At 42.6% G+C, this 115,653-nt stretch overlaps 1 protein-coding gene across 13 annotated transcripts; it reads left to right on the top strand.

Annotated features, from left to right (window-relative positions):
* The first annotated feature begins 22,749 nt into the window (after positions 1-22,749).
* Positions 22,750-98,272, top strand: FBXL4 (F-box and leucine rich repeat protein 4). 13 transcript variants are annotated; one of them, XM_053287657.1, is made up of 9 exons: positions 22,750-22,767; positions 44,441-44,634; positions 46,785-47,385; positions 53,733-54,078; positions 56,896-57,140; positions 59,754-59,967; positions 69,378-69,449; positions 75,206-75,518; positions 92,329-98,272. In XM_053287657.1, exons 3-9 carry the CDS (start codon positions 46,823-46,825, stop codon positions 92,490-92,492), a joined length of 1,917 nt encoding a protein of 638 aa, XP_053143632.1. In that variant the 5' UTR covers positions 22,750-22,767; positions 44,441-44,634; positions 46,785-46,822; the 3' UTR covers positions 92,493-98,272. The 13 variants fall into 13 exon arrangements, with proteins under 13 accessions (XP_053143632.1, XP_053143634.1, XP_053143626.1 ...); XM_053287659.1 differs by lacking the exon at positions 22,750-22,767 and adding an exon at positions 22,778-22,976 and having other exon boundaries at positions 44,481-44,634; XM_053287651.1 differs by lacking the exon at positions 22,750-22,767 and adding an exon at positions 22,778-22,976.
* The last annotated feature ends 17,381 nt before the right edge of the window (positions 98,273-115,653 follow it).

Raw genomic sequence — 115,653 nt, 5'->3', positions numbered from 1 at the left:
TCACCTCGCCAATGGCTGCCACTCTTGCTAGTGCCTTGGTGTGTTAACACACAGCATAATTGTACTGCTCAAGAGCTCCTGTGTTGTTCCAGCCAGCACATATGGGGTAGGTCCCCTCCTGGCTTCTTCCACAGCTTCCTACTGGCTATTCTAGTCCACATGGGCAATACTAATTATTTCTACAAGCAAAGGATGGGTATGGGGATTTCACCTTGGGGCATAACTAGCCAGCTCTACCCTGCTCTCCATGAATAGAATTATGCTTCAGTGGTATAAGTCACAGTTTGTACCATTGAGCTTAAGCCAATCCACTGGAATGATCTGCTCAGGACTTGACAGCTTATTCCTTGCCATGTCAGACTTGCCCATTTCAAAAGCTAAGAAATTTGAACCCTTCTGGATGATAGGAACAGTATCAGACAAGGGTCTCTCCTCTTCTTGCCTGCTTCACAGAGGAAGAACAAGCTGAAGAATGGGATCACTATGAAGCCAGAGAGGGTACATGCATCACACACAAATATTCAGCCAATCCATACATAGTTCTGCAGTCAGACATCAACAAAAAATTTTTTTATTCTAGCCATTCTTCAAAGCTGAAATGCCAAACAATTAAATGATGTGCTGTCCTTTATTTAGCTTTGCCTTCATTACATGGCAAAGAAGTGATGTGAAGAAATGTGCCACTCACAAGATCAACACTAAGTTCTCAGCACAACAAACAGGGGCACGGCTGTGCACCAGCTTTCCTGACTACAAGCAGCAAGTGCAATCTCATAATTGCACTTTATGAGCAGTCTCATAAATTCCATCAATTCAGAGCAACTTCTAGATATTTAGCATGAAAACTGGCATCTTGTTAAATGTGTTCACTTTTCCACAGTGTTCTTCAATTTGTCTGGACATATATCCTTGAATTTGTCTCATCCCAGGCACACTCTTGTGACTTCTCCTTCATGATATGGACCAGGGGAGGAGCTTCAATAGGGCAGACGAACCCATGGCACCCTGCCTCCCAGAGCTGCCTTAATCTGACAGGAGATGCCTTGCTCTTCTCCCTCCCTCACCTCATCTTCCCCACAGGCCACCTCTCCTCACCCATTAGCCAGCTCTCTATTGACCTGGCTGGAGTGCAGCTAGAACATGGGGGCTGAAGCCCGGGGGCCTCTGCCATCACGTTGGGGGTCATTAGAAGAGCAGAGGAAGGGAAGGGAAGGCAGGGGACACAAAGCAGCCAGCAAAGGGGTGGCAGAGGAAGCAAAATGGCACACGAACGGGTGGCAGGGTGCTCCAGAGTTGGCACACAGGCCGCCTTCAACCTCACTACGCCATTGATGTGGACTCTTTCCCCTTTCACTCCACCTTTTAAAGCCTTGTAGGAGTCCCACTTTCTGAATCCACATTCAGTGCTATCCTCTTCACTCCACTCAACCTAAGGTTACTTAAAGAGCTGCCTTCAATTCTGGGAGGAGGAAACGGAGAACTATGAAAAACATGAATAGTAACAGGACAACAAATCAAAACACAAAGGAAAAACAACAGAGGAAATTCTCTGAGTGTGTGATATGAAGGGAAAAACATATTTGGCATTGACCAGTAGTTTTAAATATTCAGATGCCAGATGTTCATTTTACTCTAGTTGCCAGAACACCCCCTCAGCTGAAATTTTAGCCTCCATCTTGACCTAGCAAATTGCTGTATGTACCACAGCTTGTGCTTTGAAGGTTGGCTCGATTTCAGGCAAGCAAGATGATAACATAGACAGAGGCTTGTGCTTTTAGCCTGGGGGAGGGTTATTGTTGCTGCTGCAGTTACTACTACTACTACTACTTTATTAATCCTAATCCTACTCCTAAAAATAAATATATTGCTTTTCAGTACAATGGATATATCTTCCAGTGCTCTTGCACTTTGATGAGGCTTAATTGCCAGCCAGGCAGGAAGGGTCTTGGGACAACAGAAAGTTTCAGTGGACTGACAAACCTCATGCAATCAATTACTTCAAACCTGCTCCCACAGACAAAAAACCATACTTGATAATTGTGGTCTTTTGATAAAACTATGAGACTGTTCATACAAGCAGCCCAACCTGGGCTTGCATAGCCCAACCCAGGCAGGGCTGCTCGTGTGAAGGGCTGATCAGAGCTGATCCCAGCAATGCCCCACTGGGTAGCTCAAGGTTCCCCCAGGCTATTACCTAGGGAGAAGGGCATGAGCACACCGTTCTACCTAGGATCCTGGTGGTGTGCCTGCTTGGGCTGCCTCCGTGTAGTGCACTGAAGGATATATAGAGGCTAGACTGCGGTCCCCAGACCTCCAGAATGCTGTGCTTCCAGGAGCAGTGTGGCTTATGTGCATGCACAAGCCACACAGCCCACTGAAGAGTGAAGATTGTCTGGTGAGGGGGAGAAAGGTAAGATTTATCCTGCTTCTCTCTGCCCCCCATGCCCTCTCTGCCCCACTCACTGGTCATGAGAACAACCATTATGTCTTTCATTAAAACTTACTTTTTTTCTTTGGAAAAGCTCTGGCCTCCTCTCTGTTTGATTCTCTGGGATACTCTACAGTGATGTTTCAGTATGTAAATCACATCTTTAGATATTTGCACTTGCTGGTAGGGTGCTAGTCAACCTCCCAGCAAGTCAGAGTTGTCTGCAAAAGGGAAGGGGTTTCCTCAGCATCTGAGTAATTTTCCACTCTAAGAATAATTTTCCCAGAGTAGATTTTAGGTACACATGTGGTATAAAATAAAATGAAATAGTAATAAATAAATAAGTAAGTAAGTAAGTCGTGGAAATAATAAAGCAGCAAATAACAGCAGTGTCAAAGAAGATTAGCAGATATGAAGCTAGAATTACACAACGCAGGCAGAATCTCCAATTCCAGTCGAATCAGAGACACTTCTACCAAAGCACAGAAGGAGAAACTGCAAGAAACATAGAAATACCAAAAAAAGAAGAAACAGTGCAATTCTGGGGGAAACTATGAGACAATCCAAGAGATTATAATAAAAAAGCAGGCTGGGTGAAAGAGGTCAAAAAATGTAACCAACAAATGCAAGAATTAATAATAGCACCAGAATTAATAAGTGAAAGAGCAAAGAAAATTAAAAATTGGATTACACCATGTGACGTTGAACTGCATGGCTTTTGGCTTAAACACCTAACAAGCCTTCATAAACAACTATCAAAACAGTTCAATCACATGTTGCAAGGAGGTGATATTGAACGATGGCTAACAACTGGGAAAACTCATCTCATCATGAAAGACCCAGCAAAAGGTGCAGTTGCAAGTAATTATAGACCGTTAACCTGCCTGCCAACCATGTTCAAATTATTAACTGGAATAATAGCAGATGAAGTAATGCAACACTTATTAACTAATAAACAGCTTCCAGTTGAACAGAAAGGAAATTGCCCAAACACCAGAGGCACAAAAGACCAGCTGCTGATTGACAAAATGATTTTAGAAAATTGCAAGAGAAGAAAAACAAATCTAAGTGTTGCATGGATTGACTACAAGAAGGCCTTCGACTCGTTGCCTCACACATGGATACTAAAATGTTTAGAAACAACTGGTGTCAGCAAAAACATTCAGATATTTATTAAAAAAGCAATGAGCATGTGAAGTACACAGTTAACAATCAATGGCGAGACACTTGGACAGGTTAGCATTAGAAGAGGTATTTTCCAAGGGGACTCACTATCCCCTCTGTTGGTTGTAATCGCCATGACTCCACTTTCACAAATCCTAAGCAAAACAGGCCTCGGATACCAAACATCTAAAACATCAAGTAAAATAGACCATCTGCTATACATAGACGATCTGAAGTTGTATGGAAAGTCCCAGTCAGAAATCGAATCACTGCTAAACACTGTCCGTATATTCAGTAGCGATATAGCAATGGAGTTTGGACTAGACAAGTGTGCTGCATTAATAATGAACAGAGGAAAAATAAGAAAAACAGAAGGAATAGAACTGCCCAATGGAAGCAACAGCAAGAACCTGGAAGAAAAAAACACATTACAAATACTTGGGCATTCTCCAGGCTGATAACATTGCACACACTGAAGTTAAAAGAAAAATTGGAAGTGGAGAGTTAGAAAAATCAGGAGAGTTAGAAAAATCCTCAAGTCCAAACTCAATGGCGGGAACACCATACAAGCCATAAACACCTGGGCTATACCTATTATCAGATACAGTGCAGGAATAATAGACTGGATCCAGGCAGAGCTAGAGACGCTAGATCCTAAGACCACCAAAATAATGACCATCAATCATGCTCTGCACCCCCGCAGTGATGTAGATAGGCTATACCTCCCTCACAGCTCAGGTGGAAGAGGAATGCTGCAAGTCCATCAAACAGTAGAGGAGGACAAAAGAGGCCTTGAAGAATATATAAAAGACAGTGAAGAAGATGCACTTCAAATGGTCAATAATGAGAAATTATTCAACACCAATGAAACAAAGCAGGCCTACAAGAAAGAACAAGTCAAGAACCAAGCAGAAAAATGGAAAAAATAAGCCACTGCATGGTTAATATTTGCACAATATAAGTGGAAAATCAGACATCACCAAGACCTGCAATGGCTTAAGTATGGCAACTTGAAGAAAGAAACAGAGGGTCTAATATTGGCTGCACAAGAATAGGCACTAAGAACAAATGCAAATAACAGCAAAAGTTGAAAAATCAATAACAAACAGCAAGTGCCGCCTTTGTAAAGAAGCAGATGAAACCGTGAACCACCTAATCAGCTGTTGTTAAAAGATCGCACAGACTGACTACAAACAAAGGCATGACAAGGTAGCAGGGATGATACACTGGAACATCTGCAAAAAATACAAGCTAGCTGTAGCCAAAAATTGGTGGGACCATAAAATTGTAGAAAACGAAGTTGTAGAAAATGAAAGTTGTAGAAAGTTGTAGAAAAGTTGTAGAAAATGAAGATGCAAAAATATTATGGGACTTCCAACTACAAACAGACAAACATCTGCCACACAATACACCAAATATAACTGTAGTCAAGAAGAAAGAAAAGCAAGTTAAAATAATCAACACAGCAGTACCAGGGTATAGCAGAATAGAAGAAAAAGAAATAGAAAAAATCACAAAATACAAAGATCTACAAACTGAAATTGAAAGGCTGTGGCAGAAGAAGACCAAAATAATCCCACTAGTAATTGGCGCCCTAGGTGCAATTCCAAAACAATTTGAAGAGCACCTCAACACCATAGGGGCCACAGAAATCACTATCAGCCAATTACAAAAAGCAGCTTTACTGGGAACAGCCTATATTCTGCGACAATATCTATAACAACAGCAACAACACTGACAATAAAATTCAGCCATCGCAGGTCTTTGGGAAGGACTCGATGTCTGGATAAAACAAACCAGTCAATAACACCTGTCTGACTGTGTAAATAATAATAGAAATAGAGCCAAGCTAGTGTGGTAACACCCTCCAGGCTGCATATTCTCCTTCTTTCCATTCGGTTTCTGCTCCCTGTGCCAAGAAAGGCCATTCTTACATTAGGTATATGAAATCAATGGCTGTCTTCTCCTCTTGGACTAATCTGTATGTTACAGGTCATTTGGCTGCACTGAAAGAGAGAGCTGAAGTTCTCCAGAACACTGCAATTACTTGATCAGATGTTGTTTTGAAAATGGTCATGCACACATGCATAAAGGAGGAGAACTTTTTGTTAAGCATCCTTTGGTAGGCCAACAAATATTCTTGTTATTGAAAAAAAACCTTAGATAAACCTGACTTCCTATTATTCAAAAGTGAATAAGAAAATATAAGAAAAGATGCTCACCTTTGTTTCTTACAAATAATCTGTGTATTGTACACAATGGAATTCATTGTTTTGTTGTTTTAATTATATCTTGATTTGTATGCTTCCTAAAATGGCCATCTAATTTACCCATATAGTTCAGTTGGTTGGGTACCAAGTCAGCTTGATTACACACATTCTTGTGTTCCTTTTCTAAAGGAATGGAAAGAAGATGAGCAGTGTTTAATAGCCACCCCCGCTTTCCATCCACCACTGCTTTCTGTAGATCCCAATGTTTCTGTTTTAGGTTGCCAAATTAACATAAGTGGGAGAGGTAGACAAATAAATGGTCATTGCAAGCTGAGAAAGAACACATCTCACTATCTCCACAGAGGATTTTTGGCATGAAAGATTTTGAAGAAAAAAAGATATGCCAGGTGCTAATGAGCCTCAGATGAGCACCTGCTCTCCTCAATATGCCAGTGACATTGCTGGCCTCTACCTTCTCAAGTGCAAACAAAGTTAAATAAGTTGATTAATATGGTTCAGGAAGGTTCAGGTTTAATTTTCAGAAATGTGAACTAATCAACAAATTCTCAAGCACTTAGTGTGTCCAGTCAATAACAATGCCACCTTCAAGACTATGTGCCCGGAATAAGTGATAATCAGCAAGTCTCAAACAAAATGGCCACAGTTATCAGAGAAACAATAATATAGTCAAATAATTCTGAAGAACAGCAATCTACAGAGTCAAGTCTGTTGTAATCAAGACATTTCATAATCTGCATTCCATTACCTATGTGAATATGGAGATTTTGTGATTCTGGGTTCTTTCCTTGTACAGTATCATATGCTCCAAAAATTATCATTAGACAAATTTTCCATCTGGTGATTCGTTGCTTTCAAAAGCAGCCCATAAAAGCAAAGTAAAGTGTGCTGTTGAGTCAGTGTCATAGATTTAACTAAAACACTGGACCATTATTTTGGGAAACAAATGAATCCCTCCCCCCTGCAAAACTTGATGTGTATGGTCTTAGAATAGACATTGGGGCTATTCTCATGATCGCAGAAAATCGGACTAGCCTCTGCTAGCCCAATTTTCTGCTATCGTGAGAACCACCGGGCTCAGCTGTGAGCCTGGTGGTTCTAGAACGGGTAACCTGCTCAAGAACCCCTGCCCTAAAACCAGGTTTGCGGAGCGAGCACTCCGCAAACCTGGTTTTGAAGATTGTAAGTAGATGCAGCACGGCTTCGTGCCTGCCTATTCACGAGTAGACTCACGGAGGGGAGGCGATAAGCTGACTCCCGGCTCCAGGGGTCTCGCCAGCATGCCCTGCGCGCACACGCAGGGCATGCTGGAGCTTGCAGGGGCCAATTGGCCCCCGCTCCCCCCAGCCCCCGCCGGCTCTGTCACAGAGCCAGAAATCTCCAGCCATGATCGTGTGCAGGGAGGGTGGGCTTAGCCCGCTCTCCCTGCTCAGTGCCCCAAACCAGGTCTCACTGATTGTGAGATCCGGCTCATTGCCTTGACTGTTAAGTTGAAGGCAACTTCATTAACCAGAGCTGTAGTGGTCTTTCACATTGGACATATTTTGCAGAAGTTATATTGAACACACACATAACTATTATGTCCCTTAAATTAACTGATGCATGATGTAATTCTAATTTCTCCAGATACGTTGCTCAGGAAAAGATGTATGAAATAGGCAGGCAGGGTATTATTTTGCACTAGTCAAAATACTAAAATGCATGATGGAGCTCCAAAGGCTAGTGAGCCATCCTCTTTGGCCCTGTGCCTTTTCTTGAGGAATCTTCCACATCAGGCAGCCACACTTTGCTGCATCAGCCAGGAGGCAGTAAAGGCAACTATTGCTGATTGTGAAAACCCACAGGAAGCCCACCTATCCACCCTGTTCAAACCTACAAATTCCAACTTCTGTGCCTTGATCTTAGCCAAGGTTGGAGGGAAAGAGATGCCTTGGAGGGAAAGAGATGACCTCAGGGTTTGGTCATGTGGCTTGCTCCACTGTTTTAAATGCCTCATGGCTGCTGGCAGCTATCTTTATCATAGAGTCCTGAGGCTAGAGGGGCCAGGCAGAGGACTAAGAGTTGTGAGTGCAATGCATGCTGGGATATCCTCAGACGACTCAGCTTTGTTTCCCTCCCTGAAGCGCCAGGATTCTTGGTCATCTGCAAGGTGAGTTAGCAGAAACACCCAGAGCCTCTGCCCATGTGTTTCAAACCAGGTGTGGGCTCTTTCCTTCCCAAACCTCCCTCAGATGGCCGTGTGTATGGTCTCATTGTCAAGCAAATTTTAAATGTTGGCTTAAAATGTTAGGCAAATGTCAGGCTGAAGTTGGTTACTGACATTCTCCACCTGATATTTCTGGGTTTGCATGACATGGGACCTGTGAAAGGAACAGGAGCATGTGCCAGAGGGAACTGGAGGGTCTTTTATACTTACTTGTCACCTTTACATGTGAACTTGCTCTAACTGTCCTGAGCAGCAGAATGGTGCCCACAAAGCAGTGTTGACTAGAGAGCACCCCTAACCACTTGATGCTACAGCAAAACTACTGCCTCAAACAGGTGTGGACAGCTACCTAATGCTAAAATCTGGCTCCAACCAGCAAAATGTCCATCACTATGACAGTCAAGACTATGTGTAGATGGAAAGTCTTTATTTTGCCCAGCCTAGGACAATGCAACAAGTGCTGAATGGCCCAGTGAACATAGTGTTTTACATTCTTAACACCTTTATGTTCATAAAATTCCAGGTGGTTTAGCCCATGGGACATTAGCCTGGTTCAAGTATAAGACTAAACTGCAGTATGATCTTGGTTTCATATCCTGATTTGTTATAACTCAAATTAGTTAGCAAATGGCATGTCCCCAAGTTTGTATATTATGTTGCACTGCAATTTCTTCTAGTGGATAGCACAAGAGCCTGTGGCTCCTTTAGGCTTGTTCATATACTGCCAAACCATAGTTTGGTATTATGTCTAAACTAGGCTGGTAACTTGCCCAAGGCTTAAAACACAGATTCATGGCTAAGCAAGGATTTGGACTTAGGCCCAAACCCAAAATTTGAGAAACTGTATCATATTAACATATGCTATGCTGGCTTTACACATACCATTTCTAAAATAACCAAATAAAAAGTCTGTGAGTCCAAGTATGTGAACTTTGATTGGCTTATGGGCTAAATAGCCTGCAACTGATAGGAAAACTGAACAGAAGAAAATACTCTTCAAGTACATTTCTAGCACCGAAAAATTATCTCTCAAAGATATTAACTCCAGATTTTTTATTATTCCAAACTGTTCCAGGAATGGCATCCACATTTACATAGCCATTTATTTCTATGGTAGCAAGAATTCACACTAATTGTACATTAATTCCTAGGATGAATAATTGAGGTATCAGATGCAGCACCTCAAAAAAAAAATCCTCAAATCTTGTTTAGTACTCAATGTAACAAGTTCTAAGTCATGAGTTAATCAAGAAAACTATACATAGGTCTTCATTAGCATACCAGGAATCAATCCACAAATGATAAAATCACTGAACATGAAGACTTAATGGTGCATAATTCAATCATGCTTAACTCATTCTGAACACATCAGTATCTTCAGGTTTTATAGAAATGGTAATTTTGTAGATAGGATATAACAATCATCTACCACAGGGAAAACATTCCATATACTTATATTTTAGGGAGGTTTGTTTTATTTTTCTTCACATTTATAGGGTATGTGTGCATGTGGAGAATGAGGACAGAGACATGGAACCAAGCATCCATTTGTGGTATTCCAGTGGCCATTGCTCAACCTTTTACAAAGAGAAAACAAAAGTAACAACCACTTAATTGGAAGTTTCTTTTTTGAGGGCTATTGCTATCAGAAAGACAAAATTAGGGAGCCAAACTGAACCAGAAAGAGAGAGAACGAAAATGGGCAGAACTTTATTGTTCTTCTCCCCCGCAAATAGAACAGAACCTAAACAAGGTTCTCTGTTGAAGTTCAAATCATGCTGAGTAACTTATGACTGCTATTTGCTTATTATAGCCTGGAGAAGTCCTCCTCCTCCTCCTCTTTCACATTTGTTTTTCTGGCTCTCCACCTTTCCCTTTATCTTTCTTTTCTTTCCAAGCGCTTCTTCCTTCCCAGGATTCCATTTTGCTGTTGGTGACTGGTTTGGGTGACAGTCCTTGTGGAAGAAAACATAAGAACAGCCCTGCTGGATCAGGCACAAGCCTTTTCTAGACCAGCATCCTGTTTCACCCAGTGACCCAACTGAGAAGCTCACAGCCAAGAGGTGAGGGCATGCCCTCTCTCCTGCTGTTGCTCCCCTGCAACTGGTACATGAGAAGCAAAGCAGAGCCAGACTCTTATTAACTTGGATGGCTTTAAAAGGGGCTTAGACAAAGTCATGGAGGACAGGTCTGTCAACGGTTACTAGTCTGGTGTCTATAGGCCACTTCCAGACTCAGAGGCAAGATGCTGCTAAATACCAGTTGCAAGGGAACAACAGCAGCAGAGGGCGAGCCCTCACCCTCTGCTGGTGGCTTCTCTGAGGCATCTGGTGGGCTACTGTGTGAAACAGGATGCTGGACTAGATAGGACTTGGGCCTGATCCAGCAGGGCTGTTCTAATGTTAGGTGTGATGGGGGACCACATTCCCTCAAGGGCAGTTATTCCAGAGTAAATGCATAGAGAATAATCTTTCCCATAGTGACACAAATCTGTGGGGTTCCATTTTTCAGGGTGACTGTACCCCTTTAACCAATTTGGTGTACAGAAATGGTGGCTGAATTGTAAAGCCCAGTCTCTGCCCAAAGCACATCCAATGGCAATAATCCAAGCCAGGGTGAGGGCAGGGTAGTGCTTCCATCTGCTTCCCTTCCACCTGCTCCAACTGCCAACTTGGCAGGGATGGGGAGAGTTCTTCCACCCAACCACCATCCTGAACCAGTCTGCTTACCCCAGCCCCATTATTTTGCAGGCTGCTGTTAATCTCAGCAGTGTGGAGGGGCTTTCTCCATCTGCTGGCAGCTGCTGTCTGGAAGATGCTGAGAGACAAGCCTGGCTCCTGAAGAAAGCAGGACTTTGCTTTGGGGTGGGGTCAATCTGTGCACTATGCCACCCTTAGCTGCCCTTTGTCCTCAGTAACCAGTGAGATGTTGCAGCAGCAGCCAGCTCCCCCTGCCCTAATTAGGTCTCACCTCAAAGATCACAAGAGGCAGGTGGGTGCTGCCAGATGTCCCAGTGTGAACTGTAAAAATGGAAGCATATAGTTACGTGAAACAGGAAAATTGGCCTGTGAGTCTTCAGAGAAGGGGGCAGAGCAACAGGGCAAAACCTGGAGAGTTCTTCCATTGAAAACAATAACACTTAATTTAAGATAATTAAAGCTAATTAAAGTCTGAGGTGCTCATTCTGTGTACAACCATGGAGTGCACACTAGTTCTGAATTTTGTAAACCCTTGAATGCCTCAGTAGGTGAGGGGAAAGTAGAGCTTCTGAAGTGTGAGGGACCAATGCACACTTCAAAATTATGTCTAGGATCATTGGATCTATCCACATCAAAATTACTGAATTACTAATTGCTATTATAAAAATAACAAATCACTGAGGGCTGCTTCAATTATTTTATACATGTGGATCTTAAGACATGAAGACTGTCTTGCATCTGAATGGTTAGATGCATATGGATATCATGCCATTTACTCTGTAGGGAAAAATGACATACACCCAGGCTTCAGAAGTGACACTCATACTTAGGACCTGTGTGAACGTCACTTCTGAATGGTCAGATACAGTGAGGGAAATAAGTATTTGATCCCCTGCTGATTTTGTCCGTTTGCCCTCTGACACAGAAATGACCAGGCTATAATTGCAATGGTAGGTTTATTGTAGCTGTGAGAGACAGAATAACAACAAACAAACCCTCAAAAGCCCAGTGCCCAAAGGTCAGCGATGGATTTGCATTGTAGTGAGGCAAATAAGTATTCGATCCCCTATCAACCAGCAAGATTTCAGGCTCCCAGGTGTCTTTTCACTATATGCAGGTAACGAGCTGAGATGAGGAACACCCTCTGTAAGGGAGTGCTCCTAATCCCAGCTTGTTACAGTACCTGTATAAAAGACACCTGTCCATAGAAGCAAGCAATCAATCACTCAGCTTCCAAACTCACCACCATGCCCAAGACCAAAGATCTGTCGAAGGATGTCAGGGACAAGGTTGTAGACCTGCACAAGGCTGGACTGGGCTACAAGACTATCGCCAAGCAGCTTGGTGAGAAGGTGACTACAGTTGGCACGATAACTCGCAAATGTAAGAAACACAAAACAACTGTCAATCTCCCTTGGTCTGGGGCTCCATGCAAGATCTCACCTCGTGGAATTGCAATGATCATGAGAACGGTGACAAAGCAGCCCAGAACTACACAGGAGGAACTTGTCAATGATCTCAGGGCAGCTGGAACCATAGTCACCAAGAAAACAATTGGTAACACACTATGCCGTGAAGGACTGAAATCTTGCAGTGCCTGCAAGGTCCCCCTGCTCAAGGCAGCACATGTACAGGCCCGTCTGCTGTTTGCCAATGCACATCTGAATGATCCAGAGGAGAACTGGGCGAAAGTGTTGTGGTCAGATGAGACCAAAATTGAGCTCTTTGGCATCAACTCAACTCGCCGTGTGTGGAGGAGGAGGAATGCTGCCTATGAGCCCAAGAACACCATCCCCACCGTCAAACATGGAGGTGGACACATTATGCTTTGGGGGTGTTTTTCTGCTAAGGGGACAGGACACCTTCACCGCATCAAAGGGACGATGGACGGGACCATGTACCGTCAGATCTTGGGTGAGCACCTCCTTCCCTCAGCCAGGGCATTGAGAATGGGTCGTGGATGGGTATTCCAGCATGACAATGACCCAAAACACACAGCTAAGGCAACAAAGGAGTGGCTCAAGAAGAAGCACATGAAGGTCCTGGAGTGGCCCAGCCAGTCTCCAGACCTTAATCCCATAGAAAATCTGTGGAGGGAGCTGAAGGTTCGGGTTGCCAAACATCAGCCTGGAAACCTTTCTGACTTGGAGAGGATCTGCAAAGAGGAGTGGGACAACATCCCTCCTGGGTTGTGTGCAAACCTGGTGGCCAACTACAAGAAACGTCTGACCTCTGTGATTGCCAACAAGGGTTTTGCCACCAAGTACTAAGGCATCTTTTGTGAAGGGATTGAATACTTATTTCCCTCACTACAATGCAAATCCATCGCTGACTTTTGGGCACTGGGCTTTTGAGGGTTTGTTTGTTGTTATTCTGTCTCTCACAGCTACAATAAACCTACCATTCCAATTATAGCCTGGTCATTTCTGTGTCAGAGGGCAAACGGACAAAATCAGCAGGGGATCAAATACTTATTTCCCTCACTGTATATGTCAATAGCTATTCTGCCTCAGAAACAACTGAAAAGGGCCTGAGATTCACTAATAAACAAGGAAAAGGTTCATTACTGCTAAATATTATTTTTCTATGTTTATATACTTTATAAGCAGCTAATATCAGGGAAGCCCCTCCCTCACCTTTCCAGGGGTGCTTTAAAAATTGAGCGCCCCGAGAGGAATGCAAAAAAAAGAGGCACCTAGACCAGGAAGCTCTTGCCTTCAGCTCATGAAAAGACCATTAATGGCCTGAGATGAAACTACTTCTTGTAAATTTTATATAACTTCTTTATTTTTAATATTGTAAATGGCTTTGGGTGCCTTGGTCAAGCCAGAAATGTGGTATAAAATGCAACAAGCAAGCCCCACAGCTTTAGAAATCTTTCATTCTAAACAGGGATCTGTGAAAGCAGGAATGAATCATTCCAGGCCCTGATGATCTGAAAATCCAGTATAAAAATTGCTGACACTTTCCAATATTACGTTTGGTAATTTGGTAACACTAACAACATTGCTCTTTTGAAAAAGCACTGGTGGAATCATTTATGTACTGACCTCCTCATAGGAGACATTAATTATAATTATTATTTATTCAGCAACAAGTTGACAAAGTGGTTTACACAGAAAAAGAAATATAAATACCCATTGCTATTAGATTACCCACCATTTTAAAATAAAACCATTGCTTCAGTTTTGATTGTTCATTCTGGCTCATAAGCTTCAGTGGGACTATAGTGCTAAAATGCTTTCTGCACTCACGACATAAAATGTGACTATAAAATTCTATTTATATTCTGCTCTAGTCTTTATCACAGACTAAAATCAGCAACTTGTTCCACTGGCTCTTAATGTTTTCACTAAAAAGTTGAAGATTTTATGTGAATTCTGAAGCATCCTTTTTGTATACTAGAAGAACTAGATGTGGCAACAAATTCTGTTTTTGAAACTCTGGTCAAGCAGAGTTTGATGTGCATTTTTGGCAGAACTGTTAGAAAGCCAAAGAAGCTTCAGACTTGTTTTAGAAGTGCTTCCACGGCCTGGGCTCTTTACAGAAGACTCTGGGTGCTAACACATATAGATGATCTATTTGCAAATATCCTTGCAGCAGTCTGACTCTGATTAATTGTGCATGGGGTGGAGGAAGCATTCAGGGCTTTTACAATGGCTGCAGTATTGGGCCTGCCACCCTTGCTTCTCATTGCTATCTAAAAAGACACACACACACCCCACTATTTTCAGCGTACTTTCTAGTAGGCTTATGAGATCACCTGGCTGTGTGTGTGTGTGTGTGTGTGTGTGTGTGTGTGTGTGTGTCCCATCAACAATGCCTGGACCAATATGAACCAATTCGGGTACAGCTGTAGGGACACCTAGGGTTTGTGATGGTGTCATCCACCCTGATTCAAGATAGTGGGCACATAACCATTTGAGGCACATGTGGGCTAACTTGTGTGCCATCTGAACGATTTTAACCAAATTTCATACAGTTGTAGTGAGTACAGAGATACCTTAACGGCATGGTTTCTGATGATGTCATCCACCCCGATTCAGGATGCTGGATGACTGGCATAACCGATTTGAACCACATTTGCTACAGCTGTAAGGACACCCCAATGGTGTAGTTTGTAATGATGTCATCCACACCAGTTCAAGAGGTGGATGCATGGACGTTTGAGGTGCAAGTGGGCTAATTTGTGGACTGTCTAACTGATTTGAACCAAATCTGGTACAGTTCTAATGAGTGGCACATAGGGACACCTCAGTGGTGTAGTTTGCAATGATGTCATCCACCCTGATTCAAGATGGCAGAACCATAAACATTTGAAGTGCAAGAGGGCTAACTTGTGGAATGCCTAACTGATTTGAACCAAACCAACTTAATGACATGGTTTGTGATGATGTAATGCACCCCAATTCAAGATGGTGGACATGTGAACATTTGAGGCAGAATTAAGCTAACTTGTGACCCGCCTGAAATGATTTGAACCAAATTTGCTACAGGTGTAGGGACACATAGGACATCTTAAAGGCATGCTGTAGTTTGTAATGATATCATCCATCCTGATTCAAGATGGTTGATACATGAACATTTGAGGTACAAGTGGGAACCAGTTGGACCAAATTTGGTACAGTTGTAGGGACAAGGAGGAACACCTCAAATGCATAGTTTGTGATGTCATCTACCACAAATCAAGATGGCAGACGCATGAACCTTTGAGGTGCAAGTGGGCTAACTTGTGAACTGCCTAACTGATTTGAACCAAATTTAGTCCAGTTGTAGAGATAGTGAAATGAAAGTACGCAGATTAGTTCTTACTAGAACAAATTCTTTGTTAGGTATATGCTTCACTGCTACAGAATTCCATTGCTGGAACATTTGTTCCGGCATGGTTTTTTTAAAAGCTGGACAATAGTAGTGTGCATGGTTTTGGTTTGGGCACTATTTAAAAGCCCTCTGGACCAGTCCGTAATTCCCCCGGTCCGGAGGTTCGGATGGGCGGGGGACTGTTACTTTAAGCAGGGGGGTGGTAGTACTCCCCCCCCCTGCTGCTCTTCCCCCTCCGACGCTGGTCCTTTTAAAAATCTTCTTGGGGCGGCAGAGTTCCTCCCTGCCGCCCCTGTCCCCGTCGTTGTTCCTTAAGCCTTGAACAGAGAAGAGCTAGCGGCGCGCATGTTCTCTTCACGGCATGCGCGCTTGTTTTTGTCGCTGGCACGCGCGTGCCACATACGTCACGTGACGTGAAGAGCGCATGCGCGCCGCTAGCTCTTCTCTGTTCAAGGCTTAAGGAACAACGACGGGGGCAGGGGCGGCAGTTAGGAACTCTGCCGCCCCAAGAAGATTTTTTAAAGGACCAGCGCCGGAGGGGGAAGAGCGGCGCGGGGGGGGGTAAGTACTACCACCACCACCCGCTTAAAGTAACAGTCCCCCCCATGCTGGATTGGGGGAATTCCGGACCGTGCACACCCCTACTGGACAAGGCATCACTGCCCTCCCATTTGTGAACTTTTTGCAAGTCTCTGGAGGTTGTACAATTCTGCTTTCCATTTCTAGAGTGCACATACAGGCAGTTTAATAATACAATGGGGTGTGGCACCAACTCTATTCTCCATTACTTGTGGATAACATATCATTAGGATTGCCAAGTTTTGTTTTTTTAACTGACTGTTTCTGTGTCTTAATCACATGTTTCTTAGCCATACATACAGAGCTGGGTGGCAAGAGTGCCTGGCTGAGGAAGGATCCCTCAATGCACCACGCTCCTGGTGCTGTGCACTGAGTTATGCTGGAGGACTTCCTCCTCCAGCTCCCTACTCTGCTGCTCACTGCGGCATGGCTCGTGTGCTGCACAAGTGGAAGACCTTGTAAAAGCGAATTGTTCGTGTGTTGGGGAGCCTGCCGCCCTGTGAGCCCTACACAACACCAGCAGTTTGAGTTGTGTGCACAAACTTTAAGGAGTCACAATTGTGTGAGAGAGAGCAACTTGTGCCAATAGATGTTACTGCAGTTAAGGCACTGTGGCTGGCAGTGGATTCTGGGTCAGTGATTCTTTTTGGGCCATTTTTGGACTGTTTGAAATGTGTGTTCTGTGTTGAGAGGGACAGATTCCTTTTTACTGTGTGCTTCTGCAAAGATTTTCAAGGCAGGGTTGCAAAATGCATTGCAAATTCCAATGCAAAACTTGTGTGCAGTGCACTCTGTGAGTTCAGCTTGTTCCAGCCATAGTGAACAATGAGGAAACTCGAAACACCCTATTGTTCCCCATGGGTAGCTCTTAGGGACACCAAAGTGGGTTGTGTGGTAAGGCATGCTGCGTGCTACCTACCACCCAACCCTCAAAAGAAATAGCAAGTGGGCAATTTAATTTTTTTTAACCTTTCTCTAAAACCCCAATAGGATCCTATGGGGAAAGGTGGTTGTTGTTTTCAATTGCCCACTTGCCCATTTCTTTTGTGGGTTAGCACCCATAATGCCCTACCATACAACCCACGTTGGTGTCCCTAGGAGCTACCCATGGGGAACAATGGGGTGTTTCAAGTTTCTCCATTGTTCCCTATGGCCGAAACACCTGAAATGTTTTGAGTTTGAACGTTTCAGTTGTTTTGCATTTTATTTTAAGCTTGAAACAGAATGCAAAATCTGTTTCATGCAAATCCCTAGTGTGTGTGTGTGTGGGCGGGGGGAGGTGATTTTTAAAATATTTGTATCCTGCTTTTCTAAATTAACATTTATTTATGTTGCTTCCTAAATGATTTCATTCCATCATTAGCAACGGTACCTCTGTTATAGGGATGTGCCTGAACCGGCTCGGGTAGCCACGGGCAGAGTGAGCCTCGATTTCTTTAAAAAGCAGGTAAGCAGGTCCTTACTGCTCCTCCGCCACCTCATCACTTTTCTGGGCATGGCACTCACTTTCCAAACAGGTGTGCATGGCTGCAGCGCTGCTCCCAACTGACTGTGCGTGTCGCCGGCATGCACATGACTGCTGTGCACAGGCTGCTGGGAGCAGTGCTGCAGCCACATGCTACCTTTTGGAAAGCGAGTACCGTGCCTGGAAATGGAGTGGGGCAGTGGAGGAGCAGGTAAGGACCTGCTTACCTGGTTTTACCCCCACCCCATGAAACTGGTTCAAATGAGGTGACCGAGCCAGTTTGGCACTTCTCTAAGGAGGCCCCATGGGCGGAACTACGATCGGGCAGGGGGAGACAGTTGTCTGGGGGCCTCACTGCCTCGAGGACCCCCCCAGAGACATGCCACATGACTCCCCATTGCCCACCCACCCAGCCCCAAGGCCCCTCACTCAACCAGTCCCCCTTGCCCTGTTCGCCCTCTCTCCTGCTTGCCCTCCTGGCCAGCAATCTAAGCAGCCTGCGAGCTGCTAGAGCAACTTCTCTCCCTGCCTCTCAGCTGGTGGATGGGTGGGGCTTCCAGAGAGGCCTCCATGCAGGCCTTCTTGAAGCCTGAACCCGAGTGCCATCAGGCAGGCAGCAAGGAAGGAAAGGAGAGAGGCAGGCAGGCAGAGTGGCCAGCACTGGCTGCCCTTACCCACAACAGTTCTCTGCAGACCCTCTGCCCAGGCCAGCCAGCCCAGCCTTTGACAGGAATGGAGGTAGAATGTGAATTCCTTTTTGTGGTTACCCCCACCCCCACCCAACATATATAGGGATCTGCTTGCTTGCTGTACGGCTTTGATATGGGGGTGGGGGAGAGAGACTGAGAAGTCTCTGAATATTTAATTGGAAACAGATTGGAAAATTTGCTGGCTTTTAAAAAGAACTATCTAAAAAGTCCTATAAGTGGCTTGTTTCATGGCAGAAAATTATAAAAACTTCTGGAACAAACAATATATTATATTATATTATATTATATTATATTATATTAATTCATTCATAAATGCACTTATGTTCAAGTTGTTTTGCAACCCAGAAGGTCTGAGTGAGAACTGTGAAGCATGTGTTGTGCTTTTATTTTATTTTATTTTTCTTTAGAAATGCTAAGCTGTTTGGACATGTCCAAAAACCTCACTCACACTATTTACACTGTATGTCATCAGTCAGTATGATTCTGTAATGATATGAAATGTTAAGGAGGCCCTGCACATGCTGATTTGCGCCCCCAGCTCCACACCCCACTATGGATGACCCTGCTTCTGAGCACCTGCAGAGAGTAGTTTTTATTTCAGAACAGTGAGAACTTCCATATTGGGGTGCAGGGAGAATGAATTTTAGGACAGAGGGCGTAACTTCAGGAGCTCCTTGAGCCCTGGCATGTCTCATCTATCTTAACGTTTCACCAAGAAGAGGCTTAACATTTTACCAAGAAGAGATTCCTCATCCACCCCCCTCCCGCTTTTTCTCCTGAGGAATTGTGCTAATTCTTGCTCTTTTCTCTATTTCTCCCCACCTATCTTCCTTGCTTCAGTGGGACTTACTGGTCTCCTATAGGGAGCAAAATATGCTGGGAACACAAATTAGTTTAGTTTGGTTTACATCCCTGAGCATGTGCAATCCTATATGCACTTACCAGGGAAAGATCTCAGACAGTTGAATGCAATGGAGTTTATTTTTAAGTAGACATGCTTTCCTTGCTAGTAAGTCCTTTATTATTAATTGTTGTTGTTGTTGTTGTTTACACAGTCAAGTCAGGTGTTATTGACTGGTTTGTTTTATCCAGACATTGAGTCCATCCCAAGGACCTGGGATGGCTGAATTTTATTATCAGTGTTGTTGCTGTTATTATTATAGATATCATCGCAGAATATAGGCTGTTCCCAGTAAAGCTGTTTTTTGTAATTGGCTGATGGTGATTTCTGTGGCCCTTGTGGTGTTGAGGTGCTCTTCAAGGTGTTTTGGAATTGCCCCTAGGGCGCCAATTACTAGTGGGATTATTTTGGTCTTCTTCTGCCACAGCCTTTCAATTTCAATTTGTAGATCTTTGTATTTTGTGATTTTTTCTATTTCTTTTTCTTCTATTCTTCTATCGCCTGGTATTGCTATGTCAATTTTTTAAACTTGCTTTTCTTTCTTCTTGACTACAGTTATATTTGGTGTATTGTGTGGCAGATGTTTGTCTGTTTGTAGTTGGAAGTCCCATAATATTTTTGCATCTTCATTTTCTACAACTTTTTCAATTTTATGGTCCCACCAATTTTTGGCTACAGGTAGCTTGTATTATTTATTTATTTATTATTATTATTATTATTATTATTATTATTATTTACATTTTATATCCTGCTCTTCCTCCAAGGAGCTCAGAGTGGTGTACTACATACTTAAGTTTCTCATCACAGCAACCCTGTGAAGTAGGTTAGGCTGAGAGAGAAGTGAGTGGCCCAGAGTCACCCAGGAAGTATATTATGGTTGAATGGGGATTTGAACTTGGGTCTCCCTGGTCCTAGTCCAGCACTCTAACCACTATACCACACTGGCTCTACAAGTTTCAATGAATGTAGTTCCAGCTAAATGTGGTTAGATTTGCTGCCTGAAGCTGCAACTCTCCACACACACCTGGGACTTTTACACACAGCACGCTTTACTGCAAGTTTACTGGGAGGCTTTACTGCGAAATTGAAGTTGTCCCAATGAACCAACTCAAAATAGTATTGTTGTTTTTTACTCTGGATATATATCAGGCTACACTCTAATGAGCAGTGAAAAACCTGAATTGCGTGTGAACTGCTCCCCAATAACTCACAGGGACTTCAGGGTAAATCTGGCCAACATGTGAATGCAGCACCTCCATTCCAGAGGAGCTGTGTGTTAAAGGGCTTTTAAAGCCCCGTGTGAAAAGCCTCCTGGAATCAAACTTCACTTAATTTGTTCAGAATTCTGAGAAAACAGACATAGGCTCACACTGCATGGTTGAAAGTCTCCTTTGCTAATCTGCAGTGAGGGGCCCATTTTACTAATTAGTGTTTCTAGTGTGTTCTAGGCATTAAAAGTAGCACAAATATATAGTATTCAATGTATATCACTATATATTGTGAAGTGTGCATGTGTGTATTCAGTGAAATGTATTTCCAGGCAGCGTACTTATTTTGAAATATCAGACTTAAACCCTTGGGGGCCTGGAGTGTGCGGAGGCCCTGGACTTTGTGGGCAGGGCATTTTAAAATCTCATCTTTGTGCCCAATCCAACCTTGCTACCACTGGTGGAGCAGGATCGCCGGTGGCCTGTGTGCGGCCGCTGCCGCGGCCTCGCTGCCCCCGCCCCTGGGTCTGACCTCAGATGCTGGGGCTAGCCACGCCCCCGCGTCTGATGTCAGACGCGTGGCAGTGGTCTGGCTGAATGGAGCCTTGAGACTCCGTTTGGCCCAGAAAAGAGTAGTTGCCCTTTAACTGCCGAAGGGGCCGCGCCGCCCCTTTGGCAGTTAAATGAAGGATGGCGCTGCTTTCGCAGCGCAGCCCAGGAGCAGCTCTTCCCTGCAGGGAAGAGCTGCTCCTGGGCTGTGCTGCAAAAGCAGCGCCAGCCTTTAACTCCTGAAGGGGCCGCGCGGCCCCTTCAGGAGCTACTGTTCGCAGCGCGCAACCAGGAGTGGCTCTTCCCTGCCTTCCTCCTTGGAGGAAGAGCAGGATATAAAATGTAAATAATAATAATAATAAATAAAAAATACAAGCTACCTGTAGCCAAAAATTGGTGGGCCGCTCTTGGCTGGTGCTGTGAACACAGCACCAGCCTTTGTTTAGCTCCCGAAGGGGCCATGCGGCCCCTGCTCGGGAGCTAAACTACCGCCCCCGCGTCTGACGTCAGACGCAGGAGGCATGTTGGGGCCACTCTTGCGGCCCCTGATTGGTCAGTGGCCCGGGTTCTTTGAACCTGTTGGCCCAGTGGTGGCTCTGTCCCTGCTTGCTACGCCCCTGGGAGGGCCCAAACTGGTTTGGACACAACCTAACATCAATCTTGCAGCAACTGAGCTGTTGAGAAGGGACCTGAACACAGGAAGTGTTGCCAGGATTTTACTGGCTCAGTTCCTGCATTATGGACATAAAGCTTTTCCTATTTTCTTACCCACTTAGTTTCTGCACTTCAAACTGTTAAAAGCACGAAGACAGTGAAAATTAATGGTTGACACAGCCAGATTAAGTTAATCATGAGTAAAGGTAAAGTTGTGCCACCGAGTCGGTGGCAATCAGAGCCATGTGGTTTTCTTTGGCAGAATACAGGAGGGGTTTACCATTGCCATTGCCCATGCAGTATGAGATGATGCCTTTCAACATCTTCCTATATTGATGTTCCCAGCCCGATATAGATGGGAAACATACCAGTGGGGATTATGAACCGGCAGCCTCTTGCTCCCTAGGCAAGTTACTTCCCCACTGTGCCATTATGCTGGCCTTGGGCCGAAATAAACCATGCATACATATACACTGTGCCATGAAATTCATGATCAAATTAGTCATGGCTAACTTGTCTCAGTTCTAGTAGGACTAGTCATTAATAATTTAGGCTGAATGTCAGCTGGTAAATCTAAAATACAAATATCCAAAGTTTTACTCCACCTATCTTATGAAAGTAGGGAGGGATGTGTGCATGCCTTGTCCTGATCTAAACATCCTGTGCAGCACAAACATGTTTACTTAGAATCAAGTCCTAGAGTATAGTTTTTCCCAGTGCCAAGTAAAAAGAGTTTTAATCACTCAAGACTTTAATAGCCTTTAATTGGAAATATTACTTTTTCAGTTGGCTGAGCTATGTATTAATGTTTTAATGATTTTTTTAACATGATATTAATTTTGGCCTTAAGCAACACTTGTGTATTTTAAATGCAAAGGGCGAATGCAAATATAAAAATAATAAACAGGCATGGCTGTGAGCTGTTGCTACTTTCATTAACACACACACACAAAGCAGACTGGTGAAAGAGCGAGGTGGGGAAGGAAGGAAAGACTTGCAAATTTGTTAACAGAGAAGACATACCGTGCTTTGGTTCAATTATAGAGCAATTACAGAGAAAATCACTAATCCTCTTGTACTCTCCGTTTTCCTGTCTCTACACACATTCGTCCCACCTCCAAGCCCCGCCTCCTTCCTGCGGCGTCCTCACGCACGGTGGGCAGCGTCTTCTTGCAGTTGGGAGTTTTCTGCCTTTCGTGAGGGGAGGGGAGCGGGTTAACCCGTTCGGCGCCTCCTCCGCCCTTCCCTCCCCCAGCTTAGTCTCTGCCGTTGCTCGCGCGTGAGCGAGGCTGTCTGGAACGGGAGCGTGTGTGGCTGGCTGTCAGCGTGAGGCCTCCGCTTGCTCCGCCCGCCCGCCCGGCTCTGTGGGTACAGTGACACCTCTCGTCTTCAGTGGCGGGGATTGGGGGAAGAAGGGCGGGAGGCGAGGAAAGGGGGAAAGAAAAAAAGGAGGGGGGGGGGGAGACAGACAAACAAACAACCCCTCAAACAAACCAGAATAACAAGCTAGTCGCGCGGGGAGTTGACGATCTCCACTCGCGGCCGTTGGCTGCTTGCAGGGAGGAGGTGCGCGCGTGCGTCAGTTGCTTGTCTGCCCCTGTTCTGTAAACAGCCTTGCCCAGGCAGAGCCCGCTCCCCGCCTGCCAGCTGGTGACGTGGTGGTGGTGGGCTCCCTGTTTACGGACAGGGCAAAGCCCCTGCGCCCTGCTCTCGGGCTATGAGGTGGGCCGCCACTGGCCCCTCTGGCACGCCTAAGCCTGACAATCATGTATTGCGTCCGCTCCCACCAGCCCTAAACACAAGAGCGGCAGGATACCGCCCCTGAGGGCAGCGCCGTCACCAGGCTATCGCGGGAGGAGGCCAGGCCACGGCAACACGCCTTTGTGGCCCCTCTTCCATCCGCCCAACGGTGCAGACCTAAGGGGATGCTGGGTCGCCAGGTGTTTAAATGGGTGGTGTGTGCTGCGTTCGCCTTCTCTCTTGCAGACGGAGTTTGAAAGCAACAGGGTCACCATTGTTTTATTGTAAGCCTCGTGGAGTGGTGAAGGGACAGGATAGAATAGAATATCTTTAAATAGTCTCTAATCGCCACCTAATGGTGCAGTGGGGAAATGGCTTGACTAGCAAGCCAGAGGCTGCCAGTTCAAATCCCTGCTGGTGTGTTTCCCAGACTGTGGCAAGTCTGGGAAACACCTATATCGGGCAGCAGTGATATGGGAAGATACTGAAAGGCGTCATCTCATAGTGCGTGGGAGATGGCAATGGTAAACCCCTCCTATATTCTACCAAAGACAACCACAGGACTCTGTGAGTGCCAGGAGTTGACACCGACTCCATGGCACTCTTTACCTTTACCTAATCATCCTCTGCCTGCGCCTGCTTGCTTATCTTCCTTCTCCGTCTGGGAGGCTCAGTGAGCTTGCTCACTTATCCTCTTTTTGGGGAGGGTGGGTCCATTGGAGCCACCTCAGCAAGGCATTGCTCAGCTTGTTTTTCCTTTTCCAGGCACCACAGTGGGGAAGGTTGGGCACCCCAGCCCTCTGCATGGTGTCGCCTAAGGAGTGATCATGAGAGAATGAGACAGATGCTCCTTGCATGAACAACAGCCTCTTCCGGCTTGTGTACCTGTGGTTCTCTCTCTGGGGGAACAGTCAGTCATCTCTCAGTGCAATGGGGTCCAGTCCTCCCACTGTACTGCTCCAGGCAGGCAGAGCCAGATGCTGTTCTGCCACGTTCTTACTCATCTATGCTCTTTCTCTTAGCATCAGACCAAAGAAAGCATCTTAGTATCTTCCAAAGAAAGGACAGAGTGTGATTGGAGGCACTGGAAGTCCTGTCTTCCCCCTTTCAGCAATCTGTTGCTGGAATTGCTTACAATAAATTGATAGCTCTGTTTCCTGCAAACACAATTCACTTGCTGTCCTGAGCTGTCTGGGGTTGGATGGGGACAAAGAGGTGTTGCTGTACAGAGCTCAGAGGAGGGCCCCAGCCTTCCCTCTAACAAGGAATTCCAGATGTTGTTGACCACAACTCCCAGCATCCCCAGCTGCAGTGGCCTTTGGCTGGGAATTATGGGAGTTGTAGTCCATAACATCTGAGATTCCCTGTTAGAGGAAACACTGGATGAACCCCTCTTATCTGAGACCCAAGCCTCCTAGGGAATGCTGCACCTCATTACCTGCTAATCAGCCTAAGCTGCTGCCTGTAGAGCTGACTCCTGATGTCAGCCAAAAGGTTGAGTGGTGCTTACTTGTGCATGGTTGTGTCCTGAAGTTACCTGAACAAACATGAACAATTTTGTCTCCCTTATATTGGTTCTGTTGGATGAAATTGACCATTAAGGTGGATCTGGTAGCCCCCTCCCTTTGCTTGTCGGCCACCAATCTTGTGTCTAGTACTGCAGGTGCTGCACTATGCCCTCAGCATGTGAACACTATTCCTTGTCACTATTTCATTAACAATCATTCGGGTAATGGCTCAAGTTTATGTAATGGTTCATAACCTTTCATTATAGGTTTGAGAAGCTATTTTTTTTTGTTCTTAAGGAGAATTCTTTGATTAATCTGGTCATATCCTCCACTGGCTAATCATTAAAGATGATCATAGCCTAAACCGCATCCTCTCCCAGGTCAGCTGCGTACTTCAAAGTGGGAATAGGGCTGTGATTTAGTAGTAGAGCACAGCTTTGTATGTAGAAGGTCCCAGGTTCAATCTCTGGCAGACTCCTTTCTGAAACCAATATTAGCTAGACAGACTAATGATCTGATCAGTATAAAGGAGCCTTATATGTTGAAATCTTAAATGGGATTTTTTTTAACCTCCTTTGGGTTTGTATTCTGGATTATCTAATCTGCTGTTACTACTGTTTATAGTTACTTGCAATAACTAAAGCAGGTTAAACTCTCCATCACACATACCTTGCACAAACTCTATTAATTTAGTGTAGTTATTACTTAACAGAGTTTATTTCTGGTTCTGTGCTCATAATCGCTAGCAACATCATCATAAATACTAATAGTGAACTCAGATGGTAGATTAAGTTAAATTTTGAAAGCACACACATACAAAACCCAAACCAGCTTTGTGAGCTTCCAGAACATACAGAATATTGTGAACATAGAAATAAGAAAATATGTCTGAAGAGGGAACTTCTGGGTTCATGTTGAACACCAAGGACAAGCATTCCTGCCCTGCTGTTCCATTTTGTTGTTGGGATTTTAATGTATCTGTGATTGGGCAGCAGTATGTCCCATTCTTCACTCCCAAGTTGGGAGTGAAGAATGGGACAAGCTGCTGCCCAAACACAGATACACTAAAATCTTGGATTCCTGTATACTTTGAGGAGCTTTCACTTTTGGGGGGGGGACAAAAATGGTGGAGGTGGAGGACAAAAAATGGGGTCTAAAGGGTAGGTAGATTGTGTGGATCTTGTATTAAATTTATGGTTGAGGACAGTTTACATGTGGAGTTTTGAAGATGTCAGTTGAAAAAATGAAAGGAAAGTAGGAAAGAATAGGGTCATCTTATGGTATCCTAGATGTAAACATTAGTGTTGGGAAGATTCATGCCATGAGGTTAAAAATCTTCCCTCCTTGTGTTATATGCTGCTCCCTCCCCCCAGTATGGCAGTAAACATTCAGATTCAGGGATGACAACCAATCCCTATCTGATCCGTTTAACACTATATAGCCCACTAGGAGAAGGTTTCAGGAGGATGGGAAAGAGATGTGGTATTTTCTGTGGATCCCAAACAGTACAGCGAGGCTTTTGTTTCTGGCTGAGTGGAGCCCTGAACAGCAGCATTTGGTGTTGTTAGGAGCCTGCAAATACAGGTCAAAAAGTATCTGCAGATCCCCACTTGTTTGGTCTAACAATCTGAATTTAGAAATTCTAGCAATAAATATGTATTTGAAGGGGTGGAAGAAATTAAATGAGGCACTTCACACGAGCAAAGTGAAGCGCCCGAGTGGTTTGCAGGGAGAGCGGGCTTAGCCCGCTCACGAGCAGGAAGCCGTCCCTGGGCAGCAGTATGATTATTGGCTCCGTCATGGAGCCAGTAGGAGCGGTGGAGATCGGGAACCGCCTGGCCCCCAGAAGTCTCAGGATGCCCTGTGCAAGTGCGTGGGGCATCCTGGGGAGTTCCCTGAGGCCGGGAGAATTGTTAGAGCCTCTCAGTCGGGGCTCTCCTTGTGAGTTGCTGCAGTGCGGCTCATCTCGCAATTAGAAGAATGGGGTTAGCGGAGCACTTGCTCCGTTAACCTCGTTTAAGGGGAGGGGTATTTTTGCAGGTTTGTTGCCGGGAGCTGCGCGGCTCCCGTTGCAGCACACGACTGCGCGGAACTGGACTGGCCTTCCTTAGCCTGGTTCTGCGTGGTTGTGCAGAACAGCCTCAACCTGTGACTGTTGTTTAACCACACTAAAAAGAAAACTGAAGTTAAAATATATGGGTGATAATTAATCTGAAGTTGATCTTAGCAGTTTTCAAAGCCACAAGGAATAGGATTTTAAAACTCAAAAGGGTCTGGGCATTAAAAACTGAGTCAAGTGACGACTCTGTTAGTGTGAGAATGTGTGTTAGTGTAAGAACATGAATCCAACTCACGCGTTGGTTTGTGTGTGTATGAAGGCCTTGCTTCAACCACTGTTCTGTCCTTGCCCAAACTTATTTGAAATGTGGTTGGCAGTTGATTGAAAATAATAGGAAAACCAGTGCTGTACATCCAGTGTTTCAAACCAGTGATGTACATCCAGTGCATTTTACTCTTTTGAGATGAGGACGTAAGTTGTGCCCATATAATTTTGGAGAGTGCCGTGTGTGTGTGTGTGTGTGTTCCTATAATCGTTAATATAAAGTGAAGGACTCTCCAGTTGTGTTATCATATGCTTTAACTACTGCTGCATGGATGTACAATGGTACCTATTTTCCTCTTTTTCCTCGTCCAAATATTGAATAATATGTATGTAGCTTAGGCCACTTTAATTCCTGTTTTGTGTCAGGCTGTTTTATATATTTTGAACTTCTCAAGTATGTGTCTATATCAATGTTGTTTGCAGCTCTATAGGAGTTAAGGCTGTTGGATGGGGAATTAAAGATAGCAGGTTGTCTGTCCCTGAGAGTTTACAATACTCACAAAATCACACAAAATTGAATTAAAGAATAAACTACAATGGAAGTACAAGACAACAGAAAGTGTCACTGAAGAAATATTTGCCATTGAATTACTGCATAAGCTATTTGAATAATATAACATAGGAGAGAAAATACTAATGTTTGTAATTGGAGAGTTTCTCCATTAGACGGTTCACTAATGAGTGAACTTGATGATATAACTGTGGTGTTAAACTTTTTTTTTTTTACTTACTTAAGAAAGGGATGAAGTCATGATAATCCATTTCCAGACTCCAGTTTTGCAGTGTGCAGGTCTCCAAAAGTAGGGTTTACATTCCTTAATTTATTTTTTTAGAAAATGAAATGACTTGCAAATGTCTTGATAAAAATGAATGTGCAAGGTGTTAACAGTCTCAGCAGTGTTAACAACAGTGAACATTTGAAGAACAAGAAAAGCCAATAGATGGTAGCATCCTTTTTTCAAATTATTTTTCATTTGGGAATTTTAAAAACTAATGTACAAATAATCTTGTCACTTGCTTCAAAGGCTAAACAGGTTGTTTTTTTTACAGAGTGGACTTCATCTTATTTAACTAATAATTGTTAGTGATTTTAAACAGTTGTTTCAGACTACCTTTTGATTAGATTTTTATAAAGCTCTGCTTTAGATCTTCATATAGTTAATATTGCATTTATATTTTCAAATGCTGTGCAGTGTCTTTATTAAGTTGGAGAAGCATGAGTGAATGAATGAGAGAGAGAGAGATGTAAAACTAGTAATACACGGATTTTTGTGGGATGTAATAAAGTGAGCGAGAGTTGTGCAAAACCTTGAATTTGATGGGGTGAGAAGTTCAGGCTGAATGCAGGGAATGAGAGGATGCCCATGGAAGAAAGTAAAGGGGGTAATGACATTCAAGTGGTGAGAGAGAAAGATAATTTCAGTAGTTATTTTGTACCATGTAGAGAGCAGAGAGATGACAAAAGTTCGAAGAAGAAGAGGCTGGAGTTGTGCAAATGAGAATATGGTAATACATGTGAGGACCAATTCTGCAACAATGGGAGCATTTTTGATTGTTGTAATAGAAGAATTGAGTATGTATTTGTGACTTCCTAAAAAGAAAAGTCTAGCTGCCAAAAAATAAAAAGTCTAGTACTGTTCTAATATAGAATGATTAAAGGTAATAGGAGAATGTTGGCTTCAATTTTGTGTTATCTAGTATTGCCTTATCTGCCTAATTTATATAATGCCTGCTAATATTTTCAACATGACTTCAGCAACAAAAAAACATAGTTTGTTGGAACCTAGTAATTTAGGAGAATTGGTATCCTTGGAAAAGCAAAATAGTGGCTGACATCCACAGCAACTGAGTGTGGATGCACAAGGAAGATGTATCCATGCTATAGATAGCTTTTCTAGCTGTGTAGTATAAGGGGTGTGTGTGAACTATGACACTTTGCTCTGACTCTAGAAGTGCCCTGTGTCACACAAAAATATGTTTTTGGTGACACAGGGCGCTTCCAGAGAAAGAGCAAAGTGTTGAAATTCTCTCTTCCCCCACTTCATACACATGCAGTAGTGGGGGAAGCTGTCTGCAGCATGGTCAAGTTTTCCCGGCATATCAGTCAATTGCTCTAGATGCCAGACACTGTATGCTTCTGGATCTGGATCAAGATCTATTGACATCCATAAGCATGTGTTCTGCGCCTGCGCAGAAACCACACAGTAGCAATGCCGCAGCTCGTCAAGGCGTCCAAGCCCTGCCTCCACGCCTACAGCATGCTATTTAAAGGCAGGCTGGGCACCATGTTCCTCAGTTCTTTTCTGACCGCCATTGTGTTTGGACCTTGGTCTGTTGCTCCTCATTGGAATAGTTCTTCAGCATTTATTGTATCTTGTGAGTTCATCTTTTTCTTTTTCTTTTAAAGAGTTGTTATTTTGGATATTTTCTGGCTGATGGACGATGATTGGTGTTTTTGGACTTTCGGAACGGACTTTGGCTTACGTACTGCCTAGCAATAAGCTATAGATCTAGATTTAGACCCCACTGTTATCACAGCGTCAGATGCTTGTGTGGTTAGACTGGATCAATTTCAGTTTGTGACACCTGAGGATGTGGACAAGCTGCTCAGAACGGTGCGTCCTACCACCTGTCTGCTTGATCCTTGCCCAATGTGGCTTATACTATCTGGCAAGGGGGTTGTTGTGGAGAGCCTGGTGGCAATTATAAATACCTCTCTGAGGGAGGGCAGGATGCCTCCTTGTTTAAAGGAGGCAATTATTAGACCTATTCTTAAGAAGCCTGCCTTGGACCCCTCGGAGTTTAATAGCTACAGGCCTGTCTCCAACCTCCCATGGTTGGGCAAGGTGATTGAGAGGGTGGTGGCCTCCCAGCTCCAGGCCGTCTTGGAGGAAACGAACTATCTAGACCCATTTCAAACTAGTTTTCGGACGGGCTATGGGGTGGAGACTGCCTTGGTCGGCCTGATGGATGATCTCCAATTTGGACCTGACAGAGGAAGTGTGCCTCTGTTGGTCCTTTTGAATCTCTCGGTGGCTTTCGATACTATCGACCATAGTATCCTTCTGGAACGTCTGAGGGAGTTGGGGGGTGGGAGGCACTGCTTTGTAGTGGTTCCGCTCCTACCTTTCTGGCAGATTCCAGGTGGTGTTGCTTAGAGACTGTTGCTCTTCAAAATCTGAGCTTTTATATGAGGTCCCTCAGGGCTCCATACTGTCTCCAATGTTTTTTATTATCTACATGAAACCGTTGGGAGAGATCATCCGGAGATTTGGTGCTGGGTGTTATCAGTATGCTGATAACACCCAAATTTGTTTCTCCATCAACATCATCAGGAGCTGGCATATCCTCCCTGAATGCCTGCTTGGAAGCAGTAATGGGCTGGATGAGGGATAACAAACTGAGACTGAATCCAGACAAGACGGAGGTACTTATTGTGCAGGGTCGTCACTCGGGAAGCAATATTGATCTACCTGTTCTAGATGGGGTCACACTTCCTCAGAAGGAACAGGTACGCAGTCTGGGAGTGCTTCTGGATCCACACCTTTCCCTGGTTCCGCAGGCTGAGGCAGTGGCGAGAAGTGCTTTCTATCAGCTTCGGTTGATACGCCAGCTGCATCCATTTCTTGAGGTTCATGATCTCAGAACAGTAGTACACTTGCTGGTAACCTCCAGACTTAATTACTGCAATACGCTCTATGTGGGGCTGCCTTTGTACATAGTCCGGAAACTATAATTAGTACAAAATGCGGCAGCCAGGTTGGTCTCCGGGTCATCTCAAAGAGACCATATTACTCCTATATTACAGGAGTTGCTTTGGCTGCCAGTAAGTTTCCGGGCAAAATACAAAGTGCTGGTTATAACCAATAAAGCCCTAAACAGCTTAGGCCCATGGTACTTAAGAGAGCGTCTTCTTCTGCATGATCCCCATCGTCCATTGCGTACATCAGAGGAGGCTCGTCTGTGGCTACCTTCATGTCGTCTGGTGGCCACTTAAGGATGGGCCTTCTCTGTTGTCTCCCCAAGACTTTGGAACGCGCTTCCTGTGGGAATAAGAGTCTCCCCATCTCTAGCGGCTTTTAAAAAGTGTCCAAAGACTCATCTTTTTACAAAGGCCTTTTAGCTTTTTAACTTTTTAAATTTTGGATTGTTTATTGATTTGTTTTAAACTCTTTTTGGTATTTAATTGATTTTAATGTTTTGTTTTTGTTTGTTGTGAACCGCCCTGAGACCTTGGGTTGAGGTGGTATAAAAATGCACTTAATAAATAAATAAATAAATAGCAATAGGGTTGAGGAGAAATGGAGTTTTAAGAGGTGTGAGGGATGCAAGGCAAAACTCCCCTTTAAAGATCTCCAGGAGTTATGTCTCATTTGCTTAGGAGAAGAGCTCAACATGTCTACTAGTAAAATTTGTCTGTCGTTTTCAAAAAAGACTCACAAAAATTGGGCACTTCGACTTCGTGCTGTCATTTATGATCATGTTTTAAGCCCCTCAACTCTGGTCAAACCCCGCCCATTGACTTTGTCTTTGAAAATGCTGCCCAAAACACCTTCATAGCCTTCAACATCGATGTCATCCACGACTGAGACTTTTCAGAGCCCAAAGCCTCCAACTGGTGCTGGTACGGTACCAAAGTCTACGAAGTCCATGACTAAATGATCGGCTCCTGACACGTGTCCTTCAACACCATAGCTAAAGAAGCCTAAAACTATTGACCTAACTTGAGATCGAATACCATCTCCATCGAACCTACAGCAGCTGCCTTCAAAGCCGATACCGTCATCGAAGTCAAAGGCTGCCCTCGACACCAAGTCTTCCAAAGGATCATCCTCGAAGTCGAAGAAGTCACTGCTTCGCTCAATGCCGATGGAGCCTCTTGATGCTGATCGCCCACCAACACCAACATGATCGACATTGAGGGCTCGTTCATTATCTCCAGCGCCAACACCAGTTGCCTCATCGCCGACAGAACGCTACCAGGGCACACCATTGGCACCGACAACTCCAGTTCCACGCTTTCCACTTCCAACGTCAATACAGCATACGCCAGCACTGTTGGCACTGATACAAATCTTGACATGTTGTCAAATACCGATGCCGACATTTGATGTTGAGGGAGACGAAGAAGCGGAAACGGGTAACGGCTTGGATCCAATAACCGCGCACACATTGTTATCAATCTTGGACTCATCTTCTAGCAACCCATGTACATCAACATTCAAGGGGTTTCCCCCTTCAAGTGCTGATGGAGCTCGCTTGTGCTCATCGGCTCCACCAGTACATCCTCAGACAACTTCTTTATCAGTTGCTCAACTAGAAAGCCCTTCAGCCTGGCATTCTTGTGGATTTACCCATACGTTAGCAGCAGGCTCAGCCCTTGCCATGACATCCATGGAGACCTGTTCTCCAGGGGCTCCATATGATTACCAATTGGAAAGACCATGGAAATCCTTTGTGCCAAGGTCATACAATCCAATTGCTTCCTCACTATCGGTTGCCACCTTAGCAAGCAGAGATGCTCCAATCAAAACTGTAACATATGTGTCTGAATTGACACAGGCACTAACACCTACTGGAGTGGCTCAGACAACATAAACAGCCCCTCCACCACTTAGGGTTGCAAGTACCCAAACACTGGAACAGTCGCCACCAATAAGATCTACTTCAGAGACCCAGACATGTATTCCAACTTCCTCGACTGGATCTCCAGCAAACCATCATGGATCCTCTGATTTTGAATCAGACCCAGATGGTCCAGATAGTTTGGCAGATCCTCCCACTGATGTGCCACCCTCCGCCTATGTTTCTCAAATGAGGAGATGGAAGCTTATCACAAACACGTAAGGGCCATGGCTGAGGCATTTGGCTTGGATTTGAAATCTGAGCTTCCCACGATAGATGTTAGCCTCCCAGTTAGCCTAACGTCCGTTCCAGGCAAATTGATGGAAAGCATCCTCAAGGATAAAATTGTAAAGCACCTAGAAGAACAAGCCCTGCTGGGAGTGAGCCAGCATGGCTTCCGCAAAGGTAAATCTTGCCTCACAAACCTTTTGGACTTCTTTGAGAGTGTCAACAAGTGTGTGGATCAAGGTGATCCAGTTGACATAGTCTACCTGGACTTCCAAAAAGCTTTTGAAAAAGTTCCTCATCAAAGACTCCTGAGGAAACTTAGCTGTCATGGGATAAAGGGACAAGTACATGTGTGGATTGCTAACTGGTTGAAAGACAGGAAACAGAGGGTAGGTATAAATGGAGAGTTTTCACAATGGAGGGAAGTAAGAGGTGGGTTCCCCCAGGGATCTGTACTGGGACCGGTGCTTTTTAATTTATTCATAAATGATCTAGAAGCAGGGGTAAGCAGCAATGTGGCCAAATTTGCAGATGATACCAAACTCTTCCGGGTAGTGAAATCCCAAACAGATTGTGAGAAGCTCCAAAAGGATCTCTCCAAACTGGGGAAGTGGGCGACAAAATGGCAAATGCGGTTCAATGTTAGCAAGTGTAAAGTGATGCATGAAAAACCCCAACTTCAAGTATATGCTGATGGGATCCGAGCTGTCGGTGACGGACCAGGAGAGGGATCTTGGGGTTGTGGTGGACAGCTTGTTGAAAGTGTCGACTCAATGTGCGGCAGCTGTGAAAAAGGCAAATTCCATGCTAGGGATCATTAGAAAGGGGATTGAAAGTAAAACGGCTAACATTATAATGCCCTTATACAAAACTATGGTGCGACCACACTTGGAGTACTGCGTACAATTCTGGTCACCACATCTTAAAAAGTACATTGTTGAACTGGAGAAGGTACAGAAGAGGGCAACCAAGATGATCAGGGGCCTAGAGCACCTTTCTTATAAGGCAAGACTACAATACCTGGGGCTTTTTAGTTTAGAAAAAAGACGACTGCGGGGAGACATGACAGAGGTCTATAAAATCATGCATGGTGTGGAGAAAGTGGAGAGAGAGAGATTCTTTTCCCTCTCACACAACACTAGAACCAGGGGTCACTCCATGAAATTGATTGCCAGGACGTCTAGGACCAACAAACGGAAGTACTTTTTCACACAACGCGTGATCCACTTGTGGAACTCTCTGCCACAGGATGTGGTGACAGCCAACAACCTGGATGGCTTTAAGAGGGGTTTGGATGACTTCATAGATGACTTCAATGGCTACTAGTCGGAGGGCTGTGGGCCACCTCCAGCATCAAGGGCAGGGTGCCTCTGAGTACCAGTTGCAGGGGAGTAATGGCAGGAGAGAGGGCACGCCCTCAACTCCTGTCTGTGGCTTCCAGCGGCATCTGGTGGGCCACTGTGCGAAACAGGATGCTGGACTAGATGGGCCTTGGGCCTGATCCAGCAGGGCTGTTCTTATGTTCTTATGACCCAGTATATAATTTCATGGTCAAATTGCAGGCCATTCAACCTGTGGCTCTTCCCGTGCTGCCGGTAATCTCCAGGGCAGTGAAGTGTACTTGGGAGGTAGTGCATACATCCATTCCTACCTCAAAGAGACTAGAAAGTTTATACCATGTACAAGAAGAAGATAATACCTACCTTTTAAAGCATCCTGCACCAAATCCCCGGGTTATCGACTGCGCCTCTTCATCAAAATCAGGGAGATGCCACACAACTCCATCTGATAAGGAGGGAAGAAAATTAGATTTTTTAAGGAGATAAAATGTACTCTACTTTGTGTTTATCTATAAAAGTAGCAAATTATTCAGCCTGCACGGCCAAGTATAATCACTGCTTTTGGGAATCCTTCAGAGTGACTTAGATAATTTTTAACCTGAAGAATTTAAGAAGTCCCAACAGACATTGGACAAGTCGGCTGATCTTACTAGAAAGCAATTAAGTACAACAAAACATCTCGCTGAGTCAGAGTCCTGCTCCTTGACTGCAGCCATAACACTAAGAAGACATGCATGGCTACAGTCCACAAACCTTCAAAATGATATTAAGGAGAAGATTGAGGGTTTGCCTTTGGATGGAAAGGGACTTTTCAGTAAAAAGACCAACTCCACGATGGAGCAACTTAAAAAATCAAAGTTTACTGCAAAAGCCTTTACCATTGCGACTTCAGCTTCCAATTATGGAACAAAATATCAGCCATACACTAACAAACAGAGGCCAGTTTTCAGACAACAAGAACATCGGCACTATAGAAAGCAGTACAACCCGTATCATGAGCGTCCTTACAAAGGGAAGGGCAAGAACACTCAGTCCCAACATACCAAGCAGGTGAAAACACAGAAGAACCTTTGAGGTTCAATACTGCCCACCGACACTAAACTCCTCCCCAATCCCACCATCGGGGGTGTTTACATCTTGGCAAGCGAGGACCTTCAACAGACTTGTGATTCCACCTCTTCTGCCAGCGCACGAGTTCGACAAGCTGCATGGCACAGCATAACATTGGACTGCTGGGTCCTGAAGATCATATCCTCAGGATATGCCATAGAATTCAGGATGACCCCGTACTTTATGGGAATGAAGTTCACTCCACCATCCCTGTCATTGCAGGAGAAAGTGAAGGAGTTATTAGAGAAGGGTGCAATCACCCCTGTGTGGTGGGCACACAGACAGGAAGGTTTTTACTCCCGCTATTTTCAGATCCCAAAATGGGATGGTGCAATTCGCCCCATCATGGATCTATGCCACTTGAACAAGCTTGTTGGTGTCAGGAAATTTCACATGATAATGCTGCAGGAGATCCTACCACTTTTCTTTCAAGAGAACTGGCTTGCAATGCTGGATTTGAAAGACGCCTATTTTCATATTGCCATAAGGGAACAGCACAGGAAGTACCTATGTTTTACCATAGGTGAACAAGTACACCAGTACAACGTCCTACCCTTTGGACTTTCCACTGCCCCAAGGGTGTTTACCAAATGTATGGCCATCGTGATCTTTCATTTGAGGATGCAGGGAATTTCAATCTACCTCTACTTAGATGATTGGCTCCTGATGTCCAGGGACCAAGGAGAGTTACTTTCTTAGAAAGAAAATGTTTTAACTTTCCTCCAAGACTTGGGAATCCAAGTCAATTGGAAAATGTCCCACCTAGAACCAGTATGCGTCATCAACCTGGACTTCAGTATGCTACCTGTCAGCCTAAATTTGGCTTCTAGGACCTCCCAACTACATTTCCACACATCGTTGACATGGAGAGGAGAGCTGGTCTTGTGGTAGCAAGCATGACTTGTCCCCTTAGCTAAGCAAGGTCTGCCCTGGTTGCATATGAATGGGAGCCCACATGTGAGCACTGTAAGATATTCCCCTCAGGGGATGGAGCCACTCTGGAAAGAGCAGAAGGTTCCAAGTTCCCTACCTGGCTTCTCCAAGATAGGGTTGCAAGCGATTCCTGCCTGCAACCTTGGAGAAGCCGCTGCCTGTCTGTGAAGACAATACTGAGCTAGATAGACCAATGGTCTGACTCAGTATATGGCAGCTTCCTATGTTCCTATGTTGGTGCCGACATGCACCATGAAAGCTGTCCCCTCCATAGCGCTGCCTAAAAGCCTATCTAGATGCTGCATGATGTCCGCAACCTTCACAGCAGTCACGGCCTGAACAGGCCCTGCTGGGAGAGAACCAGCATGGCTTCTGCAAAGGTAAATCTTGCCTCACAAACCTTTTGGACTTCTTTGAGAGTGTCAACAAGTGTGTGGATAAAGGTGATCCAGTTGACATAGTATACTGTACCTGGACTTTTAAAAGCTTTCAACAAAGTTCCTCATCAAAGACTCTTGATAAAATTTAGCAGTCATGGGATAAGGGGACAAGTACATGTGTAGATTGGTAACTGGTTGAAGGTCAGGAAACAGAGGGTAGGTATAAACTGAGAGTTTTCACAATGGAGGGAAGAAGAAGTGGGGTCCCCCAGGGATCTGTACTCAGACTGGTGCTTTTTAAGTTATTCATAAATGATCTAGAAGTTGGGGTAAGCAGTGAGATGGCCAAATTTACAGATGATACCAAACTATTTAGGGTAGTGAAATCCGAAAAATATTGTGAGGAGCTCCAAAAGGATCTCTCCAAACTGGGTGAGTGGACAACAAAATGGCAAATGCAGGTTCAGTGTTGGCAAGTGTGCATTGGGACAAAAAAACCCAACTTCAAGTATACACTCATGGAATCTGAGCTGTTGGTGACTGACCAGGAGAGGGATCTTGGGATCTGGGATCGTGGTGGACAGATCGTTGAAAGCGTCGACTCAATGTGCGGCAGCTATGAAAATGGCCAATTCTATGCTAGGAATCATTAGGAAGGGGATTGAAAATAAAACTGCTAATATTATAATGGCCTTATACAAAACTATGGTGTGGCCACATTTGGAGTACTACGTACAATTCTGGTCACATCTAAAGAAGGACATTGTAGAACTGGAAAAGGTACAGAAGAGGGCAACCAAGATGATCAGGGGCCTAGAGCACCTTCCTTATGAGGCAAGATTACAACACCTGGGGCTTTTTAGTTTAGAAAAAAGAAGACAACTGCAGGGAAACATGATGGAGATCTATAAAATCATGCATGGTGTGGAGAAAGTGGATAGAGAGAAATTCTTCACCCTCTCACATAACTCTGGAATCAGGTATCATCCCATGAAATTGATTGCCATGAAATTTAGGACTAACAAACAGAAGTACTTTTTCACACAACACGTAATCAACTTGTGGAATTCTCTGCCACAAGATGTGGCGACAGCCAACAACCTGGATGGCTTTAAGAGGGGTTTGGATAACTTCATGGAGGAGAGGTCTACCAAAGACTACTAGTTGGAGGGCTATAGGCCACCTCCAGCCTCAGAGGCAGGATGCCTCTGAATACAGTTGCAGAGGGCATGCAACATGCTCTGAATACAGTTGCAGGGGGCATGCGAGGGCATGCCCTCAACTCCTGCCTGTAGGCTCCCAGTGGCATCAGGTGGGCGACTGTGTGAAATAGGATGCTGGAGTCGATGGACCATGGGCCTGATCCAGCAGGGCTGTTGTTATGTTCTTATGTTCTAACTATATCAGAGCTGTATTGAACACAAAAAGCAAGAGAGTGTATTTACCCAAAGAAAGATACGAGTGCATCAGGGACGTGATCCAGGTTTTCCAGCAACATCTATCACAACCGGCTCAGCTAATCCAACATGTCCTGGGCTTTATGGCATTCTGCAACTCAGTAATACGCCATGCACAGTTGAAAATGCGGAAGTTACAACTTTGGTTTCTGTCAGTTTTCCATCGAAACTGAGACACCCAGCGTAAACATCTAGAAATACTATCATAGATACTACACTCACTGTTGTGGTCAAATGACCACAATCTTCTAGGAGTTCTTTTCCAGGCTGTGTGTCCATCAGTCTGTCTGACAAGAGATGCGTCTCTGCTGTGTTGGGGTGTCCTCTGTGAGGAACATCAAGTTCAAGGCATGTGGACCCCACAAGAGGCCCAGCTACACATCAGCTTCCTGGAGTTGCTGGCCATTTTCCAGGCAATGAAAGCCTTCTTACCACTATTACAAGACAAAGTCGTCCAGATACATTTGGATAATACCACGGTCCAAGCTTATATCAGTTGTCAGCGGGGAACAGTGTCACAGACCCTGTGTGCTCTCAGCTTGCAACTGTGACACTGGTGCATCAGGGATCAGGTGTCCCCAATAGCCATACACATAAAGGGCCTGGACAATGTCCTAGTGGATGATCTAAGCTGCTTGTTTGCACAGCAACAACACGAATGGGAGCTCAACATGAAATATATTGCTCCTTTTTTCAGACGATGGATGAGCCCAACCATAGACCTGTTTGTAACTTCAGAAAACGCGAAGTGCATCCGCTTTTGTTCGAGGGCCAGACACGACCCTCAGTCTCTAGGGGACTCTTTCCAGGTGGATTGGACTCAAGAGACACTGTACATGTTCCCACCATGTCCCTTGATAGGTTGAGTGGTGTCACGTCTCCTGGCTGCTCCTACATCATGCATCCTAGTGACTCCATGGTGGCCAAGGCAACCATGGTTTCCACAGCTACTCAAACTGTCAGGAAACTTTTACCATCATCTGCCTCTAGAGCTAGATCTCCTGTCATGAGACAACAGACACATCCAGTGTTCCCTATAACAGGGATTCCCAGATGTTGTTGACTACAACTCCCAGAATTCCCAAGCAAAAACTATTGCAACTGGGCATTCTGGGAGTTGTAGGCAGCAACATCTGGGTATCCCTATTAGAGGGAACACTGGACACATCTACCACCCAGACATACTCACATTCCATCTGACGGCATGGCGAATTGACTCCTGAAGAACATCTTGCTTAACCAATAAAGCCCTCCACTAGATGTAACTACTTTGGGAAATGGCTGTGTTTTAAGACCAATGCCAAGGTGCATGGTTTTCTAGCAAAACAGGCTATTATCAAACACATACTCCTCTAACTACATTATAGACACAGGGTTTGACTAGCATGTCCTTGAGAGCACTCTCAGCTCTCTTTTCCAAACATGCTAGATGTGATGGCAATACTCATTTCTCTCATCCAGATAGTAAAGCTTTTCTGAAAGGACTTATGAATGTGTACCCACCTATTTGTACTCCCATAGAGCCAATGAACATTTCCTTGGTGCTCTCCACATAGTCTCAGAGCCCGTTTGAGCCTATGGCTACTTCTACCACCAAGCTTGTGACTTTGAAAACATCTTTCCTGATCACTTTTACCACTGCAAAGCGTGTAAGTGAATTTACAGCCATAAGGATTGTTTCCCCTTACACCAGGATTTAATTTGATAAGGTGCTGATGCATATGGTCCCTGATTTTTTTGCCCAACGTAGTGTCCAGCTTCCACCTCAATTGGGACATTGTACTCCCCACATTCTTCAGGAAACCATCTACACTTTTAGAACATACAATGTGCTCTCTGGATGTATGCAGGGCACTGTTGAACTACCTAGCACGTACCAAAGACTTTGTCAGCAATCTGGCCACCCAGAAGGGAAGTCCAGGAAGATAGTCCACAATACAAACTGGGCTGCAGAAACATAACATGGCTTGGAATAGTTCTTTATATCAGGCTCGGGCTGAAAGCTGTCGACACAAGGGTTGACAAATGTTGTCTTTCAGCAGCTAATGGAAAGCTGCTGACGTGCTTTATAGTCCAAGCTGATAACTCTCAGCTGGCAGGGATTCAAGGCTTATCAGCCCTCTACAAGAGGCGTTTACTCCTCCTGATAGTTTCCAGCTGTGCTCTCCACCTTGTGACACGCCGTTGCTGTGGAGTCAGTGGAGGTTGCCTGCAGAGCTCATCTTCTAGTCTGTTCCTCGCTGTCTCTGCTGCCTCAGACTGCTGTGCCTGCTCTGACTGCTGTGCCTGCTCTGAAACATCAGCTGGACCTTCCTCAGCCATCTCTTGGGAACTGACAGCTGGGCTCTGCCCCTCAGGCACCCCTGCATCGGCTGAAAGTCTGTCAGCTTCCCCTTCCTCCTCGCTATCTGAGATCGAGGGCATGACATACTTTAGAACCACTAAGCGTCTCTTTGTGGCCTTCAAGGGTCCTGCCAGAGGCACCAGCATATCCAGACAAATAATGTCCAGCTGGCTGGTTGAGTTCATCTTGGTGACCTACAAGTTACAGAACATAAATCCACCAGAAGCAATCAAGGCCCACTTTGCTCATGCCTACGCTTCATCAGCTGCACACCTGTCGGGGGTAACTTTCATGTACATCTGCAAGGTGGCAACATGATCCACGGAGCTACCTTTCATTAAACACTACACCATAGATGTGCTCTCTGCTGCTGACGCGAGCTTTGGGAGAAGTGTTTTAAAGCGGGTGTTACAATAGCTACTACTGCACCTGCCTCCATGGGGCGCTAGCGAAACACCCATACATATGGATCTCTACGGATCTTGATCCAGATAAACAGGTTGCTCACCTGTAATTTATGATCTGGTAGAGATCTGTCGACATCCATAAGACCCTCCCGGACCACCCCTCTGCAGTAGTGCTATGCTATATGTGTATTGAGTGTGGAGGCCATTCTTCTTCAATGCTGATGCTCACCTGTTTATCCGGATGATCATCCTTCATGGCGGTCGTCCAAGAACTGAGGAAGATGGCGCCCAGCCCGCCTTTAAATAGCATGCTGTAGGCGTGGAGGCAGGGTTTGGACACCTTGACGAGCTGCAGCATTACTACTGCATGGTTCCTGTGCAGGCGCAGAACCTATACTTAAGGATGTTGACGGTTCTCTACCAGATCATAAGTTACAGGTGAGCAACCTATTTTTGTTTACTCTGATTCATTTAAATCTCCTATTCCAGAAGTTTTTCTATTGTTGTCCTTCAAGATAATTTTGTGAAATCATCTCTTTTCTGTTTGATGGATAGTGACTTTGGATAATTATTCTTTGTCATGCTTTTAGACTGAGGTTTTAGTTGTGAAGAAAACTGCGGTAGAAAACATAGCTATTATTTTATTTATCAGTTACTTTTAACTGGAGCTGGTGTAGTTGTAGTAGCTAAGAGTGTAACTTGATAAACAAAGAGGTCCTTGGTTCAAATCTTTTTTCAGACATGAATACATTAGATGACCTTGGGCATGAGACCACTGTGTCCCAGCCTCATCTCTTCCCCTACAATTGACAATATGCTGATGATATTACAGTGGTGTCAGTTTCCCAGGGTGCTGGCAATCAGTGTTCCCCCCCCAGTATTTCTGAAGAAAATGGGATGGGGTGGACTAAATTTTAAATATATTACAAGAAATTGCTGCAGTTGAGTAATATTTCTCTCATGATATGGTCCACTGATTATAAACTAGCAGGTGAGGCCTGTTGTTGACTGGGCAAAGTCATTATGCATAGATTATACACACAGGAATTAAGAACGAATATGAATGCCGAAAAAGGCGATTCCTATCAAGTAAAACTTCCATTATTCTAATCTGAATGATTTTGTGATTTGTAACAGTAGAAATGTTCTTTGCACTAAAAGACAGTTGAATAGGCGACTCAATTTTAATTTTGTTAGCATTTTAAAATGAACTCTAATCATAATAGTCATGACTTTTTCTGATAAAAAGCAAAATAATTATTATGTAAACCTTTCACCCAGCATATTCTGGTATAAAACATAGTGCATTCAGCTAATTTAAGTAGCAGGATTGTGTATGCAAAATTTGATATCTGTAAGTAATCTCAAAGTATGACTTTATTTTGTGCTAACAAATCCAAAAACAAGTTCTTTAAAATGTATAGCAGATATTCTAAAAGTGAGCAACTAGCAGCCTATGGGATAAATCTGGCTTCTGGACAGTAGGACATGCCATCTAAGTAATCAGTTCCAGAAGGAAAAGAGAGATGTGAATGAGCAGAGTCTCTGACTGACTGTAGAATTTGGGAGTAGACTGCTTTGGAAGTCTTTGATAGGGATGTGCATGAATTGTTTCAGTGCCTCTAATTTGAGGTGCCAAAATGATTTGAGTTCTCCTGGCTGAAACTTTTTTTTTTGCGGGGGGAGCATTTTAAATGGAGGGAGGCAGGTCCTACCTGCCCCTCGATCACTCCTCTGCTGCCCTAGCATGGTGCTGTCCATAACAAACAGCCCTGCTGTCCATTTTTACAAACTGCACTGTGTGGGGGCTTTCTGTTTGGTAACAGGAAGTTCCCTGTTCCCAGCATCCCACGGGTGTTGCCATCACGTAGATGGTGTCTGCGCATGCACAGATGCCATCTTGAATGCTCAGCAGTGAGCCCCCACATGGCGTAGCTTGCAAGAATGGACAGCAAGGCTGTTTGTTATGGATAGCACTGTGGTGGTGGTGGTGGTGGTGGTGGTGGGGAAGAGGAGCGATGGAGGGGCAGGTAGGACTTGCCTTCCTCTATTTCAAGTCCCTACTTGCCCCCCCCCCGGCACAAAATGCTTCGTGCACATGCCTAGTCTTTTATACCCTTTTGTAAAACTGGCAGATCTAATTGCTGATCCAGGGTACTGTTTACATTTGGACCAAACAGTAAATTTTGCAAATTATTTTTAAAACATGAAAATTTATTCTGGAACGTATGATGACAGAGTAGACTGTTACATTGATGGATCTAAGTATAGGGCACTTTCCAGATTAGACTCTGCAATGAGGTCACAACCTATCTCTGAAGTGTACTTCCGCACTTACTGTGTTGTGACACCACAGTCCCTACCTACGCTGATAGCAGGGTGCCGTTCACATTTACAATGCCTTGTTTCAGATTTAATTGCTGCGATTTATTGCTATAACGTTATATGTCCGGTGTAAAAAGGTTGCTGTATTTTTCGTTTGTTAGTTTTTGTGAGACTGCTCCCCCTGTTGGCACTTTTCTATTTATGTTTTGAATGTGATTTGCCCGAACCGAAGCATTTTGCTGCTGTTGAACACATAACCTGGAAAGCGCCCAGGTGCTGAATGGAGTAACAGAACAGATAAATCTGCATGAAAAAGATGTTATTTCTCTCTTCATTTTCCTTTCTGGGGGGAAACCCAACAACAAACCCTCCATGGGGGAAAATTGGGCTGTCAAAAAGAGAGCCTTTCCCCCATCTTTGTACTTAAAGCATGGTTTAATTATCTTAAACTTATTTTCTCTATATTCTCAGTGGTACTACTCAGGAGTTACTGAAATGGACTACTCAATTTCAATAGGACTTCCTCTAGTAAAGTTAGGAGTCAGCCACTATGTTGACATGATGAAGGAAGCTATTGCTGTGTTTTGCCTTTTACTTCGAATGAAATACAGTTTGCCATTGAAATGCAGGCACCATTTGGTCCAGGGTAGTGCATGTTCTAGTAAATGTCTGCTGCACTAATGCTACATCTATTTTAAGAGACGTTTCGTCATTGCTGTTGCAGACTCCAACAGGTTATAGGCATTGCGCTCTCTCTCTCTCTCTCACCACTAAAGATAAACAGCTAAGAGCAGAGGCAAGAAGATTAATTTGGAGACATTTTGGCTCATAAGTCTGCACAGATGTAACTTGCTCAAGGTTAATGTAATTCTGGGGTTTCTAAGGCACTTCAAACACACATCTTTGTAAGTTTTCAACGTAATGTTCTTTTAAATTATTTTACTAAAATGCAGATTACTTTTGTTAAAAAATGGAAACTTGTAGATATGTGTACCAGTTGTGTTCCTTGGAAACAATGAAAACAACCTTACTTGGACCTCTATTCTAGATTGTCTCAATAAACATTGTTTTTTGCCTGGATTATGAAGACAACACCTCCCCCCGCGATCGCCTTTACGGAGCTCTATTTTGACACCTTTACAAAGGCTTAAAAACCAGCCTTGCCAGATGGATGTGTGGAAGACAACCCGGAGTAAAAATCAACTGAATATTATTTTAGAGTCCACTGATTTTTCATTTGGGGTGAGTGCTCTGAAACCTTGTTAGTAGCTAACCACAAATACCTAGAAACAGCAGTGGTAAATATTTTATGCTTGATAGATGAGTTTTGCCTTTAGGTATTTGAATACAGAAAGTTCTCACACATTTTGGCTCAGTTACTGTGCTTAGAGACATACTACTTTGCTTATCGGCAAAAAGTGCTGGTTGTTACCTATAAAGCCCTCAACTGCCTGAGTCCAGAGTACTTAAGAGAGTGCCTTATTTTTCATCAACCCTGTCACCTATTAAGATCATCTGGAGAGGCCTGGCTACTGTTGCCGCCAGGTCGTTTGGTTGCAACCTGGGACTGGGCCTTTTTTATGGCTGCCCCAAGGCTTTGGAATGTGCTCCCTGTTTGCATTGAGGAAGATCCTCAAGACGAACCTGTTTTCTCAGGCTTTTAGCTGACATTAATTTTAAATGATTTAATCTAGTTTTATTTTATAAGATGTATAAAAATATGATAAATAAATGAAAAGGTCCATGCAGGCCAATGGACGTACTCATTTAAACCATGAACAGCTGTCACAAACCATGATAGTTGTTTCTGGACACAAGTGACTGAAGCTGGGTGGTATTAATTACAGTAATTCTGGCCCCTCTATAAGTGACTTATTTATTTATGCACTCTTTCAGCACATTTGATCCATGCAGTCCACAGTCTGTGCTTTTTACCACAATGACCTGCCAGCCCATATGATAGATGAAGTGTGAGATTTTAGAACAGCACAGGGAATGCTGTTTGAATGGATAGAATGGATGGTTTATGAATGTCCATTTTAGGTGTCCCTGCCTTTTCAAAATTCTACTGAATTCTGAACTGAAGCCGATGTCTTAGAAGATTTTCCTTTCTGGACAAGGTGTTATGAAATGTTCTTCTGAATAGAAGAAGAAGAAATGTCCTTCCAAACATACAGCAGTGAAACATACAACACTGAGAAGGATAACTGGAAACCAAGTTAGTCTGTAAGGCTTAATTTTAAAATAATAAGAGACAATAAGGTCATTCTCATGACTGATGAGAATGGGGGGAAGGTAGGAGCACTCTTACCTTCTCCCCAGATGATCTATTGTGGTCTTTGGGCTGCATGGCCATCTGGATGCTGGGGGAATGCAGCCTGACTTCCCGATATCCCTCGATGCACTGTGTGAGGAGTGTGGTGCATTGGGGGATCAGCCCGAGCAGACCCTAGACCAGCGAAAAATCCTGGGCTGCCAGCAGAGCAGCTCCAGGATCAACCTTGATCCTGACGCTTCACATGAGCAGCCGTAACCCCAGGAAGGGCTGCACAAGCTTGGGTAGGGCTGCTCGTGTGAACAGTTTCATTGGCTGGTTTATGTGTCATTCTAAACCATGGTTTAATGTTACTCTCATGAGCCTTGGGCTTACACACTCTTCCTCTTGCACACAAAGGTAGGAGATCTGCAAATTTCATTCCAGATTTAAAGCAACCAGGATTTGTTGTTACATCTAACCCTGGCAACTTTTTGTTTTTCTGTCCCGACTTGTTCACAAACTGTGGTTAGATCAAGCTGGGATTCGCCCAGGTTCAAAGAGCGAACGGTGCAGATCAGATGTTGTGCAGGATATCCCACCTTCAGATTCTGGCTGTTTGTAAATTCTGCTTAGAGAAAGCCAGAATTTGCCACATTTGGATGTCATGGTAAATTCTGGCTTGTAAGCTAGGATTGAAAGTAAAATCCTTCCTCCCCTTGTGTGCAGAGAGGAGAGTGTGCATCTGAGGTGAGGGACAATGCATGGGACCAGGATTAAACCATGCTTCTACGTAATGTCTGAACTGACAATGAGAAATCCTCCTTTGTTGTAAATCAGGAATGAAAGCTGCAAATTTTCTCCACTTGTGTGAAGCAGGCAGGGGAGCGCATTAGTCCAAAGTTCGTAATAGTTATGCTAAACTGTGATTTAATCATGGTTTAGTGTGGTGTCTGAATCCTGCTATTCTGTTTGTACATTGATTAAACATTTTAGTAACTGTTTTTTCTCATGTGGTAGTAAATCTTTATTAATTGTAATGATGATATAAAGCTAATAGGCTACAGCCAATAAAAGCAACTTTGTTTCTTGAGTTGTTTTCAGTATTTACTGTGCTTCATTGTTTGTTTTTATTCAGGTGCCTGGGTTTTTTAAAAAACATCCAACAAAGAGTTAATGCATGTCTCTAGCAGATACCTGACCTGTAAAAGCTTCATTACACCTATCTGGATGTCACCAGCATTTCCCATGTTAACAGTTCTGAGTATGTTTTACTATATTTGCCTTCGGCGCCGAGCCAGGACAGCCTCAAGAGGAGAACTGATGAATAATCGAAGAGCCATTGAATCAAACAGAACCTTACCTATCAATGTCGAATTAGTCCAGTATGCCAAAGAAGTGTTGGATTTCAGTTCTCATTATGGAAGTGAAAACAGCATGTCATATACCATGTGGAATTTGGCAGGAACTCCTAATGTGTACCCTAGCTCTGGTGACTTTACACAGACTGCTGTATTTAGAACTTATGGAACTTGGTGGGAAGCATGTCCTAGTGCTCGATTACGTTTTACAAGGATGCCGCCTAATTTCCATAGTCAGGATTATGTAGAGCTTGCATTTGAAGAACCTGTTTATCCTACAGCAATACATGTTCTGGAAACATATCACCCTGGTGCTGTTGTTAGGATTTTGGCATGTTCTGCAAACCCTTATTCCCAGAATCTTCCTGCAGAAGTAAGGTAAAATCTGATTTTCTTACTTTTCTCCTTTTCCTGATATGAGACCTTAGGTATATAAAGCATAATGCCATCCTTTTATTCAGATATTTAAATGTTCTTACTAGGGAAACAATGAGGGTTTTTTAAAAAAAATCTTTCTTGTCTTGTTTTTAGATATTTAGCATTAGAGATTGTTGCAAGGCATAGAAACCATGTTCAGCCATGCTCCTTATTGTTGTGCCACATTCAGAGCAGTAATGATGGCAGTAATATCAGTCTTTCTTGATATAAAAAACTGCTTAAGAAGATTCAGTGAGTAACTAAATACAATGCTTAGTTAAATTCATGCATGTATAGAATTGTATTTTTTTTAATTGTCCACGAAATTAAATTTTTTATTTAAAAATAAAGTTTTTGTGGACTGAAAAAAGTTTAGATTTCTAGTCATCTGGTTACCTAGAAAACAGAAATATTTGTCTCCTGTGGTGGGGAGAAATTGTCTTTGAAAATTTGAAATGTTTCTGGTCGGGCAGTTTTCATCGGGGTTGCAAGTATCTCAAAGTTATTTGGTGATACTGTACTTTGCTTGGCATGGTTAATATCATTTTGAATGCCCTTTTGGGGAGTTAGCGCAACTTTGAAAGTAGCTAGGTCGAACTAGTTGGTGTGCATTTCTATTTAATCCAGGCTGCTTTACAGAATGAATTACTGCTATGCCCAGTGGGAGCAAATTTGTATATTATGTTTGTCACACTTTATTTCCTGAAATTTCCGAATGAGAGGCTAATAAGCTTGTGAGTTGTAGAGGAGGACACACTGCTAAGAACAGGGGTCCCCTGCTAACTGAGCAAAGAGGCACCTTTAAAAAGTCGTGATTCTCTTTAATTAGCGGGGGAGAGCAACTGGCCCTTTCCGTTCCCATCATAGCATCCCTCCAGTGGATGTTGTTGGTGTTTATCTTTTGTTTCTTTTTTAGATGGTGAGCCTTTGAGGGACAGGGAGCCATCTCTCTCTCTCTCTCTCTCTCTTTGTAAAACACTTTGGGAACTTTTGTTGAAAAGCAGTATATAAATTTTCTTCATATTTGATACATCAGGAGAGGAGGAAGAAAGGAATCAAAGGTTCGATTTTGTGGTTTTCTTTTCGCAGCACTGAATATAATATGCTGTGCTATTGATGCCATATTAACTATCAAGCAGATAAGCTCTTACTGCTTCTGATGTACAAACTGTATGAAAATTCCTGCTTAAAAGTTCACTGTAGTGCCCGAGGTCATCTAATGGAAGAGATTACGACTTGGAGAGGGCTTAGACAAGGCTGCATATTGGCTCCTCTGTTATTCAACTTTTATATCAATCCCTTGGTCTCCCATCTGAATAATTTTGCTCAACATCCGCCTAAACTAACAAACATCTAGTATCTCTGCTTTATGCAGATGATATGGTTTTGCTCTCTCGTACTCCAATCAGGCGCAAACGTGCTCTTGGATCTCTTACCGCATACTGCCTTGAGGAAGCTTTTAGAGATTAATTACTCTAAAACAAAAGTCTTAGTTTTTGCCAAACAACCTAAAATTCACTCTTGGTCCTTGAATGGCCATGAAATTGAGCAGGTCAAAACTCAAATACCTGGGAATAGTTTTTCAGTCACCTGGTGGGAGAAGTGCTCATTCAGATTATGTATCACAAAATGCTCATAATTCAGCATCGGCTATAAAATCTTTCCATTACTCCAAAGATGCCTTATTTGTTCCAGCAGCTGTAAAGCTATTCCTAGCTAAATCTCAGTACCAGCTCCTATATGAAGCTCAACTTGGCCCCTTGCGATTTCCCCTCACTGGAAATTGTTCAATCCAAATTCTTACAATCTATTTTTCAGGTTCCACAATATATTCCCAATATGGTTCTTTGTTGAGATTCTGGTGTTATAAAGACAGAAACGGAGCTTTGGCTGTGCATTTTTGCATACTGGTTAAAGCTGCAATTCTATCCAGTCGGCTTAGCCCCCTAGACCATGGTCAATAACTTTGGCTCAAGGTGGAAAGCAGAAACTATTTTCCTATGGTTTTGCACAAGAATAACTTATTAAGTTGGGTCCTGAACAGGTAAAGAGAACACTCAAACAGCGAATATTGGATGTGGGAGGCCAAACAGATCTTGCAAGACTTCCAAGAGATGTGTTTCCATCTATCTAACTCCCTTTAAAACCTGCAACTTATTTAAATCATTTAATGATGGCAAAATTCAGAAGAGCCATTTAATATGCTCCCTACAGTGGTGTTAGAGGGGAAATACAAGAAAATACCTTATATAACTCAGCTATGCCCCTGTGGTACCGGAGCCATCGAGACAACTGCACATGTTTTACTTTATTGCCTGTTTTATAAGGATAAAGGATATCCGTAATAGTTTTATTTCTCCACTTTTAGTAAATTATCCCAGCCATACCAATATGTCTTATCTTCAGTATTTGTTATCTGATTTAATTTCCATAAATGTGGCAAAATTTCTTTTTGTAGCATGTAAAACCCATAAAGAGATACTCTCTTAATGTAAGTACCCTCTTTTATCAATTGTTTTGGATGGTGATTTTTGTATGGTGTTTATTCAGCTGGTCAGTTGACTGTAATAATGGAATCTATCTATCTAACTATCTGGATTTGTTGGATCTCAGATTGACAAAGGCAGAACTTGGGTGCCTTCCTGCCTTCCTTGATTTGTGGTTTGGTCTGTTTGAGAGATGATGTTGCGGTGAGAAATGGACAGTGTGACTGATTAGGGGTGTGTGTGTGTGTGTGTGTGAGAGAGAGAGAGAGAGAGAGAGAGATTGATTGATTTTCTTGGTGATAGCTGTGAGATAAACCCCATGCATGGCCTTGAGACTAATGTGCTTCACTCACTGCTCTGGTCTGCTCTGCAATCTGTATTGTATTGCAAGATGTATTAAGTCAAAATGTGGCTGAAGACATGGTTCTAGTTGAGCTTATGGCTATGCTTGCTGCTAAGGGTGCTGCTGTGGCAGCTGTTGCAATGCTGAAGTAAGGAGTCGTAATTGTGTGTGAAAGAAAAACTTGTGCCAATGATGATACTGCAGCACTGTGATGATATTGCAGCACTGATCCAATATCAATGATGATACTGTAGCACTGACAGCACTGTGGCTGTCAGTGGATTCTGGGACAGTGATTTGTTTTTGGACTATGTTTGAAAGAATGTGTGTTCTGTGTTGGGAGGGACAGATTCCTTTAACTATGTGCTTCTAATCTGCAGTGTTTTGCAAGGCAGGGATGCAAAATGGATTGCAGATTGCAATAAAACTTGTCATGTCCACTCTGTGAGTGCAGTTTGTTTTGGCCATAGGAAACAATGGGGAACTTGAAATGCCCCATTGTTCTGCATGGGTAGGTCCTAAGGACACCAAAGTGGGTTGGGTGGTACGGCATGATGGGTGCTACCTACCACCCAACCCACAAGATAATTGGGCAAACGGGTGCTTTTTAAAATTTTTGTTTAACTTTCCCCCAAAAAACCCCATAGGATCCTATCAGAGTTTTTGGGAAAGGTTAATTTTTATTAAAAATATCACCTGCTTGCCCATTTATCTTTTGGGTTGGGTGGTAGGTAGCACCCATCATGCTGTACCACCCAACCCACTTTGGTGTCCCTAGGACCTACCCATGCAGAACAATGGGGCATTTCAAGTTCCCCATTGTTTCCTATGGCCAAAAACAAACTCCACTCACAGAGCAGACACGACAAGTTTTATTGCAGTCTGTAATGCATTCTGCATCCCTGTGTTGCAAAACACTGCAGATTAGAAGCACATAGTTAAAGGAATCTGTCCCTCCCAACACAGAATACACATTCTTTCAAACACAGTCCAAAAATGGCCCAAAAAGAATCACCTTCCCAGAATCCACTGACAGCCACAGTGCTGTCAGTACTGCAGTATCATCATTGTTTTTTCCTCAGATCTGCCTACTATACACCAATATTCCAAGAGCCCTTGGCCTTCCTTCCCCTCTTACGTTCCAGTATTTTGTAGTTAAGACAGAGGGCTTTGCTTATCATAAGTGGTTCTGCTTCTTTAATATAAGATGTTAATGCTGAACAAAATTTGTGTCCATAGTCTAGGTGTATGTAATTTGTATACATAATCTAATCAGAGTAAAGTTGAAAAGTGTATGTTTTGATTTGCAGTAAACCAATATCCCTTCTAGCATGATCTTTTGAAATAACACTTTTCAGTTTTGGTGGGTCTTTGTTCATTGCTTTCTCTGCCAGGTCAGCACATTGATTTTTAAATGGAGCTTTCCTGTCTATAATTGTCTCATGTCTGTGAAACTTACCTTTTTGCTAGAAATTCCAGTAGTTTTTGTTGTAATAATACTGTTTGGAGTCATCTCTGGAGTGCCCTTTAAATTTCTGCCTGACTAATGCAGGTCCTCTAAGTTTTATGTTCATATTTTCCATATGTAACCCACTCAACATAATCATTCAGTGAGGAGCATGGCTTCAGATCATAGCTGTTGAGCTGCAGTGCAAGATCTCGTTGGAAGCTTTTTCTCTATTGGCAGGAGATCATAGCACTCAAATATCAGATATGAACCTTTTCTGGAAGTCAGATGTGGCACTGATAGCAGATATATCTATACTGCTGAAATACATGTTTAAATTAGCGAACAGTTTCCTATTTCACACTAGTTTAATTCTTTCCTATGTGTTCTTATTATTCAAGAGCAGTCTAGAAAGCTTCTATGACAGGGCTTGATAAATTTTCTTGGATTTAGGAGCCAGCCCAAAAATTTAATAGCCAGACAGTGGACACTTGACAAAATTACTAGACTTAGTGACAGACATAAGTGAGGGGAGGATATATGGGCTTCTCATTATCCCTTTACAAATAATATCTTTAGAACTGAAGCAGGGTAGGGATGTGCACGGAACCACGGAGGCGTGGTCCGGCACTGGGGGGAGTGTGGCTTTAAGGGCAGGGGGTAGTACTCCCCCCCCCGGTGCTCTTCCCCCTCCGGCGCTGGACTTCTCTAAAACGTTTTTGGGGCGGCAGAGTTCCTCCTGCCGCCCCTGCCCCCGTCATCGTCTTCCAAGATTACAAGCAGCAAAAGCTGGCACCACGCATGCACCCGTCACATACGTCACAATGACGTATGCACCGCGCGCCGCGACGGGCGCATGCGTGGCGCCAGCTTTTAATGCTTGTAAACTTGGAAGACAATGATGGGGGCAGGGGTGGCAGGGAGGAACTCTGCCGCCCCAAAAACGTTTTAGAAAAGTCCAGCACCGGAGGGGGAAGAGCGGCGGGGGGTAAGTACTACCCCCCGCCCTTAAAGCCACACTCCCCCCCCGCCGGACCGACCAAATTCTGGACCGGTCCGGAGGCCTTTTGCATGGCCGCGGACTGGTCCATGCAAAGCCCTAAAGCAGGGACAAATACTTCTTTTATTAAATAACTCTCCAGTTGTAAACCGCCCAGAGACAAAGTTTGGGGCGGTGTACACAGTTGATAAAAAATTAAAATAAATAGATTTCTGGACACCATGACTCCATGGCACCTAGGATTTGTCAAGTCCTGGTTTAAGCATATGGCTTTAAGTGGATCCTTTCTATGTATTTTCATGACCATCATATTTTTAATTGGATGTGGTCCAACTATTTATTTGATTTTTATCTTGCTTTTCAACTGGAGTTTGAAAGCAGTTACAGTGTCAATTAAATATCAATTTAAAAGGCAAGAAATACATTAAAACTTCCATCAGCATCTTTGATGGGGGGTGGCAGAGGGAATGGCTACAGATGGATCCCGTTCTTAGAGGGGAGGATCCAGGGGATGGTTGGTTTCAGCCAAATAGAGACGGGTGGCTCTCTGGTTTCTCCCTTTCCTGAAACCAGATGGGATAGCTGCAGATGGACACAGCCGTCCAAGGGGAGGAGCTAGACTTCAGTTCTTCCCGGTCAGGCCATAATATGTCCATTATTGCCATCTACAATCACTTGTCATTCTTTGTAAAACTATTTTAATCGCTAATTTACTTATTGAAATGTATCTTTACTGTAAGAGCTCATTCTCAGGTTTTTCTTCCCCCAGACCTGTATAAATTGGGATACGTTAAAAGGAAATCAATGAAGTGTCAGTGCATAATGTTACTATATTATCTAACTTTTTTTCTCTGTCAGCCATTCAGTACATTTTGCAAAATATAAAGGAATATTAACTGGTATATCAACCACATTTTAATGCACTTTACACTTGTATCTTTTACAAAGCAGAACTTAATTAGCATTAGTAATGCAAGTTATCTTTTTGTTTTAATATGGGTGTTATATGCATGCTTTTCTTATGTTTTATAGGTGGGAGATCCTTTGGTCAGAGCCACCTATCAAGGTGAATTCACCTCAGGCCCGGCGGTTTGCACCTTCTATTAAACGTATAAACTTTCCTACAAACCTAATTCGTCTAGAAATAAACAGTTCTCTTCTAGATTATTATACTGAATTGGATGCAGTCGTACTACATGGTGTGAGAGAGAGGCCTGTGCTTTCACTTAATACTTCAGTGATTGATATGAATGATCTGGATGATGATGAAGATGGAGAGAGAGACAGCTGCTGCATGGACAGTCTTAATAAGCAGTTTAGTGCTGCTGCCTTCAGGGACTGGACAACTAATGGATACTTTGATAAATTGCCTTATGAGGTAAAGGAGTGGGGATTCTTATTAGACTGAGTGGAATTGCCATGACCAGTTAGGATACTAGTGTTCATATAAGTTCCTCTTTGGAACCTGACCATTTTTTTTAATAAGGCAAATTTTCTTCCTGTATTTTAATAAGCTATAGGTACTTCACACAGTGTTGTTAAATAGATCCGTTCAATCAAAATACTAATATCCAGCATTGCAATTGCTGGAGTCCAGTTGTTTATGGGTATTTTTTTCTTCAATGGGAGTAGCTCTTTTCCCTCATTCAGTTAAAGGAAAGACATTGTAGTTTATAAGAATTAGCACTTGCCATTTTATGAAAAATGTTTATTAAATTATATATCTTGTTCATTACATTGAATGATAATAGAAGAAACTAGCCTGGTTTTTGGAATTTGACTTTATTATTTTGTCAGTTAATCAAATTACTCAAAACAGGAGTAGTTTTTGAATAAAAAATGCTGAAAGAAAAAGAGTTATCACTCTAAATTCTCTCCATCTGTTAAAATAACAGCACTGTCATTATGACTACTCTTTCTCTACTCTTAATTCCTTTTGGTTCAAATCTTAGAAACTTTCAAAAATCCCTCCATGGTTCTTTTCCCCTTATGTCGGTTGACTGCTTTATAAGAAGAAACATCAGAAATAGACAGAAGCTGCCATATTTTTTTCAGTAATGCATAATAATTACAGTGGTTTGAAGGAGAGTCTGCATGTTATAAGATTAGTTTTCAAAAGCAGATATTCAAGAGCATTCTGGGAGTCGTCCTGAACATATCATGTCTCCTCACATATTCATTATAGTATCAAATGGTGCTTTATGCTAGGGTACACACACACATAAAAAGCAAATTTCTGACATACACCAGACTCTAAACTAGTAATGATTAATGGCTATTAGCCTGTAGGCTTGGAACCTGTTATCTTTGTTTAATCAAAAGCAAAAAAGTACTTCAGTTACATCTTAATGTCATAATCTTAGTGACATTTCATTATACCCTTTTCATTTCAGGTATTATGAAGTGTAATTCTAGTCTAAAGTGGGATTAACTTTTCTGGTGGTGATACTGACATGTTAAGAGATTTTTTATCTCTGATGCAGAGGTAGTGGTGTGTAGATTATTGGATGCATTAAAAATGAAATTAGTTAAAAGGGCCATTATTGAGTTTTTCATAGCCTTACTAACCATGCTATAATAGAGAAAAATGTGAATCAACTTTTTTTTCTTTCTGAAGAGTGCTATTTTTAAAAAATTAAATCTTTTATCTCCTTGTTTTATTGCTAGCTGCTGTGTTGGCTCACAAACGACAGTACACAAAGTATTTCAGCTTAATTACATTTTTGTAAAAATGCAGCAGTCAAAGATCAAACTAATGGTTCAAGCCACTGGGAAAGGAGAAGCTCATAGTAATAGGCTGGTGTACTGGAACCAGGTGCAAGTGAGACAACGTGCCTCAAAGCACTGTGATCTGATCGCAGCCCCACCACCAGAACAAAAGCAGCTATTGATACTGCTTGTGCCCCTGCAAAAGAAGCCAGTTTGCAAGCTTGTTACTTCTGTGCTACTACTTGCTTATGAAAATATAAAAATGATGAATCAATCAACATTTAATCAACCTCATTAAAATACATATTTGGTTACAGTTTCAGCAAACCATTCAGCATTAATTATTATATCATGTGAATATATGAAGCTGCCTTATACTCTGTCATGACCATTGCTCCATCTAGCCCAGTATTGTCTACTCTGGCAGCAGATCTCCAGGATGGCAGGCAGAGTGATCTTGCTCAACCCTGCCATCCTAGATCTTTTTAGCTGGAGATGCTGGAGATTAAACCTGGGGCATGTGTTAGCCTAAAACCTGAGTTTTAGATATTGGCTGACATCCAGTGCAGAGTTAGGAGGACAGAGCAGGAACTGTGCCCTTGCAACAAGGGCTATTTTGAGCTCAGCTGAAGGCTTGTTGAGCAGCAGAATCTATGTGCTGAGGAGTGGGGGAGCAATTTTTGCAAAGAGTGCTCTTTAGCTCCCAGGCATATGGCCCTGAGGGTTGACACTTTCCAGACACTTTTTAAAAGCAATCCCATGTAGAGAGCACTACAGTAATACAAATGAAATATAACTAGGACATGCATCACCAAGGCCAAATCTGCATTCTCCAAGAATGGACACAGCTGGTGCACAAATCTAAATTGGACAAATATACCTTTGGCCATAGCCAGACTAGATCCGGAAGCACCCAGACTGTGAACCTGAGTTTTCAAGAGGAATGCTGTGTAATCCAACAGATCTGTTTCTGGATCAGCAGTCTTACTGACCAGCACACCTCTGTCTTGCCTGGATTAAGTTCAGTTTGCTCACTCATTGACAGACATCCAGCTAATCCTAGCATTATGGGAGGGTGGGCCAATTTTTACTGATTTCAGGAGGAACAGTGGGCTTCAGAGGGAAGTGGAAGCCAACCATCCAATCCATCACCAATTCCTGAATAAATTCCCTGGTGCCAGATGTGTTCTAGTTTCTTGTGTTGGTTATCCACCAGGGCAACTAAGGCTGTCTCTGTCTGAAACCAACAAAACAGAAGAATGAACTAAGAATGAAAAATAGTAACTTGTGATTTCCCCCAGAATGGAATCATCTTAACTTGTAGTCATCATCATCATCATCATCATCCCCCCCCCTGCCAAATCAGTGAAATAATGAGGCAGTTGCTAGTAGTGTGATGAAAATTTTATTCAGCTGGCGGTAAACAATAATTTTGAAATACTGGATAACAGTTTGTGTGGTCTACTTTTCTGTGTTTTCACTATAGCTCATCCAGTTGATCTTGAGTCACCTTACAGTCCCTGATCTGTGTAGACTTTCTCAAACCTGTAAGCTACTATATCAACATTGCTGTGATCCCTTACAGTACATTCACCTTAGTTTGCAACCTTATTGGGCAAGAATAAATGACACCGCTCTGGAATACCTACAGTCTCGTTGTATCCTTGTCCAGTGGTTGAATTTGTCTTGGATTGGAAACAGAGGAACCATTTCTGTTTCTGCATTTAGCAGGTCAGTACTCAAAATAAAGATGCATTGTACTAAACATTTGAGGAACTCTTCTCTTCTGCTCATCCCACCTAGTTTCGGATGTAAGCTGTTTTATTAACACAGTCCTAATCCAGCAACAGTAATCCAAGCACAGAAACGGGTTTCCACACATGGATTTGCAGCATCATAGGCACAAATGTCAGTTACAGGGACGGATCTGGCAAACCTATGTGAATATGAGTGCCAGAACTTAGATGAGAATATTTGAAAATGGCTTTTATATAGGCTTTTGACTTTGTAATTGGTGGCCCCACCCTAGCCAACTAGCCAATTCAGCACAACTGAATTCTAAATCTTTAACCAGTCAATACTGGCTTTAATTTTGGTTTGACTATGGGTTGCCCATTTCAACTTGAATTTGGTTGCAGATATGTTTCAGTTTGTTATTTATGCAAAATTTTCATTTTATAGACAATATATTATTTCTGTATGACTTGGTTCTTATGTATTAATCACTTTGTTATGTGGCCATCATCATTTGGTGCATGAGAACATCTTGTCAGCTGAAGAATAAAAAAAGCTTGTCTCTAGTCCTTGCTACCAGGTCTCCATTAATGGTGGGGACATGAACATGTATGCAACACTACTATTGAATATATTGGAAGTAGGAATGTGTGAAACGTTTCGGGTACAGAACGATCTGTACCTGAAACAGCGAATTTTGGGTGATTCGGATCTGAACCGAATCACACCCGAAGAGCCCCGAATAATTTCGGTTCCAAAACGAATCACCCCTGTTTTGGATCTGAAATATTCGGATGGTTCGGACCTCCATTTTGTGGCCTTCTTTCCCCCCCTCCATTTTGAGCAATGACGTCTATTTGAATTTCCCGCCTTTTTGCCTCCAATTGACTTCAATGCAAAAAGGTCTGATGTGGCGTCTGCTCGAATTTCGGATCCCAGGGGCAAAATAGTGGGGTGGGGTGGTAGTGCCTAATGGGTGGAGGCTACCACCCCAATTGCAGAGGGATTGGGCAAAGGGCTGATTTTTGGTGAATTTTTGAATTTTTAGTGTCTTTGGGGCAGATTGGGGGCATAAAGTGGGATCTGGGCCAAAAGATTGGGGTGGGGTGGTAGTGCCTTATGGGTGGAGGCTACCACCCCAATTGCAGAGTGATTGGACAGAGGGCTGATTTTTGGTGAATTTCTGAAGTTTACGCATCTTTAAGGTTTTCCCCCATTAGGTATAATGAAGGGTGTATTGCTTCACGTCAGGGGGAAAGGGGTGGCCTAGAGTGGTGTGGGGTTGGTGGTAGTACTGGGTAGGGGCAAGGAAGCTACCTGAATTTTTTCAAAGGATTTGGGCAGAGGGCTGATTTTTGGTGAATTGTTGAAGTTTACGCGTCTTTAAGGTTTTTCCTCATAAGGTAATTTATGGAGCTTTCAGCAGCCCCATAAGTGCACTTGGGGGGTGCTGGGGTGGCCCAGAGCGAGTGGTGGTGTAGTGCACATAGGGTGCCAACCACCCCCATGGGTTGCTAACCCATGGGGTACAGGGTTCTGTTGTTTCTGAGGTATTCTGAATGTGGATTCTATGATAGCAAATTAGAGTGGATTCATGGTGTCTCATTGAAAATCTCAGCGTTATTCTGTGCACACAGTGCTGGTCTGGATGAAACCCTTGTCTTTGTGTAATGACTAAGCAAGCCTGTTCTTGTTGCGGCAAAGCTCCCACTTATTCTTTTGACTTAATTCACTATCTTCTTTTTTGCCCCCTGCCTTTCTCCCCACTCCTCCCTTGCACTGCAGTGATAGGCATACCAGTGCACTCAGGATGAGGGCATACGGTTTGCTATGGAGACACGTGGGGAGCCTCATGTTGAGCTACACTGCCCATCTTTGCAACACTGAGGACTTCTTTACATGTTACAAAATTCCTCCAGAGAAGACACTTGAGTGTAGCAATTAACAGTAAACCCAAGTGTAGATTGTAACCTGTGATGATTATACATGCAAGTTCTTTCACACATAACGTGAAATGGGAAGTTGCAGTTGGGTGCCCATTATATGCACACATTATTACACCTCTTGAGTACTGTCCCTGTACATCCGCAGCATAGCATGGTTCCAGTGGCTGTTGCTGGTGTCTATCTTATGTTTCTTTTTTAGATTGTGAGCCCTTTGGGGACAGTGAATCGTTTTCTTTCTTTCTTTCTTTCTTTCTTTCTTTCTTTCTTTCTTTCTTTCTTTCTTTCTTTCTTTACTGCTTTGGGAACTTTTTGTTGAAAAGTGGTATATAAATATTCATCATATTCTAAAACAGACCTGAGCCTGCTGGTTTAGATGTATTATGCTTGCATGGTGAAATTCCATCTATTGCAACTGTGACTAAGCAACCTAAACTGTTTTCTTTTTGTCCCTGGAGTTGATTATTTTACTCACCGCCAGTTTTGTGCCTTAAGCTGTTACTGTACTAATAACATTCCTCATTTGGTGTGCATAGCTTTGCCTCTGAGTGATTAAGACATGTGCAAGGCAAATTAATGGGTTGTATCCCGCTTTGGAAAAGTGTTGTAGGCAAATATATTTCCTTTTTCTGCTGAATTGATTCATGTAAAAATGTGCCTTTTACAGGTTCCTGAAGGTCTGTGGTTCGGAACTAGTGCGTCTAGAGTTGTCTTGTGGCCATTTCCTCAACGAGACTTGCTTGGAGGTTATTGCTGAGACATGTCTGCATCTTCAGGAATTAAATCTCTCCTCCTGTGATAAGCTACCACCCCAGGCTTTCAATCATGTTGCCAAATTGTGCAACCTTACTCGTCTAATTCTTTATCGAACAAAAGTAGAGGTAGGAACAATAATTTCACTTCTCACACTTTTACTAGTGATAAAAATGCTCTTGGTAAAAGTCGAGTTTACAGTCATGTATTAGGCACATAGTAAAAATCCAGTGAAGAAACAGAGTAGAATACAGTAAGCAGTTTACTTCGTAATCTCATTTGAAATATTGTGTTTTTTCTGGTATTTTCAAACATCTAAATACAGGAAGTCCTCAGTTATCATGGGAGTTACATTCTCTGCTACCACTGGGAAGGCCAATACTGCTATAATTGAAACCTTGTGCCTATGGCCATGATGGGGTTAGGTTCCTCAGTACATGAAAGTGCTGAAAAATGGGGCGGGGGACAGAAATAAGAGTACAGCACTGTACTTGGCCACTTCAGCTCTCCAGCTTCTCCAGTAATGACCCCACTCCCAACCCTCTGAATTCCACCAAAGAATCCTCCAAATCCTGGCGGGGGGTGGTGGTGGAGGAGTCCCAACATGGCTCCATGCCGCTTCCACAAGTGCCTCCCAGTGGCATTTCTTATGACATTTCTGACTTGAAAAGTGTGTGTGTGTGTATAGATAGATACACACACACACACTATCTATCTATCTATCTATCTATCTATCTATCTATCTATCTATCTATCTATCTATCTATAAAAATAATAATATATCTATCCCCAAGTACAAATAGCCAAAACCATGAACAGAGATCCTGCAGTAATTGAGGGTCTCCTGCACTGCTTTTATCTACCAGTATACATGCAGTCAGAAAACTCTTGAAAACAGGGTAGGATGAGTGCATGTGGGCTGCAGGGGAAGGAGAAGATTGCCAAAAATTGAGCAGAGGCATCACCTGCTAGTGAAGCTTCACTGATTAGTACTTTTAATTATTTAGAATACGTATATACCACCTTTCAACAAATAAATTTTCAAAATGGATTACATAGGAAAAGTAATGAGAAGTTTATTCCTTCTCAAATATTAAAAAGAACCACAAGGAAGATGCCTGCAATGGCAACTGGGAGGGATCCTATGAATAGGGACTGTTGCTTAATATAAGAGAGCCAGCACTTTAAAAGGTGCCACTTTGCTCAGTTAAAAGGCATATAGGACAATATATGTCTGCCAAAGTTTTGGCAAATTCCTTCTCCATCTGTGCCCAATCCTATTGGGCAACTTGTCGGGGGCATGGGGGGCTGCTTTGGGGAACTGGGCGCTGGAAAGTTGCCTTGTACCAGCTTCCTTCCACTCACGACAGAAACCAGTATGTCTAACCAAATAATATAAGTGTTAGGCAATGTTTTGTCTGACACTTACATATTACGTATATATAGCTTGTATTCCGGAGGCATAGATAACTTTCTTTCTCCTGCTGGAAAGACCACCTTCTTGCTGTCACTGCAACCAACTTTATTGCCAGCTTACCTCATTTTGTCCCATATTTACTCAAACACATGGCAGTCATTCCTATCTTTGGCCAACCAGTTTTCACCAATTGAATGTGTGTTTAGCAGGTAATGTGTCATCTGCTTAAACAGCCTGACTTTTCTGGCATTGTAATGATCTATTTCCAAAATCAAGATGCAATCTTCTGATCGTAAAATTTCATTATTTAAAACTGCTTAATTTTAGCAAGCTCTTAATGCAATTTATAATTTTACTTCAGCCAACAAAACAATCTTTACATTTTGCTAAATTAAGATAACTGTTAGAAGATTGTTATGCTGGTGGTCTTGGTATTTGCTGATACATGACTCTTTAATCTTTTATTCATTGAATATGCATTCATAGCATACTTCCAGTATTTCTTGGCATTGATGCATTTGAGGTGCACAATGAACAATAAATGTACTTTGTTCATAAAAACTTGACAATGCACATCATTATTTTGGTTTGTATATGCATGTTATCTTGATCTGATTCTTATCTTGAATTTCTGTTTCCACTTCTGTGCTGGAACTAACCTGTTATCTTACTTAAAACCACTAAATTTATAAGTCTAGTAATTTAGCATTTGAAAACATCAGCATTTTGAATGTTTTTAAAATGAAATATCAACTCACATTTCATTCAACTCATCATCCCATTTCTTTCTCTTTTTTTACTGTTCTTGCTCTTGCATGTTGCATTGTTCAATGTAGAGCTTGCTGGAAGCCACCTAATGGCGCAGTGGGGAAATGACTTGATTAGCAAGCCAGAGGTTGCCAGTTCGAATTTCCCCACTGTTATGTTTCCCAGCACTCCCACCCCACCAAGTCCTGATATGCTGCCTCGTGGTGGGGATGGGTGTTCGTGGGAGGGATGAGCGAAGTACGCCGGGAAGTATACTCACAGTAGGATCACCCAAAGCGTGAAGGTCATCCCAGCTGCCCAGCTAAAGCAAGCAGGCACCTATATTGGGCAGCAGTGACATAGGAAGGTGCTGGAGGCAGACGACCACTTCAGTGACAATGACAAAGGCATCATTTCATGCGGGAGAAGGCAATGGTAAACCACTCCTCTATTTTACCAAGAAAACCACATGGATAGACAGAATGGAATGATTGTTAATGTAGTGCCAAATGATGGACCCCTCAGGTCAGATGGTACTCAACATGCTACTGAGGATCTCTCAGAGCACCAATGCTGTTTATGACGCGGTTAGACTAAAGCCTTTTGGACGTCTAGCAGCTGATGTTGCCGTGTGGGAAAAGAAAATCCGAAGCTGCAAAGACAGAATTACAATGGGAACATGGAATATAAGAAGCATGCATATGGGAAAGCTCGACACCGTGAAAGATGAAATGAATTGACTACAGATTGACATCTTGGGCATCAGTGAATTAAAATGGACTGGAATGGGACACTTTCAGTCAGAAAACCATACCGTTTACTACTCAGAACACGAAAACCAAAGGAGGAATGGTGTTGCTTTCATAGTCAGGAAAGATATAGCAATGACAGTACTTGGGTACAATGCGGTCAGTGACTGAGTAATATCAATTAGATTTCGTGTACAACCCTTTAACATGACAGTTTTTCAAGTCTAAGCCCCAGCGACTGATGCAGAAGAGCAAGTTGATGAGTTTTATGCTAAAGTTCAGTGTGAAATTGACAGAACATGCAAGCAAGATGTGCTGGTGGTGGTTGGAGACTGGAATGCCAAAGTTGGAAGTGGTAAGGAGGAAAACACAGTCGGCCTATATGCCTAGGAATCAGAAACGAAGCAGGATAATGACTTATTAGTTTCTGCCAAGCCAACGATCTCTTCATTGCTAACACATTCTTCAAACAACCAAAGTGATGCCTATACACATGGACATCATCAGATAGAGTACACAGAAATTAAATTCATTACATTATTGGTACAATGAGGTGTAAGAACTCGTTATAACAGCAAAGACATGGCTGGGGGCTGACTGTGAAACCGATCACAAACTGATCATGTGCAAGTTCTAAGTCAAGCTAAAGCAGAAAAACAAAGCTGTCCAGCTTCCACGATATGATCTTGAGAATATTCCCACCATTTTCAGGAAGAACATCAGGAACCACTTTGAAATTCTGAACCTAATTGATAGGAAACAGAGGAACTGTGGAATGAAATCAAAGAAGTTTGTTAAGGATGAATGTGAAAAGAGACTGCTAAAGACCAAGAAACAGAAGAAAGCAAAATGGATGATAGAACAGATGGTGGAAATTGCCAAGAAGAGGAGAGAAGCCAAAGTCAAGAAAGATAAAGACCTCAGGAAGGAACTTAATAGGGAATTTCAGAAAGCTGTTAGAAGAGACAAGGAGCAGTACTACAAAGACATCTGTAAAGAACTTGAGGATGGAAAAAGACACGGAAAAACAAGGCAAGTTTTCCAAAAGATCTCTGAACTCAGAAGGAGGTTCCAACCTCAAATTGGTATTTTAAGGGATGCCAAAGGACAGATGGTAATTGACTCAGAGAAGATCAAACAGAGATGGAAGGAGTATACTGAAAATCTGTACAGGAGACTTAACAGATTGCGCAAACCATCGCACAATATCCTTGATTTCACATGCTAGCAAAATAATGCTCAGGATCATCCAACACAGATTAGAGCCCTACGTGGAAAGGGAAATGCCGGATGTTCAAGCTGGTTTCAGAAAAGGCCGAGTAACAAGAGACATCATTTCTGATACATGCTGGATAATCGAGAAAGCCAAAGAATACCGGAAAGAAGTCAATATGTGCTTCATTAACTACAGAAAAGCCTTTGATTGCGTCGACCATATCAAGTTGTGGAATGTCCATAGGAAAATGGGTGTCCCAGAACATCTCATTGTTCTCATTAGAAACCTATACACAGGACAGGAAGCCACAGTGCAGACAGAACATGGTGAAACAGAGTAGGTCCAGATCAGCAAAGGAGTAAGACAAGACTGTATACTTTCTCCTTCTTTATTCAATGTATATGCTGAACATATACTGAGAGAAGCTGGATTGGAAGAAGATGAGCATGGTTTTAAAGTTGGAGGAAGAAACATCAATAACCTGTGCTATGCTGATGACACCACTCTGATAGCTGAGAATGTGGATTATCTGCAAGCTCTAGTAATGAAAGTCAAGGAGCACAGTGAAAAAATGGGACTATGACCAACTGTAAAGAAGACTAAACTAATGACAACGGGTACAGCTACCAGCCTCAGAATTGACAATGAAGACATTGAAGTGGTAGATAGCTTCTGCCTTTTAGGATCAACCATCAACAGTAAAGGATCCAGCAGTCAAGAAATACACCACAGACTAGCACTTGGTAGGGTTGCAATGAAGGCCTTGGAATGGATATTTAGATGCTGTGACGTTTCTACACCTATAAAGATTAGAATTGTTTGGACGATGGTTTTCCCCGTGACACTCTATGGATACGAAAGCTATACTTTGAAGAAGCAAGATAGAAAAAGCATTGACGCTTTTGAACTTTGGTGCTGGAGAAGACTTTTGAGGATACCATGGACAGCCAAGAAAACAAATAGAGGGATCAAGGCACAAATGACCAGGCTCAAACTATCATACTCCGGACACATTATGCAAAGACCCAGCTCCCTTGAGAAGTCTATAATGCTGGGGAAAGTTGAAGGAAAAAGAACAGGACAACCAGCAGCAAGGTGGATGGACCCGATCACGACAGCAATGAATGTACCACTGAGAGACCTTAAAGGCCAAGTTGAAGACAGATCATCCTGGAGAGAATCTATCTATGTGGTCACTAAGAGTCGACACCGACTTGACGGCACTTAATCAATTAATCAAATCAGTGTTTCCCAGACTATGGAAAACACCTATATCGGGCAGCAGCAATATAGGAAGATGATGAAAGGCATTATCTCAAACTGCATAGGAGGAGGCAATGGTAAACCTCTCCTGTATTCTACCAAAGACAACCACAGGGCTCTGTGGTCACCAGGAGTTGACACAGACACGATGGCACACTTTTCCTTTATACTAGCCAACCCCGCACAGAGCATCTGTGTGCTCTTTGGGGCCGGCGGTTACCTCTCCCCCCCACTTCTGCCCCAGGCTCTGGTTCTGGGCCCAGCCACCTCTCCTCCCCACTGCCACTTCTCCCCCCCCCCCACCACCACTTTCTTTTCCTCTTCCTGGGCCTTCCCTCCGCGGCCAGGCTGGGCCCGCCACCTCTGGCCTCCACGGCTGGGCCGCCACCACGGCAACCAATCCTCCTGGGTGTGCCTCAGCCAATCAGGCGCATCCGCCGCCCAGCCAATCAGCTGGGCTCTGGGACGCACATTCCAAGGCACACCTAGGAGAATTAATATAATAGATAACCCTAAATTTTAATATCGTACATTTTGAGCAAACTGAATGCAAGACACAATAGTGATGGAATTGAGCAGGAGATGGTAGGCACTTTTAGGGATGCTTCATGCACTGTGCCGTACTTGCCTGCAGTCCAGCTTCTAGAAGTTGAGTTTATGCTAGCAACACCACAAAGCACCACAACCTCATGCAGCTCCTCACCCTTCTTGTACAACTTTATTATTGTTCAAGGGCACAGTTAGTCAGGATGTCTGCCACTGTGTTTTCCTGTGGTAAGATGTTTCATGAAGGAATGCAGTCTCTCAGTCTCCCAAATATGCCTGCCACAACTCTTTGATATATATTAAGAATGGATTCAGATGGTTCTTCCCTCCACCACCATTACACCCTGGGTTAACTAAGAGACCACCTTCTTCTGCGTGATCCCCACCGCACATTGAGATCATTGAGAGAGGTCTATCTCCGTATGCCGCTGGCTTGTCTGGAAGTGACTTGGGAGCGGGCCTTCTCTGTAGTTGCTCCTGGGCTATGGAATGCGCTCCCTATAGACATTTGTGCTTTAACATCTTTGACAGCCTTCAAAAGAGCCCTTAAGACACATTTTCCCTCAGCCAGGCCTTTCGGAATCTCTGAATGCTTTAATGTTTTAAATTGCTATTTTTAATAGTTTTTTTTATTTTGTGTTTGTTTTTGTGAACTGCCTCGAGCCTTGGGAGTCATTCATTCATTCATTTATTCGATTTCTATACCGCCCTTCCAAAAATGGCTCAGGGCGGTTTACACAAAGATATAACAAACAAATAAGATGGAACCCTGTCCCCGAAGGGCTCACAATCTAAAAAGAAACACAAGATAGACACCAGCAACAGTCACTGGAGGTACTGTGCTGGGGGTGGACAGGGCCAGTTACTCTCCCCCTGCTAAATAAAGAGAATCACCACATTAAAAGGTGCCTCTTTGCCAAGTTAGCAGGGGTACATACATTGTCAGGCGGTACCGTCAGACGGTACATACATTGAATGAATGAATGAATGAATGAATTACATGCTGATATTTGGAATTGCTGCACATTGGTATAACAAATGTTTTTCTGATCCAGCTCACAATTTGTAACATTCTTATTTTTTGGGATGAATAACAATTTTCTCTCTAGTAACAATCAGCTCTCTACTTGAGCTGCTATTTAATACTACCTTCACATTCCTTCACTGGTGCTCTCCTCCACTGCTGTCACCACTGCACTAGTAATGTGGTGTTAGTGAAGCTTTTATCTGTCCTTCTGAAGGCCCAGAGATGCAAGATGTGTCCACATGACACTGAAAGTACATCGTGTAAATTCTTAGCGCCATCTGCTGGGAATCGGTGAAAAAGCTGTTGTCTTTTATTCTAACTTGACAAAAATTGGCTATTTCATGGCTTGCCAGCAGATGGCACTAAGAACTTCCACTATGTTCTTCTAGCATATTTCCAGTATGTGGCTATGCCATTGCATCTCACATTGCCATTTGTGCTGAAGTTGGGAATATATCATTGTCTGAAAGAGCTCATGTTGAGTCTGCCTTCTCATAGAAAAGCCTCTTCAAAATCATGAGACTATTTAATTTAGTTTGGTTGTTTATTTATCCACGTACTATGTTTATATTACCTCTTCCTCCAGGAATGGTTGTGTTATGTTTATGTTTATCCTCACAAAAACCCTGTGAGGTAGGTTAACCTGAGAGATAAATGACTGGACCAGAGTCACCAGTGAGTTTCATGGCTGAACGGTGATTTGAATTTGGTTGTAGTCCAACACTCTAGGCACAATATCACATACAAGTCACATCTGAGCCATTAGCTAGACAGTATTGGTGTAGAAACTTGCATTGTCAGGGAGCAAGTTCAAAAGGATATAAAAAGTGGCCAGTTTTGGTGGAAACTGGATTACAAAATCTTGAATCTGATAGGATATTGTACTCATGCAGTTTCTGTGATGGGTATTTTTTGAATTATCGAAGGGTTTGCATTTATTACTGAGTTTGCTTGTGGAATGAGTTTGCTTAAGTCTAGTATGCCTGTGTAGCTGAATGTTAAGATGCTGTTGTTGATTGCTTTTGTGGTGTGGATACTGGTTAACGTTTCATTATTGTTAAGTAAGAGCCGTAAAGCCGCCTTGTAGTTGTTTCTGCCCTTTTTTCCTCTCCTTCATAATTGTGTACAAATACTCTCTGGAGGCTAAACCTATTTACTCATCATGTCCTTAAGTTAACGAAGCCCAATTAGGACTCATTTGTGCCACTAATAATCAATAATAATCAATCATCCATAAAGCCTAAAACAGTGCTGAAGAGGTCATACAACATAGGTTGAAACACCAAATTTCAGTATTTTGCAAGAATGGTAAATAACTACATAACTTTTAACAAGGTTAATACTATCTATAATTGTCTGCAAATAAACTACTTAAGTAATGCTTTTGTTGCTGTGCCAGAACAACATTGCAAATTATGACTTTGCAGGCAGATATGCTGGCTCAAATGTTTATAGCTGGAGCTCCAACCAGTTGAGAAGTTATTAATTAAGACTCTCATTCAGACGCTTGGCCAAAGGCTAGCAGTCAGATGTTTTTCTTGCATGTATCTTCTTTTCTTGCGTGAGTCTTCCTATTTCTTCAGTAAGAACTGCACAGGGCTTTTTCACACTTCTATAAATGCTACAAATCTTCCAAACAACTTGTCAGATTATGGTAAAATATTACAAGATTTGATTTTTATAGTGTACTATAAGTAAGGCATGTCACACATTTGTGTTTAATTCTGTTGGCCCCTGGAAGACTTCCCCTTTCAGTCAAAGTATGTCTCTAAATTAAAAATCAGGCTAAATCTAAAATTTATATTACAGAAAACTGTATTCATTTCAGGAAAACATAAAATATTAACCTGGAATGAGATAGTGTGAATTTGTATATAATGTAAGAATACTTACTATGTTGCGAAAAGAACAGACATTTTACTAGGTGCATCTAATATTCTGGTAGAGTCCATTTTATATTTTAATGATCTGGCACTTCACTGTGAACAGTGTGGCCATGTTTAAAATGGCAGCAACATGACTGGAAAGTGCACTTATATTTGTTTCCATCTGTATGTTGCTAGTGACAGGCGCTCAATGGTTGTCAGCATCCTTGTCAGCAAGAGCATCCTGTGACATTAAAGTCACCAGCTCGATCCTGATGCTGTGTGACTCTATTGGCAGTTCCATCAGGCTGTAGCTGATCAGTGAATGTCAGAGATGCTGCACTTTTCTGGGATGTCACCAGCCCTCTGTGTTTTTGGTTTGGCCTTGCTTGTTGTTTGAACTTACCAGACTTCTAAGAGCTCTCCTGAGGGAAATGAACTGATAGGTCATGGGAATAAAGGTGTCTTCAGGGCATGCAAAACCACATCCAGAGTGACTTATTATATAAAGGCTTGTAATGATTACCTTGACTCTAAGCCAATCAATGGTTGGAGCATCTGGGGACTCATTAAATGGCATTTGTGGTGTCTGTTACCTAGGTTTTGAGCTGGATTTCAAGGAAAGTGGTGACAGCCTTTAATGTATAATTGACCCTTTCTCTTTGTTTTGCTTTCTATATTTGCTTCTGATGTGTTCCCCAATGGCAGCAAACAGCACTGCTCAGCATTCTGAACTTCTGCTCAGAACTTCAGCACCTCAGCCTGGGTAGTTGTGTAATGGTAAGTTCTTCAAGTCCAAAGTATGCATATGTTACCAGGATCCAGATTCCACAGCTCAGCTGTAGAAAAATTAACAGCTTGTTTTCATGCCTTTCTGTTATACTAAATGTGTTATAGGATGACAAAATGAATATGTGCTAGAAAGTCCACATTTAATAAACTAAGTGCTTTGCCATTTGGGATATTTTTGTAGGCTTTGTACAAATTCTTGTAATGTGGTTGAGATTTTCTTTCTTTCTTCAGTTTCATGAACAATTCTCTCATTGCCCTGTAATTATTTTGGTAAGCATCATTGCTGGTATGATTTTAAAGCTATATTTTGCTCCAGGTGTGTACAGATTTGTCCTTTTACTTAGAAAGAAAACACATATACAGGCATCTGCCGTGCCAGAACTAGACATGGGGAAGCTTGACCTTGCTGTGTTCATTATGGCCACAGCATATTTCATTGAAGGCTTGCAAGAGCTCTGTACCACTGAGGAAATACATAGATATAAAGTGATTTCTTTGGAAGTAGATCATAATATATTCTATTTTATTATGTGGTATTTGCCCTGTTGGGGGTTCATATTGCTTTCTTGAAATAGAATTTCACTATTGACCCAAATCGAAGATGACTCTGAATTTAAGAGGGGCCTCTTAAAATGTAGAGGTGAAATACAGGTTATACCTGCATTTACTTAAAATGGTCAGAACTTTGCATTTAAGATGATCTCCTGATTTATAATATCAAAAAAATTGGGAATATCCTAATCTTGGATTTGGATAAATACAGTATATGCTATGTTTCTGTTTAAGGTAGAATTGTTTAGAGTTTTACATAGATATACCAGTATATAAACTATTTTCCTGAAGCAAAGGAAAGCATAGGAATACATTTTGTTTAAGTATGCATTTTTCATTAATTATATCTGTACCAAAAATTTCAGTCAAGATTAGCTCCCAAAGCTGTTTACAATTAAAATGAATACAAAGGTATGATATAATTAGGGATATGGTGGGGTGTAGGGGGAAATGGGGAGAAGTGACATCTCTTCTGACCTCTGATAGGTTTCAGGGCAGGGGCGTAACTACTATTAGGCAAAGGGAGGCGGTTGCCTTGGGGCCCCCCCCAGAGACACCTCACATGACTCCCCATTGCCCCCTGCCCAGTAGGGATGTGCATGGTCCGGACCGGCACCGAGGGGGGGTCTACCTTTAAGGGCGGGGGGGTAGAATTTACCCCTCCCGCCGCTCTTCCCCCTCCAGCGCTGTAGTTTAAGCGAAGTTTTGGGGGCGGCAGTGTTCCTCGCTGCCGCCCCTGCCCCCGTTGCCGCCTGGAACTCTCCGTAATAGCAACACGCATGCGCACGTGGCGGTGCACGCGCCTGTCGCCACCGTGCGCGCGCCGCCATGCGCGCATGCGTTTTGCTATTACGGAGAGTTCCAGGCGGCGACGGGGGCAGGGGCGGCAGCGAGGAATGCTGCCGCCCCAAAAGCTTCGCTTAAAACTACAGCGCCAGAGGGGGAAGAGCGGCGGGAGGGGTAAATTCTACCCCCCGCCCTTAAAGGTAGACTCCCCCCTCGGTGCCGGACTGCCGGACCGGTCCGGCTCCGAACCGGTTCGGAGGCCTCCAACATGGCCTCCGGACCGGTTCGTGCACATCCCTACTGCCCAGCCCCTAGTCCCCTCAGCCACTTGCCCTGTTCGCCCTCTCTCCTGCTTGTCGCCCTGGCCGGCAATCTACGCAGCAGACAAGGTGCCTGCAAAGAGCTCCTTTCTCCCCGCCAATCAGCTGATCGGCGGGTGGGCGGGGCTTCCAGGGAGGCCTCTGTGTAGGCCTCAGTGAAGCCTGAACTGGAGTAGGCTTGCAGGGAGGCCCCAAGCAAGCAAGGAAGGAAGGAAGGAAGGAGGCAGGCAGGCAGGCAGGCAGAATGGCCCCCACAGCTCTCTGCACTAGACCCTCTGCCCAGCCCAGCATTTGCCAGGTAGAATGTGAACTCCTTTTTGTGGTCACCCCCCCCCCGCCCATATATAGGGATCTGCTTGCCATATGGCTTTGATATGGAGGGGGGAGAGACTGAGAAGTCTCTGAATATTTAATTTAAAACAGCTTGGGAAATTTGCTGGCTTAAAAAAAAACTATCTAAAAAGTCCTATAAATGGCTTGTTTCATGGCAGAAAATTATAAAAACTTCTGGAACAAACAATATTATATTCATTCATTCATTCATTCATTCATTTATAAATGCACTTATGCTCAAGTTGTTTTGCAACCCAGAAGGTCGGAGTGAGAACTGTGAAGCATGTGTGGTGCTTTTATTTTATTTTATATTTCTTGGGTGTAAACTTCTCCCCAATAACTCACAGGGACTTCAGGGTCAATCCGGCCAACATGTGAATGCAGCACCTCCATTCCAGAGGAGTTGTGTGTTAAAGGGCTTTAAAAGCCTCCTGTGAAAAATCTCCTGCAATCAAACTTTACTGAAATTGTTCAGAATTCTGAGAAAACAGACATAGGCTCACACTGCATGGTTGAAAGTCTCCTTTGCTCATCTGCAGCGAGGGTCCCATTTCAATAATTAGTGTTTCTAGTGTGTTCTAGGCATTAAAAGTAGCACAAATATATAATGTATATCACTATATATTGGTGCCCCTGGTGTATATCACTATATATTGGTGCCCCTGCCCCTGGTGGCGCAGTGGAAAAACTGCCGCCCTGTAACCAGAAGGTTACAAGTTCGATCTTGACCAGGGGCTCAAGGTTGACTCAGCCTTCCATTCTTCCGAGATCGGTAAAATGAGTACCCAGAATGTTGGGGGCAATATGCTAAATCATTGTAAACCGCTTAGAGAGCTCTGGCTATAGAGCGGTATATAAATGTAAGTGCTATTGCTATTGCTATTGCTATATATTGTGAAATGTGTGTGTGTGTGTATTCAGTGAAATGTATTTCTAAGCAGCATACTTATTTTGAAATATCAGACTTAAATCCTTGGGGGCCTGGGGTGTGCGGAGGCCCTGGACTTTGAGGGGCTGGGGGCCCATTTTAAAATCTCGTCTCTGGGCCCACTCCAACCTTGCTACGCCCGTTTCAGGGTCATTGTTCCAGGAGGAGGAGGAGGCAGAAAGAGTTGGAAATAGGGGAAGATAGCTGATGGTAAAGATGCCAAGCCACAGAAACAGCACTTCCATCTACTTAGATGCTGCCTGCTGCTTTCAGTAACTTGTTTGTTGAAGTTGTCCCCATCAGAAACTTTCTTGGATACAAAAACTGCTTTTGACTATTCACACAAAGGTAGTTTTTATTTGATTTATGTAGTTAAAATTAAGACACAATCATCTCTGTTGTTTTATTTATTTGTTTATTTGTCTATTTATTTATTTATTTATTTATTTATTTATTTATTTATTTATTTATTTTATTTTATTTTATTTTTTTCCCTCATGTGATGATACCCCATGTGCATAGATTCCTTCTACATCCATGTCACAGAATTATGGGGGGAAATTACATGTGACACTGAGTTATGTGTGTATCCCCCCCCCCGGGTGGTGGTTTGTTCGGGGTGTGTGTGTGTTTACAAAATTTAACTGCAGAGGCTTCAATCTACTTTTGAAGACCTGAGAGACCCAGAAATGACAATTCCTTTGCAGGACTGAGATCACACAAACTTGTTTCAGTACTGAAATTATCACATTGAATGTCTTAGATAGCCACATGGATATATCAATCCATAAATCAATCTAAGGGCACATCACATGAATGGCATGTAATCTTGTAAGCATGTAATAAAATATATATGCTATCAAAATTAAAAATCGAGTATACTACGTTAGGTAAGAAATGGCCATCAGCAGCTGTTAAGGCAGGACAGAAAGCAATAAAGAGCCAGTACTGCTGAGTGGCAACAAAGACTGAAGGAAACCCCACTTCTTAGTGACTCACATTTGGTGGAGACAGCCAAGACGGGGTAGCTGGCACAGTCCTATATACAGCTGGTGAATGGCCTGCAATTGCCAATGTAAGCCAATGTTCTAATCAGCACAGATACTGACTGATTACATTATCGACCTGTACTGAATACGGCTGGCCATTCACCAGCAATAGGCCTGCATTATGCCAGCCACACTCTACCTTGGCTACCTCCAAGAGGCAACCACCAGTGAAGGTGCAAGACTCCCTTCCCTCTCAGTGGCTATTTAGCAGTGGCAGCCACTTACTGCATTCTGTCCTCACCTTCTGCCCCTGGAACTGACCCTCTGTTTTTGGTTTCCAGTGGCTATTGATTACTCAGAAAAGTGCGCTTTTTGAAAGTATTTCCTTTTTGTCCTTTTTTTAAAAAGTAGAATAAGATCTGTTCTGTGTCAAGATGGACTCATCTTATATTTAGAAATACACTTTTTTACCTAAAAGCTTATCTGCCTTCTAATTATTATTATTTTATTTTACATTTTATATCCCACTCGTCCTCCAAGGAGCCAGAGAGGTGTACTATGTACTTAAGTTTCTCCTCACAACAACCCTGTGAAGTATGTTAGGCTGAGAGAGAAGTGACTGGCCCAGAGTCACCCAGCAAGTCTCATGGCTGAATGGGGATTTGAACTTGGGTCTCCCCGCTCCTAGTCCAGCACTCTAACCACTACACCACTCTGGCATAATCTGGAAATCAGCAACTTCGGCACTAGTTACTGACATGCTGGGAGAGGAAGTATATCTGATATTTCTGGTGGGCACTTTAGGTCATTTGTGGTTTGAAACAATGACCTACTGTTGAGAGAGCCGCATCTATGCCATAAAGCATATGGAATTGTAGTAAATATGTTATTAGCTATAAGTCAAATAATCTGATGACCGGTCCACACAATGGCCAGCATTCAGAGCAGTTCTCCACGGCTGCTCCTAACATCTGCCATCATGCAGTGCTAGCCCTGTGATGCTTCATGCTTCCTTAAAGAGCAGGCAGTCTTGTGCAAGTGTGCAGATACTTTTCGGTGCTTGCCCAGGGCAGTTTTTACACAGAAGGCTTTTCTGTGGGGCTTTAAGGAGAGTTTGAAATTGCCTTCCCCCCGCCCACCCCCAAATGCAAAAAGTGGATTTTTTTTAAACCCAGGATCAGTGTTCCCTCTAACATGAATTCCTAGATGTTGTTGACTACAACTGCCATAATCCCCAGCCAGAGGCCATTGCAACTGGGAATGCTGGGAGTTGTAGTGACCAACATCTGGGAATCCCTGTTAAAAGGAACACTGCCCAGGATATATAAATCTGGCTATACTCTAATGCACCATGAAAAACCCAAATTGTGTGTGAAGTGCACACCAATAGCTCACAGGGACTTGGGGGTAAATCTAGCAGATATGTGAATGCACACCCTCCATTCTGGAGGAGATGCGAGCTAAAAGCCCTGTGTTGGCAGTATGTTTCTGCTCTGATAAAGCAGTTCTGGAGCACGGATGAGCTCAAAAAGGTCATTTTGTGCAATTCAAGATTGTCTGCACTTCGGGGAGAGCATGGAGACGTGTGGGGCCTTGTGCAGTGTTGTGGCAGGTGTTAAGAATGTCCGCAATAGACTGTTTTGAATGTCAGCAAGTATAGCTTAGGAGTTCCACAAGAATTGTGCAAAAAGGGTGTACAGGCTTCATGGGCATGCAGATCAATTGCTTTCCTCTGCATAAATGCTGTTAAGGCTGTTGGGGCAGCAACCAACATGTGAAACCACAACTGAAGTGTTTAAAAATATATTTAATTAAATGGACGGTTTTTCTTCATAGATTGAAGACTATGATACAATAGCTAGCATGATGGGAGCAAAGTGCAAAAAACTCCGTACCCTGGATTTATGGCGATGTAAAAACATTTCTGAAAATGGAATAGCTGAGCTAGCTTCTGGCTGTCCACTGTTGGAGGAGATTGATCTTGGCTGGTGCCCTACACTACAGAGCAGCACTGGCTGCTTTGCAAAACTTGCCCGTAAACTCCCAAACTTGCAAAAACTCTTTTTGACAGCCAACAGGTCTGTGTGTGACTCTGACATAGAAGAACTCGCCACCAACTGTACTAATCTTCGTCAGCTTGATATATTAGGTGAGTGACCACAAACCTTTTTTAAATCAGCTTGATTGTATCAGTCGCAGAAGAGAAAATTATGTGTGTGTGTAAAATAAATTTTCCTTGTTCCTGAGAGTAAATACTGAATTCAGGGTTCTTGGGGCTGGGGCCATAGCTTAGCAGTAGAGCATCTGCTTTGCATGTAGAAGGTCCCAGGTTCAATCCCTGGCATCTCTAGGTAGGACTGCAAAAGACTCCTGCCTGAAAACTTGGAGAGCCACTGCCAGTAAGTGTAGACAATACGAAGCTTGATGGTCTGACTCGGTATAAGGCAGCTTCCTTTCTTCCTTTTCTTTCTTAGCAGCAAACTCATACACAGAACACTGTTCATATACAGATAGCTTCAATTAGTCGAAAGCATAGTAGTATATGATGCTAAATTAGTTTAACTCCAGATATTTTGAGGTTTGTTACTTTGTCACTTTGAGGTAATTATTGGTTTGTGAATCGGTAAAGATTTGTTACTTTCCTTTTGCTAATACCTTTTTTGAAATACAGGTTTATGGTGGTTTCCTTAAAATCATTCAATTGCTATGGCCAGTTTTCAAAAAACCTTGAAATTGTAACAGTGTGGAACAAGATATATTTATAAAGTGTGAACTTTGTGAACAAACAGTTTCTTCCCCAGCATAAATCTCTTTGCTGAATTGCTTTTTAGCCTACTCTCCAGTAGGCTTATGAGGTCACCTGGCATTCTCTGTGTGTGTCTGTGTATCCCCCCACTGTCAACTTCCTAACGCCTAGACCACTATGAACCAAATCGGGTACAGTTGTTGGGACACTTCAGTGGCATTGTTTGTGATAATGTCATCCACCTCAATCCAAGATGGTGCACGCGTAAACTTTTCAGGCGCAAGTGGGCTAACTTGTGAACTGCCTAACCGATTGGAACCAAATTTGCTACAGCAGTAGAGGCACATGGGGAAACCTCAATGGCATAGTTTGTGATGATGTCATCTACCCCAAACCAAGATGGCGGACACATGAATGTTTGAGGCACAAGTGAGCTAACTTGTGGATTGTCTAACCGATTTGAACCAAATTAGGTACAGTTGTGGTGACTCACACACAGGGACACCTCAGTGGCATAGTTTATGATGATGTCATCCACCCTGATTCAAGATGGCAGATGTGTAAAATTTTGAGGCACGTGTGAGCTAATGTATGAACAGCTTAACCAATTTGAACCAAATTTGCTATAGCTGTAGGAACACATAGGAACTCCTCAAATATGTAGTTTGTGATGACATCATCCACCCCAATTCAAGATGGCAGCCACATAAACTTTTGAGGCGCAATTGGGCTAACTTGTGAACCGCCTAACCGATTTGAACCAAATTTGCTACAGCTTTACGGGCACATAGGGATGCCCAAATGACATAGTGTGTTGTGATGTCATCCACTCCAATTCAAGATGGCAGCCACGTGAACATCTGAGGCACAAGCAGGCTAATTTGTGGGCTATCTAACCAATTTAAACCCAATTAGGTACAGTTAAAGTGACTGACACACCGGGACACTTCAGTGGCATAACCTTTGGTGATGTCATCCACCCCAATCCAAGATGGCAGACACATGCACATTTGAGGTGCAGGAGATCTAGCTTGTGGACCTAAAATTTGAACCAAATTTAGTCCAGTTGTAGAGACAGAGAAAGGAAAGTAGGCTGATTAGTTCTTACTCAAACAACTTGTTACAAAAAGAAATGGGGATGTCTCTTAAATCTTATATAGCATTTTTAGTAATATCAGTCCATTAAGCAACTCACCATTATGTAGTGTTGTGATTTTTTAAATATTTTTTTTGGTCCTACATAAAGTACTTTGTTTAAAAAAAATTTTAAAATGCTCTCCCATTGGTTGAGGTGATTATGACATGAGCGCTATCCACTCTCCTTGTTCAGAGCAGGTCAGAAGCCTCAATCAGTCCTGTCTGTGACTTGTTTTGCACTGATTGCTTAAATGAACTGAGGAACGATTTGTGAAGGAAAATTCAGGAAGAATGCCATTTGTGGATTCCTGGATGATAGCATATTTGTTTTCTAGTAATGAAGATTACATAGGAGTGGAGATGAGAGCAGTGAAGACCACAAGGTTAGTATTAGAGCTGGTTCTATAACTCAAACAAGAAGTTCTGGTAAGAACTAATCTGCCTACTTTCCTTTCACTATAATCGTAATTGATAATTACCATCTTCACAAGTGAGCTCACTTCTGCCTCGAACATTAATGCATCCATTATCTTGAATTGGGGTGGGTGGCAAAATCACAAACTATGCCACTGAGGTGTCCCCATGTATCCTTACAACTGTAACAAATTTGATCCAAATTGGTTGGGCAGTTAACAAGTTAGCACACTAACCCTGAATGCACAATTGCTCCCTGTTTTTAGGAAGGGGCAGGAAAAAAAATCAATTAAAAATACAATATTGGAGGATAATGAACATGTTATAATTTGTACGAACATTGAAATGGTCCTGACACACAAACAGCATGGATTTCTCACTGAACAACATTTCTTGTCTCATTGCTTCTGCCTAAGCTTTCCATCGCTGCTTCTCTTTAGGTACATGCACAGTTTATCTTTCTTGTGTGCTTTTTGTTATGCTTTTGCACAGTGGTACTATATATCCCTTGTATCTTCTGGATTTTTTCAAAATTGTAGTTGTTTTTGGTCGGATTATAGCAGGAAACTTCAATCTCTATACTTGGAATGACCAGGCCTCAAATAAAAAGAGCAGCAATGATGTCCCAGCAGAGCCAACTTGGCTGCTGCCAGTTTTGGGTGGCATGCCAAATAGGCATCTCAAGCCTTGATTTCAGCTGCATATTAGCAGATTTCAGAACGAAAGCGGGATGGGGTGGGGTCCAAACAAACTAGGTGATTTTTAATCACTTATTGGTGAGAACTGAACAATACATTTTTTTAAGGAGACATCCCCATTATATCAGGCAGCATCCAGACCAAATTAGCTATGATTAAGGCCTATTGAAATCAAAGGGTCTTAAGTCAGACATGACTAAGTTGTCACATTAATTTCAATGATGCTTAGGCATGACTAACTAATTTGAAGTTACCCATTATTAGATTTTGAAAGACATAAACATGAAAATTCACTTCTTCTGCACTAAGTATGAGTAATAAAGGCCGTTCACTGGGGCTAGCGGGAGGAGAGGCAGGGACAAACCTACCTTCCCCCCAGATGATCAACTGTGTTTTGTGTGGTGTATGGTCATCCCCCCCCTCCCCCCGATCAACACTGCTCTGAGAGGTGTGGATCTCTGGAGGCTGGGAAAATGAAGTTCGGCCTCCAGATATCCCGAAATGCACTGCACAAGGAGCACAGTGCATTGAGGAATTTCCCCTTAAGCCAGGTGCAATAGGTGCCTGGTTCTGTGTCTGCTCAATCTGCCTGCTGCTGCCCAGACCTGGATAAAAGAGTGTGCTTGCACTCTTGATCCCAGCACCTCACATGCCTGCCTCACATGCAGCCTGCGCACATGCGCAGAGGCTATTTGTGTGCTAATGTTGCGCAGGGACAGCTGGGAGGCCCCACCAGTTTACAGGCATAGCAGGGGGAGCACAGGGATGGCGGCGAGCAGAGGAGGATCAGATACAGACCTGCTCTCTTCTGATTTAAAAGTGCTTTCTAAGCCCTCAGTTTTAAAGTGAGTTGCCCATGATTTGGGCAGCCAAATTGCGTTTCAGCACATCCCTATGATCTAAGACTCACAATGCAGAGTATAGGAGAACAGTACATCCAAATCTCTTGTGCAGAGTTAAAATCTGTTCACCTATTACTCATGTACCTTTTTGTCCCTCGGAAGTCCCATTCCCTTCCCCCAACCTCTGAGTTCATAGAAACCACTACCTTTTGCTTGAGTAGTCTCATTTTGCTTCCAAACTGATAGCTGCTTGACCACCTAAAGTTGCTATTAGTATATATAATGATAAATTCAGGAGTAAGAAACCATTCAGTTATGCAGTAGAATTGGGGGGCACAGTGAAATAGTGTTTTGTATATGAAGGGGGTATCGCCAAGATGGTGACAAGCTAGCAGCACAATCCATGAGCTCCTGCCTTAAAATTGGAATTCTCCTTATTGGAATAAAAATTCTCAGGCAGGAATCACACATATCTTAACAATGACAAATGCAAGAAGAGAAAAAATAGAACAGCCTAAACAATCAACCAGTCAAGCAGATGAGGATCAACTCCTTGCTTCCCATCAATGGAGCCATGTGTGCACACTCCTTGCTAAGTACAAATTTACGGTTGTGGGCATGGAGAACCCTCCTTCACCCCCCAAGGAGTCTGCTACAAGGGAGACTGTAATATATCAGGCATCTCCTTCACTGCCTAAGAACTCCAACCTGGGAAACCCCCTGGAGCAGAGAGATAGGAGATCTAAGAGGACCAAACTCCCCCTCGCCACTCCTGTGATCTGTAACCTGAATACCTTGGTAATTCCTGCCTCCTAAACACACAAACTCATTCAAATTTCAGAGTGTCAAAACACAATAACAGTGAAGGTAGATAAGCTCAGGCATGCTTTAATGTGTTTATAACATGAGACAACCATGGGGAATGAAGCCCAATTAAAACCCAGGAAACAGAATCTGGCAACGTCCAGGCAGCCCCCCACCCCCGCCCCAGATGGGACTTGTGCCAAAACTGCACAAGTCTCACATAGGGCCGCCAAAAACAATCCATTCATCTAATACAACATGCATACTTCAAGCTTCTCAGGTGTTGCTTCAGATTCCAATGAATTACACCCAAGTAAGGACATGGTCATTTCGCAAGGCCATAATAAATTTCCCGAGTTTGCTTTTAAACTGCCAACCAAGATATATAGATTGGACTTAATCCAATTTTTACCCCGTTGTCCAGAGACTAAGAGCATTTTGCTTACCTTTAATCACTCCATCCTTCCACTTAATTTCATTCGGATGCAGGGGGGCAGGGGGGCGTTTGGTATCTCTCATAATTACAATATAAGAACTACTTTAGTGTTTAAGAACTTCACAATAAAACCACTACTTGAAGGGAAATTTAGAAGCAAAACTCTGCCTTCTGCAAATGACCCTGATGATAACATCTCCAGGGGAGTGAGCTTAGACTTCAGTAAACAATCTGCAAATGTCTCTGCTGTACCCATTCAGACTCAGCAGACTAACCCTTTATGGTCCGGAGAGAGTGAAAGTAATAAATCCATAGTCTTGCAGAGCTGAAAAAATTACTCATGACTGTTCAAGCCCAAATGCAGCCACTGACAACACTCTTCTCCTGCTCGGACTCTGAACTCACAGGCAGCGATAACGAAATGGGTACTCATCGTCTCCTGGCTGCATCAGAAAGACCCAATAGTACAACTGCCCTAACCAACCAATACACAAAGACTCCACCCAGATCAAGGAGGAAACTGTCAGTTCACTAATCTGACTTTAATTCTGACTCCAACTTTCACTCAGAGGTCAATGATAGCAAAACAGATATTACTGAGGCCCCTTCTTCTTTCCCAGCCATCCTGAGGAGTGGGGCTATCTCTGACCTTGCCCAGCCTCAGTTTACAACCTCTTCATGCATGCTTCCTCTCAATGCTGAAGAGCCCCAGGCAGAAGGAGCGCCCACACCACCTGCAAAACCTCAAGAGCCTCAGCTGCCTCACAGAAGCCCTGAGGATCTAAGGAATGGGGATGCATGCCTAACATGAAGTTCACTGCCTCAAGATACAGATACAACTACTCCAAGGGTATGGACCCCTATATCACCCTTCCAGTCTCTAGAGCTCCAGTAGCCACGTGGGTATTGGAGCCCCCACTCCCAGGGGGCCCTGTGGAGTTGTCTACATGCCCACCATCCTCCTCATTGCTGCAAAAGCAGCAGCTGGCCATTGCACCTTTTGAATAATCATCGAGGCCAACCACACCAGAAATCTCTTGAGATACTTCTCACTCTGACTCCATGGCCACGTGCATTCTACCTACCTCTTCTGAAGACATCCACTGGGAACCTCTGCACAGATCCCTGTTAATGTAGCCACAGACTGATGCTCAAAAGAGCAGTATAAGGCTTTCCTCCTAACCTGTAGTAGGTTGGCACTCCAGTTGCAGGGATGTCTTCTTTATAGACTTCATCTCTGGATATGATGTCATAATGGTGCAGGAAACCTTGCTGAGCTGAAAAAACTACTCATGACTGTTCAAGCCCAAATGCAGCCACTGACAACACTCTTCTCCTGCTCAGACTCTGAACTCATAGACAGTGATAACGAAATGGATACTTATCCTCTCCAGGCTGCATCAGAAGGACCTAATAGTACAACTGCCCTAACCAACCCATACACAAAGACTCCACCCAGATCAAGGAGGAAACTGGCTGTGCTGCAAACATGGTGCTGGCCAGACTTTGCTCATAAATGGGGCCGCATGTCCTTGTTTGTGAGCAAAATAATGCCCCTGCATCTGATTTCAGTCTCAGGGGTGTGGCTGGGGTGTAACGCATGGCCCCTGAGTGTCAGCGGCCTGGATTCTTTGAACCCGTTCGTGCTACAGTGGCTCCGCCCCTGAGACTTAACCTCTAGATCCTAAATGGCTCTCTTGAAAATGGCCACCCCACTGAATTTACCTTATGAGCCTGGAACAAAATGAGTGTTGTTGTTTATTTATTAGTCTCTGGAAACACATCCAATTTGCAGACTGCTTTGAAATCATCCCCCAGTTTGACAGTGACCACTTCCCAGTCTCCTTATGCCTAAAACCCTTTGTTCAACAGTCCCACGCCAAGGCTGTATGCCATCCACAAATTCTACCAGTGAGAAGAGGCTGCCACATCAAATGCCGCCCCTCAAACAGAAAAAGCAATAATGAAACAACTTGCTTCAGAACATTTTCAATGCATCTACTGTACCTTTCCCTGCTCTCAGCAGAACCCTCCAACTCAATCCTAGAGAACATCAGCTATCTAGTGCAAGAATTACAGAAGCACCTAACTCACAAAAACACTCCTTGCTTCAAACAGCACCTGCGCCATTCTGAACCATGGTTTGACTCTGAGTGCATTGAAGCAAAAAGCAAATAAAATAAAATAAAATAAAAATAAGGCTATTTGCCAGCTACAGTGCCTACAAAGCTAATGCAGGACCTTCGTCTGTGCAGGACCTCCTTAAGCAGAAGAGGCAATACAAACAACTTCCACTTTTTAAATTTATAACTATGTAAATTGCTTTGGGGGCTTTTGTTGAAAAGCGGTATATAAATATTGGTCATATTCATATTTATCATATATTCTCAAATACAAGAAAAGAGATGCCATGAAAGACACCTGGTCACGTCTCATCCAAGAAGTCAGAACCAAGGACTCTACCCTATTCTGGTGCACCACCATGGATCACCCCAGCCACAGCCTGATGCACTTGGCCAGGTGCATTTCACCAAAGGTCTGGGAACGACACTTTAGTGAACTGTACAGAGAAGTACGGGAACACAGATGCCCTTGTTGCAACATATAGGACCTGCATTCTTGGCCACCGGTGACACCTGCAGAGGGCTAGGATCTGATCTCCCAACTAAGACCTGGGAAGGCTCCTGGTGTTGGAGATGGACTTCTAGTGCATCGACCTTTTGCACCAACTATCCTAATGACGACCGGGAGCATTGGGAGTAGAGATGAGTAATGGTCTCCCCAACTGTTCTACCTCTCTCCACTCTATGATCCCTGATCTGACTTTTCCACACATCCTGTGCTGAGAGTCACAATCCTTACTTTCCTCCTAGAAAGCAGAATGGAATCATCTCTCTCCCTCCTTACTTTTTCATTATGTAGTTCTTTAGATTGGTTTTGGGTCTTTCCTATCCAAGTGTACTTAACCAATAAATACTTAGTGTTTAGTTCTTCAAGGATCTCCATGTGTTTTCTCTAAATAGCTGCAACAACTAAACCATCCTCTGCTACCCACTCTGCAACTGGAGTGTGTGCCCATTCCTTAGTGCTCTGCTGTTTTACCCACTGGGGTAAAAATTAACAACCTCTAGCACCTGGAGGTGATCAAATTCCTTCCCTGAGTGAATCAAAAATAACTCAGCATGGTGAGTGCCCAGCCTGGCCTCACTGTTTACATTTCTTGACAAGCACAGTTGTATCCCTAGGGATTGGAGTCTAGCAGTTATTGTTCCCACCTTCAAAAAACGTAGGAGAGATGACCCAGCAAACTATAGACCCATCACCCTGCTCAGCACAATAAGCAATCTCTCTGTTAGCCACCTGTATTGGAAACTAAGAGATTGGCTGGATTAAGAAAACCTCCTAGCAGAAGAGCAGGCTGGATTCAGGGAGGGACGATCCACCATTGACTAGTGCCTAGTATTCCATCACCTAATTGATAAATATTCCATCCGCAACACAGTCTCCCTATATGCTACCTTCATAAACCTCAAGTCTGCTTTTTGACTCCATCTTGCAAGCCAAATTGTGGGAAACTTGGAAGCCTCTTTGATCTACCAGTGCCTGCTAGCTCTTATCCGTACCCTTCATGATGGCATGTCCCTGAAAGTCAGATGCAATCCCCAAGGCCATCTGTCAAGCACCGTTCATACCTGTAAGGATGTCAAACAAGGTTGCATACTTTCCAACTTCTGTTCAACTTGTACATAAACACCATGGTGGGACACTTAAACAACTTGGACTTTCATGCCCCCAAACTGGCAGAGAAAATGTCTCCATTCGGCTTTACGCAGACAATGTGGCAATTCTCTCTAGGACCCCTAAAGGACCCCTTCTGAGCACTGAGGACCCTCACTCGATACTATAAAGAAGACTACCTGGAAATAAACTACCATAAAACCAAAATCATGGCCTTTGCCAGGAGACCAAAGACATATCCCTGGCACATAAATAGGAACACAAGCAGGTCTCATATTTCAAACACCTGGGGGTGGTCTTTCATGCATCCAGCACCAGGAGGGCCCACAGCATCTATGTTGCCCAAAACACCCAGAGTGCTGCCACCATCTTAAAATTCTTCAGGTCAAAAGATGACCACTACATGCCTACAGCCCTCAAACTATTAGAATCAAAGTCACTGGTACAACTTTTCTATGGAGCCCAGCTGGGCTCCTTCCCCAACATCGCAACTCTGGAGTTTGTCCAGTCCAAATTCCTAAGAGCAATATTCCAGGTTCCCTGCTATGTCTCCAGTACTAGTCTATTACTGGAGGCAGGCCTGATGAAAGGCCTGATGAAAGTGGAGGCCAGGTTAAGGTTGTCCATACTCAATTTTTGGCTAAGACTATCTTTCCTCCTAATGGGCTTAGTCCCCTTAACGATGAAGGATGGTTACCAATCCACCTGGAAGCAAACCCTGCTGGCAAAACTAACATCGCTTGGGCTCTTCCCTCCTGCCCCAACTACTTTCCCTGGGTTATGAGCAGGCTAGGACACTTCTTAAACAGTGCATAATGGATGCAGAGCACCAAACTGACCTAGGCAGGTCCCCAAACCTCCCTATAACTGAAAGCCTAACATATATAGTGGCACCTGCTGCATATCTAATAGAGCTAGAGGCCCTTAACCACAGAAGAGCCTTAACCCTAGCTCACTGTAGCACCCTCCCTTTGCTGTGTTAGATGGAAGATACAAGAAGATCTTCTTCCCGGAAACCCTATGTCCCTGCGACACTGTGCAAGTTGAAACTACTGAGCATGGCTTCCTACACTGCCTATTCTATAGAGACATCTGCAGTATCTTCATTTCTCCATTACTTAGAAAGTTGCCAGGCTGCACAAGGACAAGGAGAGATAGAGCTGAGTGTCATCCACATATTGCTGACAACTCAGTCCAAGTCTCCGGATGACCTCTCCGAGTAGTTTCATGTAGATGTTAAACAGCATGGGGGACAAGACTGAAACCTGCGGAACTCCACAGGCTAGTGGCCATGGAGCCAAGCAGTAGTCCCCCAGCACCACCTTCTGGACCCTCTCCTCAAGAAAGGACCGGAACCACTGCAACGCAGTACCTCTGACTCCCATACTCAAGAGGCAGCCCAGAAGGATACCATGGTCGATGGTATCGAACGCCGCCGAGAGGTCCAGCAGAACCAACAGGGACACACTCCCCCTGTCTATTTCCTGGAGTAGGTCATCCACTAGAGCGACCAAGGCAGTCTCAGTCCCATACCCGGGGCGGAAGCCAGATTGAAAAGGGCCCAGATAATCTGTATCATCCAAGACCCTCTGTAGCTGGGATGCCACCACACGCTCTATCACCTTGCCCAAGGTCTATAGTTATCCAGGTTGGAGGGATCAAGGGAGGGCTTTTTTAATAATGGTCTTACTACCGCCTCCTTGAGGCACGGTGGCATCCTGCCTTCCCTTAATGAAGCATTAATAGTCACCTCCAACCATCTACCTGTACCCTCCCTGGCAGCTTTTATTAGCCATGAAGGGCAAGAGTCAAGAGCACACCATGTCGCCCACACACTGCCCAAGATCTTGTCCACATCCTCAGGCCACACTAACTGAAAAGAATTCAACACAATGGGACCAGATGGGACCAAAGGCACATCTGCCGGAACTGCCAAAATTTTGGAGTCCTGGTGAGCACGGATGTGAGCGACTTTATCCGCAAAGTGGCAAGCAAACTGATCACAATGGGCTGTAGATGATTCCTCCCCCATTACCTGGGGGGATGTGTGGAGTAATGTTTTTACCTCCCGAAACAGCTCTGTTTGTCTGCACTGAGCAGATGCAATAGAGGCAGAGAAAAAAATGTTTTTTCGCTCCCCCCCCCCACGGAGTAGTCCCTAAAATGGGCTCTATTCCGTGTTCGATTGGATTTGTCACGACTGTTCCTCCAGCATCGTTCCAGCCATCATCCGAGTTGTTTCATTGCCCTAGGCTCCGAGGGAAACCAAGGAGCAGATCGGGCTCCACTAAGCTGGAGAGGGCGTTTAGGATCAACCGTGTCAACAGCCCGGGCCATCTCTCCATTCCAGAAATCGACCAGGGCTTCGACAGGGTCACCAGCTCTGGACACTGGAAAGTCCCCGAGGGCCTTCTGGAATCCAAGTGGATCCATAAGCCTCCGGGGGCGGACCATCCTAATTGGTCCACCACCCCTGAAGAGGGCAGACGGAGCAGTCAAACTAAACCCCACCAGATGATGATCTGTCCATGACAAGGGAGTTGTCTCAGATTCCCCCACCTCCAGATCATTTATTTCCCGGTCGGCAAAAACCAGATCCAGAGTATGTCCTGCCATGTGCATAGGGCCCGATACCAACTGTTTAAAAAATAATAATCAAAATTTTAACACCAGTTTTAACTATTTTACAATTTCTCAAAGAAGTTGATACATCAGCTATGCAATGCACATATTAACATTACACTTCTCTTCACAAAGACCCTTTATTGTGCAAAAAAACTCCAAAAAACCCAAACTGGTACATTTTTATAAACAGTTGGTACAGTTAGAAACATTTCAGCGTACACGTCATCATCAGTTTCCAATCAAGCACAGAAAAAATCTCTTCTGTTCCTCAGCAGTTAAAGTCCTTAACACAGATAACACTGTTCCGTGAGTGTCAGAGAGATAATAAGGGAGGGGAGATCGAGAGGGGAATAACCTGATTTTTCTCACAGGCTAACAATGCTTCTAGAACATTGACATCTGGTTTTAACTTTTCTATAAATAATGCTTCCTTTTATTTTCCTTTTAGAAATTCCTTTCAATCCCCAAAATAGGTATTTTAGTAGTCAGTACTTTGCCTTTGTGCTTTTGTCTCATATGCATTGACTTTGTTCTCTGCGCACAGTGCTTCATATCTGCTAGTTGTTCTCTATATCTGTGTTTCAACGGTCTACCAGATTCTCCTATATAAAATGAAGTGCAATCTAAACACTGAATTTTATATATTGCAACTTACTTTCCAAAATTTCCTTCCCCCGTTCACAAATTTCACAATCTAGTGTATCACATCTCCTATCATACAATCTGGAGTTAGCTAATTGTTGTTTTAATGTTATTAGTGCTGTGCAGACCACATTCACTTTAATTCATTGTCTTTCCAAGATTCTCTCATTTTGCCATGTAAATCTATCCATAATAAATGGTATTTTTAGTACAGGCAAACACTTAATGAATCCAGCTCTTCTCCGAATCTTTGAAACAGGTAGTTCATACCCACCTATTCTTCCTGATTAGGTATTCTGCTTTCTCTCTTTTAGATTCTTTTTGGTGTTCAACTGTGGCGACATCCACTGCCCTCTTTTCTTTTCCCCCATAGTTTGTATTTTCACTGTTTTGGGGTGTGCTGACTGTTTCTTTAATAAAATATTCTTTTTGGCTAATTTTGTATACTATTTGGTCCCTAAATGGTTTTTTCTTAATTTAATTCCCACATCTAGAAAGAAAGCTACCCCTTCTCATTTGGTTTTTCCCTTGTAAGTCTTATACTTCCTCCCTTATTCAATGTTTCAAATATTTCATCTGCCTGCTTTTCACTAGATATAATAATCATCTATATATCATCTATATAGTATATAGAGTCATCTATATACCTTTTATACAGAATTACATCAGAATTGATGCTCCTTCTCTCAATGGTATTCGTATATGAAATGGCTGTAAAAGCACTAATCTATTTCCCATTACCATCCCCTGTCTTTGTACATAATACTTTCCATCAAATCTGAAGGTGTTACATTGCAGGCATACAGTGATTAGTGCATTGATATCATTAGTTGGAAAACCACACTTGTGAATAGCATGACCATTCTGTTCCAATAACCGTATAAGACTCTGCCTAGCCTCTTAATTATCCACATTCGTATACAATGCCTCAACATCAAAACTTTCAAAACTCCCCCATCCCAATTCCATGTAATGCCTCTAATAACTGCTTAGTATTTTGAAAATGTGCAGGTATATAATTCAGGAGTGGTGATAATATTGTTATAATTAACCAACGAATCTGGTCTATAGGTCCATCACAACCTAAATTATTGGTATAACTTTAATTGTTTCTGCTCGTACATTTGGTCCAAGACTTTTTTTTCAATTTTGTGGGTTTTCACTAAGAAGTACAATACTGGCCATGAGGGTGATTATTATTATCAATAAGTTCATAAAAACCTAAGAACAGCCCTGCTGGATCAGGCCCAAGGCCCATCTAGTCCAGCATCCTGTTTCACACAGTGGCCCACCAGATGCCGCTGGAAACCTACAGGCAGGAGTTGAGGGCATGCCCTCTCTCCTGATGTTACTCCCCTGCAACTGGTACTCAGAGGCATCCTGCCTTTGAGGCTGGAGGTGGCCTATAGCCCTCCAGCTAGTAGCTATTGATAGACCTCTCCTTCGTGAAGTTATCCAAACCCTTCTTAAAGCTATCCAGGTTGTTGGCTGTCACCACATCTGTGGCAGAGTATTCCACAAGTTGATTCTGCATTGTATGAAAATGTACCTCCGTTTGCTGCTCCTAAATTTCCTGGCAATCAATTTCATGGGATGACCTCTGGCTCTGGTGTTATGTGAGAGGGAGAAGAATTTCTCTCTATCCACTTTCTCCACTCCATGCATGATTTTATAGATGTCTGTCATGTCTCCTCACAGTCGTCTTTCTAAACTAAATAACCCCAGGTTTTGTAGTCTTGCCTCATAAGGAAGGTGCTCTAGGCCCCTGATCATCTTTGTTGCCCTCTTCTGCAGCTTTATCAGATCTACAATGTCCTTTTTTAGATGTGGTGAACAGAATTGTACATAGTACTCCCAAGTGTGGCTGCACTATAGCCTTTTATAAGGGCATTATAATATTAGCCCTTTTATTTTCAATCCTCTTCCTAATGATCCCTAGCATGGAATTGGCCTTTTTCACAGCTGCCACACATTGAGTCAATACTTTCAACGAGCTGTCCACCACGACTCCAAGACCCCTCTCCTGGTCACTCACCAACAGGTCAGATCCCATCAACATATACTTGAAGTTGGGGGTTTCCATCCCAATGTGCATCACTTTACACTTGCCAGTATTGAATTGCATTTGCCATTTTGTTGCCCAATCACCCAGTTTGGAGAGATCCTTTTGGAGCTCCTCACAATCCGTTTTGGATTTCACTACCCTAAATGGTTTGGTATCATCTTCAAATTTGGCCACCTCACTGCATACCCCAACTTCTAGATCATTTATGAATAAATTAAAAAGCACCAGTCTGAGTACAGATCCCTGGGGGACCCCACTTCTTACTTCCCTCCTTTGTGAAAACTCTCAATTTATCCCTACCCTCTGTTTCCTGTCCTTCAACCAGTTAGCAGTCCACACATGTACTTGTCACCTTATCCCATGACTGCTAAGTTTTCTCAGGAGTTTTTGATGACTCCTAAGAGTTCCTTAAACCTTTTAACAATTTTTTACAAGGAACCTTTTACAATTTTTTTCGTTTTCACAAATACCTTGTTGCCAAGCTGTCTTAACATTTAGGCAGTTGTTAATAAAATCCCACTTCTCTGCTTTCCTATGATTTTTCATAGATTTTAGTTGTATGTTCACAGTCTATAACCTCCTGGTCTCTATATATTTATTTGAACATATTTTAATTGACATAACACCCCATAGATTTTTGTTCTGTAACAATAGGATTTTAGCCTTAACTTTACACTTCTCGAAAGGCATAGACAGCTTTTAATGCTACTTTTGTTATGTTTTATCTTATGCTTTTCAAAGACCAAAATAAATTGATTGATTGTATATGAAAAACTTCAACTTGGCCTCTTCCTAAGAATTCAGAATAAATATCCTTCTCTGTTGGATAACTCCTCTCAAGTGTGGTCTCTTACACCTTCTCCCCCCCACCCCACGTCCTTTACTGCTTGTTAATCCTGAGGTGCTAGGTTTAGTAGATTAAGTTAAAAAAATTGGTAATATGTGAAAGTGAAATAGTTTTGTTCCTTGCCTGCAGGGCACCATATGCAGTGCCATTATGTGATCACACAAATTGCAGCATATGTGTGGATTATGCTTAAATAAGGGCATAAAACATGCTCCAGAAAAATAAACTTGCATTTGATATTTTCACTGCAGCCAGGCAGCATAAAGTACAGCTTAGAAGAATATGGTGGGTTTAGCCATCTGTATGCACCCTACATTAGTTGTTATCTCAAATCATTGAATTAAAATAAGTAATTCTAAGTAAGTTCACACACAATTAAAAGCTCTGTATTTTCAAATATGTAACACCATTTGATCATGAAAGGAGGAACAACAACACATAACTGCCTCTTAGATGTCATAAACCCAAAACACCTCCCACAATTTACTGGAATGTCAAAAGCTCCAACTGTCCTCTTCATGGCTGTCAAAATCATCAGCTTTCCCTGACAGTTTCAAAATGTAGTTAAAATATGTTAAATGCAGCATATTAAAAATATAGTTCCCACTTTAGAGAGAAATTACATGCACCTGAATTTCTAAGAGTTTCCCACTCGGTGGGGACTCCTACAGAACTTAACTCCCACCCCCCTTTTTAAATTGCCACACATTTAGATGTTTTCTGCCTCAGCTGTGAGCTCCAAGAATCTTTTAGAGAATTTTCTGACAATAATTGTTTCTAAGTCCTTTAAGCACCATTAAGAACTTGTGAATGGGTATATTTGTATAAGATGAAACTATGGAATAAAGTGGTATTGGTCAACAAGAAATTATTACTCTTAAACACTCCTTAAGATGTCTGTATTAAAGAATTTGTCAAAGGGAAAAAATGGACAGATTAAGTTGCCTGTAGTGCTTTTGTGCATAACCTTTGGATAGATAACCCAAACAATAAAATTAGGGCAAGTATGGGCAGTGAGGGGGGAGCAAAATTAAAATCCAATATCCTGGAAGGAACCCCATCTACTATCCTGGAGTTTGGGGAGAAAGAATAAGTTTATCTTTGATGTTTAAACTCATTTAATGATTGTCCTTCCCAAGATAAATGAGGGAAAGCTTGTGATAGATGTCTGTTACTTATTATTTTCCCAGTGACATTCCAATTACATATTGTCTAAATAAATATGAGAACACAGCAGGTATATTTGGGGAATTGTGGTGGAAATATACATACATATTTAATGCAGTCAAGCTGCTATAGAACCACACTCACCATATTTTGATCAGATTTGCAGTCTTTCCTGCAGTATCGATCTCAGCAGTTTCTGCTAGTTTCCAGTGGAAGTCGGCTGTACACAATAGTGTTTGGCTGGACCTTGTAACAACAAAAAGCCACTTTTCCAGGAACAGTTTTTCAGGTCTTTAAAAATTGAATGTGTTTTTAAAATGTGCTGAACAAATATTTAATTGGATATATGCAAGTCTTATGCTTCTGGAGGAGAGTGATAGCCCACTTGGTATCTGGGGGAGAAGGGGCAAAAAGAAATTGGAAATCTGCTTGATTTTGAGGCAAGGTGGGAAACAAAGGCAAAGGGACATTTCTGCTGGTGGGAAGAGCATAAATAAGGCACCAGTGCTTGGTTATACACACACCTATCTGCACTTTAAACACTTATGCATTGATTTTAAAAAAATTAAATCTTAAAATATTCATATTATAGAAGGAAAATTGTTGGATCTTTATGAGGCTTTGATTTCTATTGATTAGAATAGAAAGCATCAATTAAAATAAGATTTTTTTGTAGATTATGTATTTTGCAGTTTTCTCTTCCATGTAGCACTGAGAATGTTCAGTTCCTTTAAATATTAAATTCTTTTAATGTTCAATTGTTTCTTCATTTCTCCCCTGCCCCCTTTTCTTTTATAGGCACAAGAATGGTAAGCCCTGCATCTTTAAGAAAATTGCTGGAGTCTTGTAAAGATCTTTCCTTACTTGACGTGTCCTTCTGTTCACAAATTGATAATAGAGTTGTTCTAGAACTGAATGCCAACTTTCCTAATGTGCTCATCAAGAAGAGTTTCACTCAGTGACTCAGTTCATATGCCGCTATATGGAATTGATTTGACAAATTCTGTTTCCTATGATTTTCTGATGACTTTTTTCAAAGGAAAAAAATCTGTGAATAATGGCGAAAAGTTAACTCTTCTTGACATTAAGGTTAAATATTAAATCAAAGATATAAATTGTGATGAGCCATTATACCTTGTAATATATCTAGTTACTGTACTTGGCAAGTGGAACTGCATTTTGAAATGAAAAGAATCATGTAAATGTAAGGTGGCATATATTTGAATGCCTATTAAAAAGCATTTAGTGCAATCAGCTACTTGGATGTTAACATAAAAATAAACTTGTATCACTGACTCATAGAGAAATGAAAGTGTATTTCCATATTAAGTTTTAGTATTGTCCTTTAAGGTGCAAGATGAGATTTGGCCACAATTGGAACTTGAGAACATAATTTGAGATATTAAAAGTGCAAAGAAAAATGAATATCAATTTTCTTCTATTAATAAAAACTTGATATGTCCTTTAAAACTGAATGCATGGTAGCAGATTTGCCATTTCCAATAAATGAAATACAATTTGGTTTTCCACTGTAAATATGAAATTCTGCAACAGGATATTGTAACAGACAAAGAAAGATAACTTCCTCTGCTGAAACCTAGGCCAAATGTTTGTATCTTCACTCTTCTGTGATGATGTAATAGAAAATGTGTGGCATGACATGCACAATTGGGAGTTGGAGAATTCTTAGCATTGTGATGCCATGTCACATGTGCTGTATTGTTAGATATCAGCTGGTGAGAGAGGGAAAGAAAAGCAGTGCTGCTTTTTTGGTAGTAGCCATATGTCTCTCATCACTTTTAAACTGATTCTTGATGCAAAATACAAAATTGATTTAGGGTGTTTACAGCCCTAATAATCAAACTTCTTGGAAATTCCTTTTGCATCAAGTATGTGTGACCAGATTTCATGGATATGAGGAGAGGAGAGCTGGTCTTGTGGTAGCAAGCATGACTTGTCCCTTTAGCTAAGCAGGGTCTGCCCTAGTTGCATATGAAAGGGAGACTAGACGTGTTAGCACTATGAGATCTTCCCCTCAGGGGATGGAGCCACTCTGGGAAGAGCAGAAGGTTCCAAGTTCCCTCCCTGGCTCCTCCAAGATAGGGCTGAGAGAGATTCCTGCCTGCAACCTTGGAGAAGCCACTGCCAGTCCGTGAAGACAATACTGAACTAGATAGACCAATGGTCTGACTCGGTATATGGCAGCTTCCTATGTTCCTATGATATATCAGATCCTTTCTTTCCTTACCAGATTTAATGCAAAAGAAACTCAAAAATGGTTTTTATTGTTATAATCTAAAGAAAGCACAAAGTATATCACCCTTGATGGATCAGGGGAATTTTTTTTAAATATGGAGCATATGCAAAACTATTGAACTTTGAACTTAAAGTTCAATTAACAAAACAGTAAAATATGGCCTTTCTTTATACGGTATAGTGATAGCTAATCATTCATGACATTGTAAATCATCTTATACTTACCATAAACTATGCTTTTATTCAAAATCTTTTTTAAAAAATAAAGCTTTGCAATATGTACATTTATTTAAACATGCCTGTCTGGCTTTGGCCAGTAACTCAAATCTTTAACCACTTGTCTGTAGTGATGACACTGTCTCTCATGATTCAAGATAACTGCAGAGTTTACATACATACATACAAGCCCTACCAAATGATTTAACATACCTACAAGCCCCATTGTGGACCTACTCATAATGGTCCTGTCACTGGATCTTCCTGCACCTAAACTTACCCTTTTGATTGGTGTGGGAAGTTTGGCATTAGGAAGACCTTACAGCAGTAGAGTGTCAGTCTTATTTTGTCTTTTGAGGCTGGAAACCCTGGGGCTCAGTGGGTTGAGCCAGGAAGGAAAATAGTTCTCAGGGTCTTAACAGCAATAGTTGCTTTTAAGCATGCTTGGTAGTCTCCATTGCTTCTGGAAAGTCTGGGAACGTAAGTACAAAGCCATCACCTGCCCTCCTTGCTGCTGGCTTTCCTCTCTTACCACAAAGTACATTTGGGAAAGGAACCAGTGACGGGAAGCTGGTGACCTTAAGTTTTTTCCAGGCTTCCTCAGCAAAAGATTGAAGAAGAGCAACACATTCAGAAAATTTTGCAAGAAAGCTCATAAAGAGATGCTGACATGATGTGGAATGTCCATATTGTTGGAGATAATGGCTATAGCATCAGACAAGCACTGTTGAGCAATTTTATATAGTAGCGCAAAAGTGCTCTTGTGCAACAGTGTCAGCATTGTTTTAGATGCCTGCAGCAACATAGGCAGTGCAGAACTGTCCACAGTATGTTAAGCATCATGCCAGCCGAAGCCAATTGCCATGCAAGTTGAGTAGCACACCCATTACTAGTTGTCAGTCCTACTTATACATGTGCTTTTCAGTGCACTAACATGACAATATTTCTGTAGACACTTTACCAGAACGTGTTTAGATTGCATGCAGACTTTCAGATTTTAAAATGAATCATAATAAATAATAATACTTCTCTCTAGACCTTTTTCTTATTGTGCAAAATAAAACAGAGGGAATTACAACAAAAACAGATGTTTCAACGTATGTACGTCAGCTTCAGTGTTCTATATCCCACTGTTTTGAATCCACACTTATATCCAAGACATTACCCCCAATCTTTACCCCCAAGACTTTATCCCCAATCGAACGAACAAACAATCTAATTAAACACTTGGCTAATACATAACAAATGGGGGAGGAGAGAGGAGGAGAAGGTTGATGACTCACAGCTATGCCTGGTTATTGCTGACACTGAGAGAGAAAAAACCTGGAAGCAGGGGCATATCTAAGGTAGGGCAGGCAGGGCATGTGCTCCGGGCGCAACTTGAAGGGGGCGCGCCATTTTTAAAATGAAATTTTTTTTTAAATGGTTGCCAAAAACAAAATGGCCACTGCACAAGCTCAAATGGTCTCTGTGAGGCCCTAGGCCATGCCAGGCCTCGCAGAGGCCATTTGAGCATACACAATGGACATTTTGTTTTCAGCAGCCATTTTTTAAAAAGAAAATTTATTTTAAAAAATGGCCTCCGCACATGCTCAAATGGTCCCTGCAAGGCCCTAGAGGGGGGACCTTTGCAGATTCCCCCACAGCCTTTAGGAAGCCTCCCAAAGCGGCTACAGGTAATTGTGTGTGTGTGTGTGAGAGAGAGAGAGAGAGAGAGAGAGAGACTGTACACATATTTAGTTTGGCACTATGTACAGAGAATCAGGGCTTGTGAATACTGAGCTGAAGCTTATGAGCTAGGATTGTATTCATTTGCTCTTACTTTGCTTCTTGTGATAAGTGAGTTAAATGTGATGTCTTAATAATATGAATATTAATGGTGAGTTTGTCTTTGGATCAGTGTGAAATCCTTAGTATTAAGGCCCACTGGGAGTTTCTTGCTCTCTTTCTCTCATTTTAACTGTCTTTCTGAAAGACTAGAATCTATTCCAAGCAGTGACACAGTTTACTCTGCATATCCTTTAATTATTTTCAGAGTATCTGGGAAAAGTCAAATTCTCCATTGATTTTTAAAACTTATGTAATAGTGATGCTAGTAGATACATAGTAGAGAATTAGACAGACTCTTGTGTTTAGTTTTCCAAGTACACCTCCACATAGTATTTGGGTATTTCATGAGCCCCAGCATACTGAAATTTGTAGTTTTCCAGCATTTTTTGGTCTGGCTACGTCCACTGCTAAATAGTTTTTGAAACATTAAAAGATTAATGAGCTTGACTTGTATTTTTCAGCTGATATTATGGTAAAGTTATCTGAAAGATGGGTGTCAGATGTTTGGACAGGGGGTGCAATTTCAGTGCTTGCCCTAGGCGCTATTTTCCCTAGATACGCCTCTGCCTGGAAGAGGGAGGGTATGACAAAAAATGTTATTTGCACCCTTTAATGGCCTATGTACTTTAAGATTTCCCTCATTTCTTCTTTGCCATTAACGTCTGGCTGTAGTTTATCCAAATATAATGCTTCCCTTATCTTCCTTGGATATAAGTGTGGATTAGATCCACAGTAAAGTGTTTTGATTACAAATTGCTTTTTCTCTGATGTTATTTTTAAAATTAACTTCAGATTGCTGCTTTTAAATATTTAGAAGGGAAGGTGGATTGTCCTGATGGATACATTCCAGGATTCTGCTTTTTGCATTTCCTTAGATTAAAAGCCTTTAAAATATATTGATATATTTGCTAATGTGAGCTTAGTATTTAATGTCGTGGCTGACCTGTACAGCTTAAAAGCAGTGTGGGAGGTTCTTAATCACTCACGTTAAGCTGTGCAGCATGTCAGCAGTGATCATATGGATTCAGTGACTGACATCCTGACTAACGGAGTGCTTGTAGAAGGATGTGCTTATGTAAAGTTGTTGTGCTAGTTACTTGTGCTAAGTATGGAGTTTGCATTCCAGACTGGTGTTCTACTAATGCAAGTATGTTAGCACAACTGTTGTGCAACCTATGGCACTCCTTATTTGTGTTAAATGGAACTTTTGCACAAGAGCACAATAATGCAATTCCAAACAATTTTTAACACAGCTATGTGTTCTTGCACTGGCACAACTTTGCTGATTACTCAAGTACTTTGTTAGGATATCAGCCAGTATCCTTTATGTACATCCAGTGAGTACATTTGGATTAATAGCAAAAAAGGGAATAATCCAGAGAACGTTATGCAATCCCATTGAAATCTATAGAATCTAACCACAATTATGCAGTGGCATGCCTTTATTTCAGTGGATTACATTTTGTGCAGCAAACCACCAGTCCAAGTGAGAGGTGCGGTCACTGCTTCCACACCACTCTACAGCCTGCCCACACTGCTTCTGAAGACAGAGAGGCTCTTTGTCAACTGAGTGTGTCAGTGCACTGACGATGGTACTTCCAATGGGAATAATAAACTGTCATGCTAGTTTCCTCCATTTAACGTTTCTTTCATGGCACTGAAGATAATGTAGGGCTGCTTAGCACATGAACCCACCCACTCCGCCTCCATGAGGTCAGGTATGTGAGTACATGGTAATGTGTACTGTATTGAGGAGAAATGTTAGTGACATTCAAGACATACTTCGAAATGGCTGCAGTGATTTTTGCTATCATAGTGGCTGGAGAACTTACTGCTGCAATCATGGGAATGGTTGTCAGCCATTTTTATGTACTGTTGTGTTCACACTAAAGTTTCTCCATGTGCTGGTGTCATAGGGATACAATAAATAGGGTATGAATGTGTGTACCACTCCTTAAATATATCTAAATATGAACATTCTACTTTGCTGACAGATTGCTATCCTACACATTTGTTTTATAAAATTATGTTTACTTTAAAGTTGTTTTCAAATGTGTGTTTTATAAATAATATGCATATTGAATGCAATTAAGGATTATATTTGTACATATTTGTTACAGAAGAGTGCTCCTTTGGACAATGTATGTTTACAAATTCAATAATTGGCTCAGGGTGTGCACAGTCGTGTTTTATTTAAACAAAAATATATTGATATATCTAATTTGTAAATAGAATGTTATTTGTTATGGGTATAGTGGATAATGTGTGCCTTTTATTTTTTACAATCAGTTGTAGAACATCTAAACACACTTTTGCAGATGCTGAGTGTCACTGAAATCAATGAAGAAAATGTGTTTGGCTTATGGTGTAAGTGTCTTTGTTTACATGCCAAAACAACACATTATTCTTTTTACAAAAATTAAACCAGAGTCACAAACTGTGCAAGCGTGCATTAAATTCTTGACCTGGATGTTCTGTTCCATTTTTGGATCCTGAAAACTTAGGATTCTAAAACATTCACTACATACAAATGTACACTATGCATACAAAACATATACTGAGGGTATTCACTCGGTGGAGTGGGGAGAAAAGGCTGCAAAACCTTACCTTCATCCCAGGTGATCCTCCAAACATCTCTGGGTCCATGGACCACACTCCCAGATGAGCAGGACTGCACCCGGGCAGAGCTCCAGAGGCCTGGATGTCAGACCCATACATATAGCAACAATATAGCTTTACCAATATACAGTGACATAGTAAATTACTCCACTACATTAATCATAAGTTGCCATGGTATATTCATTACTATTAAACAATACTTAGCCACGTTGTAAGTAACATTGGCTTGATGGTCTGACAAGAGATGAAATATATTCTTCATCTCCACTGCCTGGTTTGTCCTTAATCGAAGTAAAATTAATGACTTACGTGAATCCCTATTAAAACTACAGTATTATTTCCAACTTTGCCTCTTCATCCTAGAGGTTGTTCTCAAGGCTTCCATGAGATTTAGGAACAGTGCAGGGTGTGTGTGAGAGAGTTTAGTGTAAAGTAGGGCCTGTAAACCCTCAGTGCTTATACAGAAATCCTAGAGGGACACATGGACATACTGCACATAGGAGCCCTTTGGATCCTGCTGCTGAAGAAGAAAGAAAAGAAACCATGGCTGATATCCTGACTAAATTATTCAGTAGTACCACTCAGGAGTTGCTCTGAAGGCCTACAAAATTTCAGTAAGACTTCCTGTAGTAAATTTTGCCAGTCTTTGAAGCTCTTCCCATGATCAAGTGGGAAGGGCTACCCTGTTATGTGAGGAGGAAACCCAAAAGTGCTCATCTCCCCCAGACGATCACATGGAACTCCCTGGCTGGTGGCTTCGCTTGGGCGTGCCTGCACCTTGCCGTGGCTCGTCCAGCAGCTCCGGGAGTCAGGCAAAGAAAGGGGTGCGGTGCCCCAGTAATGTACCACGTGAGTGTGCAGTGCATTAATGGGGTTCCCCCTCCCCCAACCCCCTCCTTGAGTGTTCGCTGTGGCTGCAAGCAGCTGCGGCAGACACACACACAAAATGGGGTTAATGGCGCACTTACGTTAACCGCGCAGCTCCCGTTGCTGCTCACAAACAGCCCAAACCGGGCTGGGCTCCCTTTGCCCAGTTTCTGCTGCTCGTGAGTGTCGCCTCTTTGTGTGTTACTACCGTGTTGAACCTGTATTAATATGTGTGAGGGAGGGGCCTTGTTAGTATAGAATGTTCTTCATGGAAAATATCTTCAGAACGCTCATTTTCAGCAAGAGAGAGCACCCATATTTGGAAAACTAGCTTTGCTTTCCTCTGCTTTAAAAAGTCAATGTCTAATCAAGACTCAAGGGAAAATTTTAACTGAATTTAATGTTAAGACTACTCAATATAAATATTGTTTATCCATACTTGTTTTTCTATGCTACTTTCACAAAGGGATTTTTTCTTCCCCTGCTGCTTAATTGCACTTGAGAGTTGATTAACTTCTTAGCTGTTAGTGACTGAGTAGTACTTGGAATAATAATGTCAAATCAAGAGTAGAAAACATAAAATATGTGGGTCACTTTTCTGATATTACAATTTTGAAAAGAGGGGCAGGGAGAGAATGCTCTGAATTGTCACTTGAAGAAGAGTTTATTGGCTTAAAACTGTACCGAAGCCAATGCTAATTCTCTTTTCTCACTATTCAAACTAGCAAAACTATCCGTTTCTTCTCTCTTAAATCCAAGAGCCTATTTCTCTCAGCCGTCTTTCTCTGGTCAGCTTGGAAGCTACTTTAATTTGGACACTAAGCTAAATTTCCTCTAAGCAGTTATATGGTTAATCTTGTAACTTATTTTTAGAAGTAATATTGCTTTAATCAACTCTTTTACTCCATTTTTACTCCAAAAAAGATAGCAAAACCCTTCCATCTCAATTGGGCTTGCTTTCTTCATGTTAAGATATGGTTTTTGCATTACCTCTGAGAAACGAGTGTGCTCTTTCAGATTGTGCCCATACTTGAATATGTTTGGGGAAACAATGAATAATAACAATATGTGCCAGCTTGTGAGCTTAGGAGAAGCATCTGAGTTTTTGTCATATAAAAGTCTTTTCTTAGAAATGAGATGTACCACACCATAGCTTAGGAAAAGAAGTAACATTATGAAGACAAACCCAAATGTTTGAGGCAAGCAAGCCATGCCACACATTATAAGCTGAAAAGATGAACTTAATCATGGGGTGTGTTCTTTTCCCAACTGTTTTGTGCTGGTAAGAGCATCAGGAGTCATCCTTCTCACAACCCACCTAGGATAAATTTCAAAGGCATAGTAAATAGGTGGTTTTTAAGCAAGCAAACTTATAAGCAATTTTTTTTTGTTCAAGCAGCAATCCTCATGCAGTTTTCTGTTATTAAGAAGGTTTATGTATGGAAAAAGTATTTGGTATCTATTGGGGATAAAATTTTGGTTCTGAATACGGGCTGACACCCAGACAAATGCTGTGCTAGTGCAGCAAACAAAGATGCACACATGCTATCTCTTGTAGTCTCGGTCTGCTTGTGCAACAAAGATAGTGGATAGCTTTGCATCATTCCCTGCGACATATATGAACTGAGGAAAGGATTCACAGCAGGAAGCACACCACAGGTTCTGCAAGTGCACCTGTTGCACTGGTGCAATACTAGTCTGAATGCAAGTTCCTGATTTAGTGGAACTAGCTAGCACAATACCCTTGCACTAGTTCAACATGTTTGCACAATTACAGCTCAGAATGGAGCAGTTCCACATCAGAATAATTTTTGTGCAAAGCTTTTGGTGGCAGGAAAATGGACTGAGAGGCTAGCTACGGCCACTGCGTCTGACATCAGACGCAGGGGGCGGGGTGTGGCTCCCAAACGGAGCCTTAAGGCTCCGTTCGGGAGTTGGAGTTTAACTCCCGAAGGGGCCGCGTGGCCCCTTCGGGAGTTAAACTAAGGCTGCTGCTGCATGTGCTGCGAATGCAGTGGCAGCCTTTTAATTCATGAAGGGGCCGCACGGCCCCCACTCAGGAGCTAAACTAGCACCCCTGCATCTGACGTCAGACACGGGGGCTGTGTTGGGGCTGCAAAGCGTGGACCCTGATTGGGTGTGGCCCAGGTTCTTTGAACCCGTTCACCCAATGATAGCTCCACCCCTGGGTACAGTGGAGTAAAAGAGTCAATTAAAGCAATATTACTTCTAAAAATAAGTTACAAGATTAACCATATAACTGCTTAGAGGAAATTTAGCTTAGTGTCCAAATTAAGTAGCTTCCAAGCTGACCAGAGAAATAGGCTCTTGGATTTAAGAGAGAAGAAACAGATAGAAGGAGCCCAGATTGGGGTGCGGCGGTTATTGTGCAATCTTGTAGGCTTGTGCCCGAAACGTTTCGGAGGCCATTATGAAGGCCTCTGAAACGTTTCGGCTCTGGGGGCAGTTTCAGCGCCGAAATGCCAATGGAGGTAGCACTTTAAGGGTGGGGGAGGGTGTACTCACACCTCCCGCCGCATTTCCCCCGCCGGCGCCCTGTTGTTTTGAAGCCCCTTGGGGTGGCAGGGTTCCTCCCTGCCGCCCTGTTTCCCCCGTCGGCCGGAAGTGGCTGGAAGTCGCGAGCGCGCGTGCACCCGTCGTGCATGCGCGCACACATGGTAGAAGGGCACATGGCTGAAGAGTACACCCTCCCCCGCCCTTAAAGTGCTATCCCCCACCGGCACCGAAGATCTTCGTGCACATCCCTACAATCTTGTTCCTTCCTTTATTGGCAGGTGGATCCTCACAGCTCATGTGCAACCGAAGGACCTCTTCCCTCAGGGATGGACTGGGAAGCAGCAAACAGCTGCAAAGAATCAAGGGGTTTAGATGGCAGGGATAGATCCAAAGGGTGTCTGTTCTCACGAAGTCCGCTCCTGGTAGTAGTGAGGAGAGCTGTGCAGATTGGATATGTCAAGAGAGCCTATCTAGGGACTGGAAGCAAGGGTGGCCTGCAGAGTGAGGCACAGCCAGGTGGTAAGGCGGGTGTCCAAGTAATAGGTGACTCCCCAAGTGAGGCACACTGGAGACCAAGTGGAGCACATTGGCTCAAGGAATTAGGGGCAATTAGAGCCCAAATCATGTCCTGGGGGAACATTCCAGTTGCTCTTCTTTCTTGAATAGGATAGTTCTGGGGAATCTCAAAAGATCCCATTGTTTGTGTTTCTGTGCTACAACAGGATGCTTGAATGGGTCAAATCCACCCTTAATGCAAATGGAGTGAATGAACATGCAAACAGAGTATCTCTTTAGGTCAGAAGGACCTAGTAAACTAATTAGTGTTTAATGGGGACATCTGCAGAGGCTTATCTGACTTCCCTGTGGAAGCAATTGGTTTGAGCTCATTTGAGGCATCTATGAAGGGGAGATAGACCAAAGGAGAGTCAATCGTGCAAGAGACCTTGAATGGAGAGTTAACCTTTGCAAATTAACTCTACTTAGGTATTCCTGCATGGGGAAGGCATGAGGCTAGGTCCCTTTCAATTTGGCTTTGGCAGCTGCTAAATCTAGGGGTGACTACTAATATGCCAACAAATGGAGGGATCACGATCCTGTGAGGCTCCTGAGCATGTGAAGAGTGAGACCCATATGCCTGCAGTCTCAAACATACAGGTGAAACTCAAAAAATTAGAATATCGTGCAAAAGTTCATGAATTTCAGTAATGCAAATTAAAAGGTGAAACTGATATATGAGATAGACGCATTACATGCAAAGCGAGATAAGTCAAGCCTTAATTTGTTATAATTGTGATGATCATGGCATACAGCTCATGAGAACCCCAAATCCACAATCCCAGAAAATTAGAATATTACATGAAACCAATAAAACAAGGATTGTAAATAGAACAATATCGGACCTCTGAAAAGTATAAGCATGCATATGTATTCAGTACTTGGTTTGGGCCCCTTTTGCAGCAATTACTGCCTCAGTGCGGCGTGGCATGGATTCTATCAGCCTGTGGCACTGCTGAGGTGTTATGGAAGACCAGGATGCTTCAATAGTGGCCTTCAGCTCTTCTGCATTGTTTGGTCTCATGTCTCTCATCCTTCTCTTGGCAATGCCCCATAGATTCTCAATGGGGTTCAGGTCAGGCGAGTTTGCTGGCCAATCAAGCACAGTAATCCCATGGTCATTGAACCAGGTTTTGGTACTTTTGGCAGTGTGGGCAGGTGCCAAGTCCTGCTGGAAAATGAAGTCAGCATCCCCATACAGCTCGTCTGCGGAAGGAAGCATGAAGTGCTCCAAAATCGCCTGATAGATGGCTGCATTGACCCTGGACTTAATGAAGCACAGTGGACCAACACCAGCAGATGACATGGCTCCCCAAATCAACACAGACTGTGGAAACTTCACACTGGACTTCAAGCATCTTGCATTGTGTGCCTCTCCATTCTTCCTCCAGACTCTGGGTACTTGGTTTCCAAATGAGATGCAAAAGTTGCTCTCATCATAAAAGAGGACTTTGGACCACTGAGCAACAGACCAGTTCTTTTTTTCTTGAGCCCAGGTAAGACGCTTCTGATGTTGTTTGTTGTTCAGGAGCGGCTTGACAAGAGGAATATGACATTTGAAGCCCATGTCCAGGATCCGTCTGTGTGTGGTGGCTCTTGATGCACTAACTCCAGCCTCAGTCCACTCCTTGTGAAAGTCCCCAACACTTTTGAATGGCCTTTTCCTGACAATCCTCTCCAGGCTGCGGTCATCCCTGCTGCTTGTGCACCTTTTTCTTCCACACTTTTCCCTTCCACATAACTTTCTATTGATGTGCTTTGATACAGCACTTTGGGAACATCCAACTTCTTTTGCAATTACCTTTTGAGGCTTTCCCTCCTTATGGAGGGTGTCAATGATGGTTTTCTGCACAACTGTCAAGTCAGCAGTCTTTCCCATGATTGTGATTCCTAATGAACCAGACTGAGAGACCATTTAAAGGCTCAGGAACCCTTTGCAGGTGTTATGGATTGATTAGCTGATTGGAGTGGGACACCTGGAGCCTAGACTGTTGAACCTTTTCACAATATTCTAATTTTCTGGGATTGTGGATTTGGGGTTCTCATGAGCTGTACGCCATGATCATCACAATTATAACAAATTAAGGCTTGACTTATCTCACTTTGCATGTAATGCGTCTATCTCATATATCAGTTTCACCTTTTAATTTGCATTACTGAAATTCATGAACTTTTGCACGATATTCTAATTTTTCGAGTTTCACCTGTAAGCAGAGAGGCTTCTGGGAGCCTGTCAAAAAGCAGTGCTAGCAGCAGGTTAGGGGAAGGTATAATCAGGTTGATTCTAGAGAAGAACAGACAAAATAGGAAGAAAGATTAGATATCTTTCTAATAGTCTGGAAACTAATGACTTGGACACATGGCCCTGCAAAGTGTGCTCCCACAGAAAATGTTTCCTCACTTTATCCTGCCAGAAGCTTCATCAGGCTATATGCATTCCACATGGATCCAAGAGATACATGGGTAGAAATGTCCTACTGTGGAGGTTTGTAAGTTTTTACCATATGGGGAAGTGAAATTGAAAAGGCAGTTTAAAAGAAATCAGGGAAGGTATGTAGTGCACCAGTAAAGAGAGAGACAATGCAGCCTCCATAAATTACAAGGGGAGATTTGAAGAAATGAAAGGTTCATATAGCGGCAGGGGAAAGCTTTGCTGATGTTCATCACCTTTGTTCCCCTGGAGTTATGGATGGCTGCTCCTATGCTTGAGAATGCTGGATAGCTGCTCCTATACTCTGCCTTGAATGATGTTTCTTCTTAGAATAGCAACTATAAAAAGACACAGATGGTGCAGGTGGGAGGAGCTGTTGCTTGAATTACAATCCCTATCTATGCTTCATTAGTTATTGGAGGCCTTGCTCTGGATCCTATTGCCTTCAGGAGCTTGGTTGGGACGTGGGGCATGGGACAGCACATTCTCAGTCAAGTGCCCAGTTGTGGAAATACCTGCTTCTCAAAATCCAGTTGCTTCCCTTGCTGTTGGCTTTTAGATAGATAGTTGAGACCCATCCTTTTCATCTAGCTTTTTAAATTAATTTGGTCTATCTTTGCTTTTATTGTACGTTAAGTGGTTTTACATAGGCTGAAACTTGGCTTCTTGTTTTTAATCAATATTATTGTTTTAGGTTTGTACTAGTCACCTTGAGAATCCTGTAAGTACAGCCCAAAAGTGAACAAAAAATATTTAAAAGAAATAATCATCCTCATCAGGATGGCATAACTTCCCTAAAAGCCTGCCTGGAGATGGTAATGGTCTGGATGAGGGATAATAAAGTGAAGTTGAATCCAAATAAGTCATAAGTACTGATTTGGGGGGAGGGGGGACCCGAGAAATGATTTAGATCTGCCTGTTCTGAATGGGGTTACACTCCCCCTGAAAGATCAGATACGTAGCTAGGGAGTGCTCCTAGATCCCAAACTCTCTTTGGTTTCTCAAGTTGAGGCAGTGGTCAGGAGTGCATTTTATCAGCTTTGGCTGATACATCAGCTATGCCCTCTACTGGAAGTAAATGACCTTAAAATAGTGGTGCATATGCTGGTAACCTCCAGTCTTGACTACAGTAGTTTATTCCATGTGTGGCTGCCTACGTACGTAGTCCAGAAACTACAATTGGTACAGAATGCAGCAGCCAGATTGGTGTCTGGGACAATATGAATGGACCATTTAACACCAATTCTGAAAGAACTGCACTGGCTGCCGATATGTTTCAAAGCAAAATGCAAAATAATGGTTATTACCTGTAGACCCCTGAACAGCATGGGCCCAGGGTACTTAAGAGAGTGACTTCTTTGTCATGAACCCTGTCCCCTATTAAGATCATCTGGAGAAATCTGGTTACAGTTGCTGCTGGCTTGTTTGGTAGTGACTTAGGGACCGGGCCTTCTTTGTGGCTGCCCCAGGGCTTTGGAATAGAGGTATGCATGGAACTGGTTTGGCCAATCTGGTTTGAATAAACTTGTAAAGGGGAAATTGGTGAGAATTCCCCTTTACAAGTAAAGGAGCGTTCCCTTAGGTGGGGAGGGGTTTACCTTATCGGAGGCAGTGGAGACATTGGCAGTGGGGAGTGGGAGCTCCACCAACCCCCCACTGACCTTCTGAAGAAAATCCTGAGCTGCCACTGAGGCAGTGGCTTGGTAAAGGAGGGGAAGTGTGCTTGGGGCCGTGCCAGGGAGGGAGAGTGGCAGCACCAGCAGCTGCACCAGCTAGGTAAGGGCTCTCACTGCCCACGCCCAGCTGTGTGGCCGCCCCCTACCATCTGGAACTGGGCCCGGTTTGGTTCAATCACGGACCAAACTGTCCCTGGTTCAGTCCATGATTGAACCTTCAAACCAGCCCCGGTTCGAGGCAAACCAGTTGTGGGTTAACCATTTGTGCATACCCTTACTTTGGAAAATGCTCCCTGCTAAAATAAGAGCATCTCCTTCTCTGTTTGCTTTTAGGAAGACCCTCTAGACACACCTGTTTTCTCAGACTTTTAACTGAAATTAATTTTAAACTAATTTATTTTTTATCTCATACAATTGTTTTAACTTTTCATTCTGTGAAATTATTTTAGCTGTTTTTACTCTGTTTTATTTTTGTTGTGTTTTAAATTGTGTACCCTGCTTAGAGATGCATGTATCAGGTGATATATACATATGATGAATAAATAATAGTTACTCAGGTGATGGAACTGCTAACTGAGCAATAAAATTGCATTCTCCTGGCTACAAACGATTGCATTTTATTGCAGGAGTAATGCAGTTTTCCTGCAACAGTAGTGCTACTGTCTGTTATGGAAAGGTGTTTGAAATTTCCACGGTAACTGAATAACTGTTGAGACTGTTAAAAATAATCAGCTGGAGAGGCCTCTAGAAAAGATGCAAGCTTCTCTTCTAAGGAAGAAGATAACATTGTGGTAAAACAAGTGTTTCAGACAAGAATAAGAAAAACAAAGCCATAATGTGAGCTGTGGTTACCCATCAAAAATAGGAAAAGATCTTCCAAAGAGGTTAGAAACAGAAGGGAGAAAAAAAGATTATTGGATCTGTGACTCAACTGAAGCAAGACTATGACAGAAGAAAAATAGTTTGCTTGAGTCTTCTTATAAGAAATAATTAATGGGAAAGATCATACTAGATTAAAAAGGAGAGTCTCAAAGATTGTGATGGCATAAGAACAGCTCTGCTGGATCAGGGCTAAGGCCTATCTGACCAGCATCCTGTTTCATACAGTGGCCCACCAGATGCCTCTGGGAAGCCCACAAGCAGGAGGTGAAGACCTTTTAAAAAGAGACAAGGATGAGATAGAATTATGGACTTGTTTAAAAAAAAAACTACTTGGAGAAGGCTTTAGAGAAGATAATGAAGCAATTCATTCAAAAGCATCTATGGCATAATTGTGTGATTAATTTATTATTCAAAAGCTTGATTTAATACCAAGAACAGCTCATGCCAAAACATTCTATTTTCCTTCATGGAGAAACTCAGTTGATCTTGTCTTCCAAAGAAGGTCCCAGAAATTGTGTTCAGAGCAACAGCTACAATAACATGGAAACGTAACTGAATGACTAAATTCTTCGAGTATTGATAATTGGATGCAGAAAAGATTCAATGAATAATGTTGAAACTGTTTTTAGAATTATGATTGGTACTTTAAAAGATTGTATAGTTGTAAGGACCTTGGATGTCTTCTAAACCAATCACCTGCTTGGTGCCTGATAGATGGCCTTTAATGACCAAATATCATTGAAATTAATGGGACTTAGGCTAGTCATGATTAACTTGCTTCATTGATTTTAATGGTGCTAAGTCAGTCTAGATGCAGGCCAGTAATTTAAGTGGCCTTAACACTGAGTTGGGTTGTAGACTTTTGTAGCTAGAAAGAGTTAACAATATACAAATTCAGTTATTATAGGGGAATAATTTCAAAAGCAGATTTCAACGTACAGTATGAGCATTAGTGAAAGCTAACCCAAAAAAATACTGGCTGGCTGGCTGTCCACCTCCAAGGCATTTTATATAAATGTTCTTTTGTTTCTTTAAAAAAAATCTAGAAGGCAAACACAGGGCTCACCAATATAACCTACACACACTATAGGAAGTGACTTGTGTGAAATTGCCCATAAGTATAGCATGGGGAGCATTCCTTTTATTCCCTCTCAGACATAGGTGTCTCATGTGGTATTGTTTCAGTTTTGTTATAATTATGTGTCATTTTGAGCTATTGTTTATAGAAGAATGGATATTCTTAAAAATAAAAATAGATCTACTCTGTTTTGTATGTGTGTGTGGGTTTGTTTGCTTACAAAATTAATGTAGGTTTCTTTTTGACTGCAATATGTTGTGAAATACCAACTGTGCTTCAAATTGTTTCCTCCTAGGCCATAGATACTACATGCCCTCTATTTGCTAACCTCTCTATCATGATTTAATATATATAACACCAAAATATAGTACACAATTGTGATTGCAGAATTGTTTGGACTTGCTATAATGCATGTACATACATATTTCTGTATTTATATTCTGCCTTTCTGCAGTGTATTCACGGCAGCTTATAAAGAAGTTTTTTTATTAGTTCCTGGTGCTTTTGTACAAAAAATAGACAGGCACACCTTCTTCCGAGGAGGGTTTATGAAACGTAACTGGGAAGTGGCAGTGTAGCTTTAAATTACTGTAGTCTGCCTAGGGACTATGATATTACTTCTAAACTTTTAAGTGTGTAGGTAATATATTTTTGCTAAAGATGGAGAGGAAACTCAGTGTGTACTTTTATGTATGGGTCAGATCCTTATCATCAGGGAGCTCTGGAAAGTGGGTCTGGAGATGTGATCCTCCTCACATCAGAGCCAGTACTTTCTCTCTGTCACGGTGCCTACCCACATAATTGCCTCTCTGTTCTAGAGGCTCTCCATGGCTCTCCTGCTCCCCATTGGTAATGTCTTACAGCCTGTGGCTGCTTTGCTGAATATGAGAGGAGACACTGGAATATTAAGTGATATTGCTACACAAGTACTTGGTGATCCCCTTTCTTCTGGGTAAAATTGCACTATGGAAATTAAGAAGTAATGAGGACCTTAGCAACTGGCTGCTTTGCTATACTACCTATTGGGCATATGCAACATTTGTCCTGGGCTGGAGCCCTCCATGGAGCCCTAAGCATCCAGTTGCTAGAGGTTTATATCATGTGTATATATAAATGTATATCGCTTCCTTGAATCAAGAGGGTTAAAGTGGCCACTATTATTATGGTTCTTCACATATATCAGTCAAGAACGAACAAACAAGTGCTTATGTTATGCACTGTACTCTAGCCCACAAAATGTACTCTGTATTTTATAATCAATAGTTTTCACCAAACTTGGTTTACGCCCTCATATTCAACTGTGTGTGCATGTGTTACTTTCTGCATACACTGTATCTGCTTATATATATATATATATATATATATATATATATATATATATATATATATGAGTTTCAGCTGCTGTCCTCAGCACCTGAAGCTCACATGTACTGTAGACTTCCCCTGAGCATGGAGGTTATATCTAGCTACCATGGCTAGTTGTCATAGATAGATTTATGACACTTAAAAATAAGCACTTCATGGAGAGGAGAGCTGGTCTTGTGGTAGCAAGCATGACTTGTCCCCTTAGCTAAGCAGGGTCCATCCTGGTTGCATATGAAAGGGAGACCAGAAGTGTGAGCACTGTAAGATATTCCCCTCAGGGGATGGAGCCGCTCTGGGAAGAGCAGAAGGTTTCAAGTTCCCTCCCTGGCTTCTCTAAGATAGGACTGCGAGAGATTCCTGCCTGCAACCCTGGAGAAGCTGCTGCCAGTCTGTGAAGACAATACTGAGCTAGATAGACCAATGGTCTGACTCAGTATATGGCAGCTTCCTATATTCCTATATAGAAAACTCTGCTAAAAGCTCACAAGTTAATAACCATGAAACTCAACATAGAAGGGAGTTGGGGAGACAGAGATGGCGACTGAGTAGTATCTGTATAGTGCTCAAATTACAAAGGAGAAGACATGTCTCCCTGTCTTCTATGCTGGTGGCAGTCTTAGTTACAATTTTAAAAGGATATGGGTGGCATGATTTGGCTAAAATTGGGAGAGATGAGCCAGGTCCTTTTATTAAAGACTTTTATCTTTCCTCTCATCTGCATTTTAAAGGTAATGCATGTTAATATTGTCCAGGTTTCTCCCTCTCAACCATTAATTTGTCTAATACTTTTTTAAAAAAAAAATCCATCTGAGCAAGTGGCCATTACCTCTCCTGGTGCTAATTAAGAACTGTGTGAAGAAGTTCTTTCTTTTCTTTATTAGTTCAGCTAGTTGATTGGTCAACCAAAAAGGCTCTAATCACTTACAGCAACATTTTTAAAAACAACAACACATCCCACAATGCAATATAGAACAACATTAAATCCTAGGACAGATTGTTAGCTTTGGCAACTGACCACTTTGTGTAGGTCAAACTCCTTAATCTGTTCCTTGGCTTGGACAGCAAATCTGGTCACTCTAAATGCAGGAAGTGTGTTTTTGTTGGCTGACTACTGTAGCATGTGCATAAATAATAGCACCTCCAAGCATGCAGCAGTACCGCCCCCGCATTTCCATCAGTGACCTTACACCTTTGTGAATTTTTCCACAATGAAGCCAGTGGGCACTTCTGCACTCCCAAATCCCTCTGTCACCACAGAAACATGTTGTTGTCCTTAGCAACGTGTTTCTCCTGTGACAAGGCTTTGGGAGTGCAGAAAAGGCTTCCGGGACAAGTGCCCACTGGCTCCATATGCAAAACCATGTGTAAGGGAACTGATGGAGCTGCGGAGGTGGTCCCACTGCATGTGTGGTGGTGGTATTTACATGCCTGCTTTGGTAGCCAAGATATCAGCCTTTGTCTTGAAACTGTTCTTGTGAGATATTTGTAGGCTCAGGTGGCTTTAACTGTGGTTGTTCATGAGGACTATGGAACAATGTGGGGAATTAAATAAATTGTATTGCATCTTGAATAATTTAGCCCATTAACTATCCATATTTTCTGTATGCCTTTCTCTTTAAAATTCTTAAAACTAAAATGGTGGTGTTTGTGCTCCTAGTGTTACCCACCTTTATGCTGGCACGATTTGGGATCCCAGCCTGTTAGCTGAAGAGCAGTGATGAGGACTAAGCCGTTTGTGAGGACTAAGCCGTTTGTGGTCACTCTTCCTAACCATAGTCAAACTGTATTTGAACAGGGTGCAACCAATTTGTTTTGAGCACATTTGGTTATGTGAGTTTAAAGTGGTGGCGGCAGCTCTTGAGACTTTGTGGGTACTTCTATTTCCATTGAAGCTGCTAGCACTGGAATAAAAACCTTTGGCATGAGGGGTGTATCTAGGGTAGGGCAGGCAGGGCATGTGCCTCGGGCACCATGTGAAGGGAGGCGCCATCTTTTAAAATTTAATTTTTTTAAAAAATGGTCACTGAAAACAAAATGGCAACCATACATGCTCAAATGGCCTCTGTGAGACCTGGCCTCACAGAGGCCATTTGACCATGCATGGTGGCCATTTTGTTTTCAGAGGCCATTTTTTAAAAAAGAAATTTTAAAAATGGCCACTGCACATGCTCAAATGGTCCCTGTGAGGCCCTAGAGGCCAGCAGGGGAGGGGAAACCTTTGCAGACCCCCCCAGGCTTTAGGAAGAACCCCAAAGGGGCTACAGGTAAATTTTCTTTTTAATTTAAATATAAGTCACTGTACACATATTCAGTTTGGCACTATGTACAGAGAATCAGGGCTTGTGAATACTGAGCTGAAGTTTATGAGCTAGGATTGTATTCATTTGCTCTTACTTTGCTTCTTGTGATAAGTGAGTTAAATGTGATGTCTTAATAATATTAATGGTGAGTTTGTCTTTGAATCAGTTGAAATCCTTAGTATTAAGGCCCACTGGGAGTTTCTTGCTCTCTTTCGCTCATTTTAACTGTCTTTCTGAAATACTAGAATATATTCCAAGCAGTGACACAGTTTACACTGTATATGCTTTAATTATTTTCAGAGTATCTGGGAAAAGTAATATTCTCCATTTATTTTTAAAACTTATGTAATAGTGATGCTAGTAGATACATAGTAGAGAATTAGACAGACTCTTGTGTTTAGTTTTCCAAGTACACCTCCACATAGTATTTGGGTATTTCATGAGCCCCAGCATACTGAAATTTGTCGTTTTCCAGCATTTTTTGGTCTGGCTAAATCCACTGCTAAATAGTTTTTGAAATATTAAAAGATTAACGAGCTTGACTTGTATTTTTGAGCTGATATTATGGTAAAGTTATCTGAAAGATGAGTGTCAGATGTTTGGACAGGGGGTGCAATTTCAGTGCTTGCCCTAGGTGCTATTTTCCCTAGATACGCCTCCATTTGGCATCAAGGTCTAGTGCAGATCTAGTCAGGCATGGAGTTTTGCTTCTATTCCCGCAAATGGAAATTCCTTATCCCAACGCAAATACAGTCCATCCACACACCTAGAATGACTTCTAATGTCCTGTTTTCCACCTCTGTGTGTGTGCTGCCTTAGTAGCGGTTAATTTCTAAAATTAGAGGCTTCATTCTGAAACCTGCCTAGAAGTCATGATTGCTTTTGAAGCACTTCCCACTGAATCTTACCTAATGTGTCATGGACTAGTTAGGCTTACCCAGCAGGAAAGGGAAATCTGTTTATCATCATAGTTGTATTAATCAACATGTTCCAGGTCTACCACTGTCATTTAAACATGTCAGTGCTGGTTTGGATTAATCACTGTCTCTATTACACTTATTTTTATTCTGAGTGGTTGTGGAACCACAATTTCCTCCAACATATTCCCAAACTTCCGATCCCCCTGGGTATCATCCTGTCCTCCCCATCCCTCAAAGAACTGTAGGCAACCAACATGAACTGAAAAGAAATGGTGGTGTGAGTCTGTTGCTCCCCCTACTTCCAATATAGCTTGCAAGTCCATAGTCCGCATTTAATCCACATGCTTCTGTTAATTATTCAAACAATTGCAAGAGCAGTTTAAAGTTAAGCTTTGCATTGTTTTATTTTCTCTCTAAGGAAACCTTTTAAATGAAGATTCTAATTGGTAACATGATGCAGACGTGTTGAGCTGGGTTGTGTGCTTTTTCTCTCACACAACTTGGCCTCAGGCCAACATCCTTTTAGAAATATAAATATGATCCTTTAGAATCCATTGTCCTGCTTATGATGTTTCCAGTTAAAAAAACTCACCATAGTCCATCTGCAATAGCAAACTGTTCCTCTGTATGTCTTACTTTTGGCAAAACACCCTTATCTTACTGGGGTGCAATTATACTTTTCACAATGTGATGTGTATTTCAAGATGATTTCATTATATAGATATAGTTATGACATACCATGTGACACTCAGCCTATGTTTAGTGCAACACTGGTGCTGCTGCATCTTCCTAATTCAAGTTGTGAAAGCACATGCTTGCAGAAGTGCTGAAATTGCATAAGGGACTTGAAAAAATCACATGACAATTGTTTCCAATAGAGGTGCAATTGTGTAAGTCCCCTTGTGAAATTTGAGCATTTGCACAAGTTTTTGCTTTCACAACCTGCATTGCGAAGACACATCAGTGCCTGCATTGTGCTAAACACATGCAGAGCATTGTGCGGTATCTCAGCCGTAGAGATATATTTTTTACAAAAAAATATAATTTTCTGTCCATGTTGGAGAAATGAATTTGTTTGTTTTATTTCTTTTTTTTTTATTACTATACCTCTGTGAATACACATGTACTTCTCAACATATGTTTTTCCCCAAGGGTGCTACTGAAAGCTACCAATACAAAGAGAACCAGGAAGAATAATCTAAAGCATTTTGATCTGTTGTTTAATGCTGAATGGATTCAGCACTGATTAGTAGGGACAAGGAGCACTTAAACTGATGTAGTCCCATTGATCTACATCAAACCCCAGTGTACAGGATGAATCTATCCCACACTGGAAGGAATACCAATGATTTAGCTACGTATACATAAGAAGAATGTGTATAAGTATAGTGTAGGGGAATCATGCCAATCCCATCTATCTATCTATCTATCTATCTATGATCGCATATCAGCTAGGATTGGATTTTGTGCAGCCGAAAGAGGAAGGTGAAGAAAGGCTGGTCTAATCACTGGGCTAGATCTCTTTTACTACTACCAACAGATTTTTTTCCTCCTGATGCTAGCCACTACCAAGGATATCTGGGCTATCAATGCTTTCCTTAAGCAGGATATTTCTGAAGGCCTACCACCTAAATATACCATTTGATACGTTCTTCCTTTGTGTTGCCTAGTGAAATAACACCATAAACTATGCATACACAAGGTGTTTTTTTTTTTTAATCAAGTGTATAATAATTCCATGCACTCTATAGCCTAATGTGGTCTCTGATCATTTCCACTTTCCATTTTTAACATAAGCAAGTTTTTAACACGTTTGTAGGGGTGTGGAGAGAGACTAAAAAAAGATGTGTGTATTTTTAGATTCAGAAACAAAATGTGGTGTGAGAAGGGATTCTCACTGAAAGCAGTTTTGTTGTCCTACCCCTCCTCATGGCCCCTAGTTCCCACTCTTCCCTTTTCACCCTTACTTAAACAACTCCCAGCTTTAAAAAGCCACCGCCTCTGTCCGGGGGAGAGAAGGAGAAATGAGAGGGAAATACTGGCTGACAACCTGATTTAACGCAACACTTGTGTCACAAGCAAGCACATAAAGATCACATCGTTTCACTAAATGCTAGGAATTTGCAGAATCATGCATTTGCACAAAAGATCCCTTTAAAACAAGCGAGACATTCCACAGGATGCACAAGTATGCATGTGAAGGGGCAACACTAGTCTGAATGCAAGCTCCAAAATTAGTGCAAGTATGTTGTGCAACAGTTTTACAGTCGTGCAGCATCCTTCCGCAGACACTTCATGGGTCAGGCTGTCAACCACTGTATGTGCTTCTAATTAGCATAATAAATTGCAATTCTGGATTTTCAGTTTCTGATTGCAGAATTTGAACATTTTAAATGTGAAGATCTACAGGCTCTTCTTCCCTCATGTGTGTCTGTGGCTCTGCAGGAAGGAACTGAAAGCAGAATCTTATTGATATGGCAGTGTCAGTGTATATGGCATGTTAAAGAGTAATATTACCAAAACCCCAATACTATATACCATATGTGCATTTTTCTTTACCATAATTGTTGTGACTCTAAGAGTTGAGTGGGGTTTCTACACAATATGAATA

This window comes from Hemicordylus capensis, chromosome 1 (assembly GCF_027244095.1).
Source record: "Hemicordylus capensis ecotype Gifberg chromosome 1, rHemCap1.1.pri, whole genome shotgun sequence".
NCBI classification, from domain to species: domain Eukaryota; kingdom Metazoa; phylum Chordata; class Lepidosauria; order Squamata; family Cordylidae; genus Hemicordylus; species Hemicordylus capensis.
This window is presented reverse-complemented; position numbering and strand designations above follow the sequence as displayed.

What these genes read in the sequence shown, in the direction of transcription:
- FBXL4 (XM_053287657.1), top strand. Translation starts at nt 46,823, where the DNA reads ATGCATGTCTCTAGCAGATACCTGACCTGTAAAAGCTTCATTACACCT. An exon ending in TTGATAAATTGCCTTATGAG is followed by an intron (nt 54,079 to 56,895) that starts GTAAAGGAGTGG and finishes TTTTCACTATAG; the next exon opens with CTCATCCAGTTGATCTTGAG. An exon ending in GCCTGGGTAGTTGTGTAATG is followed by an intron (nt 69,450 to 75,205) that starts GTAAGTTCTTCA and finishes TTTTCTTCATAG; the next exon opens with ATTGAAGACTATGATACAAT.